Below are 122,518 nucleotides of genomic sequence, written 5' to 3'. Positions count from 1 at the left end.
GAAGAGCCAGATCTGCGAGAACAGAGAAGCATCTCTAATTGTGCCAGTTTGCCAACGGGAGTGAGATGTGGATTAGTGACGGCCAATTCTTCTCTTCTCCAACCTCAAACTGAACCACCAAGACAGCCCAGAAGAAGAATTGAAGGTCCCCCTCCACCATTCTTCCCAATCCCCGCAAGGGTGGCGGGATTGAAAATCTTTACAAGGGATAAACACTGATGCAGCACTGTCCACGCTGGCCCCTCTCCGGATGGGCGGGTAATTAGTACCGGCTTCCCCTCCTTGTTTGCCTATATAGAGCCAATAACTCCCATCTAGTTTTCCTCCCATGCTCGGAGCCTCTGGGAAAATCCTGTCTGCCTGGGTTCAAATCCTGGCAGGGCTACTTCCTAGCTGTGTGATCTTGAGCAGGTCACTTAAGATCTCTGAGGCTCAGTTTTCCCATTAGTAAGTTGGGGAATAATGATCGCACCGCCTCATTCCCAGGGTCGTGGGAATGAATCAATGCACATGTAGAGCTTAGAACAGTGCCTGGCATATAATAGAACCTCAATGAATGTCAGCTATTATAATAATAATTATTGGGAGTAAATGATTGGCCCACAACTGCTGGTGGTTGGGCTCATAGTTTTCTTCATTAATTCATTGAACATATATTTATGGCAACGTAATATGTGCTGAGGATACAACAGTGAGCAAAGCAAACCAACCCCTGCCCTCAGTTAACCAGTTGGTTAATGCCTCCGGCGAGAGCAGCTCTGAGCAGACCTCACAACCTCCCTGGACCTTGGTTTCTCCATCTCTGTCATGAGCAGCTCTCCTTGGTCCCCTATGTACTGACAGGCATGGAGATCTGGGACAGAGGACTTCCTAAGACTCAGCTGTCCCATTGTGGCACAAGCCTTCTCCTCTAGGGAGGGAGCACCCTGTGGCTAGAAGTAATAAAACACTGAGCATCCTTGAAGGTCCCTCTCTACCCTGAAATGTTAAGGACATTCAAGACTGTATTATTCCATGACTGAAATGACAAATTCAGGTGCGTACGCAGAACTTCTGAAGTTCTTAAATTCAAGATAATAACTGTGGCCACAAGGTGGCACCACCACCCAGGCCCAGTCTTGAAAAGTTATTTTTTTGAATTTTATTTTATTATTTTATACAGCAGGTTCTTATTAGTTATCCATTTTATACATGTTAGTGTATACATGTCAATCCCAATCCCCCACTTCATCACACCACCTCCCCCCCACGCACCCCCGCCACTTTCCCCTCCTTGGTGTCCATACGTTTGTTCTCTACATCTGTGTCTCTATTTCTGCCCTGCAAACCAGTTCATCTGTACCATTTTTCTAGGTTCCACATATATGCGTTAACATACGGTATTTGTTTTTCTCTTTCTGACTTAACTTCACTCTGTATGACAGTCTCTACATCCATCCACGCCTCTACAAATGACCCAATTTCATTCATTTTTATGGTTGAGTAATATTCCATTGTATATATATACCACATCTTCTTTATCCATTCATCTGTCGATGGGCATTTAGGTTGCTTCCATGTCCTGGCTATTGTAAATAGTGCTGCAATGAACATTGGGGTGCATGTGTCTTTTTGAATTATGGTTTTTTCTGGGTATATGCCCAGGAGTGGGATTGCTGGGTCATATGGTAATTCTATTTTTAGTTTTTTAAGGAACCTCCATACTGTTCCCCATAGTGGCTGTATTAATTTACATTCCCACCAACAGTGTAAGAGGGTTCCCTCTTCTCCAACACCCTCTCCAGCATTTGTTGTTTGTAGATTTTCTGTTGATGCCCATTCTAACCGGTGTACCTCATTGTAGTTTTGATTTGCATTTCTCTAATAATTAGTGATGTTGAACAGCCTTTCATGTGCTTCTTGGCCATCTGTATGTCTTCTTTGGAGAAGTGTCTATTTAGGTGTTCTGCCCAATTTTGGATTGGGTTGTTTGTTTTTTTAATATTGAGCTGCATGAGCTGTTTATATATTTTGGAGCTTAATCCTTTGTCCGTTGATTCGTTTGCAAACATTTTCTCCCAGTCTGAGGGTTGTCTTTTCGTCTTGTTTATGGTTTCCTTTGCTGTGCAAAAGCTTTTAAGTTTCATTAGGTCCCATTTGTTTATGTTTGTTTTTATTTCCATTACTCTAGGAGGTGGATCAAAAAAGATCTTGCTGTGATTTATGTCAAAGAGTGTTCTGCCTATGTTTTCCTCTAAGAGTTTTATAGTGTCTGGTCTTACATTTAGGTCTCTAATCCATTTTGAGTTTATTTTTGTGTATGGTGTTAGGGAGTGTTCTAATTTCATTCTTTTACATGTAGCTGTCCAGTTCTCCCAGCACCACTTATTGAAGAGACTGTCTTTTCTCCATTGGATATCCTTGCCTCCTTTGTCATAGGTTAGGTGACCATAGGTGTGTGGGTTTATCTCTGGGCTTTCTATCCTCTACCATTGGTCTATATTTCTGTTTTTGTGCCAATACCATATTGTCTTGATTACTGTAGCTTTGTAGTATAGTCTTAAGTCTGGGAGCCTGATTCCTCCAGCTCTGTTTTTTTTCCCTCAAGAATGCTTTGGCTATTTGGGGTCTTTTGTGTCTCCATACAAATTTTAAGATTTTTTGTTCTAGTTCTGTAAAAAATGCCATTGGTAATTTGATAGGGATTGCACTGAATCTGTAGATTGCTTTGGGTAGAATAGTCATTTTCACAATATTGATTCTTCCAATCCAAGAACATGGTATATCTCTCCACCTGTTTGTATCATCTTTAATTTCTTTCATCAGTGTCTTATAGTTTTCTGTGTACAGGTCTTTTGTCTCCCTAGGTAGGTTTATTCCTAGGTATTTTATTCTTTTAGTTGCAATGGTAAATGGGAGTGTTTGGTGTTGATTATAGCAAAGTACAGCTCATAATATAACAAGCATTTGTTAATCTATCAAAAAGAATGAACTATTGCTAACTTTTTTGGTCATGTTTTCTTTAGTTTTTTTTTTGGCCACAACGTGAGGCTTGCTGGGATCTTGGATCCCCGACCAGGGATCGAACCCAGCCCCAAAAGTGAAAGTGCTGAGTCCTAACCACTGGACTGCCAGGGAATTCCCTAGATTTAAAAAAATTATTCTATTCTATTCTATTTAATTTTATTATTGAAGTGTAGTTGATTTACAATGCTGTGCCAATCTCTGCTGTACAGCAAAGTGATTCAGTTATACACATATAGACATTCTTTTTTATATTCTTTTCCATCATGGTTTATCACAGGATATTGAGTATAGTTCCCTGTGCTATACATTAGGGCCTTGTTGTTTATCCATTCTAAATGTAATAGTTTGCATCTACCAACCCCAAACTCCCAGTCCATCCCTCTCCCTCCCCCTAGTTTTTTGTGTTTTAAATAAAGGAATCAAACTGAAAGAGCTAAAGCAGAGGGACTAATATTCTATTTCACTATATACTTTTAATTTTCACAAAGCTAAAATTTATCGGCCACCTCCTCTGTGCAAAATGGTTTAAATACTCACCCCATGTATATCTCCACTACCCCAGTTTCATAGCAGCAGAGAAATGAAGAGGCTTTGCCAAGGTCACAGAGCAAGTAGCAGAATCAGGATTATAAACCCAGGTCACTGGGCTCCAAAGTGTGTTCCACACAGCACTTCTCAGTTTGCTGTTGCTCACATCAAAAATCCCTGGGCTGAAGGAGTTACTGAAGAGCTGAATGCATTCCCGTTGTACAGATGGGAACATTGAGGCCAATAGCCAGCATTGACACAGCACTGTAAAATTTACAGGTGACACCAACAACCCTGTAAGTGGGTGCTGCATTGTTCTGCTAGTTATTGCAGAGGAGAAAACAGTGGCCCAAGGAGATGGAGTCGCCAACCCTAAGTCCACAGAGCTGGTTAGCGGTGGAGCTGGGATCCCAAGTCTGGTCTTTCTGGTTCTCTGCCCAGTGGTTGGTATCCTGATCCTTGAGGCACGACAGAAATTGTCACAGTGGTGCAGGTGGCATTGGGAGGGAGAACAGTCCTCCTCCTGCTGCATAGACCCATCTGCAGGCAGGGCTGGGATTCTGGGTGCCAAATAGTGGTTTGGGGGGAGCATGGGGGTGTGCAGGGTCTTGAAGATTCTCTGCCTTGGACATCATTGGGCAGACCCGAGTTTCAGTTCCACTTGATCACTAGCTGCTGGTGACCTTGAGTGAGGCCCTTGGCCTCTCTGAGCCCCAGTTTAACACCTACCTCTTAGCGTTATTGTATTGGTAGGAATAGTATAATAAAGTTCCTGGAATACTGCAGGAACCTTAAACATGGGAGGTAATATTTTCCTGCTCCTGTGGAGGGGAAAAGACCCCGTTCTACCCTAGATTCGCTTTACATTCCTCTCCATTTCCTTTTTTTCTATAGCAATTATCACTCTATGACTACTTTAAACGTTTATTATGCTTATTATTGTATGTCTCCTTCCGATAGACTGTAAGTTCAATGAAGTTGCATCTTTGTTTTGGTTACTGTAGTGTCCAGATTGGGCAAAACAGTGCCTGACACCTCGTAGGTGCTCAGTATAAATGTTTGTTGAATCCACGATATCAAACTGTGACATGTCAGGTAGAGACCCTTCTTAGTTCTGGTTGGGGGTGGGTGGAATACACAGCAGCGTTGCACAGGGTGTGCCCCGCCCCACCCCTCTACCTGCAGTGACTCCATCCCACCTGGCCAGGGGATTCCCCAATCTGTTCCCACTCTTGGGTAGACTGGGAGTGCCAACACCTCAGGGTCTTCATCCTTAGCGCCTGGAGCTGTCAGGGGGCAGGATGGTTTCTGCTCGGAAGGATTGTGAGGGGGAGGTAGCCATCTGTTTAAAGGTTTGAAGGAAGTATTATATAGGCTATGGCATATTACATACAATAGATATATGTACGTGTGTGTAGTATTATATATGTGTACATAGATGTCAAGCGATCTGCCCAATACCTCCCAGCGGGCTCCCCCTGGTAGTGGGTAGGCAGCCCCACAATGGGGAGCAGCCCTGGGTGAAGGCGGGCCACAGCCTCCTCCTCCGAGATCCTCCTGTGCCCCGTGTGGGTGGGGAGGGGCATGCGGGGGGTGGAGGCTGCTAGAGCTGGGAGGCGACCTGGCGCAGCCGGAGTGCTCGGGTCATCCCTCTGCAGAACTGGGGGTACCAGGAACCCCGCCCGCCTGCGAGTCCTGGGCTCAGCTCTCCCCGCCCACCGCGGGGCTGGGCGCAGGCTCCGCGGCGCGGGGACCGCGCGCTCCTGGAAGCAGCCACCGCTCTTCCGTGTGCGCCGGCCCCTCGCGGAGTCTCCCAGTCCCTGGGCGCCTGCCCGGCCCGCGGCCGCTTTTTCCTCTCCTGGCCCCGCGGCTCCTGCCGCAGTCGCCGGCGGCGGAGCAGCGCTCAGCGCCCCAGGTACCGAGCGCGGGAGGGAGCGGGGCCGGCGACCCGCGGCCGGGCGGAGAAGGGGCGGAGGCGCGTCCGCGGCTCCTTCTCTCTCCCTGCGGGCCGACCCGGCATCCTCCCTCTCGCCGCGGGGACCGTGTCCGCCCGAGCCCGGGGTGCCTCTGCGCTGGCTCTGAGACCTGCCTTCCCCGCCGGGGGCTTTGCTCTGGCCCGTGGACCCCCCCACCCTGCGACCCCCAGCACCACGGCTCCCCACCTGGCGCACCCCCACTACGCCCACCTGCCGCGGGGCGGCCTGGATAGCGCCCACTCGCCCTGGGTTCCCACCTCCCTGGGTCCCTGCCCTCGACTCATCTTACCGCCCGTCCCCTCTAGGGGCTCTGCTCCCACCCGGCCAAACGCTCCCAGAGTCAGCGTCCCGGTCCTCCTGACTTTCGGCCCGCTCCTTCTGGAGAGCTCAGCTCATCAGGTGCCTCCTCCCAGACTTCTTACCGCTTTGCTCCAGGTGTCCCTACATCACACCCGAGGGAGCCCAAAGGCCTCCTCTCCATCCTCCTCGGGTTGCTGCCCCTTGACCCAGAGCCCCATTCATACCTTCCCATCTGCGGCCCCGGGGGGTGGTCTGTTCTCACTGACTACGCCCATCCAGCCTCTGCACCTGCGGGTCCCTCTCTCCGTCTTCCCGCCCACCTTACCTCGTCCTCCGGACCCCTTTCGGGCCTCACGTCCTCGCCCTCCGCCCTCATGGTCCCAGAGCAGGGCCCCGCCAACAACACCCTGGACTGGGAGTCGGGGCCGCCATCGGAGCCGGGGGGCAGCGGCTGGGTGGCGGCCGCGCTGTGTGTGGTCATCACGCTGACGGCGGCGGCTAACTCGCTGCTCATCGCGCTTATCTGCACGCAGCCCACGCTGCGCAACACGTCCAACTTCTTCCTGGTGTCGCTCTTCACGTCGGACCTGATGGTGGGGCTGGTGGTGATGCCGCCGGCCATGCTGAATGCGTTGTACGGGCGCTGGGTGCTGGCGCGGGGCCTCTGCCTGCTCTGGGCCGCCTTCGACGTGATGTGCTGCAGCGCCTCCATCCTCAACCTCTGCCTGATCAGCCTGGACCGCTACCTGCTCATCCTCTCGCCGCTGCGCTACAAGCTGCGCATGACGCCCCCGCGCGCTCTGGCGCTGGTCCTGAGCGCCTGGGGCCTGGCCGCGCTCGCCTCCTTCCTGCCCCTGCTGCTGGGATGGCACGAGTTGGGCCGCGCGCGGGCGCCCGCCCCGGGCCAGTGCCGCCTGCTGGCCAGCCTGCCCTTCGTCCTGGTGGCGTCGGGCCTCACCTTCTTCCTGCCCTCGGGCGCCATCTGCTTCACCTACTGCAGGATCCTGCTGGCCGCCCGCAAGCAGGCCGTGCAGGTGGCCTCCCTCACCACCGGCATGGCCGTCCAGGCCTTGGAGACGCTGCAGGTACCCGGGGCGCGCAGGGAGACCCGGGCTTGTGGGATGGAGAAGAATGAGCAGCCATTGGGTGCCCACTAGGCATCCGCCATGTAATATACAATTGCTGACGACCTCCGATTGGTCATTCCCAGTTCCCACCTTTCTTCTGAACTCCAGACTCAATGTCCAGCTGTCCACAGGACGCTCCAGGATGTGGGGCAGTCTTCTCGAAGGTAACATGTGCAACAGGGAATTCAGGGGGTCCCACCTCTCCCCACCTGCTCGTCCCCCCGTCGTCCCCATCGTGGCAAATGGCACCATCATGGCATCGCACGCCAGAAACTTAGGAACAATTTCTCTCCCTCATGCTCATGGGATTCATCTGCAAGGCCTGTTGGTGCTGCCTCTAAACATGTGTCACCTCCAATGCCACCTTCCTGATCCAAGCCACCATTGCTTCTTACCTGGGAGCCTTTGATAGTCTCCTGCTCGCTCCTCCTGCCTCCACGCCAGACCCCCTCCTATCCATTTTCTGCACAAACAAAAGCAGAAGCGTGATCACCTCACTCCCTTGCTACAAACCCTTCAGTGGCTCCCCATTGCTCTCAAGATAAAAGGGGAGACCTGTGTCAGGATCCAGCCTTGGGATCCAGTCCTGACCACCTCTCCAGCTGCACCTCTTCCCCTCCCCGCCCCTTTCTCTGCAGCAGTCCTGTGGCCCTTCTGACACTCCTAGTAGGCACCAGACTGACCCTGTGCCCAGGTCTTTGCACTGGCTGTGCCCTCTGCCTGGAATGTTCTTCCCCTGGAGCCGCCCTTGCCTGACTGAGACTCTTCTTCAGCTCACACGTCACCCCTTCCCAGAGGCCCTCCCTGACCACACTGTCTGCAGACCTCCCTGCCCTCCCCCACCCTTTTATTCTTGATCCCGATACCCAGTTTATTTGTTGATCTGTTCATTGTCTGTCTCCCCCACTGGAGTGTAAGCTCCTACGAGGGCTGGGTGTATCTGAGTGAGTTTTGATCTCCACTGTGCATAGTAGGTGTTCACTGGTTACCTGTGAACGGGGTCGGCGCTCTTTGCTCAAGGTCTGCAGTGCCTAGAGTGGAGTGGGTCACACGGTGCCCGAGTCCTATTGTTCACGCCAAGGGATGGGACTTTAGACTGACCAGGCCTGAGCCCTAGAGAATTAGGTCACAGGCCCCCAAGAAGATCCCAGATGGACTCTCCAGTGTCATCTTGGTGTAGCCTCAGGTGGAGGAGGTGCCTGCAGGATGGGAGGTACCTTGGGTGGGGGGGTCACTGGATAGATGGGGGCTGAGAGGCTATCACCCTGGTCGGCAGCCCCCCCAGAGCGGCTTACCCGTGTCATCCCAGCAGTGACGCCCATCAAGTAGGAGGACAGGGTCTTGGGTGGACAGGAGGTCCTGGCTGCGGCCCTGCTCTCTCCCCCATCTGTACTCACTGGAGAACGTTCTTGAGTCTCAGCAGGTGGCTGTGACCCTGACTCGGTTCTGCAGCTGTAGGGCAGCTGCCCTGGGCCATCCGTCCTCTCTCCTTGGGTTCTTGTAAAGGAGCGTTTCCCAGACATCAGGCGTTTGAGAACTGCCTTGTGGTATCTGCCTTGCTACCCCTCCACCCACCCTCGCACAAGCCTCAAGCCTCTTCATCCGTATGTCCTTAGCATTTCCTTGGAGACGTCTCATTTATCTTTTTACTTCCATGAACTTATTTAGAAAGAAAACTCCTTTTCTCTTCCGGAAATGGACAGTCAGTATCCTGGCCATAAATAGAAGGTGATCACGAACACAACCTCACCGAGGCTGCAGGAGCACCAGCAGTGTTACTAAAGCCCAGCTTGGATGTGGCTGGAGATGCTGAGCCTGAGGCCGGCTTTCTCTCTGTTAGACGTTGGAGGGATGTTAAAGACACAGTACCATTCACACGAGACTTTCTCTTGACGTAACCGGAAGAGCTGGGAGGGAAATGTAAAGGCCTATGTTATAAAATAACTCAGTTATTTTATAGGGTGTCCATTTACCACCCAAGGGTATCTCCAATTCTCACACTCTGGGGAGCTCTGCCCCAGTGACTAAGGAGGTGAGAAGTTGGCTGGCCTCGGTCTGGATTCTCGGTTCCAGCAGTGTCTGTGATGCATAGATTTTCTTTCCATGAAGCTAACTGGCCAGGATTGTACCTGAGACTGTGGCCTCAGCACCTGGGCAGGTGTCCCCCGAATGCTAACAGCTGCAGCTCCACAGCGTTTGAGCGTTCTCTAACTGCTGGGCACTGAGCTGAGTGAATCCCCCGAACACCCAACGGGACAAGTAATCATCATCCCTGTTTGACATCTGGGGAAACCGAGGGCAGGTGACGCCCAGGGTTGCACAGCTGGTTAGTGAGGTTCCAGCTCAGGTCTGGCTGATGCCAATGCCTGGATCTGAGCGTCGTGCTGCCTGTGGACAGTGACACGCTCTTAAAACATTGACCTCAGGGGCGCCACCCGGTGTGAGACCCTCCACGCCACCGGCTGTGCCTTTTCAGTCTCCTCTACTGGGTCCTCCTGCTCCTCCACCATCCGAGGCATCCCCCGGCCTCAGTCCTCTGACCTCCTTACTCTTTTCCCACATTCACTCAGTGAGCTGGTCTCGTGCCATGACCAGAAGTACCACCTACACACTGATGACTTCCAGCCTGGGCCACTTACTTACCACCGCCCGCAACAGAACTCCGGATTTTCCAGGCTCCAGACATCGTTCCTCCCTTGTCTTCCTCATGTCGACTAACTGATATGAGTTGCTCAGGCCAGGAACCTTGGAGGCAACCTGGATGCCTCTCTTTTTCTCACACTGCACACCCAGCGTGCTTTCTGCTTTCAAGACACTTCTCACGTCTCTGTTGCCTCCCTTGGTCCCCTGGGCTTCTGATGCCTGGGTTATTGCAGTGATCACCCACTGGCTTCCTAAGCCCATCCTTGCTCCCTTCTGATCTTACACAGCAGCTGCAGCGATCCCTTTAAAATGCAGGTCCTGGGAATTCCCTGGTGGTCCAGTGGTTAGGACTTGTCACGTTCACTGCAAGCTGTGAGGTATGGCCAAAAAAAAAAAAAAAAAAAAAAAAATGCAGGCCCTGTTATGTCATTCCTCTGCTCCTTCTCTGGCCTCCTTTCCTTCCACCACCCTCCACACTCCTTCTATTTCAGTTCCCCTGGCCCCCTTGTTATTCCTTGAGCATACCAAGCACACTTCTGCCTCAGGACATTTGCACTTGCTGCTCCCCCTGCCTGAAGTGCCGTTTCCTCACATCTCCGCAGGGTTCTCCCCCTAACTTCCATCACTTTCTTCTGGCCTCTGCTTGGCTGTCTTCCCTAATCCCTTCGTCAAGAGTAGTAACGGCCATACTTGTCCAGATCCCATCCAGTCCTAATTTCCTAAGTTATTCTCAGCAACAAATACCACCGCCTGACATATTATGTACTTTCCCATTTACTGTTTGACTGTTTATTTCCTCCTACTAGAATGTAAGTTCTATGAGGGTGAGGACTTGTCTCGGTTGCTATATTCCCAGAACTTAGAACAGTGCCTGGCGTGTCGTGAGTGGTCAGTGTACGGTGATGAGAGAAATGAAATGAACAACAGTGCTTCACAGAGCCAGGGATTCAATCCCAACTCACATCTCTTCCTTTTCTCCCACTTTTAGAAGCAGTTCTTGTAGCTGATGAATCCTGCACTTTTTAGTACATTGATTCACTTCCTTGGTACCGTGTTGAGTACCTCCCTTGTGCTGTGGTTGCAGGGATGAGTGGGTCTGAGAAGATCCTGCCCTGTTGGAATCTACTTTCTAGCTGGAGAGCGAGACACTGATCATGAAACCCTATCATGATGAGGGCTCTGGAGCTTAGAAGAAGGGTGCCTCCGCCAGTAAACATTCAGGGTCTGTTACTCCCTGTGCATACGTTTGCAAACTAAAGCAAGGAAGTCACGAAACCAAAGGCTGGGAGGAGTCTTCACGGGTCATTTAGCTGTGGCAGAATGACCCGCAGTATCTCAAGCCAGAAATGTGTTTGTGCAAATTCTTCCTACTTTCTGGAAAGCCTTTTCTCTTTATTTGAATGAGACAGTGTCAGACTCTCCCATTGCCCTTGCTTCCAAACCCACTCAGATCCTAAGCGAGCCTCCTGCAGGGCAAGTTTCCTCATTGCCTGGAGAATTGCCTGCGTTTGGGGAATTTGCTTCTGGGATGCTGCCTCTGCTCTGGCCTCCTGGATTGTGACCCACTTACCCCACCCAAGCTGGCCTGCCCCAGAGTCCAGCAGCATCCAGCCTGGGGACGGAGGCGTTCTCAGTGCCTGGACCTAAAGGAACTGATGAGAATGAACAAAACTTGGGGGTGTGTTAGGCCCCTTTCCTCCTCTTTCCAGCCCCACTGAACCCTTAGCTCCTTCTCCGATCCAGCCTCTAGCTTCCCCACAGAGGGGAGGGGGCTGGGCACCCGTCCCTGGAGTCCTGGCTCTTCAGGGGTTTCGGACAAGGGAGCTGAGCTGGCTGGAGCATCTTTCTATGCCTCTGTCCACCACATCTGCCTATTGATGTGAATGGCCTTTTAAAAAGCCACTGGTTGGCTCAGCGGTTTCAGTCAGGTCTTCCCAGCCCCAGGGGCTGCAAGAAAGAGCTCTGCTTAGAGGCCAGGCAGGGCATATGGGCTGGGGTTGGAGAGAAGGGTGTGAGAGGTGGTGGTGGTGCCAGAGTGAGATGCCGCCAGGACAGGAGTGTGTGTGTGTGTGTGTGTGTGTGTGTGTGTGTGTGTGAAAGGTGGGTGCCCATGTGGGGATGGGACGCATCCTTGGGGGATTCCAGAGGGACCAGTGTGGGCGCTCAGCCTGCTGGGAAGCAGCAGTGGGAGGCTCAGCTGGGAGTTCCTGCGTTCTTAGTCTCTTTCTCTCTCTGCCAGAATTCCTGTGTCTCTGTGGTCAAACCCCTTTCCCTATCCTCTTCCTCTGCACCGCATCTTTTCCCCTTCTCTATCCCCCCTCCCTCCGTTCTAGCTCACCCCTCTCTTCCTTCTGCACCCCATATCTTCCTCTCTCCCTCAATTTCTCCTCCTTTTTCTCCTCCCCCAGCTTTTTCATGCTCCATCCCCCAGCTGTGCATCATTCTGTCCTAGTGATCCATCTTCCCTCCCATCTCTGCTTCCTCCTCAGAGGAGGCTGTGATCACAGAAATATCTTGGAGGGGGAGGAGGGGGCTGAGTGGGAGGCAGAGGAGCAGAGGAGCAGAGCCGAGCATGACAGCCTTTGCTGCTGCTCAGAACGAGGTTGCCTGGTGCAGCTGGGGCAGGGCACAGGAGCTTGTGTGTCTGGCTGAGCACGGGTTCAAATCCTGCCTCTTTCCCGTCGCAGCTGGATGACTTTGGATGAGTCACTCACCTCCGTCTATCTCAGGGGTAATGCTATTTATCATGTGAGGCTGTTTGAAGAATCAATGAGATGATATATATAAACCTGGCGCACAGTAGGTGCTTGACAAATGTTAATTCCTATCCTTTCCTCTTGATGGTAAAAATGCATGGTTCTGGGGAGCTCACCCCTTTGAGATTTTCTAGGGGGAAAAATCACCCTCGCTGCCGTCAGCAGCCTCATCACCATTATGAAGGAGCCGAGGTGAACACAAATAATGATAAACAACAAGGTAACAATCACACGGTACTTACTGTGTGCCAGGCACTGTTCAAGTAACTTTCTATTATCTTATTTAACCCTTACTACAACCCTACGAGGTAGATGCCATTGTAATTGCCATTTTACAGATGAGAAAGCTGAGGCATAGAGAGGTAAAGTACCTTGCTTAGTTCACTCAGCTAGTGAGTAACAGAGCCATGGTTTAAACCAGGCAGTCTGGCTCCAGGGCCTATCCTATTACCCTCACACTATGATTAGTTGATCGTACAAATTTGAAATTACACGAGGGAATGCATAAGTACACTTTAAAATGAAAATTCATCCATAACGATAAAATAAAAGACCTCTCTGACCTCATCCAATCACCTCCCACTCCTATGTCTCTCAATGTCTTTCCGGTTCTTTTTCTGTGTGTTTCCATATTTGTTTATGTACCTAAAGAAACTTAGTGCTTTGCTTTGTGTATTTTTTTGAACAGAGGGAATCATGCTGTATCTCTTGTTTGTACAACTTGCCGTTATCACTTGATAATGCGTCGTGGAGATCCTTCCATTCGATCAATTCATTCTTTTAAACATCTGTGTTGCATTCTATAGTGGTAATGTACCGGGGTTTATTTAACCACTCTCCTTTTGATGGACTTTTGGGCTGTTTCCAATTTTTTTCCTATCACGAAGGGTGCTGTGGTACACACTCTTGTCCAAGCCAAGTGTAGAGACACAGGTACGGGTTTTTATGGACATAAGGATCTGTAAGCGGACTTGCCTCCTGGAAGGGCACTGCCAAATTGTCCTCCAGTAGCTGCCCTCTGACAGTGACAGATGCCACAGACATGTATAAGGGACATGCAAACAACAGAACGTGCCACGGGGCCATGAGGTGGCTACGGGGCAGAGAGAAGTGGGAAGGATGAGGCTGGCATCAGCCAGAACCCAGGGTGTGGCCTGGCGGTTGCCACTGGCTTCTGCTCCATGAGGGACTCTCAGTGACAGTGGTGGGGTTTTACTTGGGGATGCCATCCTCCAAAACGGAAACGGCCTGGTGAAGTGCAGTTTCTGGAGCCAGAGATGACTTTGATTCCTAACTCAGCACTTGTCTGCTGTGTGGCTCCTGGGAAGTTATTTTGCCTCTCTGAACCTCATCTGCAAGATGGAGATTATAATACCTTCCTCCCATAAAGACTCAGTGGCAGAATGAACATCGGCTGCTGGTGCGTAGTAAGTGCTCAGTAAGTGGAGATGATCATTTGGGGTCACTGGTACTTTTATTTGAGGCTTTGTACTGGCGTGATGTGACCTTGGGAAGGTTCCCCCACCATCTCTGAGCCTCAATTCCTTCTCTCTTCCCTCTTGCTTGTGTTCTTGGGTCAACTTTTTGGGGAGAAGAGGAGAAAGAGAAGTACGGGTTTGTTCCTAGGAAGACTAGAGAAGGACTCTCAGATCATGGTTAGTCCTTCTGGATCATCCTCCCCTGATGGCTGCCCCCCAAATGTCTCCCTGAGTACCTTGCTACCCTAGTGCCCTAGAGCTCTAGCAAGATCACAGCTGTCTTTTGCCCCCTCCCCAGGTCTCCAGGGGCCAGGGGCTACCCGTGTAGCTAGGGCTTTCTGGAGACGGCGTCTCCCTCTTCCCCATATGTCTGTCCCCACTGGTGGCAGCAATTCAAAGTCATTGCAGATCCTAGGAGATTCTTTTGGGGAAGCAGGAGCCTCTCCCTCCAGGTTGAACAGGTTGGCCCACGGGAGCCATATAGAGTTCACTCTGGAGAAGAGAAAATGAGAAGGAGAGAGAAAAGCAGATCCTCTTTTTCTTCCTTGCTGTAGCATAGTGGCTCAGAGCATTTGTCCTGACATCTGTGCTGCTTTGGAAAGCTCAAGCTGCGGGCAGAAAAACAGGGCTCCCGAAGGTGCTAAAAACTCCCCCAGCCTCATGCTCATACTGCTGACTCGACCTCAGGGCTGCTGTGTATCTACACTCACTCTGTGCCAGGCACTGTGCATGCACGTATATCCACAGGTTCAAAGCAACTCCGTAAGGTGAGTATTTTCTCCCATTTTACACATGTGGAAACAGAGACTGTCAAGATCACAGGGCGAGTAAGTAGTAGAGGCACGATTTGAAGCCAGATCACTTGTCTTAAAACAAGCTCTTGCCTCTGCATAATGTTGCCCCACCAAGACAGAGGGGAGAAGTCAAGGGCCTCTTTTAGGCTGCTCTGGGTGTCTTTGATATTTGTCTAACCAGATTTCACTTGGAGAAACACATCGAAGGGTGGGAGTTGCAGTGTGCCTGTCTCCCCTCTCCTGCCACTGCCATTCCAGACCCTATAGAAAGATATTGTAGGGACGCAGCTGGGGTTTCAGCACCATGGACAGTAACCAAGCCTGGCTACCCTGAGGAGGCGGGGAGAGAAAAAGGGCTGGGAGGGGGATGGGGTAGGGGGTTCAGCTTTGGTGCTCGAAGGGCTGACACAACTTGCCTTTGCCTCCTCCACCCCATTTTCATCTGTGAAGGTTACCTGGGAATCTGGTTCCCTTCCTGCCTCCTTCTCTTTCATCTTCCCATACCCAAACTATCTTTGGTTGCCTCAAGAGCTAAGCTGGGCTCTCATGCAGTTTAGGAAATGTTGGGGGTAAACCCCTGGCTTTCAAAGCCCAGGTATATTCCCAGGCAGCCCACATGCCCCTTCATAATTCAATAAATTGTGCGCACCTCTGCATACCAGTATTTACTTAAAAATTGTCAATATAGGTGGCTCTTGCCTTGTGGAAAGCTGATATATGAAAATCCAAATTGATTACAATACATGGTTCAGAGGAGGGCTTCACGTTCCAGCTTTCATGGACCCCTAGGGGTTTCATGGATGGACTTCACAGTGGTCTCTGAACCCTCTGGACATGAGGGAACTTTTTTCTCTGTGTGTGTGTGTATTTATAAAATTTTATAAGCCTTTTGTTTTCTGAGGAGTGGTTTTGTAGATTTCATTAGAGTCTCAATGGACTCACAAAGTTGAAAAAATTAAGAGAACCTCTGGGCTAATGGGTCATCTGGGATCAGAGAGCCTTTTGAACGTTTTGGGACGCCTGCGCTCCCATTTGTAAAGTCACATTCTAACCCCTCGTGCCATGTTCCCCGTGGAGCAGCTCCTAGCTTTTTCCTCCTCCTCTCCCCTGGTTCCCGCTCACGGAGTCCACGTGTGCGAATGGAGATGTCTGTCACTCCACAGTGAAATCTGGGTGTAAAATGCCAAGATTGCTTGCATCCCTAGTAATTTATACAGATTTAATTGTACACGTTTGTTTTGGGCACATATTTTCTTTCTTTCTTTTTTTTTTTTTTCAAACCATAAATTTTGTCTTTTATTTAGAAAATATAATCACTTATCTATAATGTTATCTATTTTTGTCCCAAACATAACATTATAAAGACTGGCAAATATACTTAGACAGTTTTGAATATTCAAGGTAACACAAAATTACTTCAAGGTTATTTCATTAAACAGTTTTGGGATCCTTCACTATCTTCATTGTTTCTTACTGGCATGTTATAATTTTACCTTATAAGCCACTGTCTCCATCAATATGGAACATGTATTTTCCTTTTTCTAAAAGGAAAAAAAAGTAATGGATGATATACACTTAAATATAAAATAATAAATTTTATATTATTTATATTTTTCCACAATAAAAAATTGCAACCCCTCCAACTTGTAATACAGTTATACATGTGCTCCTTTATTAACTGCATTAAAGAACAACAACAAGCATAATGGATGAGATCACCTTAAAAAAATTTTTTTTTGGTAAATACCTAGGAGTGGGACGGCTGGTTTTCTTGCTTATAAAATTCCTATCTAGCTATCCTTCATTCTGGGAATTTTTCTCCAGGCATACATAGCACTGATCAAAAATAACACTACTTTTGTTTAGCAATGGCCAGAAGTCTGGTCTGGAAGCTTTTTTGAGTGATAAAACTTGAAAAGAATATTCTTTCCAACCAAAATCCATCTTTAATCACAACTACTACAAAACTGTTACTCACTCATTGACCTTAACAGTGAAGAGTGAGTGAAATCAGCTATTCTTTAGGGTAATCCAAGAGATCAGTCTGAAAGTGTGTGGCTAAGGAGCCTTACGAAAACCCAAATCTAATCAAGGTTCCTTGGGGCATTGCGAAATTATTCCCTGAAACTGAAGGGTCATTGTCATCTGCTGCCTCTGGCTTCTTTCACAAACGATAAAAAAACTAATGCCACTTAAGTCACATAAACTCAGGTGCTTATTGCTGAGAGGGCTGTTAGGAGGTCAGAAGGGCAGCCCTGTGCTGAGGTAAGTGCCAGCTTTGCTTTTCTCCTTCCTGCTGAGGCCCAGGCAGTTTTGAACCAGGTAGGGGCAGCGGAGTGCAGCTGGTTGCTAGGGGAATAACCGCAAGGCATCTATCTACTAGCAAGAATTAGGAGAGGGAAACCATACTATGACTTAAACTTTTTTACTGGTCAGAATTCCAAAGATGTCAACATTTCCAGCTGCTAAGAATGTATTAGACAAAAGCAAGAATAATTTTGATATCTATGAAAAAGTAGTTTGCAATGAGCTGTTTAGAAAATGTAGAAATTTCATTGTCGAAACCCTTTGAAGCCTTTCCATTTTCTTCTTCTTCCTGTGGCACACTCACTAATATCCGAAGAGGAAGAGAATGCCGAGTTGTGGAAGGAATTTCTATTCACACAGGCATCATATAACCTTAAGTCCTTTGGGGAAAGTAATTCTTGGCAGACATTCCAGGACCATGTATAAGTAGAAAAGGTGTCATAAAAGGACTCATTTTTACTGTCTATCCCAATCAAATCCCCTCGGATCTTCCGCCAGAGGTTTAGCATTTGTTCCCGGTGCTCAAGGGCAATTCCCAAGTTATAGGTATCTGTAGCTCTCTTTACATGCTGTTTAATAGCAGCTGCATCAGCCACTGTCCAATTCTGCTTTTTCTTGAGTATTTGGTCGATGGCGAGGATGTCAGTTGGGTAGCCTGAGGCTCGGTCGATAGACTTTGTATTTGCTGCTTTCAGTCTGTATGTGTCTCTAGGTCTGAATTGGGTCTCTTGTAGACAGCAAATATATGGGTCTTGTTTTTGTATCCATTCAGCCAATCTGTGTCTTTTGGTGGGAGCATTTAGTCCATTTACATTTAAGGTAATTATCGATATGTGTGTTCCCATTCCCATTTTCTTAATTGTTTTGGGTTTGTTATTGTAGGTCTTTTCCTTCTTTTGTGTTTCTTGCCTAGAGAAGTTCCTTTAGCAGTTGTTGTAGAGCTGGTTTGGTGGTGCTGAACTCTCTCAGCTTTTGCTTGTCTCTAAAGGTTTTAATTTCTCCATCAAATCTGAATGAGATCCTTGCTGGGTAGAGTAATCTTGGTTGCAGGTTTTTCTCCTTCAACACTTTCAATATGTCCTGCCACTCCCTTCTGGCTTGCAGAGTTTCTGCTGAAAGATCAGCTGTTAACCTTATGGGGATTCCCTTGTGTGTTATTTGTTGTTTTTCCCTTGCTGCTTTTAATATGTTTTCTTTGTATTTAATTTTTGACAGTTTGATTAATATGTGTCTTGGCGTATTTCTCCTTGGATTTATCCTGTATGGGACTCTCTGTGCTTCCTGGACTTGATTAACTATTTCCTTTCCCATATTAGGGAAGTTTTCAACTATAATCTCTTCAAATATTTTCTCAGTCCCTTTCTTTTTCTCTTCTTCTTCTGGAACCCCTATAATTCGAATGTTGGTACGTTTAATGTTGTCCCAGAGGTCTCTGAGACTGTCCTCAGTTCTTTTCATTCTTTTTTCTTTATTCTGCTCTGCAGTAGTTATTTCCACTATTTTATCTTCCAGGTCACTTATCCGTTCTTCTGCCTCAGTTATTCTGCTATTGATCCCATCTAGAGTACTTTTAATTTCATTTATTGTGTTGTTCATCGTTGCTTGTTTCATCTTTAGTTCTTCTAGGTCCTTGTTAACTGATTCTTGCATGTTGTCCATTCTATTGTCCATTCTATCTCCAAGATTTCGGATCAACCTTACTATCATTATTCTGAATTCTTTTTCAGGTAGACTGCCTATTTCCTCTTCATTTGTTAGGTCTGATGGGTTTTTATCTTGCTCCTTCATCTGCGGTGTGTTTTTCTGTCTTTTCATTTTGCTTATCTTACTGTGTTTGGGGTCTCCTTTTTTGCAGGCTGAAGGTTCGTAGTTCCTGTTGTTTTTTGTGTCTGTCCCCAGTGGCTAAGGTTGGTTCAGTGGGTTGTGTAGGCTTCCTGGTGGAGGGTACTAGTGCCTGTGTTCTGGTGGATGAGGCTAGATCTTGTCTTTCTGGTGTGCAGGTCCACGTCTGGTGGTGTGTTTTGGGGTGTCTGTAGACTTATTATGATTTTGGGCCGCCTCTCTGCTAATGGGTGGGGTTGTGTTCCTGTCTTGCTAGTTGTTTGGTATAGGATGTCCAGCACTGTAGCTTGCTGGTCGTTGAGTGAAGCTGGGTGCTGGCGTTGAGATGGAGATCTCTCGGAAATTTTTGCTGTTTGATATTATGTGCAGCTGGGAGGTCTCTTGTAGACCAGTGTCCTGAAGTTGGCTCTCCCACCTCAGAGGCACAGCACTGACTCCTGGCTCCAGCACCAAGAGCCTTTCATCCACAGGGCTCCTTAATTTGGGATGATTGGTTGTCTATTCAGGTATTCCACAGATGCAGGGTACATCAAGTTGATTGTGGAGCTTTAATCCGCTGCTTCTGATGCTGCTGGGAGAGATTTCCCTTTCTCTTCTTTGTTCTCACAGCTCCCAGGGGCTCAGCTTTGGATTTAGCCCCGCCTGTGCGTGTAGGTCGCCGGAGGGCGTCTGTTCTTTGCTCAGACAGGACGGGGTTAAAGGAGCCGCTGATTCGGAGGCTCTGGCTCACTCAGGCCCGGGGGTAGGGAGGGGCACGGAGTGTGGGGCGGGCCTGCGGCGGCAGAGGCCGGCGAGACGTTGCAGCCTGAGGCGCGCCTGTGCGTTCTCCCGGGGGAGTTGTCCCTGGATCCCGGGACCCCGGCAGTGGCGGGCTGCACAGGCTCCCCGGAAGGGCGCGTGGCCAGTGACCTGTGTTCGCACACAGGCCTCCCGGTGGCGGCAGCAGCGGCCCCAGCCGCTCTGGGCGGCCCTAGCCACGTCCGTCTCTGGGCTCCGCACCCCTAGCCGCGGCTCGCGCCCGTCCCTGGAGCTCTCTCAAGCAGCGTTCTTAATCCCCTCTCCTCGTGCACCAGGAAACAAAGAGGGACGTAAAAGTCTCTTGCCTCTTCGGCAGTTCCAGACTTCTCCCCGGACTCTCTCCCGGCCAGCCGCGGCGCACCAACGCCCCACAGGCTGTGTTTACGCCGCCAACCTCAGTCCTCTCCCGGCGCTCCGACATAAAGCCGGAGCCTCAGCTCCCAGTCCCGCCCGCCCCGGCGGGCGAGCAGACAAGCCTCTCGGCTGGCAAGTTCCGGTCGGCCCGATCCTCTGCGCTGGAATCTGTCCGCTTTGCCCTCCGCACCCCTGTTGCTGTGCTCTCCTCCGCGGCTCCCAAGCTCCCCCACTCCGCCTCCCGAAGTCTCCACCCGCGAAGGGGCTTCCTAGTGTGTGGACACTTTTCCTCCTTCACAGCTCTCTCCCGCTGGTGCAGGACCCGTCCCTATCCTTTTGTCTCTGTTTAGTTTTTTCTTTTGCCCTACCCAGGTACGTGGGGGGTTTCTTGCCTTTTGGGAGGTCTGAGGTCTTCTGCCAGCGTTCAGTAGATGCTCTGTAGGAGTTGTTCCACGCGTAGATGTATTTCTGGTGTATCTGTGGGGAGGAACGTGATCTCCGCGTCTTACTCTTCCGCCATCTTCCTGGGCACATATTTTCAAAAATGCACTTTATTTTGTGGAGTCTGAGAGTAGTGGTGCAGACAAAACCATCACTCCAAAATATGAAGAGAATCCGTAGGCAAAGAGATTGCCAAGCCCTGGACAGCAACGGTCCTCTTCTGTCAAGTACTGTTCAATTGCAGCTGATTCGTGTAGTGCCAAAGTGCAGTACAGGACAACACTGCCCCAAACGCAAATCCAACAGTTCGGAAGACCCACACGCCTTGCAAAGGACAACATTTGACCCTGGCCAACACACATGACCATGAGCCCCAGCACCTAGGAAATCTCACTGTACTCTCTAGAGCTCCTCGTGAAGCGCTGGGTCAGGGTCATAGCTCGGTGCAGGACCAGGACCAAGGCTCCGTCTGTTTCTGGAATCAGGGCTCAGTCTGGTGCTAAAATTGGGCTCAGTCTGGTCCGGGGTTGAGGCTCAGTTTGAGATCTTGTTTATGTAGGGCTCCACCTACGGTGGGCGTCAGGGGTTCAGGGCTGTGAGTAGGGCTTAGCTTATTGCTGATGTCAGGGCTTGGTCTGAAGCCAAGATCAAGGTTCAGTCGGGAGTCAGGGTCAGGCCTCAGTCTAGAACTGCAATTGGAGCTCATTCAAGGGTCAGGGCTCAGTTTAATACTGGTACTAGGGCTCAGTCTAGAATTAGGAGGAAGGCTCAGTCTGTGGCTGGGAATAGGGTCAGACTGGGGCGCATTCTTCACTAAATCACGTGGCTTTCCTTTCCTCAGGTGCCCAGGACCCCGTGCCCCGGGGTGGAGTCGGCTGACAGCGGGCGTCTAGCCACCAAGCACAGCAGGAAGGCCTTGAAGGCCAGCCTGACACTGGGCATCCTGCTGGGCATGTTCTTTGTGACCTGGCTGCCCTTCTTTGTGGTCAACATAGCCCAGGTAATGCTACCACAAGGGGCAGGTGAGTCCACGCCCAGTTGGGGAGGCCCTGAGCCCCACCCCTGCCCAGACCCGGGGAGGGAGGAGGGCGGGCTGCCCTTCCATGTGTTTATGTGTCTGTCCCATCCGTGCTGGGTGGGGTGGCCTGCGTCCCTCCTCCAGGACCAGGCATGACGTGCCCCATCCCTCCAGGCCGTGTGCGACTGCATCTCCCCGGGGCTCTTTGATGTCCTCACATGGCTGGGTTACTGCAACAGCACCATGAACCCCATCATCTACCCGCTCTTCATGCGGGACTTCAAGCGGGCCCTGGGCAGGTTCCTGCCGTGTCCCCACTGCCCCCGGGAGCGCCAGCCCAGTCTTGCCTCGCCCTCCGTGCGTACCTCTCACAGCGGCCCACGGCCGGGCCTGAGCCTGCAGCACGTGCTGCCGCTGCCCCTGCTGCCGGACTCGGACTCGGACTCGGACCCGGGCTCGGGGGGCTCCTCAGGCCTGCAACTCACGGCCCAGCTGCTGCTGCCTGGAGAGGCCACCCGGGACCCCCCGCCACCTGCCAGGACCACTACCGCAGTCAGCTTCTTCAACGGTGATCCTGTGGAGCCTGAGCTGCAGCTGCCTCCGCTTGGTACCCCGAGGAACTGACACAGGCTTGGAGAGCTGGACTGGATGGGACCAAGTCCCTGAGGCCCTGGACCAGCTCTTGGCTAAAACCAGGATGCTACAGGTCTCCCGGGAGCCCGCTGAGCTCCAGGGGGCTGCACGGAGCCAGCTCCCCGTGCCCACTCCAGGCCTCCCACCTGGAGGGCTAGTTGCTGGCTCGGTACAGTTTTCTCCAGGATGCCCCACTATTGAGTGTAACTTGTGGCTGTGTGTAGAGCAAGGCTGGGGGACTCCAGGGAGTGGGGTAAGGACCTCTTGGCCCAGATTAGGATGAAGACAACCGTCTCCTTTGCACATTTCTGTCAGACTGCGTGGGAGGGACACCTCTGTCTGCAGAGGCAGCTTGGCGCTGGGCCAAATTCCTCGGTCCTCCAAGTGTGGTCCGTGGGCCGCCGCATCAGCTCCCAGGAGCCTGTTAGAAATGCACACCCCTGCCCCACCCCGACCTGGCGTTCAGCGGGTGGATCCTGCGCACGTTATGGTTTGAGACGTGCTGGTTCAGGTGATCTTTAACCCCGAGGATGGTTTGCTAGACCGTTTTTGGACCAGTCAGGTTCTCAGGATACACCTGCCCACACACAAAGCATCTGAGCCTGGGAGTCAGGCAGGCCTACATGTGAACCTCTGCTTCACCACCTACCAGTCCTCGTACAAGTTACTTAACCCCTCTGAGCCTATTACTCCACGTGCAAAATGGGAGTAACGATGCCTGCTTCATAGGGTGTCTTGAGCGTTAGGATACTGAACACAGAATGCCCGGCACTCGGCAGGTGGGCGGCTGGTGGTCCCTGCTGTTACAGCTCCTGGCCATCCAGCCCCCTGGCCTCTGGCTGAGGGCCAGGAAGGGCTCTTTGTTCCCACTGTTCTTCCACCTTCCTCCTCGTCTTCAGCCCCGGCCCGGGTCCCACAGCCTGGCTCGCTCTGGAAGCTGGGTAGGGCCCCCACCCCAGCTCCCAGGCGGCTGCACTGCGTCTCCTGGAGCCGAAGGGAGAGCTGGTGGCTTCTGCTCAGCACCAGGAATGGTGTTCCTCTAGCCTGGACTTCCTTGGGCCTAGAAGGGAACCAGCTGGTGGGGACAGAACCAGCCCTTGCCCACCTCCTTCTGGCCTTCCCAGGGCTCAGTGAGAGTGTTGGCCATCGGGTCAGCAGAGTTGTAGAGCTGCCCCTGGCGTGGGCTGGTGCCCTCGGCAGGCAGGTGGACCCTGGCACAGGGGCCTGCTTTGTTCTGACGGGGTAACTCTTGGTTCCCAAAGCTTACCTACTTTAGGTTTCTTTTTAGTCAGAGGTTTTTCTTACTCTGCTTCCCACCTCCAAGTTCCATCCACCCAAACTCCCAGGGGCCTCCACCGGCGGCCTGGAGCTCTCCTTGGTGCTGAGTAGACTCAATTCTGGCCATGCCGCTGGCTGTAGAGGGGCCCTGGTGCTACTGGGGCTCCCCCTCTACCCCCAGGCCTGCCCCAGTGGACTCCCAATAAACACTAGCTGAGGCGGTGACCGTGGTGTGAACTGAATTCAGGCTGTAGAAGCAGCTGGTGACGTGGGAAGAGACTCTGGGTGCAGGTGTCCTGGGTTCTGGTCCAGACTCTGCCCTGAATTTGCTTTGGGACCTCAGCAACGTCATTTCCTCTCTCGGGGCCTCAGTTTTCCGTGGGTGACATGAGCTGTTTGGATTAACAGCAGTAGGAGTTCTGTAAATAGTTTTTGAAACAAATACGCGTACCCCTGAGGACCAGTTTGGCTCCAACACTCTAATTCCCCTGCCTCTCCCCACTCCTCGCTGCCTCCCCTGAGCTTGTCAATATTTTCTCTGCCGGGGCCTTGGTTTCCCCATCTGCACGATGTGGGGGGGGGATTATCTCTGGCCCGCTCATTCAGAGACAGTGGGAGGACCAAAGGGGATGGTTCCAGGGATGCAGATCCAGTGGCTAAGAGCTTGGGCTCTAGAGGCCGACTGACTGGAGCTTGAGACTGACCAGCTGTGTGATCTTGGGTAGCTTACCTAACCTCTCTGGGTCTGCAAGTGAAAATGAAGATAATAATAGAACCTACCTCATAGGGTTGTTGTGAGGGTCAACTGAGACAATGCAGGTAAGCACCCTGTACACAGTAAATACCTAATAAATGGTAGCTGTTGTTATTATTTATTGTTAGAATCATCACACCTCTGTTTCTGCTACAGGAAATCCTTTCCCCATCTAATTCATTCTCGTCACAGGCCCTGTCCACACTGCCTGCTGATCCAGCATTTTTCACCACGTTCTGTAACAGTTATATCCAGGGCCACTACGTGGCATAACTTTGGGGGGCGCCCTTCACATCACGTCTTTATGATGCTGCCCCTGTAGTTGTGCGGTGCACAGCCTGTACGGCTGCATGTGGCAGACCTCATCAGATCTCCCAAAAGCAGAGAGAATAAGCTGCCTGTCCCACTTGTCCCTGCTCTGTAGGTGTGGCAGTGGTGCCTGTGGGCGAATGGGTCGGCAGACACCAGGCTTGTGAGGCTGGGGAGCGTGGCTGGGTGGGAGCCTCAGGCTCCACAGAGCTCCTGAGCCACCTGATGGGCAACCAGACCCTAAGCTCTGACCCGCAGCACAGGAGGCCCACGGCTGGTCTAGTCCTGGGGCTCTACACTGTGCTTGGTTGACTCTGCAGAGCTCTAGCCTTGCTTCCTTGGGGAGGGGACGGTGTCTTCTTACAATGCCCCTCCTTCCAGTACCAATGTCTTCAATTTAAGAAAGACGGTGGTGGAAATTCTGCATCTCCAGAGCTCATGTGAGGGACCCGGTGGAGTGGGGTAAGAGAGCACTGCATATAGAGATCTGGGAGAATGACTCTTCCGGGGTCAGTCCAGCCCTGGGCAGGACCCCTGTGTCTCGCTGGTACAGTCGGGGCAGCCCAGTGGGTTGGGGCCCACGCCATGGCTGCAGACAGGGGGGCTCTCAGCAGGGCTGGCAGCAGCAGGAAGAGAGGCCCCTTCAGACTGGTCCAGTCTCACTGGCACTTGGGCTTGGCTGGGGTCAAGAGATGCGGCTGCGCTGGGGGTGTCTCCCAAGGGCGATGTGGGACCTTGGGTTTGCCCATCCTGGTTGGTGGTCTTATCCGATGAGGAGGGCGCTGCTGCCTGGCGAGGCTCCTCTTGGGGCAGGCTGCCTGGGGCCAGCAAGAGCCCCTTCTCGTCCCAGCCTGGCTTGGTGTGGATGCCCACGGCCTTCAGGATGACGTCCATCTGCTTGGCGTAGTCCAAGTGGCCACTGACCTGCAGGAGGACAGTGAGTGAGGACCACGGGTGGTGGGCAGACCCCAGTCCTCCCCAGGGCTCCTGGGCCTCTCCCTCCGCATCTTCACCAACCAGTCACCAATGCCATGACTCCAACCCTCAATGATTCTCAAGTCCAGAGTGGGTGGGAAGCCTCTGGGTTCAAAGCTGCTCTAAAATTTCTTAAATAAAGATGAAGGAAGCTTCTCTACAGAATCTGGGTCCTCTGGGGGCAGGAAAGACCCTCCTGTTATAGTTGGAGTGGAAGTTCCTGTTCTCTGCCTGCAGCTTTAGGCTACAGTGGAAGGGCTCTGTGGATCACCAGCTGTGGGACCTTGGACAAGCCCCTGTATGCCTCTGACCTCCATGTGCCTCAGCTGTAAAATGGGGACAGTAAGAGTAGTTACATCAGAGTGTTGCTGTGAGGGTTCCTCCAGGAAAAAGCCCCCAAATCTAAAACAGAACTATGGCTAGAAAGATTGCCAGGTACTTTCTACGATTCACTCTCCCCCTTTCCCTTAGTCATAAGAACTCCAGTTTATAGCTGGGTACGTTCTCCAGCCTCCCTTGTTGCTAAGTGTACTACGGTGATGAGTTCTGGCCAATGAGATGAAGCAGCAGTGTTATGCGGCGCTCCTTGGAATTCTCTTTAAAAGGGGGAGTGCTTCGCTTTTCCCCCTATTTCCTCTTTCTTGCTGGCTGGAATTCAGACAGGATGGCCAGAGCTGTGGCAGCCACCATGAGCCATGAGTTGGCTCACTAAGGATGGCAGAATAGCAAGACAGGGAATTCCGGTGCCTGAAAGCTATGGAGCCACCAGCCCTGAACTGCCTCTTCTAGCCTTTGCCTGTGGGACAGCATCACCTCTTGTGTGTTTAAGCCACTTCATCTGGGCCTTTATTATGGATGGAACCTTCACTAAGACAAGGGTCAAGAGAGAAGAGAGACTCCCCTATTTTTGTGTTGGCATATATCAGCGACTGAAAAATAGGGGTGTGATTGGAGTGCCCGATGTCTAACTGTGAAAATGGACAATGGTCGACACACAGTAGGTCCTTAATACCTTGTAGGAAATGAGTTTATTGAATATACTCCTTTGACAGGTACTGGCTGCTAATTGGAGGTGAAGAAATTGAGGCAGAGAGGTAAAGTGACCTTCCCAAGGTCACCCAGGTGTCAGAGCTGGGGTCTGAATCCAGGCCTGTTCACTTCATAGAAAATCAGGTGTGTGGTGGGGAAGACTTTAAAAATCATTTTCACTTTACAGATGAGAAAAGAGAAACCCAGAGAGGGGTGGTGGTTTAGCTTAACGACACACAGCACTTGAGACACTGAGAGCAGAGGCTGCTCCGCTCAAATCTCCTCCCTGAGATGGAGCCTTGCACTCTCCCCAGCCAGCCTAGGGTGCCTGCTTTAGTGCCAAAGGCAAGCACAAGACAGAACAGTCCTTCAAGGCTGAAGAGGAAGGTTTTTGTCTAAAAAGGAGACAGGAAAGCACTGGGGAGGCTTGTGCTGGGGCGCTTAGGAAGCAACACAAAGGCTCGGCTGGTAACACCTGCATTTCCATTCGAATCACAAATCACACCGGGTTATTCCAATGACTTTGCAAGAACACAAAAGACAATTCCCTGTACAGTTTTGTTATCTTCTCATAACCTACTTACTTCTTGTTCTTTTCTTTACAACCACTTTTAAAGAGTGTTCAGTGAAAACACACACATGTATACACACAGAAGAGGCTTTTCAGATCCCTGGGTTCAGGGTGGAGGTCAAGGTAGGGCAGCATCTTTCCATAGCGGGTGGACATTAGTGGCTGCATGGCGCTAGAAAGAACCTAAGTTTGGAATCAGAGACACGCGGGCTCCAGACTTGGCTCTGTCTCTTTCTAGTAACTGGGTGAGTCTATACAACGTCCTGAGACCCAGCTTCCCTGTCTGTAAAATGAGGATCATGACACCTCATACCTTGAATGTCTGCTATGAGAGCTCCAAGGGCCTGGGACTTTGTGGGAACTATTCTGTTCCATATATGACCCCAAACACTTTTATAGGGACATTACACAATTAGGGTTAGTGATACCCATCGCATGGGGTTGGTGGGAAGAAATAATACAAACCACAAGGCACAGCACCTGGTACACAGTAAGTGCTCCATAAATATGAGTTCCTTTTAATTTAATTTTCTTGGAAGGAGGGATAGAAGGTAGGGAGTGAGCTAGGCAGATCCATTCAGGAACCCAAAACGGCTGCTGAAGCTCCAGCCATCACATCTGAATTCGGGCCAGCAGTAACCTAGACCCACAGGGACAAACAAGGATGACCTCCCTATACCTTTTTGATGTTGGTGAAGGGCTGGTACTCGGGCTGGGTGGAGGCAGGCAGGACAGGAAGGGAGGGAGGTGTTTACGGCTACTGGCTACAGCTGATTCCAGATGGAAATTCCACTGTGCAGCTGCCCTAGAATGCAGAGCTCTGGACCTTCTTGGCTACAGGTTGGTCCAGGTCTCAGCTAAGCCTAGTCCCTGATCTGCCATTCTGCAAAGACCCAGAGGCAGAACTGGCTGGCAGAGTTCCAATTGCACAGGTAGCCAGAGGGGTGGGAGAGCAGGAGTGAAGTGGATGGGAAAAGCATCCCTTCTGAGCAGTGGAACATTCTGGCGCGGCTGATGTTGGATAAAGATTTCAGCCCAAGACCATCTCCCTGGCTGTCTAGACTGAAATCTGCCACCTGTCCGGATATGCTGGATGTCCCTGGTGCTGAGAAGCCTCCCTGACCTTCCCACGCTGGTTACGGGCCCTTCCTGGGGCTCCCCTGCAACAGCACTCACTACACACCATCGTCTCCATCTGCTTGCCTCTGTCTGTGTTCTGATAGACTGTGTGAGCTGAGGAAGTGCACACCTCTAACTCACCTCTACTCCCCACATACAGCCCTGTACGCTGTGGGTGCTCAGGGTAACCAGAGCCACACAGGATGAATGGGCCTCAGCGCTTCTGGTTTCCTGCCTTGCAAGACACCTTGACTTACCCAAACCAAAGCTGCTGCCACCTGTCTCTGCCTGGTCAACAATTCCCAAGCCTATCAGGCCCCCTGGGGTTCCTTTACCTCTTGGGCCTCAGTTTCCTCCTCTGTAAAATGGGGCTAATAAAGATACGTACACCATATACCATGTGGGCTGGTTGTGAGGATTCAAGGAGATAATACACGTCACAGGCTTATTGGCCTAGAGTTGGAGGTCACTGACTGGAAGTCACAGAGATGCGTGAATGCAGACAGTGTGAACGTACTGGTTAAGAGCCCAGGCTCTGAGGTAGGTTCCCTAGTTCATCTGGCTCTGCCACTCACATGCAGTGTCCCTTCCTGCGGCCTCAGTTTCTATACCTGTACAATGGGGTTATTATCCCTACTTCATGGGACAGCTATGGGGATCAAGTGATATAAGGTCTGGAAACCATGCAGACACTGACTATTGTTGTTATTATTGTTATTATTCCTGAATGTCTATTGTGTGCCAAGCCCTGTGCTAAGCTCGAGAAGCCAGCTGGCGTTCTTTTGGGACACCAAGACTCCAGAGACCCTGGGCTCTGGAGAAACCTCGTGACGTGGCCCCCGGGGTGGCAGAAACCCCCACCCGCTGCAACCCAGTCCCCACACAGGAGAGCCTGAAAGGTGGGCAGGCAGCCTGGCCTTTGTCTGCTCCGTTCACCAGAGATGCCCTCTGCCTGCGACAGGGCCTGGCCCTGGCTCACTCCTGCTCAGGCTTGTCCTGAGATCAGGAGCCGCCGCAGACCACGTTTGTGTCCCGTGGCTGACGCTGGGATGAGGCTCAGAGGGCCCTGCCCACGTCAGCCCGGCAGGGAGAAGGAAATTCTCCTGTAGAAGGTCCTGTAGGTTTCTGCTCTGAGCACAGGGCAGCCAGTGCTTCGCAACAGCAGTCACGAGGACTCTTTTGCCAGCAACCTCTCTTCCAGCAAGAATTTTCAAGGAAAAGAGGAGGGCAGCACAAAGGCAATGCTAATTACCTCTAATTACCCAGAAGAGGAAAGCACTGCTTTTTGTGACGTGCTCCTAATGCGATAAAGAGCTATTGTTAGGCAGGAGCTGGGAAGCTGCCGTGAAGGCAGTCTGAGTGGGGAGAGGAGTCTCTGAAGCTGTGGTCCCAGAGGCAGAACTGAAGGTGGACACAGGGGCAGGAGACGCGGGAACCAGCATTAAACGAGGGCCTACTGTGCACCAGCCATCTCGCATGTGCCCTGGAAGACAGGTGATATCTCTTGTTTCTAGGATGAGGAAACCGAGGCACAGAGAGGTTCAGTCACTGGCCTAAGGTCACACAGCCTATACCAGTGGCAGAGCCTGGATTCTAAGCCAGGCCTCTCCAGCACCAAAGGCTGTGCTCTTCCCACTGTATCCCATTCAGGGGCTTCCCAGGGCAGAAACTATCTTTCAGGGGCTTTGTAGCATTTAAAGGAAATTTTCATTTGAAAGGAACGTTCAGCCATTCCTTTTCACATTTGATTCGTGTGGCAGAGGAAGACCCCTGGAGTGGTGAGGCATCAGGTCACTTCTCCCCTTCACCCCATCAGGGTACAGGGACCCTCAAACAGGACAGAGACCCCTGGACATGGGCCAGGAGGCATCACTGAGTCCTGCTGTTTCCTGGTCTTGTTACCCAGCTTTCCTCACTCCCACAGGGAGGTGTACAGCACAGGCTCTGGACCTGGTTTCAGAGACCAGATCTATGACTCTCTGGCTACACTGAATCTATTCTCTCAAGCCTCAGTTTTCCAGTCTGTGACTTGGGGATGCCCAATACCCACTGTACGGGATTGCTGTGAGATTGACATCACGTGAAGCAAGTCTATCAGGGATAAAGATGATCTAAGGAGATGGCTCTAGGGCTTGAAGTTCACGTCTGTCCTGGGAAGACTGCCTCTTGAATTAGGAGTGATAAGTTTCATGGGTGGATGAGTCTAGAAACTCTTCTTATTCTTGGACCAATACCAGCCCCCAAAGCTGCCGGTCAGGAAGGCCAGGACTGCTTCACTCGTGTTGTCTGGTGGGTCAGGACTTGTGAGCTAGGGCCCTGGGAGTCTGGAGGAGTGAAGATATAAGCCAGGACAAATTGGCCCCAGTGACATGGTGGCAGGCTGGGTGGGAGGCCCAGGGGACCTCGGGGCAAGGTCACGGCCCACGAGCTTCAGTGGCAGCAGTGCCTGATAAGGTTCTGGTTTTAAGTTTTTGCGCTAGAATCCCCCTGTGCTCTCTTCAACCCTCAGTCAAGTTTCAATAAGCGTGCAACCCAGCATTAGCTGTGCTGGTGGGGGTGGGTCAGGGTGCCCGGCTTCCCCTACGACGAGGTGCAGTGTGTGTGCGTGCGTGCGTGCATGCGTGTGTGTGCGTGCATGTGCGTGTGCGTGTGTGCGTGTCGCTGGGCCAGGCTGCTGTTGAAGCTGAAGGGAGAAGCCAGGGTCCTCCGGGGTGCCCCTCCCCAGGGGAGTTTTCAGATGCCCAGGGAGGGGCCTGGACTGTCTGCTCTCAGGTAGGGTGGTGCGGCTGGCTCAAATCACTGATGTGGTGCCTGGGGAATTGGGTTACGCTCAGGAAATGCTTGGCACCTGATAAACGGCAGCCGGCAATGTAATAGTTGGAAAACAAAGTTCCTGTTCTCGTGAACCCTGCAACCCGGGCATCTTCACTGGCTGAGTTTGCCTGGGGACATACCTGCAGCTCAGTATATCCTCATCCTCCTGGAAGCTGGCACCTCTGCCACTGGTTCTCACATCTACCCAACGGGGGCGATGCCCACTGGCTTCAGTCCTGCTCAGCCCTGTCCCTGCTCTGTGACCCTGGGCAAGTCCCTCAGCCTCTCAAAGCCTCAGGGTCCTCATCTGTACAGTGGGGATACAGATACTGCAAAAGGTTTAGGGCAGAGCTGGGCATCAAGTGAGTGTCCACACATGAAGCTATTATTAACTCCCTATGACAGACATGTGGTGGGTGGACGAGGTTCCTTCAAGCCCAGAAGATGGCTCTAGAAACTCAAATTAGGTTTGTGTAGCTGCTGGGGTGGGCTCCCTCGCATTGCATTCCATTCCCAGCAAGAATTCTTTTCATTGTCTGCCCTGCCTAGTCTGAGATGTGTAAGAATCTTTGGGGAGTGTGTTTAAAATGCAGACTTTCAGGCTCCACCTCCTAGAGACTGATTTAGGAGGTCTGGGAAGTGGGGCTCTGGGATCTGCATTTGAAATAAACTCTCCGGATGATTCCAAGGTGGGGGACCTGGGAACACACTTTCCCTGCTCTGTATTCCACGGTTTCACACCCTGGAAACTGGGCGCTTCTGCTCTGGTCCAGCCTGAATGCCTCCACTTGTGTCCTCTGGTTGTTTTGGTTACTTCCAGGAGAAATAGACTGTCCTGACCAGTAATGTCGGCTGGGGGAGTGAGTGGGGGCGGTGGGAGGAGGAGTGGGGAGGCGTAGTGGGAGGGCAGTAATATAGGGGCAAGAGCATGGGCTCTGGAGGTCCAAATCCAGGCTATTAGTTGCTAGTTGTGTGATGGGAACTTTTCTAAGTCTCAGTTTCCTAATCTGTGAAATGGGGATAATAGTGCCCGCCCCAGAGGCCTGGGGACAATGCCCCAGCACAAGGATGGTGCCCGTGAACAGGAGTTACCTCTTCCCAAGTGAATTCTCATGACCTCCCTCCTCTGGGGTGGACTGAGCCTGGGCCAGTGTCCCTGGGACCTGGGTAGCTGGGCTGGAGTAACGAAGTGCCCAGCCCTCCAGCCCCAGGAGGGACAGGTGATACTCACCATGGAGGACAGGTCCACGTTCTCCACCCTCTTGTCCTGCAGCAGCACGGGCTGTAGGCCAGCCACTCGGAGCTTCACGGAGGACGTGCGGTAGACAAAGCTCAAGAGCCAGTCCCCACTGTGGGCAGAGAGGACGGAGTGAGAAGGGGCGGACGTCAGCCTCGGAGGGCCCTGCCTCGCCCCGGGGGAGCCTGGTGGGACGGGAGCTTCTGTGGGAGACCAGGGCCCCGCTGCACCCGTGTATGATGGTGGGAGCTGCAGCCACTAGCATTTCGGGAGCATTGCCCAGGGCGTGGCAGCTCCAGGGAGGCTGCTTTGCTTCCTGCTGGGCCCCCAGAGCAGAGAACAGCGCTGGCCTGGTGGGCAGTAGACGAGTGTCTGTTGAGTGAGTGACTGAGGAAGCTGGGTGAAGTTCTCCACAGTCTGCATGTGGCTGGGTGAGCTGCTCTCAGCTGGGGAGGGTTTCCAGTTCCCAGGGTGGGGGGTGGAGGCTGGTCCAGGGCTCCCTGGGAGACGAAAGAAAGGCAGCAGGGCGTCTGCCTGGGGGGAGAGGATCACGGGGAGCTGGGGCCACCATGCTCCGTGGCTTGGAACTCTGGGTCTGGGCCCCCATCTCTCTTTGAGCTGGAGGGACCAGCTGTGCTTTCTGAGACAGGCCTGGCCCAGCCTGCAGCTCTCCCTGCCCTCAGCCACCTAGGAGGTGAGCGCGGCCCCCCGAGGCAGGTCACAGCCCTGGAACACTCCTCCACTCTCATGGCTGCTGTGAACACCACGCCCTGCCCCCTATCCAGACATAAACCCTGCACTCTGGCAAGGAGATAACCCCGGACACTCTGTGGCCCGATTCTTCAGGTACACCGAGCACTGTCCACGGGAGGCGTGGTCTGTGGGGCCCATGGGACAGCCTTGCCCCTCGAACCCCTGTGCCCTGTCCGGGGTGAAGCTGGGCCCCTCCCTCAGCAAGTCCATGCACGTGGACGCCTCTGTTCCCCCTCTGCCTCCAGGGCTGAGACCCCACTTAGCACACTGGGCGTCTTTTGTTTAGACCGAGTCCAACTCCGGTTGCAGGGCCATTTGAGCCCATCGTTTTCGTGCGCTTGTGTGAAAGAAGGGCCCTCCCTCCCCGCGTGTGCGGGGGAATGTGCTCAGGGTCAGGAGTCCCCAGCCTGCCCGCGTGACCCTCTGTGCCCACAGGCGAGGGCCCAAAGCTGTCTGGGACCCAGGGTGCTGTGGGCTCTCCAGGCCTGACCCTCTGGGATCTCTGGCCACATGGGTGCCTGTGTGGTTACCACCCTGGAAGCCTCTAGAAGGCTGGGGTCCAGAGTTGAGGGGCTCTCAACAGACCTTCCTGCTGTGCCCCACCCTGAGCTCATCAGCCTGTGACTCCTTCCCTGAATCGTCTACCAGGTCCCTTGAGCAGAAGCCAGCAAAGCCATGTCCTAGGCCTCCCTTCCCGCCATGGCCAACTTATCACGGAATCCTGCAGCTTTGTACTACCTGCCCCTACTCCCCACTCCCCCAAAACCCATCCCTTCTGCTCCAGCCCTGAGATCAGGCAACTCCCCGCCCAGCCCCCCACGGACAAAAGGAACGGCCTCCTCCTCGCTCCTGGCCTCACCTCTCTCCAGCCACTGGGGTCTTCAACTCTCATCCGACCATGGCCCTCTCCTCTCAGAAGCCAACCTTGACTCTCCACTACCCACAGGCCTTCTCTTCTAGAAAATTCCCTAACTGCCAGAGAGCAATGTTTGCACGTCGCAATGGTTACCCTAATATTGAAGGCCCAAGAAACACTGTCCCTCAGAATGATGGCTAAGGGGAGAAGAAAGGAGACTGACTCAAGTTGTTTTATTAACTAATCGTGAGGCTTACATGCATCCAATACGGGGTGTGAGGGAGGCCCCTATGCGGTTCTGACATAGAAAGCAAAGGAGCAAAGTCAGGATTGTTCCTTCCCAATGATCCGTCTTAAACATGACAACACTCTACTTACAATGTTAAATGTACTTATTCATACACATGTAGGGGCAGGACAGGAACGTGTTAGAAGGTTCCACGTCCTCAAAACTGTGCTAAGCAAACCACAGGGCCTTTGCTGGCATTCCAGACCCTCTGTGCCCAGCATCTGTCTCTTTTGCCTGGGGTGGGCCACGAGCCCACCCTCGGGACCACCCAGAGCCAGTCCCACCCTGTCAGTTACCAGCTGTGTGACCTTGGGCAAGTTGCTTGACCCCTCTGAGCCTCAGTCTCCTCGCTGTAACCTACCTTCCGGGGCGGGCAGGAGCGTGCAGAGAGATGGCACGTCGTGTACCCAGTGCTCACACACGTGAGCGCTCAGGAGGTACCGGGTACGATGATACCTCCCGCTCTGGGCCTTCGTGGGCAGTGTGGCCTCTCTCCTGCTCCGCCTACTCTTCCAGGCTCTGATGGGCTCCTATCCATCTTTTCAAAATTCAGCTTGCATGCCACCTCTCCAGGGAGTGCCCCTGAGCCCTTCCACTTGATAGTATTAATCCTTTATCCCTCACGTGACTGGTGTATGCTCCTCTTGTGACCTTTGTTACATGTCCTCCGTGTGTCCGTTCCTGGGTCTTTTCTTTTTCCGGGCAGAGAGCTTGTTGAGGGCAGGACTGCGCCTTAGTGCTGCATCCTGTATCCTGAGCAGAATCGGGAACTCCCTTGCGGGTGGGAGGTGGGTGCAGTGCCCAGCAAGCCAGGCGTCGATGGCCCTCCAGGCCAGGCGGATGCATACAACTGAACCTTGATTCACACCGCATGACCTGTTGAAGGGTGTGCCATGGCTGCTGACAGGCCTGGAACCACTTGTGGGCAGGGGGTCCTCCCCGCTCCTTCTACCATTATCCCCACACGGTACTGGAGCAGAGACCACACAGGGAGTCCTCCGGGGGCTCAGAACAAAACCCTCTCATTGCAGATATCCCAACTATCAGGGAGACAGTCTCACCTGAGTTCACATCCTGGCTCTGCTGTGTGACCTTGGTGAGGCACTTGACCCTCTCTGAGCTTCAGTTTCCTCACAGTATAATAGGGAACAGAATCACTTGGCCGGTTGGCTTCCAGGGGGTTCGTGAAAGCCAAAGCAAATTAACAAACTTGCAAAGAGCTTTATTAATGTACATGATAAATTTATAAACGTATATAGTTTGGGAGTGTTGGCCTGAAGCTCCCCCCAGCCCCTCATTCCACTCCCAGTCTTTAAGTAGGTTTACGGCAACTAAAACACTTTTGGGGGCCAAGAATATGAATTCCTGGTCAGTGCTTAATTTAATCAAAAAATACAGTTATTGTTTCGGTCTGTGCATTCCTTCCCTCTTCTCTCCTTCTTCCTCCTCTCCCCCTCCTCCTTTTTCTCTCCAGAGAGATGGCTCAGGATCTCACAAAATAATGGAAAACCAAACTTATTAGCCTCAGGTTCTCAACGGAACAGATGGGTTTAATAAGATTCTGCTTTCATATTGCACACATGCAATTTTAATTCTTTCCCTTTGCTGTTTATGAAAGCATCAAAAAAATCGTGTGCTGCGAATACGCCCAGTAATAATAACCGCTATCGCTTACTGGGCGCGTATAAAGCGCCAGCCTTCATCTTCCATAATCTCATTTAATCTCCCCAGAAGCCCTGTGCAGGAGGGACTGTTATTCCCATCTTACAGGCAGGAATACTGAGCTTCAGACTGGTTTGTCCAAAGCCACCTGAGTGGTAAATGGTGGAGCCAGGATTTTATCTGAGGGCTATCTGCCATCAATGTGGTGGCCATTCCTTCTCTTTTCTTGTTTTTAATTAATTATTTTTTAAAGATTTTTATTGGAGCAGAGTTGATTTACAAGTTGTGTCAGTTTCTGCTGTACGGCAAAGTGAATCAGTTACACATATACGTGTATCCACTCTTTCTTAGGTTCTTCTCCCATACAGGCCATTACAGGGTATTGAGTAGAGTTCCCTGTGCTGTACAGCAGGTCCTTATTAGTTACCTATTTTATCTACAGTAGTGTGTATACGTCAATCCCAATCTCCCAATTTATCCCTCCCCCCCACCCCTTACCCGCTGGTAACCGTAAGTTTATTTTCTACATCTGTAACTCTATTTCTGTGTTGTAGATAAATTCATTTGTACCCCTTTTTTAGATTCCACATATAAGCCATATCTTCATTCAGTATGACAATCTCTAGCTCCATCTATGTTGCTGCAAATGGCATTACTTCATTCCTTTTTATGGCTGAGTAATACTCCATTGTATACATGTACCACATCTTCTTTATCCATTCTTCTGTTGATGGACATTTAGGTTGCTTCCATGTCCTGGCTACTGTAAATAGTGCTGCTATGGACATTAGGATGCTCTTTTCTTATTTTTTAAACTGTCCTTACTTAAAAAATTAAAGTCTCTTTTATTAATAAATATATATATACACACACACATATATAACTGAATCACTTTGCTGTATACCTGAAACTAACGCAATGTTGTAAATCAACTACATACCAATTAAAAAAAAGTCTCTTTTAAGCCCTACCTCCAATCCCTGTCCACTCTTCAGGGGTGACCACTGTTATTAGTTTCTCATGGTCCCTCTGGACCTGCCTGTCCATTTTCAGACATACAGATACATATATGCACACGCAGAAACGTTTTCCTTCGTAAATGGGATCACAGTACGTATTGTCGCACTTGCTTTTTCCCCCTTAACTGTTCCCCTCTTTGCGGTCATTCAGGTTGTTTTAAATTTTTAATTATAAATGAAGCTGCAAGGATCCCCTTTGTGCATCCATCTCTGTGCATGTATCTAGTACAGCAGGATCCCAGAAGTCAGAATCTGCGGGATCAGAAGATTGGCACATTAACAATTTGGATAGATTTTGCCAACTATCCTCCACTGAATTCAGCTGCCACCGACAGGGTATGACAGCGCCCATCTCTCCACATCTTCACCAACACTGAATGTTATTCATGTGTCAGATGTTCGATAATCCAACAGATGATAAATAGTATTTTACTGATTTTAGTTTGCATTTATTTCACTAATAATGAGGTTGAGTAAATTTTCAAAAGTTTATTGACTATTCCATGTTTATGTGTAGATATCCTTTGGCCATTTTTTTTCTTTTTATTTTTTAGGCTGCACCATGAAGCACGTGGGATCTTAGTTCCCTGACCAGGGTTCGAACCGGTGCTCCCTGCACTGGGAACATGGAATCTTAACCACTGGACTGCCAGGGAAGTCCCTGGCCATTTTCTAATTTTTGTTTATTTATTTATTTTTGGCTGTGCCAGGTCTTCGTTGCAGCATGTGGAATCTTGAGTTGTGGCATGCAGACTTCTTAGTTGCAGCATGCATGTGGGATCTAGCTCCCCGACCAGGGATTGAACCTGGGCCCCCTGCATTGGGAGCTCGGGAGTCCTAACCGCTTGACCCCCAGGGAAGTCCCTCTGGCCATTTTTCTTATTAGATTTTTTTTTTCTTATTGATTTGCATGAGCTCTTTGTCTTTGTTTCTTTGTTCTTTCTACCATATCCTGATTCTAAGAACTCAGCTTAGAATATGAGTGATAAAGCCATACTGATTGGCTGAACTCCCGTGTCCCGGTTAACGCCCTCTATCCAAGGCTAAAGACGATCTTTATCTTTAGCTCTGAACAAGACATGGGCTAAATTATCAAAATGATAAAGACTTTCCAAATCTCTTCAATTCACTTGCAGGTTCTACTTGGGATGGCTGGGCTTAGATCAAAATTAAAGTTAACTGGCCTTGTGACTTAACTTCTCTGGGCCTCAGTTTCCTCACTTGTAAGATGGGCTTAATAATACAAACCCCTTAGGGTTTAGGGCACGATTAACGGAGCAAATGACAACAGAGACAGGATGTGGCAGGTGGTAAGAGTCTAATACTTGTCATATCCACTCCCCCATCACTGCATTATTGCATTTTTCATGGTTTTTTTGGAATAACTGTCTGTTTCCATATGTGTCTTTTCTGCTAGACGTGAACTCCTCTTGTTCATCTTTGTAGCCCCACGTCCAGCAGGACGTCTTGGGCATGTATGTGGGATGATTCTGAGTTGCCCTTAACCTCAGGCTGGAGCCTCTCCCTCCTTCCACCCTGACCTATATATTCCTTAGAATCAGGAACCCAGCACTCTCCTCTTTCTCTAGGCTTTGCCTTTCAAATGATCTCACCTGTCCTTCTGGCTTCAGCCGAAGCTGACCTCCCACTGGCCCTCGCTCCAGTTTGCATCTCTCTCAGTTCCAGCGCTGCATCTCCAGATGCCCTGCTGGACACTTCATGTTCATAGCCCCGTGAGTCAGCCATTTCCCCAAGTCTCACCTCCTGTCACTAAATGAGTGTGCACCACACTTGGGGAAAAGCCTTTGGTTTCAGAGCTTCTGGATTTGGGTGTCGCAGACAAGCCCAGAGCTGCCTGTTTCCTGCCTATTTGCGCTGCTGCGTGCGAGGTTGCACAGGGCCAGGTGGGGGCTTGTCCCTGTCGAGGTTCCAGCTAGTGCCTGGTGCGAGGTTGGCGCTTCGATGCTGCTGCTGATGAACGGTAACACCATCTGTCACTCACGGAGCAGGCACCCACCATGGGCAACTCTGTAAATCGCTGGACTATCATCGTAACCCTGGGGGGAGTCACTACTATTATCCCCCCTTCACTGATGGAGAAACTGAGGCCGATGTTAAGACCCAGGTCTGTGCGATTCCAAATCCCTGTTCTCGTGTTTATGCTGTCACCTCCCTCCTTTGCCTCATCTGGAGGCTGAAGGGCCCGGGCATCCTCTCAGGCCAATCTCCTGAGGTCTCAGCGGGGGCCTTCATCTTCTCTTCTTCCCCAGAGTCCAGGGCACGGCTTTGGCTGAAACCTCTCAAGTCCTCCTCACAGCCAAGCCCAGGGATGCCTCCTTTCCAGCCCCACAGCTGTCAGTCTTCACAGCCCCCCTCTCTTGCAGGAGGGTCTGTCGTGTGGTGTGGGTGCTGGCTCCCCCATGGCTGTCAGCCCTGCCCCAAGACACTGCTCTGAAAGCTCAGCCTGGACGTTCCCCACTCCCTTCCTGCGCTGCCGGATAACCCACACGCGAGCTCCCCAGTCGGCGTTCAGAGACCCCCCATTTACGGCCCAATCTTTGTTTTTCAGTCTCATCCCACTCACCCTCTTCCCCCAGATCACGGTGACCAGCCTGGCCTCTCGTGTCATCCTGTAAACTGGGCTCAGGCCCGACACAGGGAAACCTTTCTTAGGATCTGTCCCTGCTGCCCATCATCCTATGGGGATAGATGCTGCCCAGGTCAGAACACCTGGCCCGGGCCTTGCTTCTAGTAGGGCTGGTGTCCTACCGGTCCCTGGGATCCTCCAGGACAAGGGCCTGGCCTCCAACATCTGTGTCCTGGGCACAGGGCCTGGACACACTAGGTGCTCAGTAAGCACTGTCACCTCCTCACAGGCACAGGGTTTGGACAGACCTGCAGTAGCCGTTGACGATCCTTCCAGATACCACCTTCCGGAAAGGCTCCCAGTGCTTGGCTTCTCCCTCCACGGGCGCGCCCAGCAGGACAACGTCCTCGATGATCCCTTGGCAATCTGGAGAGAGACCCCGGAAATGACTGTCAGCACCCCTGGCCACAGCGGGTCCTGAGAGCGACTCTCCAATGGTGGTGGAGGAAATGGATGTCACGTACACACGTGCATATGCACACCCACACTCACGCAGACATGCACACACATGCTCAGGCACCTGCGCAAACACAGTCGTGCACACAGACACACACACGCCCACACAGTACGGTGGCTTCCATTTACTGAGTTCCAGGCCCTCCAGCGCCCGATCTATTCCTGCAATGCATCATCATCCCCATTTCACAGTTAAGGAAAACCAAAGACATTTTCAAGATCACATGGCCAGTAAGTGGCACGGCCCAAATCGGGACCCAGGTCTATTTCCCCCTCCATGAAGCTCGCAACTGGCCGTGGACTCAGATGGGGTGTCTCCCTTTAGAAGGGACTGATGGCCCCTAGCGCATTGCACTTGCCGGGCAGGAGACACCACAGCCTTCCTCTGGGGTCAGTACAGCCTGGCGGGAAGGTGGGAGTGGAGAGGAGAGGGGGACTCAGGATCCTGGGACACGAAGTACACGCAGCAGCTGCACTGACCTAGTGGTTCAGAGTATTTTAGGCCAGGGCTCCTCTGAGCGCAGCTCGTGGATGAGGGCTGGCCCGTGGGCTGTCTGTCTTGTAAGTAGAGATCAGCAAAGCAGCGTTTCTTTGATCATCTTGCAGACTGGAAACCAACAGCTCACACATGGGAGTGCAGAGCGCACTTTGAGAAGCACTGCTCTAGACCCCTGGGGGTGCACGTGCACCTCCACCCCCAGTCACCCCTTGACCCGGCTCTATTTTTCTTCTTGTCACACCTCACTTGTTTACGTCTGTCTCCTCCTCTAATATCTGGGTTCAGGGAGGGCGGGGCTCCGGCTGCCTTGGTCACAGCTGTATAGGACAGTGCCTAGTCTATAATTGGAGCTCAGTAAAGGTGTGAATGAATGAATGAGTAAATGTATTGCCATCCCCTGGGACAGCCAGGATATGTGCTTTGCACTTGCAAAGCCCTGGGTTCAAATCCCGGCTCAGTAACTTCTGAGACAAGTCACTTAACTTCTCTGAGCCTACAGATGGCTATGGTACTGCCTTGGTGGTCTTTATGGGGATGAAATCATGGTGGGGAAAACCCCAGCATAGTGAACACACAGTGGAAGTCAGTGTCTCCCCGCCCCATCCCCTGTCCTGTGCCCCTGCCTCTCCGCAGGTTCTGAGCCCCCCCAAGTTTGGGGAGTAGCATAATCTGTGTCATTCCTGGGGAGTGGGCCCCGGAGGGACAGCTCAGCCAGTCCCACCACTCTCTCTTGCTGAGGGACACAGGACAGGTGGCTTCCTCTCTCTGGGCTCCGGTTTCTAACCAGAGTGCGTCTGTTTTTCACTTGGGCTGTTGTGTCAGAGTTTGTCTGAGTAAACGGTTCCAGGCTAACAGGAGTTTGAGAACCCCTGTGCTCCTCTCTGGCCCTGAGTTATAAGATTCCAGGGCACAGAATTCTGATTTCACTCCTCTGTTTCCAGGGATAGGATAATCTGGCAGAAGGATGGAAAACTTCAGGAAGCTGGTAGTTCGTGTTGAATTGCAAGGATGACTCAGATACTGTTTGATGTAAGGCTAGTTCAGGTGCTTATGCTGTTGGCAAGGCTGTAGCTCTGATTCTGACCCCTTCTCTCGGCAGATGAGGAAACACGGAGTCTCAGAGGTGGTGGGGCATGCCCACGGTCACACAGGTAGTGAGAATACAGCCGGGCCCAGAACCCGGCACGGGGAGCTGTCGAGGCCTGGGGCCATTCTCTCTGCTGTTTACGGGTAACAACTCAAAGCACAGCGATCGCAGGTGGGCTATCATTGCTCCCACGGTGCCAAACGGCTGTGGGTCCAGGGTCAACGACTGAGCTTAGCAGCTCTCTCTCGACGCCAGCCACTCAGGGCACCTGCCCTGTCCCCCAGAATCTCTCCATCTGAGGAGCTGGGACAGCTTCGCAGCCCTGGGTGCCGACGCCTGGAGGGCTGGGACCTCCTTGTGGCCGGCAGGGGAACTGCAGCATTCCCTATCAGGTTACCCTGAGCAACTGTCAGGATCCTGTGACTAGCCATCCGACAGGTGTTATGAAAAGCAAACAAAGGTAGGTGTCTTTTGCTGAGCTGAGACTAGTAGCTGAATCTCACAAAACAGTCCAGAACACAGTCAGACCAAGTCAGGGTAGGTGGCGAGCTGGAAACACATTTACCTATCTCTGAAGCCTGGCTTCAAACTGCCTTTCTAGACCTCTTCTCCTTTATCCTCAGACTGCTGCCACGGTCAGATGTGCCTGTCTTATGTTTTAAAAGATGATTTGCTCTCTAGGAAGTTGCATACCTAGAGAGAAGCCACGTGGCAGGCTCTTGGTAATGCACAGGTGTTAGCTTAGAGAAAGTTGGTGAGAATCATTTTAGACCCACCCAAGGGAGAATCCTGTACTGTTCCCGGAATGAGACGGTCCAGAAGGGGAAACCTGAGTTAGGAAAACTGGCTGCTGAAGTAGATGCTGGAGAAAAAAATGTCAAAATTCACTGTTTGGTCCAAAACCTTATAATACCAGAAGATTTCAGCCTTCCAGGTAAAATACAGAGAATCCTCACTCAGGTACCACTTTTAGTGTCAAGCAGTCCCCTTGCATGGGCACAGATGATCCGTCACATCATGACATGAGTTCAGCGCAGAATACCCCCGCTTTTCAAGACCAACGCAAGAAACTGGCATTTAACATTTTAATAATAATGAACATAAGATGACCTCACTGTCTTTTTCCTGCAGGGACCACGAATGTTTGCTGAAACATGTTGGGATGTATTCCTATATTGCTACCACCAACTTTTCTTCTTGTGAATTTTTAAGGTGTTAAGATATAGTTCCATAGTTTTATAAATAGTCAGGGATCCAAGGTGTATCAGTCACCTTCAAGTTCAGGACTCAAGTTCAGGTTCAGCTTTTGGGCTTGGATTGCTCATGTTTTAAACAGTCTTGTGTATGTTATTAATATAGTACTTTTACTGTTGAAGTTGGAGGCCTTTCATTCTTATGCCTTTGGCATTAACGAGGCTCCATCCCTGGGGCAATTCAGAAGAAAAGCTTTATTAGTCCTGTCTTTATCCCTCCACTTTCAGTCCTTTTTTTCACTCACGTATGGTGAGAAACATTACCTTCCCACACTGTCTTTGCTCTTACCTCTTAGTTTCATTCCTTTTTTTTTTTTTTTGGCCACACCCCGTGGCTTGTGGGATCTTAGTTCCTGACCAGGGATTGAACCTGGGACCACGGCAGTGAAAGCACTGAGTCCTAACCACTGGACTGCCAGGGAAGTCCCTCTTTTTTTTATTCTTAACACAGGACCCAAAGAGATCCCTTTAAAATTTGAGTCATAGGCATGAGGTACCTTTTGGGGGTGCTGGAGATGTTCTACAGCTGGGTCGTGGTGACGGTTTGTACAACTCTGCACATTCGCTAATAATCACTGAATTGCACACTTCAAATGGGGGGATTGTGTCATATGTAAATGACACTGCAGGAAAGTCAGATCATTTCACTCCTGTGCTCAAAACTCTCCTGTGGGATCCATCTCTTGTGGAGTCAGAGTTAAAGTCATTTCAACAGCCCTCGAAGCCCTGCGTGACCTTCCCCACACTTTCCCCTTGCTCACTCTCTTCCAGCCACACCGGCCTTGCTGTTCCAGAACATGCCAGGCCTTTCCCTTGCTGATCTCTCCTCCTGATACGCTTCCTTCCAACATCCACAAGCCTCACCCCCCAACCTGATCCTTCACCTCTTTGTTGAACTGCCACCCTCCAAAGGGAGGAAGATGCAACCTCCCACCCCTACCAGGTGCCCCATCTCCCTTCTCTGATGTATTTTTCTCCACAGCACTTGAGACCATCTGACTTACTGCCTATTTTACTTTCACAGTCTCTCCTATGATCTGTCTCCTACTACACGTGAGCTCCTCAAGGGTTGAGCCAGGGAATCCCCAGTGCCTAGAACAGCAACTGGCACAGATGCTCTGCTCAGTAAGTATTTGTGGGATGAATGAAAGCAAGCTGTGGGACTCAGCAACCCTTCATGTTGAGAATACATGCAAAAAGTTTATTTTTTTAATTTTAAAAATTTTCCTCCCGGTATAACTTCTTCCGAGAGGCTCTAGTTGAGGATCTCTGTAGACTGGATAAAAGCAAACGAAGAGAGCTGACTTGGCTGAAAGTAAATGGAAGAGTATTTAACCAGGGTTCTCAGCTCTTCAATTGCTGGTTTCCAGAGCTCTGCTCCAGGGGAACAGAGGCTACTGTGACTGACTGCAGTCTGCAGTGGGCAAGAATAATGACCGGTCCTTCCAAAGCTGACTCTGCCTCAGTCTCCTCTGCTGGCTTCCGACAATGTGACCCAGAGGCTCGTGGTGACCCTCCCAAGAAGCACCGACATCACCTGTATTAACAAAAGTCCCTTAGGCTTGGCCTACATAATAAGAAGGCTCAGGGTCTCCAGACTCTTCAGATGATTCATGGTACAGCTCAGGGTGCCCCATCTTTGGGGACAAAGACCCAGCAACTTCGAGGGCCTAAGAAACTACACAATTGTGAACTGCTGTCGTCCAATTAAATGTCTCCCGTCTCACACAGCAGGTGTCATGATTCTAAGACTGTATCAGATGCTGTTGCAACTCACAGAATTCCTGGATTCCGGTAGTTTGTGGTCATTACATACTTTTTCCACCAGGAGATGCTGAAAGTGGGATGACTGCCATAGGCAGGGCTGTGAAGTGTTTGCCTTTAGAAAGGGCTTAGGTTCAAAAAGGCTGGGAATCACCAGTCCAGGGGAAGCGGCTTGACCTTTGGCACAAGAGAAATCTGTGTTCAAATCTCGGTTGTACGTGAACTGAAGTCAGTTATTTAATAACTTGGAGCCTCAGCTTCCTCATCTTTAAAATGGAGAGAATATAATAATACTGATTTCCCAGGGCTGGCGTGAGGTTGTACGTTCAGGGCGGTGTCTGGCACACGGCTTGGTCCGTGGTGTCCACTGTTATTCCCGTGCAGATGATCAATTTGGCAACTAGGTAGAAATGCTGGGCATGAGGCACTGTCTTTGGAGATGGCTCAGCCGTTATAGTCACCGTGCCTGTTTCTAGCCAGCTGCTAACTGCAGGCACTATTTTAGGAGTTTGTTGTGGGGAGTGGTGATGCCAGGCATCTGGTAGCAGTGGACAGTAGCATCGGTCTCCTTCAGAGCACAGCCTCTAGAGAGAAGCAGCTGAAGAGCTGTAAACAATGGTTAAACACGTCCTCATTTACTTTAATTTTTTTTTTTTTGGGCCGAGCCACACGGCTTGAGGGATCTTAGTTCCTTGACCAGGGATTGAACCCACACCCTCGGCAGTGAAAGCTGGGAGTCCTAACCACTGGACCGCCAGGGAATTCCCAAAATTTAAAAAAAAAAAAAACTCTGGTGAAATACACCTAACATAAGATTTTCCATCTGAACCATTTTTCAGTGTACGGTTCAGTAGCATTAAGTATAGTCACATGGTTGTGCAACCATCCTCACTTGCTTTTATCACTCAGAATTTAGATAAATCAGTTTCTATCTTGTCAGCTGCTCTTATCACTCCTTCAGCAGTTCACGCCAATTCCTGATATGACACTTTTACCACCTGGCGCTCCTGGCGGTCTGGAGATTGTCTTAGCTTTTCAAAAGAAAACCCAAGAGTTGAGAATAGGCTGTTCTTCACAACGGCAAGAGTCCCTTTACACTAGAGCCTTGGCCTTGAAAATCATATATAAACTGAACTTTTGTTAAACTAAACATTCTTAAAATGTACCAAGTAGGGCCAGCTCTTTCAAAGCGTCCCACAGAGAATCCTTTTGTACAATGAGGGAGGACCAACTGTCACTGGGAACAACCAGTCCCAGCTTCCCCTCTGTCATTCTGTCCTCTCCATACAGTGGGCTTTCTGAAAGTGAGGCAGGCCCAGGCGGCGCTTTCCAGGTCTTTCCAAACACCCTCCTCTAGGAGTTACACAGAAATCTCATCAAACGGCCAGAAAAGCAACATCACAAACTCCCACAGGCCTATCACACTGTCAATAATGAGATTCTCCTGGGCTGCAAAGACCAAAGTTTGAGAAGCAAAAAGGAAGGATTTTCTCCCTCCTGGCGGGGGGTCATGTGTGCAGTGAGTGATGAGGTGGGAAACGAGGGAGGAAATGATCTCCCAACTGCGAGTCCAGAAAACAGACCTTGAAGTAAATGATATGAACTGCATCTAACACAAAACGAAATCCATTCCAAAGATACACATACGCCCGCATGATAAACACACAGACGTGGCCAAAGGGAGAGGGAGAGGGCAGGAGCCAGGCATAAAGGGAGATGAAGGGAGGCTTTGACTGTCCCCCACCCCTCGACGCCCCCAGTGGAATGAGGTTCACACTGGAAAGAATCGTTTAAGGGAGCCCGTTTGGATATATTATAAGGATTTGGGATGAATTCTTTATGGAAGGAGTAAGCCTTCATCTCTCCCTTTTGATTTCCATCCCTTTCATCTGGCAAAGTGGTAAGGCTGTTACTAGCATCCCGGGACCCACAAAATTAATCTGCATATGCCTGACCTCTCCTGGAGGTGTGTGGGGAGCGGTGGGCTAAAGCCGGGTCTGCCTGAGGACAAAGCAACTGATAGATGCAATTCCATGGAAGGGAAAGAAATACCATCAAATGCGATGTCTGCTATCATGGAGATGAAAAGAGCCAGTTGACTGAATGACAGTCTGTTCTGCATTTCAGCTGGTATCTAAGTGACAGCCCAGAAATAGTTTTCAGCTAAGTGGGAGTTTAGGAATTCAAGGGTCAGGATGTTGAAATGTATCTGAGCTTAGTGACAAACTCTTTTGCCTTGGCTTTGTCCTTCAAACATCACGGACAGTAATGTTGGTCAACTTCTTAGGGGCTGGGAATGAAATTGGAGAGAGAGATCTTGCTGCAAAGTTGTTTTTTTTTAAAAACAAAGTTCTGGTATTCTATTTCTTAACCCCCCCTCCTTCTTTTCTTTATCTTCATCATCACCATCATCACTGCTTACCTGGGGATAGGCTAAGTGCTTTATACATATATTATTTCATCTACTTCGCATAATGATCCTAAGAGTTAAGCAGTACTATTCCCATTTTATGATGGGAAAAGCTTGCCTCAGAGACACTAAGTAACTTGCCCAAGGTCACAGAGTAAGTGGCAGAGTGGAATTCAGTTATTCCTACATTTTCTCTCCTACTCTCCTGTCCTACTTCCCTTTCCTATGAAACATAATCTTGACTTAAAACATATGTCTTTTGATAACTGTGACATCTTCTAAAATTGTATATTAAAAACAGAACAACACACCCTGCCAAGATGAACAGTTCCAATTTGGCTGAGCCAAGAGATGCACTAGCAGGCTAGACTTTGCTAGAAGATTCATATCCTGATGTGGACACCACACCAAAGGCACACGACCTTCTGCTTTGGTAATCTCAGGAACATCTGCCAAACCAAGTGGGCGAAAAGATAACGCAAAGAAAAAGGAAAAGGGGGTCCACATGAAAGATGACACACTTTCTGTTTTCTGATGGAGAGTTATGGCAATCCACCTACACCCTAACACCCAAACTCAATTCCCCATCAGAAAGGTCAAACTGACTAAGACGACATAACTTGGAAGTACAGCTGCTGGTAAACTGTAGGCTGTGAGCCAGTATAAAACAAGCAATTTCATTATATATACGCATATACATAAATAAAACGTCATATGTGTTCTATCAGCTAGCTATTGTTGTGTAACAAGTCATCCCCAAACTCAGTGGCTTAAAGTAACCATTTGTTATTTCTCATGATCCTACCAGTGGGCTAGGCAGTTCTGCTAAGATTATCCAGGCATGCTTGATCCCACTGGGCTCACTCATGTGTCTACAACCAGCTGGTAGGTAGGCTGGGGGCTGGCTAAGATAACTTGGCTTTACCCCATGTAATCTCCATCCTCCAGTGGGCTAGTCTTGACTCGTTCTTAAGACAATGGCAAGGTTCTAGGAGGGTGGAATCCATGTGCAAGGCCTTCTGAGGCCTAGGCTTGAAACTGACATGATGTCATTTCCTCTACCTTTTTTAGTGAATGCAAGTCACAAGGCCAGCCCAGATTCAAGGGGTGAAGAAACTGACTCCACTTCTTGATGGGAAGAGCTTCAGGGTCATAGTGAAAAGGATGTGGGTACAGGGAGGGGTGGAGAAGTAGGGCCAGTTTTTGCAATCAGTCTACCACAGATAATACACAATATATCTAAAACACTGCAAAGTACTGATAGGTCACGTGCAATAAGCAAAGGGTTAAAAATCCCCGATGATACCAGTACTAGATGAATGTTTCTTTGAATTCTCACTTAGTGAGAAGGGGAAGGAGTGGGAAGAACACTGGGTGGGAATGATGCCAGGGTGCTGGGGTGGCCCAGCCGGGCTGTTTCCAAGTGGCTGTTTTCAGGGATGTGGTTTGGGGACCCTGAGTGAAGGCAGGATCCACCTAGAGAACTGGAAAAGTAGGCCAAAGAATCCTTTAGGCAAGATCAAGGTGGGGTGTTCAAGTACTGATCTCGATCAAGTTCAAGATCAAGCACAGACACCAGATTCAGAGGGCCAGAGGTCACAGCTGCAGAACAGGGTCTGGAGGCTCTTAGTCAATTATGATAAAGGCAGCTAGTGTTTACCAGCATGGCCCTGGATTCTGGGAACAGGGCTATTCTCTCTGTGTTATCACAGTAATATTCATTGTTTTTTGAAGTAGATCTTTGAGTAGGTATTGCAGCAAGGGTCTCTTAAAGGTAAACTTGCTCAGTCTTTGAAAATACCTTTTGGCTTCCATTTTGAATGATAGTTTAGCTGGATATAGAATTTTAGATGGGCAGTTCTTTTTCTTTCTTTTCTGGCTTCTATTGTTTTCAGAAGTCTCATCAGTCTAGTTGAACTTTCTTTGTAAGAATCATTTTAACAAAATCATTTTTAAAGTAATCATTTAAATAATTTATCTTTGGAGTTCTGCAACTTCACTATGATGTGCATAGGTGTAAAATATTTATCCTTCTCAAGACTCATGTTCCTTGAACCTCAGGAATCAAGTCTGGAAAACTCTCAGCCAATAAACGGTATCTCTCTCCTACTCTCTTGTTTTTGGAGTTGGTATTAGGCAAATGTTGAACTTAACTTCCCTTTCCTATCTTCTCTTTATCTCTCTGGGATGCATTGTAATTTCTTCAAATCAATCTTCCAGTTCATTATTTCTCTCTTTAGATTTGTCTAATCTGTTGTTTAATTCATCCACGAAGGTTTTTTTTTCTTTTTTTTTTTTTTCTTGCGGTACACGGGCCTCTCACTGTTGTGGCCTCTCCCGTTGTGGAGCACAGGCTCCGGACGCGCAGGCTCAGCGGCCATGGCTCACGGGTCTAGTCGCTCCGCGGCATGTGGGATCTTCCCGGACCGGGGCTCGAACCCGTGTTCCCTGCATTGGCAGGCGGATTCTTACCCTCTGAGCCACCAGGGAAGTCCCCATCCACCAAGGTTTTAATTTCAATGACTGTATTTTCATTTCTAAAAGTTCCATTTGATTTATTTTAAAATCTCCCTGTTCTTTTTTCAATGCCTTACTCTTTCCACTTATTTTTCAATGTTTTAATTTATATCTTTAATAATTGTAAACCTGCTTATTTTTTGAGGGGGAGCTCTTTCAAGCTGTTCTATTAGACTGAGCATCTAATCCTGATGTTTGTTTGTGACTTTCCCACATGGGTTCTTTTTCCCCCCCATGTGTTTTTTAAGTCTGGAATACGAGCTCATCTTTAAAGCTGCTCTTACATGGGAATCTGTGTAGTTTGGATTGAGGACCTAGTTTTCCCCAGACTAGTCTGGTGTCAATTTTTTGACTTGGGGAACTCCTGGATCACGCAGGTGGTATAAATGTGAACCCTAAACCCGAGTGAGGCATGGCCCTGTGTCTCTGAATTCCCCAAGAAGACATATTTTTTCCCCCTAGTCAGGGCAACATGCTTATTAATCTGGTTTTCTGCTCCCTCCTTGTTCCTCACCTCTGGTGATTTCCTTTACTTTTTGGGAGCCCAGCTAAGCATTTAAAGAGGTATTTGCTATAGTTCATCTAGCATTTCTGGAGTATTTGTAGTGAGAGAATTTTCAGGCTGATTAGTTCAAACTATTGCCACTCCAGAAATTGCTAATATAGCTATAATATTTCTCCACTGTATGTTAACCATCTCCTCTTTAAAAGAAAAAGGATAGGTCTCAGGCTCAGGGTCTTTGGCAGGTGACAACATCATGCTAGATCTTAATATGATTGTTTTATTTTTAATGTTTTAATTTTTTAATGATTCTTTTCATGTATGATAATACTCGGTTTCCAGCTGAGGTAATGATTCCTTACAAAATAAATACATTTAGGTAAAGATTATGAATTGATATAAAAATATTAAATTGGAACACCCATGCTAAATAGAAACAACACAAATCATGATCCTGTATGATAATGCCTGTGGTTGGGAACCTGGTTGTGAACCCACAGTGGTTATTATCATTCTGCTAGCGGTTACAACCTGGTGTCCACAGCATTGGCTATAGTTTAGCAAGTCTGAGTCCACTTAACTTTCGATGTTCTCTGGGCTACAGTGTCAGGTTTGCTTTCTGACAGCAGTTATTTTAAAAGGTGGTCATGTTTCAACTGGGTCATTTACTTAATGTGACTGGATCCAGGTACAAAATAAGATTTCCCCATGGTTGCTTCCTCTTACCCCCTCCCAAGCTTTACAACCCTTTATTCCGTTCCTGAAACAGATGGCACAGTGACTGCTGGTAAGGAACAGTCAGGGCAGAGATCACTGATAAGGTCGCTGGTAGTAATGTCTTTCTCATGAACTCCGCCATCTCCTTGCATGAATAGCTCTGCCAACCCGTGGAGCCCCGGATCGCTAAGCGGCTCAGACCTGGCAGCAGCCTGCATCTCTGAATGTCCCCGTGAGCATGAGTGTGTGTCCACGGACCTCCTTAGCCTGAGCCCAGGTCCCCGGACGGGTAATGGGAGATACCCATTGCTCTTCCTCTTCTCTGCCAATGACTTTCTCCACATAGGTCTGCCACATGGCAGGGGCCCCCCCCGTGATGTCTGGGATGCTGTGGAATTCTCAAAAACAAACCCATCTGAGTTCCCTTCCATCTTAAAAAAAAAAAAAAAGTGCCACAGGACCGTGAACTTGTATACTTTTGGTCATTTAAAAAAAAGATGACATCACTAATGGGATCTGATTTTTCTTTCTTTTCTTATAAGAAATTCTTTTTCAGATCATTTCCTCCTGACTTTCATCTGGGGATAAAAAAGTTCATTGAAATAACAGCACACTTTGGGCAGCGGCTGCCAGGAAGGTCCAGCCATACTTAGGCGGGCAGAACTTCTGCTCTGATAACGTGTGAGCAGGGGTGTGATGGGCCCTGCACTGCCTGGGCTGGGCCAGACCACGCCTCTCCATTTCCTCATCTGGAAACTGGCCCAAGAATTGCTAACTTGCAGGGCTGTTGGGAAGGGGCCATGGGATGATGTCTGGAACCACCTGTGACAGCAGGTACTTGGTAAATATTAGTTCCTCCTCCTTTTTGTATCTGGTTTTTCTTTTTTTTGGCCATGACATGCAGCGTGTGGGATCTTAGTTCCCGTACCAGGGATCGTACCCAGGTCCCTGGCAGTGAAATTGCCGAATCCTAACCACTGGACCGCCAGGGAGCTCCCCTACCCACCACTTTGTATCTTTGATGCCTAATAAATGCAAACAAGGAGAATGTGGCTGGGTGACATGGAAATTCTCAGAAAGCAGGAGCAGCTGCTCAGTTCTTCACAAGCCCTCAGTGGAAGGCAGCCGGTGGACACTCCCCAGCGAGCTCTTGCTGGAAACCCACTCCATGCCGGGCTTGTGAAGTGCACGCCCCAAGAGTGACCACAAGGTGGTGCTGTGGCCACCGCAAATGCTCCAGGCGCCTCCTGGGCCTGGCATTCCTCCAGGACCTTTCTGGAAGGCCACCTGCCAAGGGGTGGGCTGACCACAGCCTAGAGCGCCCGCTGCTCCCCGGGGTCCCTGAGAGAAGCCCGCTCTAGATCTGATTCTGCCTTTTTTTTTTTTCCCTGGCCCTGCCTTTTACTAGCTGTGCAGCATGGACAAGCTGGGTAAACACTCAGCTGTACAATGAAAGGGACAAGTCCACGGTCCCCACGGGGCAGTGGAGAGAGCCCTGCTGGGGGAGTCAGGCAGGCCTAGGGCCTACCCAGGTTGGCTGTGACCATCAAAGAGACACTTCATGGGAAGGGCCTGGCAGGAAGGGCACTCAATCAACTGGCTTCATTTGCTGCAGTTCAACAAATCCTCTTAAGGGGCATCTAAGGCTGGGCCGAACCGGGGGCTGGAGATCCTGGCCTCAGGAAGCAGAATGAGAGAGAAGAGTGGCCTCCGGGACCAGCAGATGGGCGGATCTACGCAGCTGCAGGCAGGATGGCTGGGGATGGAGTGGGGAGCACGCTCTGAAGGGAGTCCCTCCCCACCCGAATTCTCCGCAGGCGGGGATGGGGTCTGGCTGATCTCTGACCCCTCTGTGCCCTGCACAAGTCCTGGCACTTGGCAGGCCCTCAGAAGATGTCTGCTGATTGATAGATAAATACATTAAGAGAAAGTGCTGACATGAAAGACTCAAGTCAGAGCCTGCGTCCGCTCAACAGTCGAGCCCTGGAATCCTGGACCCTGTTCATCTCTCCCAGCTTACTTCTCCCAACTTCCCAGCAGCCATCTTGGCTCAGGTCACCTGCCCTCCCCATATCGTTCACTTCCTCTCTCTGGATCTTTGCTGTTGCCAGTCTCTGGATCTTTGCTGTTGCCAGTCTCTGGCTCTAAGGCCTCCTGTCTCCCTCACAGCTTCTCAAGGCTTACCTGTTCCTCAAGGCCTGCCACCTCCTCCTTGAAGCCTTCCCTGCCACCTGGAAGGAGAAGGCTCCCTCTTCTGAACTGCTCAATGTCTAGGCCCTTGCAGTGAAGCATGTGGTACTGTTAATCTACCTTTTTTTAAGGCTGGATTGCATTCTCTTACCTAGATTACAGGCAATTTGAGGGTAGCAAGCTTATCATAAGAGGCAGCAGAAAAGAAGGGTCAATAGGAAGCGGTTTAGAGTCAGACGCATCTGGGTTAGAATCCCAGATTTGCTCACTACTGGCTGTGTGCCTTTGGACAAGTCACAAAACCTCCCTGGGCATCTGATTCCTCATTCGTAAAAATGGAAAATGTAACACCTGCATCCAGGTGTAGTAATGCTCACACCTCTCAAGGTGACTGGAAAGATCAAGGTGGATTCTGTTCCTACCTGGCACACAGTAGGTGCTCAATAAACATCCGCTCCCTTCCCCCCTCCCCATCTTGGAACGATGGCTTCTCATTTTGAAGATGAGCAGCTGTTCTCCATCAAACTTCTGCAGAGAAATGTGGCAGGAAGAATAAAAACCTTGCGCTCTAAGCTGTGAGCCAGGTTCGGCAACAGTTCCCGGAAGCCTCAATCTCCAGCAACTGCTAAATTACAGAATGTAAACTCCCCCAAATAAGACTCCAACTTGGGGGACCTGTTGCCTATTTACATTCTTCCAAGTACCCAGGTGCTCAAAGCTGAAGACATCGTTATCTCCTGTCTGAGTGTCTGCAGACGCCCCTGCTACCACCCTCCTGACAATTAGGCAGCACCTCGGAAAGGTCATTCCCAGCCATGGCGTCATCCTCATGGTTCCGGGTTTGTAACCTTTCTAGCTAGCCAAAGGCAGAGCTGTTTGAAGTCTAACGGCTAATGAAGTCTGAACCTGGGCACTTAGCTCCTGAAAGGAGAGGGTGCAACACTCAGACAGAGTGAGTCAGGTTGAAATGGAAGGTCTTGTTACCCCTGGAGCTCGCATCTCCATGTCCCCTCACAGAAGTGAGAAACAGGCAGTCAGTGCTTTCTGCTTTTGCTTTGATTGCTAGGAAATGAGTAGCTGAAGGCACAGCTCAGTAATAGCAACTGGGTACTAACAAGAGGATATGTAGTGACAGTAACAGGGACAAAGATAGTGGCTACTGAATGCCTACTACTTGCCAGCATTCTGCTAAGTGCATTACATATATTATCCCACTTAATCTTTTCAATCAAGCTCTGAAGAAGCTATTACTAGACCCATTTCACAGGCAAGGAGACTGAGGCACAGTGACTGGGTACATGTGCTCAGCTAGTAAGTGGCGGAGCTGGGATTCAAGGCCAGGCCTGGCTGCAGGGTCCACTCTGCTGTATTTGGGCTTCCCAACTGGCTCATGTCTCCTGTTCACATCTGTGTTTTTTTGGTCCTGATGTTTTATATTTATCTGTATTTCCTGAGAAGTTCTGCAAATCCAGGAGATGGGCTTTGCATAAATAAATAAATGGATGTCTGAGTAAATGAGTGAACCAAAGATGGAAGACGCAAAGAATAAAGAGGAACATAATAGAGACCTGAAAGGTCAGATTTCACACAGGGACATCTGTGCTGGGGTGGCAGGGATGGAGGCCCCCAAACTCAGACCCTGTCATTAAAACACAAAGTATAGGGAACACACCACCCACAGGCAGGAATGTTCTAATCTTCTGTCCTGCAAAACAGGCCTGGCAATTTTCTAAAAGACAACCGTTTTGGTGATATTGGCTAAGCAGGCTCGATGGTCACGGATATCTTAGATACAAGGAAACAAACCCCAACAGTTTCCATTACAGAATGCTGTGAACTGAGATGCTTCAGTAATATGTAAATTAAGGAGACTTATGATTTCTTCCCCTCCTGGAATCCTCCAAGCCCCAGAGGGATGCTCCTTCACTGCAGAGGGTCTGGATTCTTCAGTTACTATCAATTGGGACTCACGCAAGGGACATGTTTATGGGTCATCAGGGCTCACCATGGCCAGGAAAAAGAATTCCCTTCCTCTCCCTGTGGAGAGAAGCTTTGGCAGATAATCTGTTTCCCCAGGAGCTCGGACAGTGAACACAGACATCTGCTCCATCTGCTTGAAAGTGACAATTATGGTGGACTGAAATGAATCAGCATTCAGTTCTCAACACTGTCTTTGTGAACTTAATGGGACTCTGATCAGCTCTGAGTTCAAAATGGATAAAAACATGTTTCTGAAAAGCCAACAGCAGATCTGAGGACATGCTGGCCACGCAGGCACTGAAGAACTCGGGGCCCTGTTGCGGTGCCAGAGGCCTCCCTGGAAATAGATGAACATGAGCCACCTTAACAGACTCTCTGAGCAGGGCCTGATGGTGCACGGCCCACAAGCCACTGACTCTCAGGTTAAATCGATCTGTTCTTAAGGTCCTAACTACCCTGGGCAGAGTCTAAGCTTCCCGTCCCTGGAAGCAAGTAAGCAGACACTAGTAGAGACCTCTGATGGATGATGTTAAGGGGGTCCTGTACGTGTAGGGGTCTGAATCAGATGATTCCAAATGTCCGTTGGAACCCTGAGTCTAAGACTCCATAATTTCTGATGTCCATGGGATAAAAGAATGAACCAAGGCCCATCATACTGACTGACCCCAAGGTGATGTTCTTGAAGTGTCTCTGGATCATCAAACTGTGATTACACTGAGTGCTAAGTGCCCTTTACAGTGTTCTAATGCTTTCAAGACTGCAAACCACCTGCTGTGCAACGACCTTAGCCAATTACCAAGCATTTACTGTGAGCCAGGCCCTGTGTTAGGTGCCTTACACGTGCTATTTTGTCTGTCCTCACAGTACCACTCTTCATCGCGGTGCGCGGGCCTCTCACTATCGCGGCCTCTCTTATTGCGGAGCATAGGCTCCAGACGCGCAGGCTCAGAAGTTGTGGCTTATGGGCCTAGTTGCTCCGCGGCATGTGGGATCCTCCCAGCCCAGGGCTCGAACCCGTGTCCCCTGCATTAGCAGGCAGATTCTCAACCACTGCGCCACCAGGGAAGCCCCTAAGTATCTTGATGGGTGGGTGTCATTAGATCTATTTTTACTATGAGGGAGGCTTGACGAACTTATATAATTTGCACAGGGTCATACAGCTCATAAATGGTGGAACTGAGATTTGAACCAGGCCTTTTTGACCCCCGTGGCGTGGGGAATTGTGGCTTTCTGGGTAATTATTAGCAGACTTTTCTATGACTTTCCTAATGAGGGGTTAACCCACTCCTCACGCCCCGTATACATTTGAGTTAGGAGTAAGAAGTGTGTCTATAGATGGCTAGACAGGTGGTAGGAAAGGCAGGCTAGGGAGACAGGTCTTGGAATAAAGCAGCCCAGGGGAGCTTCTGCACAACAGGTCCAGAGCGTGCTGATGGTCCTGAGATGGCTGGACGGAGGGCACAGGCTCTGGCCTTGGAGTGAAGGACCTGGGCTCTGTCTGGTCTCAGCTGCAGGAGCAGTGAAATTCACAGCCTCTCCTCCTTTTATACCAGCACATTTTTGCCCACCTTCTTCCCACTACTGCCCCCAAGGGAAGAGGGGGTGCTGGTCTGACTGGTCAAGTGCAAGGACACTGATATACTTGTGGGCAGGTCACTGTACATCGGGAAGTCAGACTACAGCTCTGCTGCCTCTCCAAGCTGAGTCCCTCGAGGAGGACCAGGCCCACATATTCTCTCTGTGGCCCCGTCTCCATCCCGTTTGGTGGGGATGGTGCCCACTTTGTCCCCTTCTCTCCTTTGACTCCCTTCCTCCATGCTGCCGCCGGTCAGGATGAGGTAGGTCCCTGGATCAGGTGTGGAGCTTTTGGGGGCTGAGCCTGCGGTGTGACCCAGCACAGCTTCAGCCAAGCTCTTCCCCAGGGGTTTCTGGTGCCAGCCTAGGTGGTGGTCAGTGGTAGGTACCCTGGCCACATTTAGCTAGAGTCTACGTGCTCATCACTCTTGGGAATCCTGTGGGGAGACAGGATCTTTTCCAGGGCTAGGATCTGGGCATTTCTGGGTTCCTCTATCATAACAACATCAAACTCCCAACACAAACACCGGTCATCACTGCCTTTAGACCACGTGTTTTCCCGGTCTCCTTCTCCTTGCCTGTAAGATGAAGATGTTAAACAAAGCCATTTCTGGAGGCTCTTCCAGCTCAGACCTGGGGCCCCTGGAAGCTGAGTGGATTTATCTAGTAGGCACGAGGGTCGACGGCCAACCTGCCGTCTGGAGGAGCGTGACGTGGGTCAACCGGTGGCTGAGCCCTGAGGGTTTATGGTGGAGCAGCGAGGCCGGGCCCCCGAGAGGCCGGAGCAAGCTCCTGAATCCTTGCCTTTACACAGCTGAGACGACCCAGGTTCCATGTGCGAGCAAATGCATTTCAGCAGGTGTGACGGCTAAGGTCAAGGATATCTGCATCACCAAGAAGATGCAGATGCCTTTCAAAGGGGGTTGGCATGGTCTGCAGCTACAGGCCTGTCAGAAAGACCCCGTTAGTTTAGATTAAAGCAGCAAATGAGGGAGTTCCCTGGCAGTCCAGCGGTTAGAACTTGGCACTCTCACTGCCAGGGGCCCGGGTTTGATCCCTGGTCGGGGACCTAGTATCCCGCAAACCCCTCGGAGCAGCCAAAAAAAAAAAAGCAGCAAATGAATCCCACATTTTGCTCCATTCCCTCCCAGGAGCTGCCAGGCTGAAGATGTTACTGTCTTTTACTGAGCTCAGAGGCAGTGAGAGCCACAGCCTTGGAAAATCCATCTGGATAGACTGATGGAGAGCGGGAGAGAGGGACTCTAATTTACTGGGGGTTGACCACACGCCAAGCACTGTGTGGTCACATCTACCATACCGCAAGGCCAGCTGTGCCATCAGACTGGCTCAAGCTGAGTCCCAGGCCCTCCATACGTACATTATTATACCTCTTCTCTGTGCCAGACCCACACCAGGTGCTGGGGACGCAGGGGAGAAGGAAACGGACACAGTCCCTGCACTCAACCTCTTCATTAGCAAAAGGAATACCCATACCTGCATCTTAGGGTTGTCTGTACATTAAAGGAGGGAAAATACGCAAAGCACTTAGCAGAGTGCCTGGTACGTAGTATGTTCAATAAACAGTAGTTATTAAGTGCAGAGCAAGCCCCAAAGGCCTCAGGGGGTCCCACGTGACGCATCAACCTGCAGCTCAGAGGTGAAGCGATTTGCCTAAGGGCACCTAGACAGCAGCTGGCAGGGGCTGGATCTGGACTCAGGTCACAGTCCCTTGCATCCTGAAGACACAAGGAGAAGCAATCGAATGGAGCCAGCTTACAGATGGAGCAGGGACAGGGGAACCAGGACCGATGTCATGAATGAGCTCCGGTGCCCAGAGTGCAGCGGGCCCCGCAAGCTTTCACTGGATGAGTGAGAACACGCACAGGCGAGCTGGCTTGTCTCGTGATGTCTTGCCAACTGCATGGACAGGGCCACCAGCTAGAGACAACATGCAATGTCACCTATTAATTCCCTTCACATCTTTTGGGGATGAGGGGGAGAATCGATGCCTAAATAGCTGAAGCAGAACTGACTTCTAGGTTCATGTGGTCATTTCCTGGCTCAGCTACCACGAGTCAGTCTGAATGGAGCTCTCTTTCCAACTACTCAATTTCTGAGAACTTTGAAAGTAAATACCTAGAAAGATGAACAATCCACTGATCTGGGGCCCAGAGTCTCTTGGTGAGCACTTGGATTGTGGCTGTTCTTGGCATCAGGCACTGCCCACCACTCTTGCCACCTGCTGGGTCCAAAAATACTCTTGGTCAGAGGATCAGTCGCTCCCAAAGCAAATGCATCCTGTCGGCTGGCAGATGGACCATTGTCGGAAGCGGACTGTTCATCTCTGGGAATTCTGGCGATGTTCATTTCTTGCCCAAAAGTATCACGTTTGGCAGGCGCACGTTTTGTCTTGGTTCTGGGTGGGCAGGAGTCCTACACGGGCCGTGAACATGCTGGCTGATTATGCCTGCCGGGAAGTTGGAGAGTGGAGTGGCCCTGGGTCACCAGGAGGCTTGGGCGACACGCCGATCAGCTGGCCGGGGTCTCGGAGTTGGTGGGGTCCACTGTGATGAGGCAGCTTGAGCCCTTCATCACCCAAAGGCCTCAGCACCCTTCTCTGCAGGCAGCGCTCACGGCAAACTTCATGGGTTTCACATCCCTCATTAATGCATCAACTACTGACATGTACTGGGTTCCTTGTATGTGTCAAGCCTAGGCCAGGAGCTGGTGATACAGAGGTGAGTACGACAGACAATGCCTGACCCAGAGCTGTGAGTGGGTGTGGAGACAGACAGCTGAGTAAGGGTGAGGGAGGGTGCAGGGACGTGGCTGCACGAAGAAGAATGACCCAGATTTAGGGGCCGGGCGCTCGGCGCAGATCCCAGCTCTGCCACCTCCCAGCTCTGCCACCTCCCAGCTCTGCCACCTCCCAGCTCTGCCACCTCCCAGCTCTGCCACCTCCCTGCTCTGACTTTGGGCAAATTCCTTAGACTCTCCGAGTCTCAGTGTCCTTGTCTGAGACTCTCTGTAAAATGTGCTGAATCAAATGCCTGCCCCATGAGGATGTTGTGAGGATCAGCGTTAATAAAACCATCACCGTCAGGCATCAGCACAGGCATCCCATCTGTGGCGACCGACACCAAAACCAAACCCACACTTGACCCTCTGAGATAAAGCAAGAATAACAGGGGCACCTCGTCCGGTGCGAGTTCCCAAATGAAGGAGCATTTCGCATAAGTTGCTGACTCCCTAATGAGAATCCTGTCCCCAGTGTTTGGAACGCTGATGTCTGAAGATTCTGGGTGTCCCTGTGGCTTCATGAGAAAGAATAACATTAGGAGAAATGCCTGCTTTTCCATCAAGAACAAACTGATGAAAACTTGGCAACCCTGGTGATTGTGAGGTGTGTGTTTTCCTTTAAGAACCTGCTGTGTGCGTGTGTGCGTGCGTGTGTGTAATTTGGCAAACCAGACCTTCCAAAGTCTAATTAGTTTACACCTTTTTGCAAAAACTACTTTCCTTTCCTAAATGCTCCCGAGTCTGAGTCTTCCTTCCACATGGAGTATGGAGGAGGGAACTTGCGAGCCACATTTTGAAGGATGCGTCTGAACTGGCTCCATGCCTGGGGTCAGGGGAGGGGAGAGCATTCTGGATAGCGAGAACAAGTGTAAAGGCACGAGAACATGTGTAAAGGCAAGGGATGCCTGGACCTTAGCAGACAGGAGTCACCCTGAACCCCCTTTTTTCATTCTTGGGGAGAGAAGAGCTCTGGGTGTGGCTGAAGGAAGGGCAGTTGATGGAACTCTCAGGACCTGCAACCAAAAAATCCAAATGGACCCACTTGGGCACTTTGCTTTGCTTCACACTGAGCCTTAGCTGTAAAATGGTGATAATTATCCTGACCTCGGGTTACTGTAAGAATTAGAGAACATGTCACGAAAGAGGCATGGCTCAGCCATTGTGGACTCAAATTCCAGTTTCATCATTATTAATCCTGTAAGCATGAGCTAATTACTTCCCCTCTGTAAGCAAGCCTCAGTTTCCTCATCTGTGAAATGGGGCTAATTAAAACCTCATAGGATTATTGGGAGGATTAAATAAAATAAGGCATGCAAAGTGTTTAGCTGTGCCTGGTACATAGTAAGTGCCCCAAAATCGTTAGCTGTTGAGATGATGATGATGATGATTAGAATGAATCAATCATGGAAGCAGGTAGGCGGGGACTCAGTAAACTCCCGTTGAACCTGGGTCTGTCTATTTCTGCACGGAGAAGATTCCTCAGCCACACGAAGCATTCAAATACTCATCCAGAAGGCGAGGGATTCCCACTGGGAGTCAGTCCTTCCCACCACCCACATCTGAGTATGTGGCAAGACTGCTCTGAGAATCCGATTAACTGATGGAGGAAGCTTGGCAGGTGCGTCCAGCCCCCGAGGTACCCCTGCAAACCCAAACCACCTACCTGGGCTGTGGGAGGAGCACAGCAGGCCTGGAAGCCTTGCTGAGCATCTGACTGTGTCCTGGGGGGCTGGCTTCTTGTGACTCTATTTCGTAAGCCAAGTACTGACGGGCTTTAAGTGGTAGAGACAGATGTCTCCACCTAAGGGCAGGAGGTTCACATTAAGGGTGTCAGCCCCAACCAGGAGGCTACCCTAGAACTTGGTATGCAAGTACAGTAAGGCTCCCTTTACTGAGCACCTACTACATGCCAAGTGCTTTTCAGATGACTGACGTCCATCACTGCCCACCCCCACAGCCATTCTGCAAGACCCCAACTCATGTCTCAGGGAGGGCAGATTATTTAACAGACTGGACTGTCAGCTCCATGAGGACAGGGGCTGCACTGGCTAGTTTGTTGTCATCTCCCCAAAGCGCAGCATGTTGCCTGGCACACAGTAGGTGCTTCATGAATATGAGTTAATGGGGTGAATTTGATTGTGACTAGTTCTCCGTTGGGAAGGTCTGATCTGAGATACTGCTTTGAGTGAAAACATCCAGCCAGAAGGGCTCAAAACAACAATATGAATAGGAGCTCTGGAGTCAGAGAAAGGTATCAAAATCTTAGTTCTAGGGCAAGCTACTCCACCTTTCTCTAAATCTCACTGTTCTCATCTGAAAAACGGGGCAGGATTACTTATCTTATGGGGTTGTTGTGAGGGTTGACAAGAATGTACATAAATCCGTGAGCAAGAACCAGCCAGAGAGCTGGGCCTTCGTAAGTGGCAGCCGTTGCTACACTATCGCTATGACAGTCATTCCCATTTGTGGGCAGCTCTACCTTTTCAAGGCATTTTCACCAGGTCATCTCCCTTGATTCTCTGGGCCCTGGGCACGGTCTGGAGCCAATCACCATCAACACAGCTCAGAGCTTTGTCTGCCTGGAGCCTGCTCCCAGCCAGACTGGAACCAGCTCTGGTCCTCCGGTGGGTAACGTGCTGGGGAATCTTTGCTGCTTCTGTCTGTGTGTGGGCCCCTTGGCCGAGCTCCTGGGCTCCTGGGTACCATCGATCGCTGGGGTTCTCACCCAAGGAACCTCTGCCACACTCTGGCTTTCCATCAAGGTGTACGTCTATCCTGCAAGCTGTGAGGCAGGGTGGAGGAAGAGAGAAAACTCCCTATTTTGTAGATAAAGAAACTGAGGCTTCAGCTGAGAAATAATTACAGAGGCCAGAATCCAAGTAAGGTGTTCTGGCTGGAGCACATGGTGGGAATACATTCACTGGCCCTTCATGGATGTTAGAAATGTCCACGTGCCTTGCTCTGGCCAATGAAACATGAGTGAAAGTGACGTTTACTTCCAGGTGAAAGTGTTTTAAGAGCCAGTGTGTAACTCACCACAATCTCTGTCTCCTACTGAAGGAGGCTCCATTGGCCTGGATCTCTGAGTGACTATAAAGATCAGAACCCCCTGCCCACCCACAGTGGACAGATAGCACAAGTGAGAAATGAACCTTTGCTGTGTTACACTGCTAAGATTTGGGGGATGCTTGTTACTGCAGCATAACCTCACCTATCCTGACTGATACAATGTGAATGTTTATAACGTTAGACAATTCACTTATAGAGCACTCTCTGTTGGCTTTATCCCAGGTACAGGAGGCACAGAGGTTGGTCAGACACAATCTCTGCCCTCAAGGGCCTTGTAGTCTAGACACCCATTTGTAAGGAAGCTGCCCACACTGAACTTGAGGGAGGGGCAGGCCCGGGTGAGGGACACCTTGTGAATGGTTGCATATCCCCTAAGCAGTAACCCCCTGCTGTTTGCAACATGGCCCCAAAAGGAAATGAAGCTGTGAGATAGTTAATGCTACAGGCAGCTTTTCTTGGGGGAGGGGAAAAAAGGATGGGGTGCAGCTAGGAGGGGGCAGGGGGTGGGGGTAGGCTAGCTGAAGGATTCTGTACTCTGTGTGACTCTAGGATTTATTGCTACATTTCATTACTTGGTCTCAAGGGAACCCAGAAAACAATTAGTGGATTCAACTGCATTAGAGTAATTCCTCTTTTACATTCCCCTAACTCAGATAATGACAGCTTTCCTGCAATTAGGAGAGGGTCTCCTTGGTGTGCAGATTAATTGGGTGTTAAACAAGCAGGGCTGCCTGAAACCAGACAGCTGAGCTGGAATGAATTAGATGTGAAACAGCAGCTCCGGGCAAAGGGTGAATAATTCATTCACAACCACAGACAGCCAGCTGGAGACTTGAAGGTGCGCCATCAGTAACACAAGGCCAGGACTTGGGAGGGGGTTGTCTAGGAAGAGGGGGCAAGGCGGGTGTAGGAACAGAAAGGAATCGAAACTGTGGGCCCCCACTCTGGTGGGAGGCTGATTTTCCCTCAACAAGGTCCAGGGTCAAGGTCACCTATGTGTGTGTGGTGCTCCAATCCTAGGTGCCAGCTCCCCGCCCTTTTTTTTTCTGGCCGTGCCGTGCGTGGCTTGTGGGATCTTAGTTCTCAACCAGGGATCAAACCCAGGTGCTCGGCAGTGAAAGCGTGGAGTCCTAACCACTGGACCACCAGGAAATTCCAAGCCAGCTCCCTTTTATAAAGCTTAAGACAGATTTTAGCATAATATAAATGCTCAGTAAGAATTACCAGGCTCTTATATGCCAGCATTTATATGCACTATTGCATTTAATCCTTACAACCTTGATGGCAATACTATTATCATTCCCTGTGTTTCACACGAGTCACCTGGAGTTCAGAGCGGGTAGGTGAACCTAGCAGTGCGTGTGGGATTCAAACCAGATGCCCTGGCTCCACAGCCCACATATTTGCAGCACCTGAGCTGGTATCTTCTCGGTGGGGAAGAGCTGTGTGGCCCCATCACCTAATGACGCAAAGGCCTGCATCTGTGCCATCCTTCCAGCTGTGTCTGGTCGCCCGTCTGTTGATGGGTGGGGACCGGGTGGTAAGTGGTAAAGCCCTGAAGGCCAGAGGCTCCCTGGATGGCTGGCAAGGGGACACGGGGGATGACAGAGAAAGAGAACACAGGAAGATGAGGGCCACACTCAACACGCAGGAATGTGAGCCTCTTTTTATGAGTGTGTGTACGTCCATGTTTTTATTCATTTTACTTCGTGGTCTGGGTGGCCTTGGGCCCAGGCCCCCCAGGGGGCCGTCAGGGAGGCCACGCACAAGCGCCCAGCTCTCCGGGTTCAGGACCCCTCAGTTCCCCTCTGCACGTGGGTGTGTTTTGTTTCCAACTTCCCATTTCTATAAGCCACCAGGAGTTACCTTACATAATCTCCGGAAAGGAAGAGGGAAACTGGGGAAATAAACGGCTCTGAGGCCTGGCATCAGGGGCTTGCCGTCCACCTGGAGGAGCTGAGAAGGCCGGCAGGGTTAGACAGTGTGCCTGTGCCCCATGGCACGGGGAGCCTTCTTCTGCCCCAGAGAGAAAGCGGGCCCCAGCTCCCCCCCCGTGAGAGCAGCTGCTGTTTACATCTGGAATAAGCCTCAACCAGCTGAGGGGCAGACCCCTTCTTGGAGGGTTCTTGACCAAGGTCAAGGCAAAGGTTACCAGGGTCCTTTATTACCTCCCGTCCAGACACAGGGTGGGATAGGATGTTATTAAGTAGGGGAAACTATCAGGCTGATCAAGAATAAACACTCTTGGTCAGAGTCTTCTGGCCGTGAGTTCCTCCTTCGGAAGGTGACCGGATGGGGAGAAAACCAGCTGCACTTTTGGCCGCTGGGCTTCTATTCAGATTCCTACCCAATTCTTGTTATTTGGGAAGCTTCCCATCCATTCAGGAGAGGCCCTGGGGTCGGCTGAGTTGCTGCCGTGTGTGTGTATGTGTGCGTGTGTGTGTGTGTGTGCGCGCGCGCGCGCGCGCACACATGCGCGAAAGAGAATGTGTGCACGGGGGGAGGGGGGTCAACCACAAGCTGCCCAGCACTGACCACCCCCTGCCCCCAGCGCCTCCCTCTGCAGTACTATGCTCAGCTGTTCATTCGTCGCACAATTCAGAGGCCGAGCGTCTAACCAGTCGGTTCCAGCACTTTAACCTGGCATTCGAGACCTGTGCCAGGCTCCTGTCCTAACCATTTCCCACATTCCACCTTGGTCCCCTCTCACAGGCTGCAGAAAAACTAGACTCAACGTTTTCAGACACTCTGAGAGCCCTTCCTCTTCCCTGCGGGCCGGACTCTCTGGAATTCCCCTCCCTCTAGATCCTCTGGAGGAGCCCCACCCACGTTCAAGGTCTGGGTCCTCTGCAAAGTATAGCACAGTTGTTACCAGCGAGGGCCCTGGAGCCAGACACCCTGGCGTCGAATCCCGGCTCTGGCTCTTAGGATCCGCCTGGCTTTCCCTCGCAGCCTCATTCAGTTTCTCATCCCGGAAGCAGGAAGAATAACAACCTCCCAGGGGGTTGCCGGGAGACCGAGATCCTGCACAGTGCACGGCCCGGCACACGGGGAGTCGGCACCAGGCTCTTGAGCCTGTCAGCCTGAAATCAAGTCCACCCACCTTCCCGAGCTCTCAGAACGTGCCATGTGCCGGAGAGGTGGTGGGGCACAGGCAGATCCCGCCTGCCTGGAATTCACCATCTAACGTGTGCGCCAGAAAGTAGACACAAAATGACAAGCGCCTCCGTCTACACAACACTCACCACAGTTCCCTGTGCACAGTAGGTCCTCAGATTAGAGGAAGAAGCGTTTACCGAGTGAACCCAAATTGCAGCAGGTACTTTCACATTCATCGTCTCGTTTTAATCTCTTGAAGAGCCTTCGAGGTAAGTGTACTAAGTCCCACGTTCAGATAAGGAAGCTGAGGCTCAGAGAGGTTAAGTGACTTGCCCAAGGTGCCACAGCTCGTCAGTGATGAAGCTGGGACCCAGATCCAGGTCTGCCTGATACCAAAGCCCCAGTTCTCAGTGGTGGGCTATGAAGAGCCAGGGGAGGGAGCAGTGGCCAGGAAAGAGGCGGGAAGGAAGCTGCTTTGAGAACCACCCACCAAAGGCTGAGGGCGGGAACATCTCCCTCCCATCCGTTTCCGGCCTCACTTGCCGGAGGCAGCTGACGGCGACCTCAGTTCCAATGGCCGTGTCCAGATGGTCAATGGTAATTAATTCATTCAGGAGGGGAACTGGAGACTTGGCTTGTATTAATGATCTGAAGTTAACATGTAATTTATGCTAACTGGAGCCAAAGACACGCCTTTGTCCCCCAGACCACGTCATCCAGGTGATAAGGAGCCTGGCAGATGGGTCTGCTGCATGGACTGGGGGAGGGATGACCAGGAAAGGAGCAAAACGATGACAGCGCAGAGCGCGACAACTTGCCAGGGGCCTCCCTGGCGGCAACAGCTCTAGAGCGCAGGGGGCGAGCGCAGCTACCCCCAATACCGGCAGAGATACTTCAGCCTAAAAGCCGCTACAGGATGTGCTGACCAGGACCCAGCACTGGGCCGGCTGCCTGACCTCCATGCTCTCCGGCCTTTGACACTGCCCAGAGGTGACAAGAACCTCCTGTTGCAAAGGGAGAGACCGACGTCCAGGGAGGCTGAGTCCTTACCCAACCCAGGCTCCCCAGGTGAGCAGAGGTAGGACTCAGACCCAGGTCTCGGCTGCCTGCAAAGCCCATGCCCTCCTTCATCCCCGAGTCAGAGTCTGGATCACCGTTTGGCAAACAATTGCTCCCCTCGTCCTCTGCTGTGGACAGAAGGAGCTAAGGGGCAGCGGGGACTGCCCACCCCACTGACCTAGGGCTAGGCTGTCACTTGCTTTGACCAGCAAAATGTGCGTTAAAGACTGCTGAAAATTCTTTGCTACTTCCCCCCATCCAGAGAAGGAATTCTCTCTGCTGCTGCTGTGCTACACCAGGAGAGAGGTTAGCCCGGGTCCCACGCACGGTGGACCACCCCAAGTGCCCTGAGCTCTGCACCTCACCCCCCTAACCCCTTGCTATGGCAGCCCCTGGTGACAGATCTGCCCCAAACCGGCATTCAGTCCTGGAGGCCTCACCGGCCCGAGACCAGGGCAGGGGCCCTCGAGCTTTCCACTGCATCAACACTGAAAGTATGTGTTCGGATGGCATGACACACTCCCAAAGGTGTCTGTAGTGGGTTGAATGGTGGCCCCCTCAAAAGATGTGTCCATTCAGAACCTGTGAGTGAGACCTTACTTGGAAAAGACCCTCCATTAAACAGTATTCCACCTCTGCAGGAACTCCGTGGCAAAGGCTACCAGTCATCACCCTACACCCATTCTCCCTCTGTCCTTGGTAACAGGTGTTGGAAAAGGTGTCTTTGCAGATGTAATTAAATCACACAAATGTAATTAGTGAGGGATCCTGAGAGGAGGTCATCCTGGATTTGAGTGGGCCCTAAAGCCACTGACACTGTCCTTAGGCGAGAAGAGATGACACAAAGGAGAAGGTGATGTGAAGACGAGGCAGGATGGAACGTGGCGTCTGCAAGCCTAGGACTGCCGGCCACGACCAGAAGCTGGAAGAGGCGTGGCTCTCCGCTAGAGCCTTCAGAGGGAGCGCGGCCCTGCCAACACCCCGATTTCGGACTCTTCCACTCCCCTCCCACTCAAGAACCCGCATCAGAACGCAAAGGCCATTTTTATAAAACTGTCTCACACCCACTCTAATTTACGTACGGAAGAAATAAACCATTTTCCAAATGACTGTTTTTTCTTTTTCAAGCTGTTTTAAACTCTAAGATCTGGGAACACAGTCACAAGACTCGCGACCTCTAGTGCAGAACCTCTGGCCTGGGGGATGGACTCCGCAAGTGTTTTCACCTGTGACAATGGGCCAGCCTTACCTTTCTCCTGAGCCATCTCTTGCAGACAGAAGTAGATGACTCTGGCTCCCAGGCTGAAGCCAATCAAGGTGACAGGCCGCTGGCCCTGGGGGAGAAAGGACACAGGTGTTGGGGGCATGGTGCACAGCCAGTTCTAGAAAAACATCAGCCCTGATGACAGTGGCCCTTGCACACTTCTCAGCACCCGCCTCCCGCTTAATGAATCACGCCCGTGCTATTCCCGGCCCCAGGCTCTGATGTCTCCATCAGGAGAGTCTGGGGCTTCGTTTATGCAGGAGGGCACCTGCTCAGGAACCGGCTTCTTCCCAGGTTGACAGGCAGCATCTGGCTGGGTTAATTCCCTGGTTTTATCTCAAACCATTACCCAGTGGCCGTCGCTCCTTCCCCATCTACCTGTGGCAAATGACTGCAGTGAAGTGGGGCCCTTCTGGAGCCGAGAGAGGAGGCGGGAGGTACCCCGGGCGTGATGGGAGAAAAAGGCAAAGAGTCACATGGGGTGGGGGGACACAACTGTTCTGTTCCTAGGTAGGAAGTGGGGACATGAAATGTTGGCCTTATGCTATAAGAGGAGGTTGTAAGTTAGAGCGAAGAGGAATTTTCTGACTCAAGAACTTGTAGGAAAGGCAACTTGAAAAAGAAAGTCATGAGAGGTATTTGGGTACAACTTCTACATGGAGGGAGAGCGCAGATGAGTTCCAAAGGTCCAGCTGGTCTCAGTACTCCATTCCTTTCCCTTGCTTTTGGGCCGGTATATGTACCCACCCTCCCCCACCCTCCCCCCTACCTCCATCTACTGCCATGGAAGGCCCTCCATTAAACAATATTCCAATTCTGCAGGAACTCTGTGGCAAAGGCTACCAGTCATCACCCTACACCCATTCTCCCTCTGTCCTTGGTAACAGAACTCCTGAGTTTTTCTGGGCCCACAGCTACCCAGCCAAAAATGAAGTTTCTCCAACTGCCCTGCAGCCAGGGATAGCCGCAGGGCTGAGTCCTGGCCAAGGGATGTGAAAGGCCCTTCCCTTCTACTTTCCTGCCTCCGACTGTCTGGAATGTGGATGGAACCCTAACTGTTTTACGTGGTATTTGGGCCACTGGAGATCTGCTCAGAGGGTAGCTCTATACTTCTGGAAAGGAAGAGCTGGCCTTGTCCACACCTGCAGAGGCCTGTTAGTTTTCACCTGATTGCTTGCTAGAGATGCACAGCCTGTAATTCTTACTGGTCCATCCTAGGACACTTTTTATCTTTTTGGCCACGCTGTGCTGCTTGTGGGACCTTAGTTCCCCGACCAGGGATCGAACCCGTGGCCCCTGCAGTGGAAGCATGGAGTCTTAACCACTGGACCGCCAGGGAAGTCCCCCTAGGGTGCTTTTATGACTTGAACTGGAGGAGCAATGACGACCACCCCCCACCCCCCCAAAGCCACTGGGCTACCCCCACGTGGGCTTGTCTCAGGTATGACGTCTGTGCACAAGTCAGCCCCCATGCTTCCCTGCTTCCTCGCCCCCTGCCCGCTCCCCCCACTCCTCGCCCCAGCTCTTCCCAGGTACCTGCTGCCGGGAGAGTAGAATGTGGGCCAGGTGCTTGCCAACCTCTGCCGATCGATGGAGACACACACCCCAGGGGTTGTCGATGACACTGGCAACACTGAGGAGTGAGGCTGGCCAGGTCAGGGCAGCCACAAGGCCTGGGGAGGAGGGATATCGGTGATGAAGGCCGTGGTGGCGGGGGGGGGGGTCCTTCTAGGGAAGTGATCGGCTGGCTAATGGATGCCTGAGTGAACGCATCCAGAGTCTCTAACTTGGAATCTGTAGGTTTTCCACGTGTGGCCCAACTGCTAAGTAGTACAGAAGAAAACTGAAGCTTGCGCAGTGCTGATACACGGCCCAGAGCCTGTGTTTAAGCATCTGCCATGTGTGGGCTCCCAGGGATGGCCCCAATTTGTCACTCCACCCTGTATCCTCCCACTTGGCCTCATAACTCTGCAATGCCCCCTGCTCCTGCCCTGCCCACCCACTCTAGGCTCAATCATGTGACTTGCTTTGGCCAATGAGATGTTACTGGACGCGAGGCTTGAAATGGACTCGTGCCTCTAGTGCACTTCTGTTGCGGGTGTGGGACAGCCTGCGGTCCCAGGACGGGGAGGAGAGACCAATGGAGCAGAGCCGAGTTGCGCTGGTTGCCCCAGGCAAGGCTGGCCTAGGTCAGTGGACAGTCAGCTGACCCACAGATGCATAAGCAGGCCCAGCAAAGGTCAGCCAAATGAAGCCTCAACACTTCTGAGCTACTGTGATAAATGGTTGTTATTTTAAGTCACTGGGTTATGGGGTTGTTTGTTATGCAGCAGTTGCTAACTGACATACTATGTGATAATGTGATGGGCTGTTTATCTGTCTCCTCCCTATGAAGACCATAGACTTTGCCTCTCTGTGTTCTTGGAGACCAGCACTGTGCCTGGCTCACTGGGGGCCTCAGGCATGCAAAGGTACAGAACCAGTGTGGCTTGGGAGTGGTGGGAATGCTGCTGGTGGGGGTGAGGGGAGGCTTACCAGACAACACTGTGTATTTTAGGGCCTCCTGGGCCACCATGTTGGCAAGACCACTGAGGATGGTCTCCAGGGCGTTGCCAAGCTCCATCAGGTACGTGGCCTCCCAAGCCAGACAGTACTGCTCACGGCTGTGGGCCAGGGCAGCCCATGGGGCGCTGAAGGTGCCTGGGGAGAGCACAGGTAGGTGGGTCTCTCCTGTGACAGAGGAGGCCTCTCACCCTTTCCCAGACAGTCGGCGACAGGGGCCCACTCACCCTTGCGGGGAGACAAGAGGCCCACCCCCGCCACTGAATGGCAGCTGACAGCAGAGCAGACGCGCTCCCAGACAGCACAGGGCTGCGCTGTGAGACAGCAGGCTGGGGTTCGAGACCCAGCTCCTGCATTCATTAGCAGTTGGGCGACCCCGGGCACCCTGGGTCACTATCCCACACTAAGCCTCACTTTGCTTAGCTGTCAAGTCGGGAGACTAGTATTTATCTCTTTTCATAGAGTAGTTGTAAGAACCAAGTATTCCAACTACCGTGTGTGTCAAGTGTTATTTTCTCTCACTCTGCAGTAATTCTGGCATCGAGGATACTAAGAGCACACAGGAGGAACACACGGGGCCACGAGCAGCTGGCTCCCTGAACCGGCTGCATCTCAGTCAACAGACACTGCCTGGGAAATAGTCTGCAAATCTGGAGCAGAGGTGTTTGAGCCCAGCTCTGCCATGAGCTTGCTGGCTCACCCGATTTTTCTGAGCCTCAATTTTCTCACTTAGGGACTAGAAATGGGAGGATGATGACAGTACCAACCACGTGACCAACGTCAAGCAGGAAAATAAAAACCATGACAGTCTGCCTCCCTCTCTCCCTCCCTCCTAGTCCTTCCTCTGCCTTGAGGATGTTGTCACCTCTCCAGCAGGACTCTCAGGCCCCCTGTGACCTGGCCCCTGCCTCCTTCACAGCCTCATCATCCATCAGGTTACCCTCCAGAAACACATGCTTTTGATTTTGTTCGTTCACTCGTTCATTCATTCATTCATACCACAAACCTTAACTGAGTACCTAGACTATGCCAGGCTAGGCGCTTGACCCTGAGGATACAGACACCCATCATCGTAGGAAACATTTAGTGAGCAAGTACTAAGTGCTGGGCAGCTCTGTGCTGAGGGATTTCCCATGCACTCTCTGATTTACCTCAACACAGCCTCTGAAATGGGGCTCCACAATTAGCCCCATTTCATAGCTGAGGAGGCTGAGCCATCCAGATAAAGTGCTCTCAGCCTGGGGAGGGAGAGGGCCATGCAAACATCATGTAGTCACTCATTTCTGGGCCGTGGGAGCATCGAGGGGCCCCGTGCATTTCTGCCCATGGCCCAAGTGACCTTCCACCCTTACTTGTCTCTGAGCTTCCAGCTCACTCGCCTTATCCCCGGGGAAGCTTCCCGGCCCCTTTGACAAGGGGGATCTAATGCACCTTGCACTTTTGCGTCCTGAGTTCTCGTCACAGTCTGCAATTTTCCATTTATTTTTGTGTCATCTGTTTAGTGCACGTCTGTCCTGCAGTCTGTCTGCCAAGCACTCGATTCCCAAAGCCTCATGAACACAGGATGAATGAATGAACAGTGGGGCCAGCTTCCCAGAGGCTTCGGGTTCTGGCTCAGCCACATGCCTCGACCTGCCCGACCCGAAGGCCTCGTCCCTACCCGAGGGTGCTCTGCTGACATGCAGACCACTGAGGGGCTGCTCCCCGCTCTGCAGAGAGTCTGTCACAGGTCTGCAGCAGCTCAGGGATTAACTGTCTCTAGTTATGGAGGAGGAGACGGCCAGCCTGAGACAGGATGTGGGCACAGATTTTGTGTGTGTGTGTGTGTGTGTGTGTGTGTGTGTGTGTGGTGGGCTCTCGGTTGCAAGACTCACAAGCAAGGCACGCTGCCCTTCTGAGCCTCAGTTTCTACACCTGTTAAAATGGAATGATGGCATCTGACTCACAGGTGTTGTGGCGATCATGTGAGAAGCTGCACGAAAAGCATTATGTAAACTGTAAAGTGCAGTACTGCATTCTATCCCCCTGTGGCCAAGAACATGGGCTATGGAGCCAGACAGAATGGGGGTGAGTCGTGCCCCAGTTCCTGACTAGCGAGGCGACCCTGGGCAGCCCTTATCAGCCTCGGTTTCCTCATCTGTAAAATGGGGGTGATAATGATGCCCACATCCGTGGCTTGAAGTGGGGGACTAAGTGAGCGAGTGCATGCAAAAATGCCTGGCTTAGTGGGGAGCTACAGAGCCATAAGCATGAGTACAAACAATCCTAGTTAATAAAGGGGCGGGCCCAAGAAAGCCCGTATATTCCCATCACACACGGAAGCCAGCCTGTGAGGACACGAGACTTCTTTCCTGGCCATCAAGGAGGCAGGACAAGGTGACTCATTTCCCTCCTGAACTTCATTCACCTACCTTGGTTACATTTCTTGTAGCCACCGCCTCTGCCTAGGGAGCATATTGCACGATAATGGCCCCACCCCCAGCCCCCGCCGCAAATGAACTTGATTTTGCCCTGGGGCCAGCCCAGCAAGGGGGTGGGTAAAACAACCATAAGGGCTTTGCTTTCCACACTGGTCAGAACTGCAAATTCCTTCACTTAGACTCTTGCTCCTTCCTTCCTGTCTCAGTCTTTCTGTAGCATGGATGGTATCATGAAACAAATGAAGAGAAACCCGTGAACTCTGGGTCAGGAGACCTGGGTTCGAATCCTGCATGTGCCACCTGTCTGCCATGTGATCCCTCTAGGTTTCCTCTTCGTCCAGATCAGGGTAAGAACGGCCCTCACCTCAGAGCATGGATGTGAGGGTCACTCGAGGTAACGTACGTCAAGCTCCTAGTGTGTGGGTGAAATGCTTGACTCATGGCGCTAGGTGCTCAGTCACTGTTCAGGTCCCCTGTCTGGGGACTGGCCCTGGTGCGCACATACCAATAAGACTCTGGCGCCCAGTAGTGCCTCTCAGCAGAGCCTGGGCATTTCCTCACCTGCCTCCTCCTGTGCTGTTTAGAACAGCTGTGGCTTCTGCCCTCGGATCCCAGCAGTTTGGGAACCCAGGAGGCTCTGAGCTTGTGTATTTGGTCAGGACGCTCCAGACTCCCCGGCCCACCCTGTTCTCTCCCTGATTGACGACCTGCTTGCTGAGCCTCACACTGGGCACTTGCGAAAGTGAGCCAACAGTAAGCGGACCATGACCTTACTCCTCAGTGCCACCCTGGTTAGAATCCCCCCAAAACACACACGTTCAAATTAGAGCAGCAAAGGGAAATAACCTTTGTGGAATGTCACTAGAAACCAGGTGCTTTCCGCAGTTACCTCGTTTAATTTAAGCTTCGTCAGTGCCCTGGAAGGCAAGGGTAATCTGCTACTTTACAAACGAAGCAGCCAAGGCACAGAGAGGTGAAGTAAGTTGCTTGAGGTCACACAGCCAAGATGTACTGATTTCTCACCTACGTGCTGAAACTCCTTTGCTATCTTCCACTTGCTCTGAGGATAAACTCAAACCCCTCGCCACAGCTCACATGCTCCTGTGTGATCCGGCGTCACCCACACTCCTGTCTTCTAGCTCCCTGCTCAAGCCATCCTGTGCTTCTCTTGCACCACTAGGCCTTTCTACATGCTGCCCTTTTGCTTGGTATTCACTTCTTTCTCCTTCCTTCTCTGGCTACTTCCCAGCCAGTCCTTAGCCTAAATGCCACTTCCTCCAATAACTTTTCCCTCACTCCCCAGAAGCACTCTGTGCTTCCCCTATCGTGCCTTCCATAAAGCTTCCCTGTAATTACTTGCTCAGTGATCTGTCTTCTGCCTTGGACCACATGTTCCATGGGAGCAGAGGCCCTGACTGTGCTGCTCACCGCTGAATTCCTAGGATCTGGCTCAGTGTCTGGCACATGCTCTATAAACTCTGTGGAAAGGATGGGTTGATGGGTGGGTGGGTGGGTGGGTGGTTAAATGGGTGAATGGATGGATGGATGGATGGATAGATAGGTGGACGCGTGGGTGAATGGATGGATGGATGGATGGATAGGTGGATGCATGGGTGAATGGATGGATGGATGGATGGATGGATGAACAGATGATGGATGGGAGGATGGGAAGACAGATGTGGGATAAAGTCATCTCACCTCTCCGAGTCTCAGTTTCCTCCTCTGAAAAATAGGTCCCCCCTACCCACCCCCTAAAGACATACACAGGCAAGAGCCTAGGCCAGGGTCTGGCCCACAGCAACAGACCCAGCTCAGCCAACATCCACCCGCTTCTGCATCCTTTTCTGCCCCTGGTCCTCACGGTATTTGCCAGATGCCAGCCATCCCGTGATGGCGATGGTGATGTGTAGCTGCCTGCCTTCTGTGAGAGGCAGAAACGTGAACTCTTCAATGGCCCCAACACGCTTCTTCATCTTGTATCCTAAAGAACCAGATACAAAAGTGAGAATGGGGGGTCACTGGGGACCCTGGGGAACGTTAGAGTGGCTCTGTGTACTCACACACTCACAGTGACTGCCGACCGTGTGCCCTGTCCCTTGACAAACGTCTCGTTTTTGAACTCATTAAGGTCGGTGCCGTTATCGTCCTGACTACAGATGAAGGTAACAGGTTTCCAAAGGCTGGCTAGCCCCCAACTGGCAGAGCTGAAACTCAGAGCCCAAGCTCATAACCACCGCTGTGGCCTGATTCCGTGGGTACTACATTTTTTTCCCGCCCACGAACTTCAGGAGTGTAACACACTCCTCTCAGTGAAAGTGGTTTGAGCTGACCAAGATTCTCAATGTGGGAAGCAACATGCCACTTAACAGGAAACTCTGTGTGACTGGGGAGCTACTGACACATATGATTTGGAAACACTCCCCCACGGGATGCTGGTAAATGAGGGGTAGCCATGTGTCCTCTTACAAGAAGAAGCTCAACCGTCTCTGAGGCAGCCTGCCTGGAAACTTCTTAGATGGTGACAAGCAGGTCCAATCAGACCCTTTCTAAGAAGTCTACACCAGGTGCGGTTTCTCAAACTCAGCCTTGTCCCGAGCCAGGCCAAGCCATCCACCCAGTTCTCTGTGAAGCTCGCTATACGTTCTGGCAGTGCCAGGACTCAGAGTGAGAAAAGCCATGTCCTCTTCCTCCGTCTCCCAGGGAGCCCTCACTGGTGAGAATCTGGGCCACCACTCCTTTGGAACCTTACCTGTCAGGCCAGCTCCAGCTGCACCGAACAGCGAGGTCATGACAGCTATGCCGGCCGCTGAGCCCAGAGCCGCTGCCCCGGCACTGCCAATGATTGTCGCGGCTCCGGCAGCAACAAGAGGGGCAGCCAGACCCCCGGTCACGCCTGCGAGGAAAGCGGCCCGTGGTGGGTAGAGGTGGGAGTGCGGACGGGGCCTGCTGCGCTCTTCCTCCACCGGCCTCCCTCCCACTGCCTCTCACGGACAATACTAGTGAGCACACCTACTACGCGCATGCGAGGAGGGGTGGGCTCCCAGCTGATCCCCCTGCACTCCCCACTCTTGCTCCCAGCCTGGCATCATCCCTCACTCCGTGCTGCCCTGGCCAGGGCCACCATCTCATCTTACCGATCACTGTCCCGCCTCCCAGCGTCGCCAGGCCTATCAGGAGATAGCGCTTCCACTTCCTCCGGTTTTCTTTCTTCTTCCGGGATGCCTCAGCCGTTCTGGGGGTGGGTGGGGGGAGAGATTGCTCTCTAGGACTGGCTGTGTCTGGGATCCCCTGACACCTCCCCGCCTCACCAAGCCCCAAACTGGGATCAGTGCTGGGTGCTCTGTCATGCAGAGCGAGGTACCAAGGTTACCTTGGACCCATCTATGGTTTTAAAAAGCTGAAAACATTCTAAAACCCAGCTGGGGAATCCCAGTACGTGGGAGGTGCTACTTACCCAACGGATCCATCCTAACAGGGTTGCAATTTGAATAATGAAAAGACAAAAAAAAAAAAACAATAATAGTGGCAAAAGAAGCACAAAACTCTCTTTATACAGATGGACCCAGAATGAGTACCAGATAGAGTCACAGACATCATCACCTCACTCCTTCCTTCCCCTCCCCCCACTCCGCCATCTGAGCCCACCTCCCTCTGGAAGGAATTTGGGAACCAATTTCCTTCAGATTTATCTTTTCAAAGAGGGGTTAGAGAAATGTCTGTACTGGACACCTTGGCCTTGGGGCAATAGCTAGAACCCTTCAGACTTGAAATTTGAAAGTGACAAAATGTAGCAAAAGGGAAGCATATGGAGTAAGCTGGGGTCAGGTGAATCCTGAGAATGGCCCAGGAGAGTCACTAAACCCAACTTTCCTGTCCAACATCGGTGCTTTGGGGCAATAAGGAGAAGGATGGGAGACAAGGGTGGGGCAGTGCGGTCACTACCAGTGGGAACTCTGAACTGAACTTGGAGTTTGGACAACAACTCAACGTACAGAGCGATGGCCAATGATGATGATGATAAAAGAAGGGTTAATGTTTATTGAGGACTTCCAACATGCCTGCCACTGTGCTTTGCACTTCGAATGGTTTATCTTATCCTAGAAGCAGTTTTATTATTGTCTGCGTATCACAGACGAGGACACGGATAAGAGTGCCCTCCTCCTGCGTGGCAGTGGGGATCAGCAAAAACAATGTCTGTCAAGCGCAGAGCTTGACAGTTGGCCCTGCGAGCAGGGACCGAGACAGTGGCTGTCGCCATGAAACTCCATCTCCCTGAAACTCAGTTCCCCCTTTTGTAAAAATGGGGATGATAACATCTCCCTCATAAGGCTGTTGGTTTGTAAAGCTTAAATTAATTCCTTCTTCATCCCTCTGATCAACAAACTTTTATGGAGAATGGACAGCAGGCTGGAACGTCTGTGTGTCGGCGAGCAGAACAACGCAGTACTCAGCCGGAGCCGTTTCCTTCCCATCTCTTGCCTCCTGAACCATACATGATAGCAAGAAACAGTTCATCCTCCGGTCAGTGAAAAGAAGTCGGATTTGAGATGGGCTTTGGGAGACCCACTATGCTTTTTGGTTGTCTGCCCGCTCACCTCAACCAGCTTTCCCCTAAGCACCTCCTGGGGGTACAGCACAGCACTTCTCGGTTGCTTCACTACTGAGCGGAAACCAATCCTCCATGATCACAGGTGCTGGTTTTTCATGACTGAAATTCACGCCCTCAGATGTGCGGGAAGAGGCCGAACCACAGGCGTTTAGCAAAGCGGAAGGCAGGACGGCGACGAAGGGCGTGGGTTCTGGTGTGAGGTTTCAGATCCTGTAAACTAGGCTTGAATCCTCCCTCTGCTGTGGTGGTGCATGACAGTCCTCCAGGTGTTCAGTTATCCCTCCTGCACTGGTCCCCGCTATGGAACAATTACACATCCCTGCCCCGATGAGCTGAGTGGTTCCATGACCCGCTTTAGCCAGTAGCTGGAAAGGATATGAGTCACTTCTGGCAAAATCTTTATGAGTCAGTGCAGCACCTGGTAAGTCTCCTTTTGCTCTGCCCCGAGACCAGCAACACTCCCAATAGAGGTCACCCTGTCAACTGGGACCCAGAACCAAGAAAGTGTGGACTAAAGCCACAGCCAACTTGCAAGAAATGCACTTTTGTGCATCGAGACGTGGAGGTCATTTGTTACCGCAGCAAAACCTAGGCTATCCTGCTGGACAGGGCCACTTACTAGCCTTGGGACTATGTACAAATGACTTGTCCTGAGTTTCCTCGTCCATGAAGTGGGAATGATAATAGCGCTGAATTTCCAGGGGTACTAGGAGGGCTAAACCTATGGTGACTGGCATACTGTCATCGTTCAGTATGTTTACTGCTATCATCATTCCTTCCATGGTTATGACAATTTCCTCCACAGGCTGGAGATATACTTTGGCCCTTAATTGCTAGTACCAATGGGGCAAACAGGAAGGCTGGAAATTAGTTGCTTTCGGCAGAGTTCAAAGCCTGAGGAGAAATTCCAGCTGCTGAGGGCGTACAAGAGGAACACACAGGGGCTACGAGCAGCTGGCTCCGTGAACCAGCAGCAAATTGTTCGACAAACACTGCCTGGGAAATAGTCTGCAAATTCGGGGTGAGGTCTTTGAGCCCAGCTCCGCCATGATCTCGCTGGCTCCCCTGATTTTTCTGAGCCTCAATTTTCTCACTTAGGGACTGGAAATGGGAGGATGATGCGAGCACTACCACGTGATCAGTGTCAAGCAGGAAAGTACAATCACAACTGTCTGCCCCCCTCTCTCCCTCCATCCTGGTCCTCCCTCTGCCTTGAGGACAGGGTCACCTCTCCAGCAGGACACTCAGGCCCTCCCGTGACCTGGTCCCTGCCTTATTCACAGCCTCATCGTTCATCAATTCCTAACTTACACTCTACCCTCCAGAAACACTGAACTGCCTGCAGGCACACTGCCCACGCCTCAGTCCTGTGTTCCTGCTGGCCCTCGGCTGCCAAGGACCTCCTCACCTTCCTTTGCCTGGCTAAACATTACTCATCGTTCCAGAGTCACCTCCTCGCCTGCCTGAACCTCATGGTTGCCTACATGCTCCGACTCCAGGCCTCCCTAACCCTCTGTACGGTATTAGCCTGGAATTCTAGACCATTGATTTTCAAAGGGTGGGCTTTGGATCAACTGCATCAGAATCCCCAGGGGGTAGCTGTTAAAAGCACTACTTCCTGGGTGAGGAAACCACCTGTAACAAGCTCTCCAATTATCTCAAGTTTGAGAATCACAGGGCTGAACCTTTGGGACACAGATAAAGCCTTTCCTGTGTTCCACCCTCAGCCGCTGGCCCTGGGATTGGCACCTGGATGGGGCTCAGAAGACGTTTTTTGAAAAGAACCTACTCATTCCACAGCAAGAATTGGACATGACCATCTTGCTGCAGTGATCTTTTCTCCCACTCACTGTCCATTTCTATGAAAACCAGGGGGTACGTACATTTTGGCTAAATAAAATATTTAGCCAGGGTGTAGGCCAATCACCATCAAGAATGAAATTTCTGGGACAGCGGAACAAATCCAGGATGTTACAACATTTTCATGATTAGTACAGACTTGTTATTAAGAACATAGTCAAATTCTTGAGTGGGTGCCCTTGACATTTCTTAGCACAGTCTGCTTCTAGATTGTTCCTGCAGTGACACCTGCACATCTGGGATACTAGACAGTCATCACTTTTAGCTGAGTTTATGGAGGGGGAAACTCATAGCCTAAAGGGAAAAAAATAACTCAAGAGTAAATATTGTTCTTGAAGCTGTTTTATTTAAATGTATAAATGCTAGTATATCAGATCAATTTTATGAAGATTGGATTGATGATATACTCTAATCTCTAGTGTTCTGCTTTGTATTATTATTAAAACAATTTTTTTCGGGGCTGTGTTGGGTCTTTGTTGCTGCACGCGGGCTTTCTCTAGTTGTGGTGAGCGGGGGCTACTCTTTGTTGCGGTGCACGGGCTTCTCATTGCGGTGGCTTCTCTTGTTGTGGAACACGGGCTCTAGGCACGCGGGCTTCAGTAGCTGTGGCACATGGGCTCAGTAGTTGTGGCTCGCGGGCTCTAGAGCACAGGCTCAGTAGTTGTGGCGCACGGGCTTAGTTGATCTGCAGCATGTGGGATCTTCCTGGACCAGGGCTGCAAACCCGTGTCCCCTGCATTGGCAGGTGGATTCTTAACCACTGCACCACCAGGAAGTCCCTGCTTTGTATTATTATTTGAATGTTTACCAAAAAAAGAATATAGTATTTTCCCTAAAAGTTATTTAGCTAAGGCACTCTCTCTTAATGTACACTTGAACTGCCAATCAATTTCCTTATTTAAGTACTTGAACGCTCTTAGTAACTGTTTTGTACACAAAACGAACAGCTTTCCCGTTAATCATTAATTATCACAGCACTTCACTCCTGCAATAACTTCAGTTGTCTGATTGAATTTCAACCTCTAAAGCACAAGAGGAGAAGCTGGCTCTGAGTTATATCTATGACGCTTCCTATATTGGGAAGTGAGAATTCAGAGCACGACACTGAATCCAAATGAAGCCCTGTTCCTATTACTGACTTTGCTTGCTGACTAGGCACCATGGCAATCTCTGTCATCACATAGCCTCTGGCCACACTCATGACCTGGGATGTCAGAAGTGACCCTGGGCTGACATTCCATGTCAGCTTCCCAAAGACAGAGGCTGAAGCCAAGATGCAGATTTGGGCCAAATCCCAGGCAGAGGTCACAGATACCTTGAGAAGAGCAGAGACACCCGCACTGCTTATCTCATGGGTCCACAAAGAAATTTCCCTCACTGCCACCTTATCTCCCATGAGAGGGTGTTCCTTACCTTTACTGCCCTCACCACCACCCTTTTCTTTTTTTTACATCACCTTCTCCAGTAGATAGAGAGGGAGTGCTTATCTCTGGGGAGTCTAGAGACACATTCCTAGTAAAAGCTTAGAAAGCCCCATAAAAGAATTATCTTCACCGCCTTCCTCAGAATTAAGAATGAAACCTCGGATTCTCAACCATGCCTTGAGGGATGCAGTAAGCACTGTTCAGACTGGATAAGGAGGTTGAATCAGATGGTGCCACTGGCCAGCTGGGTGGCCTTGGGTGAATTACGTCACCCTTCTGAAATTCTGTTTCTTCCTCTGCAAAAGCCTCAGGGGATTGTAATGAGAACCCAGTGAAATGGTATCTTGTACCTGCATCTAGAGAGCGCTCAATAAAGGTTAGATGTTGACCATGTTATTATGATGGGATCAGTATCAACGTCCAGCACCGCACTTGCTAACATTTACTATGTGTCAGGTGCTCTTCCAAGCCTTTGATATGTATTAATTAATTTAACCCTCTTGACAGCCCTATGAGGGAGATCCTACCACTGTCCCTGTGCTACAGATGAAGAAACTGAGGCACAGAGAAGTGAAGTCACCAAACAAGTAGGGGAAGCTTGGATGGCCTCAGGGCTCAGATGGGGACCCAAGAACAGAAAGGTGGTACATCACACCCTGAACTCCAGTTGCAAAGGATCGCCTTGGGGTGCTGAGTGAGAAGCTCACCTTGCAGAAACACAAAACCTTAGAGTTAAAAGAAACCTACATACAACTCGATACTCTACTTGTACAGGTGAAAAAACTGGTGCTGGTGTCTGGACAGGGAAAGCAACGTGCCCAGGGCCACACAGGGACTTAGCAGCAGAATCAAACAGAGAACCAGGTCCCTTGGCTGACCAGTCCCTATGCTTTCCCTGCGTCTCAGACCCCTCCAGAGACCATAGATAGAATCTGAGAGGTTGCCAAAGTCCCTAAAATTGAGTTAAAAAATGACACCTGTGGAGTATTATTCTGAGGAAATGGCCCACGCAGTAATAACAGCAATGATAACAGTACTATAGCCAATGTTGATATTTAACAACTAGTAACTCTGTGCAAGTCCTGCTCGAAGCGCTTTATGTGTACAAACTCATTTGAGCCCCACAAGAACCCTATGAAGAGGGTGCTATTATTATCCCCATTTGTAGCTGGGGAAACTGAGGCCCAGAGAAGTTAACTTGCCCAGGATCACACGGCTGGTAAGTGGCAGAGCTGGGCTCTGCTTTACACATTCCCTCGTCTGGCATTACTGGTATTATCAGAACAGACCCTCTGGGTAATGTGTTTCTTTCTGACAATAGATTTCCAGACAATACTTAAGAGTGTCCTTCATTTCAAGACATACTTGAGGGATCCAGGTGTTGGCCTGGATCCAGCTGTTTCTTTATTGACACAGCTCTGGGAGTCAAAACAAGTCTATTTTCAGGTTATTTCAACAGACCAAGTTTCCTCCTTTCTCAAGGAATCAACCCCCTCCCTTTGCCCTACAAACCCTGGCGGGAGGGCGGCTCCAGTTCTGAATTTGGCTTCAAAGCTAAATTCCCAGCTGGGCTGAACTGGGCACAGCCTGGTTGCTCAAAGAAAGCCTTCATGGCCGAACAAAACCCAAGGCTGGGAAATGTGCCTGGTGCAAGGAGCCCGCAATTAGGCTGTGACTGGGATCGATTTATTACCCTGGGATTAGATCCTGTGTAAGGTGTTCTGCAAAGAGCTGAGCTCTGGCCAAGTTACCAGGAAAATTTCCCTCAACACACACCTGACCATACACAGATAGCAAAGCCTCTTGACAGCTGGCAGGTATGGGGGAATGTGGGGGAAGGGAAGGACTCATACTTACTGAGCCCTTGCTACATGCCAGCCCTGGGCCAAGCACTTGATAATACAATTGCATTTGTTTTCCACAATGACCCTAGGAGGGTGCTATTCTTATTCCTGTTTTACAGATAAGAATATTATGGCTTAGAGAATGGGGGTGGGGGGTGGGGGGGCACCCACCCAAGGTCAAAAAGCAAACAGGTGTCAGAGGTGGGATTTGAACCCAGGCCACTTTGGCCCACAGATAAGGTGTCACAAGAACTGAGGGGGAGTGGGGTGTTGGGGCCACAGAACGTTAAAGTCACAAACTCATGGCCCTTAGCATTCATCCATTCAATCCCCCTTTCCTACAAATGAGAATGGAGGCCCAGAGACGGGAAGTGACTTGATAAGGCCACACAGCGAGTCAGGGCTGCACTGGGACTCTCTGTCCAGTGCTCTTCCCACCTCAGTGCACCATCTCTTAATGGGGGGAGGGGACACAAAGGATGCTGTTATCTGAAGAGTGGAAGTCCTTGATTCCTGGCAGGGTGGCCAGGGTCGCAGGGCACACTTACTCAGATTCCTCCTCTTTGGTTTCCTTCAGGCTCTCGAGGAACGTCTCTTCGAGGAGGTCCAGCTCCTCCAAGGGCACTTGGAGGAGGGAGGTCATGTGGCAAATGAGGACTCGGGCCCGAGCATCGTAGCGCCCTGGAAAGAGAGAAAGAGCACGGGGTCAGTTCAGCTTCCAAGCACAGAGATGTTAACAGCAGCGCAACGGATGAAACCCAAACCCCAGATACATCCGAAGTGCACAGCCCCGAGAACCAGTCAGCTGAACAAGAAAACAGCTTCTGGGGCGGAACAGTGTGCAACTGTTACCCATATGGATCAGAAGAAAGGCGGCGTGTTCCACCAAATCAGCAAAGATCGAATTTTCACATCCCAAAGCTGTTAAGGACGTGATATCACGATCAGAAGCAAATCCAACTCCATCATGACATACAAGGCCCCTGGCCAACTCCACGACCTCACCTTCTAGAATGTTCCTGCTGCGGAGCCTTTGCACTTGTTTTGTTTCCACCACCGGGAAGGCTCATTCCCCAGATCTTCTGGGGAGGCTCCTCCCCCTCATTCAAGTCTCTGTTCAGACGCCTCCCGCTCACAGAGGCCTTCCCGACCCCCGGCCCCCATTACTCTACCCCTTCACCCTGCATTTTGTTCCACACAGAGCTTGCCCTGCTCTGACATCATATCCATTTACTCTCGTTTGTCTCTCCCCGTGAAGTATAAACTTGATAAGTATAAACTCTACACTGCTTTATCTCCAGTCCTTAGGAGAGTGCTCAGCACAAAGAATAAATGTTCAATTAATGACCTGACAGACCTGGGTACGGATACTATTTGTGTCTAACCTTGGGCAAAGCTCATCCTCGCTCAGGTGGAAGTGGAAATAGTAACAGTCATCTCACAAAGTTTTTTTTTTTTTTTTTTTGCGGTACGCGGGCCTCTCACTGCTGTGGCCTCTCCCGTTGCGGAGCACAGGCTCCGGACGCGCAGGCTCAGCGGCCATGGCTCACGGGCCCAGCCGCTCCGCGACATGTGGGATCTTCCCGGACCGGGGCACGAACCCGCGTCCCCTGCATCGGCAGGTGGACTCTCAACCACTGCGCCACCAGGGAAGCCCTCACAAAGTTTTGAGGAGAGGACTCTGGGTCCATGACGGGTCCTTAATGAATGATGCAGAACTGGCCTCCTCTGCTGGGTGTCTGCAATGCTGCATGGTAATTTTATACTAAGGTCGTAGTAGCTACGATAACCTCAGCTTCTGCAAAATAAACCAGTTCCTTCCTCTAACTAGGGTCTTTAGAGCGAGCCGTGGTCCGGAAGCACTTGCCCAGCTGCCCTCGGCCGCCAGGATGAGGACCTGTGTGTCGGGAAACAGACACCACAGGCCACGTCTTGGGGTTATTGATCAGCTAATGTCCCACAAATAAAGGAGCTCCCTCCTAGGCTCACAGACTATTGCGCGTAGGCCGTAATCGACCTGTGGCAATTGACAAGCCTTGGCCGTGGTGATTAACTGATGGCAGCTATCATCAGCCACTAATTCACACTCCATTGGTCAAGGCTGCCGTGATTCAGTTTCTGGAATACAGACTGCCAGGTGCACAGGTGATTAAAACCTCCCAAGGTATTCTCGGGCACGGGACTCTGGAATGTCAGCCTCGTGTAAGGGTCATTTCAAGGACCTTGACAGCCAGGCTGCTGGACTTGGAGCTGAGGTTCTATTTAAGGCAGGTGGTGAGTGGTAGAGGAGGGGCAGGAGTCCTGGGCTACCCAGGACAACTTGCCAGGTAGCCAACTCACTCCTCAAGGGCCAATCCATCCTGTCTCAATAAAAAGCCCAACTTGGGGTTCAGGCCAAAAGCCTGGGCATCGTTCTTGATTTATCTCGTTGCCCCTCCTCAGACATCCAATCTACCAGCTGATGGTGACAGCTGCACCTCCAAAATGTATCCTGAGTCTGACCACGGCTCCCCATCTCTGCTGCACGGCCACTGTGACTGCCATCGCTCTTCAAGGACCAGCCATTGCCCTGGTTCCTCCTGCCCCACACTCTATTTGCCACACAGCAGCTTGAAGGGTGAAGTCATAAATCTAATTGGGGTTCTCTTCCCCAACTTAAAACTCCCTAATGCACTTAGAATAAAATCCACATTTCTTCCCATGGTCTGCAAGACTGTACATTTTCCTGCCACTCTCTACCACCTCACTTTCTACTGGTCCCTGTTTTCACCAGTATTTGTCCCACCAAGAAGCCAAGCTCATTCCTGCCCCAGGGCCTTTGCACTTGTTCTAACTAGCAAGCTCCTGATCTGAGAAGGTCTGGGTGCATTCATGCCTGGAGGAAGTGGTGTAATCAAGATGACTCCTCCTCCTGCTACCTCTGCAGGAAAGGAAACCAGCATCCACGGTGCTCCTAACAAATGCTGGGCACCACTCAGGAAGCTTGCATTCCTGATTGCTAATCTTCCCAGTGGTCCTGGGAAGCTGGTATTATGATGCCTCATTTTGCACAAGAGGGAAGAACGGGTGCAGAAAGGCTAAGAAACTTCCTAAATCAGGGGTCCCCAGCCCCCAGTCCACAGACCGGTACCGGTCCGTGGCCTGTTAGGAACTGGGCCGCACAGCAGGAGGTGAGCTGTGGGCGAGGAGTGAAGCTTCATTGGCCGCTCCCATCGCTCCCTGTCGTTAGCATCACCGCCTGAACCATCTCCCCCACCCGAGTCTGCGGAAAAACTGTCTTCCACGAAACCGGTCCCTGGGGCCAAAAAGGTTGGGAACCGCTGTTCTAAAACACACAGCTGAGAGAGCCGTGGAATTTGGCTTAAAACCCAGGATGCCAAAGTTTCTGTTCATTTCACTGTGGCCGCCTTTTAAAGGCAAATCTACTTGAGGGAATTCCCTGGAGGTCCAGTGGTTAGGACTCCGAGCTCTCATTGTGGAGGGCCCAGGTTCGATCACTGGTCGGGGAACTAAAATCCCACAAGCTGAGCGGTACAGCCAAAAAAAAAAAAAAAAAAAAAAGAATAGAATAAGGCAAATCTACTCGAGTGAAGTTTTGGGATTCCAGGTCAATCCCATGTGGTCAGCTGTGAGTCCTACCTTCTGGGTGCATGGGATATGGGGGGTGCACCCACAATCCCAGGCATAGCCCTAGGCCATGGGCCAAAGGTGCACACACAGGACCCATCACCCGGCAGCCTGTTCTTTGGAAAATCTTGGTGGGGGGCGGGCTCAGGGATCTTGGCTCTGCCCCCAGGGGGCAGGAGTATGCCAGCCTCCAACTGCTGGGCAGCCCCAGCACCCACCCAGACTCCACCCTTGGAGCCCAACTGGTCCTTCTGGCCTAGGAAGAGCAAGGGACATGTCCAAAGTCACCCAGTGTGTTTGGACAGACCCGGGGTAGAACAAACACTTCTGGGCTCCTTTTCTCACCAGCATCTCAATAGAGAAGCTGATGCCCTTTGCACTTCACCATCCAACACTGTGCTGTGCATTAAAGGATGAACAGCGCCCTTGGAGCTAAACGCCAGGTGCACCCCAGGCGCTGTGACAACCACCACCACCTGCCCTGCATTCCCAAATGCACCTCCTCAGGGAGCAGTACAACCTCCATTGCCAGGCACTGAACCAGCCTCTGTTCTCACTATGGATCTGAGTTCGGGAGCCAGAATGACCTGCCTGGGGTTGAGCTTGCCTCTCCTCGGAGAGCAGCAGAATCCCAGACCTTTGGGAAGAGATCACGGCCAATCCCTTCCCTTTGGGGACTGCCCTCCAGACCAAAGGAAAAAGGAATTCAGGGGCAGAAACTTCAGCCTTTGTTGGGACACAGACTGGGGTTTGAATTTTCATCTGACTACCTACTAGCTGAATGGCTTCTGGCAAGTTTCTTGACCTCTCTGAGCCTCAGTTTCCTCATCTGTACAATGGGGGCAAGAATACCCTTTTAATCTGGCGTTTGTTGAGATACAGTGAGAAGATGCATGTGATGAGACTGGCCAGCACCTGGGATGCAGTAAGTGATCAAGAAAAGGTGGCTAATAGTACTCTTTTTATGGTAAATTGTCAAATTTGCTCTATCCTTAGATGCTAAGAAGCCAGGGCTGCTGGGGTGAGGCTGTGAGCTGCTGCTGCTGTGTCAGCACGGGGAAACTTCGTCTCGCCTTTCCCTGCGGTCCGAGGACACTCTCAGGCCATATTCATTCAACTGATTACCCAGCCTACTGCACTGCCATCCCTCGATGGACGACTTTCTTTTTTTGGCCGTGCTGCGTGCCTTGTGGGATCTTAGTTTCCCGACCAGGGACTGAACCCAGGACCTGGCACTGAAAGCACCGAGTCCTAACCACTGAACAACAAGGGAATTCCCCCAACTTTTCTAATTGTACATTTTATGTAACATTTAGAATATTTATACCCAATTTCACCCTCAATGAATTTTTTTTTCATATAAAGGAAACCACACCTTACTCTAGTCCCACGGTCCTCCCCCCATCTCCCCCATGGGCACTGGGCTGACTTACAAGTCTTCCCAGGGTCTTCACTTTGGTGGGCAGAGTGTGGCTGGAGGCACGGGACTTTTTTTTTTTTCTTTTTAAATTTAATTAATTAATTTTTGGCTGCATTGGGTCTTTGTTGCTGCGCGTGGGCTTTCTCTAGTTGTGGTGAGCGGGGGCTACTCTTTGTCACAATGTGCATACTTCTCATTGTGGTGGCTTCTCTTGTTTCGGAGCACGGGCTCTAGGCGTGCGGGCTTCAGTAGTTGTGGCACGCGGGCTCAGTAGTTGTGGCTCGCGGGCTCTAGAGCACAGGCTCAGTAGTTGTAGTGCACGGGCTTAGTCACTCTGCGGCCTGTGGGATCTTCTTGGACCAGGGATCAAACCCGTGTCCCCTGCAATGGCAGTTGGATTCTTAACCACTGCTCCACCAGGGAAGTCCCAAGGGACAGGACTTCTAAGATGCACCCTGTCTCAGGGCAGGACGTGAACTCAGATGGTTTCAGGTGTGACCCCTGCCTTTTCTCTTCACGGCTCATTTTGGGGGGACAGTTAAGGGTGTTCAACGTGGCAACGAGCTTACTTCAAGGCCGGTGGTCACGGGAGCAAAGGGGGCCCATCTGAGGCCCTCCTCCAGCTCCACCCTCTCAGCTGCTGGCAAGATTGGCCTCCTCCGGCCTCTACCACATGGGGTGCCCACGCTTCATTCTGGCCTCATCAAATCCCCTAAAGTCAGCTGTAAGGATGAGGACTTTATCATTTTATCTCCATGTAGGAAGCAGAACAGCAGTTAAGCATGGACTCTGGAACCACACTGCCTGGGTCTGAATCCTTGCTGCGTGACCTCGGGCAGGTGATTTCACTTTCTGGGCCGCAGCTGCCTCTTTTGTAAAATGAGGGACAGGAATAGCATCTACCTCCCAGGGCTGTTGAGGGGTTTAAACAAATTGTAAAGCATTTTTCTCAGGGCCTGCACACAGTAGGCACTCCATGAGCATCGGCCCTGGTTAGAACTACTCCCAGCACCTAGCAGACGGCCTGGCACACACAGTGCGGGCTCCGTTCTCATTTGCTGAATGGATGAACAGCCAGCTTCAATACTGACAGCAAGCTTTACGAACCTTGAGGATCCTGATGAAGAACCTAGCCACCAGCTGACAACGCGTTCCACCACGACCAACGACCAACCTCTCAAACCTTTCTGGGGAGGTAGGGTTTGCAACTCAGTAATAAAGACCAGGTCAGAAAGTAGAAACAAGTTTGCGGTGAAGCTTGTTATATCTCATGTGGCTGCATGTCGTCGGGTTCCATGGCCTGGAGTCAATGTTATCTTTGGATTCAGGGTACAGAGGGCAAGAACCATGCTTCAGCTTAAGTGTCCTGCGCACGTTCACCATGAGACTCACTGCCTTAAACGGAATTTGAAACTTACTTGGAAATGCCACCTCGGGTTACTTAACCTCCTGAGCCTAATTTCTTACCAGTGGGGATGACAGTATCTACTCTAGCAGTTGATTTGAGGATTATATATGATGCAATAATTCACCATCTGTGTACAGGACCTAGGAGAGCAACTAGGTAACTTATAAAGATTACCAACTACAAATAAACCAGCCCCACCTGAGACGGCCGAATTTGGGGTCCTGAACCCACGGTTCTCAACCAGGGATGTTTTTGCCCCCCGAGGATATCTGGCAAAGCATGGAGACATTTCTGGTTATCACAACTCAGGAAGTGCTACTGGCATCTAGTGAGTAGAGGCCAGGGATTCAGCTAAATCTCCTACATGGCACGGGGTGGTCCCACAACAAAGAATTATCCAGTCCCAAATGTCAATAGTACCACAGTTGTGAAACCCAGTCTCGAGTTGGCTCAGATGTAGTTTAACCTTCAACATATAAAAGGCTTATTTTTTCCAGTTGTGTGGGCAAGAAGCTTCATGGGTTGTTACTGGATGAGAAGGAAATGATTAGCACGCATAAAAAATTCCACCCAGCTGCCAAGATGGCATTGTTTTGTGACTAAGATCCCAATATTGTCAGTATGGGTCAACCTTCCAGGAAGTTCAGAGACGTGCGGCTTTTTGTGTTGATGTCTTGGGCTGATTCCATGATTAATCACCCTGTGTCACACCCAGAGAGAAATGCAGTAGCACAGAGAGCCTTCTGTGCTGTGTGTCCTACCCCATCAGTCTCTGTAGAAAAAAGATGTTTTAACCCTCAAGTTCAGACGAACCACCTTGCTAGTATCTGAGCTTGTGCTCTAAGGAAAGGACATCCATCCTTCTTTCTATCCATCCAACCTTCTATCCATTTATCCATCCGTCCCTCCATCCCTTCATCCATTCCTCCATCCCTTCATCCATCCACCCATTCACCCAACAAGTACTAAATGTCCGCCACGTGTCCATCAGTGTTGCAGACACTGGGATATGATGGTGAACAAGCCAGACAAGGGCCCTACTCTCATGGAGCTTATGGGAAAGGCCTTGAACAACCGGCCCAACTATGACACTGACCTTCTCCTTACAAGATCCTTGACTGTGTTCTTAAGACCAAAGACAGTTTTGTTTTGCTCTGAAGTAGCATCTGGCTCTTGCCTCTCATTTGTATTTGAAATTGAAGTTCAGAGAAGTTAAGTGACTTGATCAAGGTCACACAATGAGAGTCTGAGAGACAGGATGACAGTCCAGGTTTTCTGGTTCCCAGGGATTTCCCGTTTCACCACCCCCACCACCATGCCCCAGTGGCACTCATGGCCTGCTTCCCGCATGCCAGCTCTGTTCTGAGCGCTTTACCTGGGTTATTTCATTTAATCCTCACCGCTGCCCTATAAGGTAAAAAGTACTGTTTGTTCCCATTTAACACCTGAGAAAACCGAGACACAGAGACATTCAGGACCTCGCCAAAGTAGAGCTTGCATCTTAACACCAGGCAGCCTGATCCCCAGATGCACCCAGTTCTTGGTCCCTGGTTCTTCATTAATACGGACAGAGTTGGACATGACAACTGTAGCCACTCCCACTCGGGGCCTCCTTTTCTCATCTACAGGCGGACCTCGTTTTACTGCTCTTTGCCTTGTCTGTGGCAACCCTGCATTCAGCAGGTCCATCAGTGCCATTTTTCCAACAGCATTTTTAAATTAATGTATGTCCATTGTTTTTTTAGACACAGCGTTACTGCACACTTAACAGACTACAGTATAGTGTAAATATAACTTTTATATGCCCTGAGAAACCAAAAATATTCACGTGACTGGCTTTACTGCGGTGGTCTGGAACGGAACCCGCAATATCTCCGAGGTCTGCGTCTGATGAGAGGGTCGTCTAGATGGTTTGAGGGGCCACCTACCTCTGACCTCTGGGGAACTTTTGAGCCCTAGCACCCACTCCCACTGGGGTCCCGGCGTGCCAGTGAAGCTCCTCCTGTTCGTAGATGCCGGCATCTGGTGGGGCTTTGAGATAAACCAAAGGCACCCCCCAGATGTTGTCAGAGACTGGTATTCTTTAGCTACGAGGTACTACTATATTCCCGTGGGGATGCTGCCACAGTCCTCAACCCCTGTGGGTAAAATCTGCTAAGGTTTTTGTTGATAGCACTTGTTTTAGAATGTCCAGCTCTGCCACTTACCAGCTTAGGCCAGTTACTTCACCTCTCTGGGCCTCAGTTTGCTCGTCTGGAAAGTGGGAGTGTCTACATGAAAGGATGGCTATGAGGATGATGTGAAACAATGCCTGACAAGGGTCAGGTACCATGACCAGCGTTAACAGGTGCTTCATAAGTGGTGGTTATTCTCAAGAGACATTTCAAAGGCAATGCCGGTTTAGAGGCTGCCTATGAGAACACCCCTGGGAGGGAATGAAGTACCAGGTGATGACATTAGACAGGCTGTTTCAAACCCGCTCCAATTATTCTGTGAGAGCCAGGCCAAGGTCACCCACAGCAAAGGGGGTAAGTTAAAGTGTCCTGGGTGCTCCTGGGAGCTCAGGAGGGCTTGTGATTGGCAGGCGGGGGCAGGAAGCAGGCTAGGATGAACGTGGCTCGCTGGGCTTGTGGCCCAGCTCTATTGGCTTCCCTTTCCTTTCTTTTTTTTTTTTTTTTTTTTGAGGCCGACACAGGAGTGCTGGGGCAGCTTCTTCTCCCCCGTGACAAAGCCGTGGGGCAGAGCGCTGGCCTGGAGGCCGGAGACCTGGTTCTGACCACCAGGCCACCTCTGCCACTGTGTGCTTCCGGGAAAGCCCCTTCCCCTCTCTGGCCTCAACCTCTCCACCTGGAAATATGGGTGTCCCATCCAAGATGACCTTGACCTGCAAAATGGGAACAACGACCTCCAACACCCCTCAGGGGGCTGAGAGGGCTCCGTGCCTGTAGAGCCCTTGGCGGCACGCTGGGCACCCAGCAAGCGCTCAAGAACTGGTGCTTTGCTGTTCCCGTGATTATCACGTGAGGGTGTGTGTGCTGATGGGCTGCCTTCCTTTCCTGAGCCTCAGACCTCCGCACAAACCTACCCCTCACTCCAACAGCGTCCAGGACGATCAGATATTGTTATTCTTCCCTTACTTCCGTTTGGAAAAAACACAAGTGATACAGCTGAGGATTTTCAGACCAACTGCACCACATCCTCAGACCACAACTCAGCCACGTGGCCTCACCGGCCAAAGAGAAGTGTTACTTCAGGTCGTGCCCGCCTGAAAGCAGGGACTGGGCCAGATCACCCTTGGGCTCTCCTCTGGCTCTGAGATATGGAGTGAAAGCGTTCTGTGCGGCTAGACTAGGGCCAAAAATATATAGTGGGGTTTGAGCCTTAGAGCTGCACTTCTCAGACTATAAACTCCATGGGAACAGCCTGGGATCTCGTGTAGGTGGAGAACCCGCTCAGCTCCGGCCCCCGTGACCCTCCTCCGAGCATTCTTTCCAGCCAGGCCTCCTGCACACGCTGTTTCTGCTCCTGACATTCTGTTCTTCCTCCTCTTCTTACCCCTCCAGTCCCGCACGAGCCCGGGTTCCGGTGGGGAGTGGGTGGGACTTCCTTCCTACACAGTGTAGACGTGGTTGGGATTTCATTTTCAATTCTGTGCTCCTTCTGTTTGCCAGCAGAACAGACCTCAGAGGGCAGGACCCAGACTCCAGAGCCACTCAGAAGGTGGAACCACAGGGCACTGTGCGGAATCAATAGAACCGCTAAGAAGCACCACCCGGCGCTTGGCATGAATGGAGAGCTTCCGGCTCCCCAGCTCTACTGGCTTCCCTTTCCTTTCTTTTTATTTATTTATTTATTTATTTTTGCGGTACGCGGGCCTCTCACTGCTGTGGCCTCTCCCGTTGCGGAGCAGAGGCTCCGGACGCGCAGGCTCAGCGGCCATGGCTCATGGGCCCAGCCGCTCCGCGGCATGTGGGATCTTCCCGGACCGGGGCACGAACCCGTGTCCCCTGCATCGGCAGGCGGACTCTCAACCACTGCGCCACCAGGGAAGCCCCCTTTCCTTTCTTGCACCAAAAAGGCCACTGGGGACGGGACCGCAGGGGCAACACCTACCACTGGCTTCACTGGCTGAGGTGCAGATACGTGCCCCACAACTTATGAAATCAACTCACCATCCTTGAGTGAGAAGCTCAGAAGGTCCTGAGGGAAGAGTAACAGGAATTAGCAATAGGTTGATTTGTAACCAGCCTGCTCACTTGACAAATGTTTATTGACCCTTAAAAAGTGGGAGAACAAGGCAGACAAAATACCTCCGCCGTACATTCGAGGGGCGAGCCAGACAAACAAGTAAGCAGATAACTGAATAAATGCGTGAGAATTTCAGGGAGTCAGATGAAGGAGGGGAAGGGCTGTTTTAAATCTGCTCTCTTGACCCACCGATAGCCTGTGTCAAGCTTCTGCCTGCTTCAAATGCATACAGAGCAGGTAAGTGACATGCCCAAGGGCACACAGCAAAGCTGCTACTTCCAAAAGGAGGCACCACAGCTTAGCAGTCAGGAGCACGGGCTCTGGAGTAAGACTGCCAAGGTTCAAATCAGCTGTGTGACCTTGAGCAAGTTACCTAACGGCTCTGTGCCTCCATTTATCATCCTACCTAATAAAATTGCTTTGAGAATTAAATGAGTTCATATTAGTAAGGTATTAGCATATAATAAGTACTGTTTAAGTAATAAATCGATAGTAAATATTCAATAATGATAATTCAACATTAGCTATGATCATCATCATCATATGAAATTATGATGCAATATTTAATCTTTCAATTCCCCCCATGCCACTAGAAGCGATATTCAGGCTGACTTTGAGAGGAAATTATCTGTTCTACTTTCCCTGGCAGCCACCACCTGGGCGGTGGGTGTACCTGAGTGATCACCAGTGGGTCGTCCTTCAAGATGGGGTCCTTCAATAAAATCTGAGCAAACGTGTCTGCTCCTTCGCCTCCCAGGCCGCTGGCAAAAGCAGTCATGGTTGGCAAGACAGCTTCGGACAAGTCCAGCCACTTCACCAGGCCAGCCACAAAGTCCGTGCAGAAGGATCTGAAAGACAGACGCAGCTGAGATCCTGGACCGTGCATCTCACGATATGAGCTGTGTGCAGGGATGTGAAGACCTGGCACTTAAAAAAACCACGGCGACTGTGGCCCAGGGAATACAGAAGAGCCAAAACCTGATTTCAGGTGTGTGGACTTGGGCTTCTTCCTCCACCAAAACTTTGACCACAGGGCTGGTAAACCACACGAACGGGGCTAACGAGCAGTTACTGACCATACGCCCTGAGGCCGGCCTGCCCTGGGGCTGTGGAATCAAAAATGAGCAAGATGGGCCTTGGATGAGAAGCTCGCAGCGGGGTGGAGACTTGGACGGAACTAACTGATCCAGGGCCATGGGATATGCTAGGACAGAGGCAGGAATCAAGCCCCGATGAGTCGAGACGGAGCCCCAAATCCACCTGTGAGGTGAGAGGCAGTGACCAGAAAAGGTTCCCACACATGGAGATTGGCTGCTGTTGGGAACGGCCACGGACATGCTTTCTGGAGACATGCTGGCTGCTGTAGAAGTGGGTAAAGTGCAGAGAAGTCTGTCCTCCAGCCGCGCCCACCGCCGCCATGGGGGCTCTGTCCACAGCAGTCATTTGAGGGGGTCCCTGGGTGGGGGATGGATGGGGTGCTCCAGGAGAGAAGGGACCCCAGGAGCTACAGGAAACACATGGCATCTTGGGGACCCCAGAAGAGTCCACACAAGGCTTTGATTCCAAGCCACCACTGGGATGCGGGAAAGGGAATTAGATCAGAGGGGATTAGACCAGTGCAGAGAAGAGGCTTCCCAGAGACAAGCAGAGCTCCCTGGTAGAGAGGGTGACCTCAGGAAGCTCCCCGCTTGCACCGCCCGGCTCCGGTTCCCGTGGATCCCAGGCAGCCCACCCAACCCACTCTTTAGAGCTGCTGCTGCCAAAGCCCAAGTAGAGAGATCTCTGCAGGCCGGGCCTGTGACAGGAGCAGTGCAGGACTCGGGTTCAAATGCTGGCCCTACCACTGTTTTGGTCCAGGTCCCCGGGAAGCAGCTCTGAAATGATTACTGGGGATTCTGTTGGGGTCAACGTCTGTGAATGGGCAGGGAGGATGGAGGACTGGGCAGGGAGATCCAGTCGCAACGGAAGCCTCAGCTGACCCTGTGGGGAGATCTGAAGATGGGGTGACGCTTGAGAACTGCCCCCAGTGGGGCAACAGGGCTGGGCCTTTATACCCTTATTTCAGACAGTCATCAGACAAAGGCTGCCCCAGGAAGGCGGCAGAACCTTGGGTGAAGTGGCTCTCTTCAGCTGAGGCAGACCCAGGCTGTGCCGGAAAGCCCTCTCAGTAGCTGGGGGAACGTCCTTCACTCCTTTTTTTTTTTTTTTGGCCATGCCACGGGGCATGAGGGATCTTAGTTCCCTGACCAGGGATCAAACCTGCACCCCCTGCCATAGAAGCGTGGAGTCTTAAACACTGGAGCGCCAGGGAAGTCCCAGGAAAGTCCTTCACTCCTGAAGGACATCTGAGCGAGTAACTCGACCTCTCTGTGCCTCAGTTTCCTTATCTGCAAATGGGTCTAAGAAACCAACTTCATAAAATTGTTTGAGGATTAAATGAGATGATACATGTAAAGCAGCCCGAGCAGGGCTTGGCATGCAGTAGATACTCAACTAATGTTAGTTAGCATCACTATTTTATTTACAAGGTGACCAAGAGAGGCAGTGGAGAAGAGGGTTGAGCCGGGCTCTAATGTCTGACCCCTCGGGGGAGTCCTGGCTCCCTCGGTGACTGGCTTCATGCCCTACTTCACCTCTCTTAGTTTTACTCTCCTCTGCTGTAAAATGAGGATGATAATAGGGCCTGTCTCATAGATTGGCTGGAAAGATTAACTGACATGATAATAGTGCCTGATAACCCTCAATAAATGTTAGCTACTGCTGTAACAATTACTGTAACTTACCCCGCTACAATTACTGGGATTACCCTGGGATGATGTGTGAGTGTATATGCAGGGAGGGATGACTAAGTGAATTGAGCATTACTTCGGGGTAAACATATACGTAGTGTCGAGGGCAGCGGCACGGCCTGGCCCCGTGTCCATGAAGGAAGTCCTGGATGTAGAGAAGCATCTCATAACAAGAGTGGAGGGGTGAAGAGCACGAACTCCAGCTCAAATCCCAGCTGTGCCACAAGCTGTGTGATCTTGGACAAGTTACTTAGCCTCTCTGTGCCTCTGTTTCTTTACCTGTAAAACGGTGGCGATAACGATGAAACCTATTGCATAGGGTTGTTGAAAGCTAAGTTAACATTTGTCATGTGCTTAGAGCAAAACCTGGCACATATAAAGCCCTATATAGGTGTTTCTTTAAATGAACAAATGAATTAATAAACATATATGTAAAGTGCCAGGACAGCAATCTATGAAATAAGAAATAGCACTGTAGAACGGCAGGGCCTTGGTAAATGCTTCTAACGTGACTGGTGATCTAGCTGAACCACATAAAAATCAGTAGCAATGATGATAATAAATGGTGATCACAGAGCAACTATCTGTCAGTCCCTGTACTCAGTGCTTCATACATACGGACTCATTTACTTCTCATTACAGCCCCATGAGGGAGGGAGGTACTATTTTTACCCCCATTCTAGAGATAAAGACACCCGGAACCAGAAAGGTGTTTTTTTGTTAGTTTACTTTGTTTTTTGGCCATGCCACATGGCTTGTGGGATCTTAGGTCACTCAGCAGTGAAATCGCGGAGTCCTAACCACTGGACTGCCAGGGTATTCCCCAGAGAGGTTAAGTGACAGCTCCAGGGTCCAGGGTTCTCTCTGACTCCAGAGGCCATGCTTCACCACTGCAGAGATTGTCCCTCTCCAGCAATCACATTCCTTGGCACCCACCGAGTGCTGGGCACCGGCTAGGCTGGTGCATCCCTCCCCTCTCATCCTTGCCATGTCTTGAGACGGAGCCCCTGGGCTATGGAGGTTAAACACCATATCAAGGGTCTCCTGGCTGGGAAAGGGCAAAGCCTCATCTGGAATCCAGGTTCCCGACTCCTAGTCCAAAGCTCCTCCTATTCACTAGGGGCTGGAAAACTACACCAGGGGGCTGCAGCCCCTTTTTTTTTTTTGAAACTAAGTTTTATTGGAACACAGCACGCCCATTCCTTTACATGCTGTCTCCCGGCTGCTTTTAGCCTACATGCAACAGCAAAGCTGGGTGACTGCAACAGAGACCACAGGGTTTGCAAGCCTGAAATATCTAGACCTTCACGGACAAAGCTTACTGACCCCTGCTCTACACCATTAATATCTCCATGTTTAATAAACAGAGTTCATTGTAAGGAACAGCGTCTGTGACGCTTACAGCATGGAAGAGAGATAAATATTTTAAAGGCTTGCTTTTATGCCCCATGTGGACATAAACACAGAATGTTTTCTAAAGATTACTGAAACCAACAGCATATCTGGGATTTACAACCCAGATTGAGGTTGGTTTTAAAATGTGTTTTGGGCCTTAAGAAGACTGAGATCAACCAAGCGGAAAGAGGTGGCATAGAGCATTGTAACTTTCAGGAAGGAAATTGCCCCCAAGGCAGATGCTTCCCGCTCAGCCACATGTGCTTAAGACCATACTTGGATTTTGTGGGGGACACAGAACAACTTCTCCACGTGCCCTCCCAGGGGGTGCCCAGCACAGGCCTGGCACACAGTTCAGGTTCATAAATATTTGTTTATGTGAACAAAGTATGCAGAACTCTTCCCCCACCTATCTACCAGCTTATCAGGTAGGGATTTATCAGATCTGAGAAGCTTCTGGAAAGACAGAGCTTCCCATGCATGGCACAGGTATGGGCTAGAGCAGGGAGAGAGTTGGACCCTTGCAGGAGATGGGACCCTGGCTTGCTTGGGAACAGAACATCCAACGAGATATATTCTAACCTCTAGATAGAGAACGTGGTTTCATTATTAATAATGAGAACATCCAACGTTTGTTTGGCAGTAGCTCTGTGCCGGGCTCTGCAGGGGCCATCAACACATTCCTTCCTCAGGATCACCCTCTCTGATGGATGGCCATTTCTCAGCAGCAGTGATTCCCCAGCCCCTTCTTCCTGACCAGTAGAAGCCCCCTCCCATGACGGAGACAGAGTATGTCAAGTGTCTTTATTTTTTTCCCTGCCTCCCTTGCAGGTGAGGCGAGAGCATTTGACTAGACCTAGCCAATGACACAAAAGGGGAAGCCTTCTCAGGGTATCCCGGGAAAGAGTTCCTCCCTGATGAGAGACTTGAAGAGAATCCCTGTCCTCCTCTTCCCTGGGCCTTCCTTCCTCGGCCTTGGGTCTTGTTCTGTGATGTATGGCACTACAGCAGCCATTTTATGATCAGGAGGGGGAGGCTAAGAGAACTGCACAAAAGCCAACCCAAAGGCTTTTCGAGGTGCTGTATCAATGCTGGAACTCTCTTCCTTTTGATTTCTTGTTAAGTGAAAAAAACAAATCTCTTATTGTTTATTTATTTTTAGATTTTAAAATTTGTTTCACATCTTTATTGGAATATAAATGCTTTACAATGTTGTGTTAATTTCTACTGTACAACAAAGTGAATCAGTTATATGTATACATATATCCCCATATCCCTTCCCTCTTGAACCTCCTTCCCACCCTCCCTATCCCATCCCTCTAGGTCATCACAAAGCTTTGTGTTGATCTCCCTGTGCTATGCAGCAGCTTCCCACTAGCCATCCATTATACATTTGGTAGTATATATATGTCAATGCTACTCTCTCACTTCATCCCAGCTCCTCCTTCCCACCCTGTGCCCTCTAGTCTGTTCTCTATGTCTGCCTCTTTATTCCTGCCCTGCCACTAGGTTCATCAGTACCACTTTTTAAAATTCCATATATATGCATCAGCATACGGTATTTGTTTTTCTCTTTCTGACTTACTTTACTCTGTGTGACAGATTCTAGGTCCCTCCACCTCACTACAAATAATTCAATTTCATTCCTTTTTATGGCTGAGTAATATTCCATTGTATATATGTGCCACATCTTCTTTATCCATTCATCTGTTGATGGACATTTAGGTTGCTTCCATGTCCTGGGTATTGTAAATAGTGCTGCAGTGAATACTGTGGTACATTATCTTTTTTAAAAAATAAATTTATTTATTTATTTATTTTTGGCTGTGTTGGGTCTGCATTGCTGCGCACACGCTTTCTCTAGCTGCGGTGAGCGGGGTCTACTCTTCGTTGTGGTGCGCGGGCTTCTCATCGCGGTGGCTTGTCTTTGTTGTGGAGCACAGGCCCTAGGCGCGCTGGTTTCAGTAGTTGTGGCTTGCAGGCTCTAGAGCGCAGGCTCAGTAGTTGTGGCGCACGGCCTTAGTTGCTCCGCGGCATGTGGGATCTTCCTGGACCAGGGCTCGAACCCGTTGTGCCCTGCATTGGCAGGCGGATTCTTAACCACTGCACCACCAGGGAAGTCCCTACATGTATCTTTTTGAGTTATGGTTTCCTCAGGGTATATGCCCAGTAGTGGGATTGCTGGGTCATATGGTAGTTCTATTTTTAGTTTTTTAAGGTTCTCCATAGTGGCTGTTCTCCATAGTGGCTGTATCAATTTACATGCTGTTCTCCATAGTGGCTGTATCTCCATGCTGTTCTCCATAGTGGCTGTTGTTCTCCATGCTGTTCTCCATAGTGGCTGTATCATGCTGTTCTCCATAGTGGCTGTATCAATTTACATTCCCACCAACAGTGCAGGAGGGTTCCTTTTTCTCCACACCCTCTCCAGCATTTATTGTTTCTAGATTTTTTGATGATGTTCATTGTAATTTTTATTATTTAAATCTCTTTTAGTACAGTGTACTGTGACTTGCAGCCCAAAGTACCTTGAATGGTAGGGGTAAGTTCCAGGATTGTCTTCATTTTACAGATGAGGAAATTGAACAAATAAATTAAGTCACAGACTCAGCAAGCACCGCCATTTATTGAGCACCTACTGTGGGCCAAACACGATGCCGTGTGCTTTAACTATATCATCTCATTTGCTTCTTGTAATCACTCAGCAGGTGGGTATCACTAGCCCCATTCTACAGATGAAGACACTGATGCATAGGGAAGTTAAATAAACTGCCTAAGGCCACATGTACCTGGAAAGTGGCAGGGGTAGGACTTGAACCCAGCTATAAGTCCAAATCCCGTGGAATGTCTCCTGTGCCAAGAAAGTCAGTATTTATCCATCCCTTCTTTTCACAGACCTTTACCGAGGGCGTGTGTTACACCAAGCTGTGTGCCAGGCACTGGGAACTCAGAGATGAACAAGGCAGCTCCTGCCCTTCAGGGAAGAGTTACAGTGCAGCATGGTGGCTGTGGTGACAGGTCACTGGACAGACAGGTGGAGAAGCTTCCTGTCTGGGGGGCTGAGGAGGGTCTGGGAAGGCTTCCTGGAAGTGACCCCCAAGGAGATGAAAACGCTCAAGGTTCGGGCCAGTGGGAGGGACAAAGGAAAAAAGCAAAACAAACAAAAACCCAGGTAAGACCCAAGGCACGGGGAAATTTACTCATGGGGACCATGGCTGGGGTTGAGGGCTGCGGTTCTTGAAAACACTGCAGATGCCATCTCCTGCCCCCAACCCATCACTCCCTGTCTCAGGAATGATATCTCTGTCCTCCCAGGACCCCTCCCCATCTGGACCTTTGGGGCCAAAGTTAGCTCCTCCCTCTGCCCCATCCACAGCACCCAAGCTATCTCCAAGTCAACTGCATTCTCCCTGAGAAAAACTGCTGTGTCCCTCCATCTCACCTGTGTCCCTCCATCTCTGGGTCACTGTCCTGGTTTCTCCAAACAACTCCCTCCTCTGGTCTCCAAACTCTCTCCCCGCAAAATCCTTGGAGGGCTTGAAGGCCAAGCCCAAGCTCTTAGCCACTCTACTATTCCGACTCCATATCCTGAGTGTCACTGACCCTGAGATGCATCGTGGCACTTAGCCCACTTGTCCACTGTTAAAATCACTCATTTGGGTGCCCGCCCCCCACAGATTGTAAGCACCAGGAGGGTAGAAGCCAGGCCTTGCTTTTCCTTGTTTTCTCCACGGGGCCTTGTACTACACTCAGCACATAGTAAGTGCTCACTGAATGTAGATATCTTACCCCCTATTAGGGTGTGTCCTACTTGAGGGCAGGGATAGTGTCGGCCTTGTTTGTCTTTTTTTTTTTTTATGTTGGGGGTAGGAGTTTATTAATTAATTTATTTATCTTTGCTGTGTTGGGTCTTCGTTTCTGTGCGAGGGCTTTCTCTAATTGTGGCCAGCGGGGGCCACTCTTCATCGCAGTGCGCAGGCCTCTCACTATCGCAGCCTCTCTTGTTGCGGAGCACAAGCTCCAGACGCGCAGGCTCAGTAGTTGTGGCTCACGGGCCTAGTTGCTCCGTGGCATGTGGGATCCTCCCAGACCAGGGCTCGAACCCGTGTCCCTTACATTAGCAGGCAGATTCTCAACCACTGCGCCACCAGGGAAGCCCCGGCCTTGTCTGTCTTACTCATGTCCACTTTCCATGTACTTCAAACGGTGCCTGGTGAAATGCTTGTAGGTGCTCCTTAAATGCTTGGTGAAGGTATAAATGAGTGGGTACTGAATGAGGGATGCCCTAGCCCCCTACCACACTGTGAGCTCCTTGAAGGCAAGGACAATGGCTTTCTCCTCTTTGTAGTGTCCAGTAACACCTGGCAGGCTGCTTGGCTGCCAAGAATCACCTCCCTGAAGAAGCATGACCATCCCTCTGTGAGAGAAAAGCACTCACCTTTGCTCAGGTTCTGGAAAGAGCTGGGACAGGGAGATGCCACAGAGGGCGGCATAAGCAAAACGGTTGGTCTCGGTCAGCTTCCGGCCTGTGGGCAGATGTGGCTCCCCTTCCACACCTGGCTCGGCCACCTGGGGCAGCCTCTGGCTCAACCCGTCCCCTGTGGCCATTTCCAGCCCTGCAGGGAGAAATCCCAGTGAAAAATGCTTTCAGCAGGTAGGCAAAGCTTCCTTAAATGGGACACAAAAACTACCTCATCATAAAAGAAAAGGTAGATAAATTAGCCCTCATTCAAATTAAAAACTTCTATTCATCATCTTTAAGAGACTGGGGCTGGGGGAGATATTTTCAATGTGTGTATCACAAAGGATTTGTATCCATAGTGTAAAAACAACTCCTACAAGTCTCTAAGAAAAAGAAACAAGGCAAATTTAAGATGGGCAAAAGACTTGAATAGGTACTTCACAAAAGATATCCAATGGCCAATAAGCACACGCAGAGGTGTTCAACATCACTGGGCATCAGAGAAACAGAAATTAAAACCCCAATGAGACACGGCTACTCACCCATCAGAATGGCTAAAATTAAAAGACTGACAATACCAAGTGCTGACGAAGATAAGGGACAAATAGAACTTCCATACACTGCTGGTGGGAGTGTAAATTAGCCATCTGAGACATGGAAATTAAAACTCCAATGAGATACTACCATTCACCTATCAGAAAGGTTAAAATTAAAAAGACCTACAATCCTAAGAGAATAAGGAGCAAATAGAACTTTCATACACTGCTGGTGGGAGTGTAAATTGGTACAACCCTGTGAAAAATGGTTTGACTTTATCCACTAAATTTAAACATGTGTCTTCCCTACACCCCAGCAACTCCACTCCTGAGAAATGAAGGTTTATGTCTCCCAAAAAACACGAATGCTCATAGGACCTTCACTCATAATAGTCCCAAAAGAAACAACCCACACATTCACCCACAGCAGAATGGACAACCTATGCAGATTTATACCATGGAATATTACACAGCAATGAAAAGAATGAAGTTTGGCTCACCACAACATGAGTGAATCTCAATGGTAAGCAGATGGTCATTCACCAGAGAATATATACTGTAGGATCACGTTTATATGGACTTGAAGAATAGGTCAAACCAATCTATAGTGAGAAGAGTCAGAAGAGAGGTTGCCAGTGGGAGGGAATATTGGCTTAGAAGGGGGACAGCAAGGCTTCTGGGTGATGGAAATGTTCTATATCTTGACCCAGGTGGTGATTACATGGGCATAAATGTATTTTAAAACTTCACTGAGCTGTACACTTACGATCTGTGTCCTCTATGTATGTTATACTTCAGTGAAAGGAAGGAAGAGAGGGAGCAAGGTCTCCTTCCCCTTCCTCTGTCCCTCCCTTTATTCTCTTTCCTTCCCAGGGGCAGAAGGGGAAGAAGGGAAGGTATGGGTGGGGAGGACTGGGGAAGGGACAAACCAAGCCAAGTCAGGCATCCAAGGGCCCTGGGAGCGGGTACTGGGAAGGGTACCAGCCGTGACCATAGGGCACTGTGGATACGAATGCAGGCTCAGGACCAGACAGACAGGGTGTGAATCTAAGTGCCTCCAACTCATAGATGTGGGACCTTGGGCAACTCAAACTCTCTGCACTGAGATTCCTTTGCCTAAAAATGGACTATAACAGTACGTGTCTGGAAGAGCTGTGTAAGTAATAAATGACATGGCCGTGAAGAAATAAATGCGTAAAAAGAATCAACAGACAAGTAAATAAGATGCTCAGCACAGTGCCTGGCACACAGCAAAGGTGTATAAATAATAGTAAGAGGCAACGTTATTGAGCCATTGCTGGATGCCAGGCCCTGGGGCTACAGTTTTTAACATGCGTGGTCCCAGCCAACTCTACGAGCCAGGTACTACTGATACCATAGCATCCAGTTTTCAAACCGGAGGGGAACAGGCTCAGAGAAGAACTGGGCCCGGGTCACATGCCAGTAAATGGCAGACCAGAGCCCAAAGCCAGAGCTCTTGGCCACCATCTCTGTTTCGAACACTCGTCTTATCGCCAGGAGATTTCTAGTCTAATACCCATACTCCACACTGACTTTGGTCCACAAATTTGTTCTCATCCAGCTGAGCAATAAAATCTTTTGTTCTCAAAGTATCACCTCCATGGAGGGATTATTTAAAAATCTGTCCACAACTAATATTGCATCAGTTTTTCAAAATAACTCTGAGGTAGTTAAAAGCCACAAACCAACATCTGGACAGCACATAACAGTTTACAGAGCACTTTAAATCCATTTAATTCTTACAACTACCATGTAAGGTTAAGTAGGACGTGAGGCGTTATGATTCTCTCCTTTAACTATAAGCTTCAGAGAGGCCAAGCGATTTCCCCACAGTTACACAGTAAGTATGTGATGAAAGTCAAACCAGACTTTGGTTCTAAACCCCGTGTTCTCTCCTGTACACCCGCACAGGGATTCTCCTTCCCTTGTTTCAGATGGAGAAATTGAGGCCCAGAGAGGTTAAGACCATGCCCAATGTCACCCAGCAAGACTGGCCTCCAATGGTTGCTCCAGGAACCCAAGTTGGAGATCTGTTTGTAGCAGACTTCCCTGGCTCAGGTAATCAGCGCAGACCATGACAGTGGGCAAAGAGGACGGCAACAAGCCAAGAACTGAGGACATCGCTGGGGGCAGCGCCTGGCCTTGATGGTCGCAGGCTTAGCAATTTCTACTACCTTTAAACAACTCCATGTGCCACTTGGCAGCTGGGGTAATTGTCCCTATTACCCAGAAGAACCCAAGATGGTATTTTATTGGGCTGGTATTTGGGGAGCCCCATGTTAGTTCTCAGCTCAAGAAGAAACGGCCTTCTAATCAGAGAAGCATGATCTGGCCTGTCTCTAACCACAGGGGACAGGGGGTTGCGCTGAGTGCACGAAGAGCTCAGCTCAGGCCAAATTCATTCATTCATTCATTCAACAAAATACTCTCCTGATGCCCTATAATCCATTCTCTACACAGTAGCCTGAGTGGCCTTGCTGTCCTATATACCAATCATGTCACTCACCTGCTTAAAGGCCTCCGAAGGCCTCCCATCACCCCAGGATGAACACCAATCTTTTCATGATAGTCTACAGAGTCCTGATCTGGCCCCTGCCCGCCTCTCAACTCCAGCTCATGCCCCCACACCCGCCTTGTTCACTACACTGTAGCCATGCTGGCTGTCTTTCTGCTCCTCAAATATGCAAGCTGGTCCTCCCTCTGGGCCTATGCACCTGCCATTCCCCCCAGTCTGGGACACTTTACATTTGACCTTCACATCATTCTGGCCTTAGCCTGAATGTCACCTCCTCTGAGAGGTCTTCCCTGATTCCCCAGGCCATGCTACTCTGCCTCTCTATCCTAGCACCCTGCTCTATTTCTATAAGACTTACTCCTGTCTTAAATAATATATTTTTAAATTATATTGTTTACTTGTGTAAACAAGTAGAATATAAACTTCTCGAGGTGGCCCCTGGTTGTTTTTTCACTGCTGTAACCCTAGCTTTCTGAACAGGCCCTGGAGTATTGCAGGCATTCAATAACTACTTGCTGGATGAATGAAGAGGGCCTTGAGGCAATCAGGGGACAAAACTGACAAATTCCCTGCTCTCAAGGGGCTTACATTCTGGTGGGAGACAGGCGATAATACACCAATACATCATGATCATAATCATTTAAGTACTTGCCACAATCACATAGCTATTAAGTGGTGGAACTGAGATTCGCACTCAGAGGATCTGGATGTAACAGTCCACTAAATAAGTAAGTAAGTAAATAAATAAATATATAAACATTCAGTTGGGCAGTGAACAGTTAGGGAGCGGGGGATATGCAGTGATCAGGACGGCGGGGGGTGACAACAGTATCGGATGAAAGGTGCCACTCCAGCAGAGGCCTGCAGGAAGTAAGGGGGACAGCCCTGCAGATGGATGGGACAGGGTATTCCAGTAGAAGAAACAGGACAGTGGTAGAGCTAGATGGACAAGTAAACAGACGATGATAACCCAGTGGGATAAATGCTGTGATGGAGAAAACACAGATAGAGGGATACAAAGAGAGGAACCCAGAATTGGCTTCCCAGAGAAGGTGACATCAGACAGGGGTGGGGTCAGTGGGGAGAGAATGTTCTCGGCAGAGGGGATAGCATCTGTCAAGTCCCAGAGGGAGAAGAGAGAGGATGCTTTTGAAGAACCAAAAGGATGCTCAGTGTAGCCAGGCCTTGGCCAATGGGTCGGTGTAGAGGTTGGGAGGGAAGAAATGAGGTTGGAGGGGAAGCTGCCAGAGGCCACACCCTGCAGGACCAAGTCCTCCCAGTTAAGGAGTCCGACTTAACCTCAAAGGCCATGGCCACGTGGGGAGCTGAGTGGGGGTACACGGGAGCCCTTGGTATGACTTCTGCAACTGCCTGTGAATCTATAATTATTTAAAAAGGAAAGGTGGGATGTCACTAGAGAATATGAAAACCTTAAGTTCTAAGTAAATCCAAAATAGATATTCCCCTCCACTCCAAACCAATCAGTTAGTTAATTTAATAAACATCTACCGGGGAATTCCCTGGCGTTCCAGTGGTTAGGACTCCACGCTTCCACTGCTTCCAGGGCACAGGTTCGATCCCTGGTCGGGGAACTAAGATCCCACATGTCACACAGCACAGCTAAAAACCCCCACAAAAACCAATAAATAAATAAAGAAACAAATATGTACCAGATACGTACAATAAATATGTACCAGGTGCTGTCTTACATGCTGGGGACACAGCGGTGACTAAGACAAACAGACAACCACCTTCCACCATAGAGATACATTCTAGTTGGGGAGACAGACAACATGTAAACTCACGACATTTAAATTAAGATCATTTTAAGTAATGACAAGGGTTCTGAAGAGAAAGAAACCTTAAATAATACTTACCCAGATTTCAAGAAACAACCGTGGGCTTCCCCTCTAAGTCTGAAAACAGGCCGTCCAGCTTCTTGAAGGTTCTTTGGAGAAATATGCAAATTTCCCTGGAGGAGCAAATGAGAAAAACAAGCCCATGGGTCCATAGGGTGTGGGATCTGGAGGAGGCCTGTGGGAAAGAGGGATCGGTTAGCCCGGGGCTCAGGGCTAACCCTACTACCACCACTACCACTCTTCTGGGCCTCTGCCCCCGCAGGTTTGCAGTCAGCTATCATTCACTGGGCACAGCCCTGGCGCTGTGCGTGGACTGTCGGTTCTAAGTCCTTTTACCCTGAGCCGTGGGTGCTGCAGTGGCTCCTTGGTTAGCCTGGCAGTAGAGGGCAGGCACCGGATCTACTCCATATCAGTATTCTGGTGCCCAACCTCTTACCTGCCACAGGGTGAGTGCTCAGAAATTGCCCGTGACACGATGAATGAACTAGTGTTCAGGCTTAAGCAAGAGCTAGGTTATTCCCTCCAGAAAGGCACTCCTATTCTTACCCTCCCATCAAGCATCAGTTGAGAAAGGGAGAATGGAACAAGGGCCAAGCATCTGGAATTACTCAGGGATGTCCCAGAGCCCAGCAGGAGAAGAGAGAAGATGCTTCTGAAGAGCCAGAAAGATGCTCAGGGACCACCTCAAACTTCAAATCACCTGAGCTTCATCCTAATGGGCCATTTGCCATGTTCAAGGAACCAGAATATTTTCTGCCTCTCAAGCTTCCATAGGGTGTTTAATCAACTAGTAGTGATAACACCCTTCCCCTGGAGGTTACCTTCTTATGAGGCATGAGAATGTATATACTATGCCTGCAAACCAGGAGATTCAAGCCACAAGTCCACCCATATTAAAAAGACACAGAGAAGAAAAATGTCGAGATGAATAGCCCCTATAGTGATCTCTGAAAGGTGAGATACCAGAGACTTTTCTGGATTTCCCCAATATTCTGTCACAGATACGTATTGCTTTTCAACTCTGAAGACAGTTATTTTGTTTATGTCTCCATCTGTACAGAGGGGACTGCTGGACTTACATTGGGATGGTGACAGTGACTGTCTCTAAGCCGGGGGGGTGGGGCGGTGGTTATCCAATTCTGGATGACTTTAATTTTTTCTTTATATGTTCAAGTTTTATGAATTTTCAATAATGACTGTGTATTGTTTACAAGATCAGAACAAATAGATACGATTTTAAATTATAATATGGTGTACTGATGCCGGTTCATACTGGCATCTCTTCCCAGCTCTGTGTTCAGTGATGCTGGGAGCCTGAAATGGGCCACAGAGGGAGTATTTCCATCACAGAAATGGAAAGTGCTACAAACAAAGGGATTCTATTTTCCAGGGAGGTGGTTAACAGTACATCACTGGATATACAGTACGATTCCAGTTATGTTTTATTTTATTTTTTATTTTTATTTTTGGCTGTGTTGGGTCTTCACTGCTGCGCGCGGGCTTTCTCTAGTTGCGGCGAGCGGGGGCTATTCTTTGTTGCGGTGCGCGGGCTTCTCATTGCGGTGGCTTCTCTTGTTGCGGAGCGCGGGCTCTAGGCCCACGGGCTTCAGTATTGTGGCGTGCGGGCTCAGTAGTCGTGGCTCGCGGGCTCTAGGGTGCAGGCTCAGTAGTTGTGGCACATGGGCCTAGTTGCTCTGCGGCATGTGGGATCTTCCCGGACCAGGGCTCCAACCCGTGTCCCCTGCACTGGCAGGCGGATTCTTAACCACTGTGCCACCAGGGAAGCCCTCCAGTTATGTTTTTAAAAAATGTTTCACAGAGCAAAAAGATCACAAGGCAGTACATCAAAATGCTAATGATCCTTGTCTCTTGGTGGTGGGGCTGTGGGCCTAGAAGTAATCGATTTTTATTCTTTCTATTTTTCTGAATTTTTGACATTTTCTGTCATGAGCTTATTAGAGCCTTTATAATAAAAACATTTTTTTTAAAGAATTAAAAACAGTTGTGTTTTTTTTTTTTTTTTTTTGCGGTATGCGGGCCTCTCACTATTGTGGCCTCTCCTGTTGCGGAGCACAGGCTCCAGACACGCAGGCTCAGTGGCCATGGCTCACGGGCCCAGCTGCTCCGTGGCATGTGGGATCTTCCCGGACTGGGGCACGAACCCGTGTCCCCTGCATCGGCAGGCGGACTCTCAACCACTGCGCCACCAGGGAAGCCCAACAGCTGTGTTCTTGACCCCTAGAAGGGGAATGCTTAGTCTCAGAAAGCCCTGGCCCCATGTGGCCCAGCCAAGCCAGTGGGGCTCAGGTCACAGTGAAGTCCCATTCCTCTGACCAACAGGTCTTGTCATCAACAAGATGGACAAGGGCAATTCTCAGCCATCCATGCCGGTGGGATGGAGGAGTCCAGGGTTCCAACGCCATGGACTGTCCAGGCGGAAGGGATGGGCCCCAGACTCTTCCAGCTGAGGGAGTGTGGTGGCAGCCGTGGGTGGTGTGACACCTAAACTGTGTATGCTGGTCCTCGGGGGCCTCCACCCCTTGTTCTGATTAGGGACCAGGATCCAGTTTGATATTCTCAAATACGTCTGAGAAGCTGGACTGATTCTGAGACAGCGAGCTGGGTTCCTGTGGTGAGAAAAAGACCCCGCTGATCAGGGCTAGCAGTGTCTGTGTGCCTGGGGCCACCTCGTGTGCACAGGGCCAGTCCAGCAGCACCCTGGGCTCAGGACATCCCTAATGGATGGAGTAAGTCCCAACTCCCTGGGGGTCTTGTCTCTGCCCAAGTGCCGTGAAGACACCAAGGAACCCTGAGAAAGATCCACACCTGACCCAGGAGGGCCCCAACTCTCAGGGAAACAACATGTACATGGTGAGGACACCAGTCAACGGCTAGGCTGCAAGGCCCAGAAGTGGGACGGAAGTGGTTCGTCTGGAGCGGGACCACGTTTTGATGCACCACAATCATGATTTTTCTCTCACCAGTCACGTTATCTGTCACCAAAGAAAACACGGACTGGGTTATTTCTGTCAGTAGTGGAGGTAGACGGTCATTCCCAAACATCTGACCTGGGTTCTGCAGGCACCCACAGGAGGTGCTCAACCCACATTTGTTGACGGACACCATAAACGATGCAGTGGGATTTCTTCTTGGAACAAGAAAAAATTCCAAAGTCAGCACCAAGGAGAAAATCAAATGTGGTCAGTATCACCCTTGAAAATCCTTTAAATCATCCTTAAAACTCCGGGACCTGGGTCTTTAGAAGATCTCATGCAAGAATGAACTTCTTTTGTTTTTCTTACACGTGAGTCAGCTGTGGCTTTTTTTTTTTTTTTTTTTTTAACTTGGAGCAGTCAGTAAAGGCCAAGGTCAAATTTGATATATATGTGTGTGTGTGTGTGTGTGTGTGTGTTGCAGGGGCGGGGAGCCCAGTGGGCGTCGGGGGTGACGTTCTTTTTCTCTCTCTCTTCCTCTTTTTCTGAGTTAACTGGCCACAGCTGCATTTTTTAATGAGTCTGCAGTACAGTGAGATAATCATTACCAGAGAGATAGCTACCGTGTCACAGGAAGGCTGAGGACTAATTATTCTGGAGCCAAGGAGAAGGAAGAACATCTGGCTGAAGAAATCCTTTATAACAAATACAGCTACAGCACTGTTCTTAAGCCAGAAACTCTGAAGATTGTAGTCCAAAGTTAAAACACACACACACACACACACACACACACACACACACACACACACAGAGTAAGACAATCTTGACATGGTCCTAGAAGTGGAGATTCTGCGCAGGCCCAATTTACTCCCCACTCTCAGCATTTTAGGAGACAAACCCATTCGTTCTATACCTCTATCTGGAAGTTAAACCGGAGGTCAGTGGTAACTGCAGCAACTCAGGAGGTTTCCATGGCAACAGTTCCAACATAGAAGAACCCAGAGGGTTTTGGACAATCCCACTACAGACCAAAAGAAAAAACAGGGATGTTGGCATGGAGGGCAAGTTCCCATCCCAACCTCACTTCAGCGGCCTGGAGGAAGGGCGGGGTGCTGGCGCAGGGAGGGTAACAGTGTGCTATCAGGGTGGATGCCCAGGCTGCAGGACGTTTTGTCCACATTTATCATTGCGCCCTTCCTCCCTGACTCCCATCCTCGTACAAGCTGCCATCATCTCTCTGGCAGGAGCCTCCTCACCAGTCTCCCGCCTCTTTCTGCCCTCACCCCTAGCTATCCACCCCACAGCATCCAGAAAGTTCCACCTCAAACTAGAATCAGATCATGTGCCTTCCCTGCTCCAAACCTTCAGTGACTCCCTTCTCACCCACAGTCACCATCAAGGCACCCGGGCCATATGTAGCACACCCTTCTCCTCCCCTCCCCTCCCCTCCACTCATTCTGCTCCAGACACACCATCCTCCTTGCTGCTCCTGGATCCCACCATGCATGCTCCCACCTCAAGGCCTTTGCACTGGCTGTTCCCTCTGCCAGAAGCGCTCTTCCCCCGATAACCACATGACCAACTCCCTTATCTCCTTCCAGTCTTTGCTCAAATCTCACAGCTCAGGGAAGCCATGCTGCCCCCAGCCTCTCATCCCAATCGCTTTTAACTGGCTCCTCTGCTTGGTCCAGAGCACGCATCGCTGTCTGACACACTATATCCTTTCCTTGTTTATGTTTATTGCTTATTGTTTATCTCTCCCTCTGCCCACGTGGAAGCACAGCAGGCACTCATAAACATTTGCTGAATGAAGGGTGGTTTCCACTAGGGATAATTAAAAAACAATTCAAGAGGGAAGTCTTCCTGGGAAGGAAGGGGGAGAAATGGCAAAATCTCTAATGGTTCATTTGACCTACTGGTTTTCAAACTGCTCCACAAGGTCCCAGGGACCTCTCTTACTCTGATGGGCAAGAGGAGAAACAGTGGGGAGCCATCCATGCCCAACTCCAAATTTCAACAGTGAATGCCCCAGCAATGCCACTTTTGGCTACACACCCAAAAGCACTGAAAGCAGGGTCTCAAAAAGATATCTGTATACCCATATTCATAGCGGCATTATTCATAATAGCTAAAAGGTGGAGGCAACCCAAGTGTCCATCCATGGATGACTGGATAAACAAAATGTTATATACACACAATGGAACATTATTCAGCCTTAAAAAAGGAAGGAAATTCTAACACACTGCAACATGGCTGAACCTTGAGGACATTATGCTAAGTGAAATCAACCAGTCCCAGAAAGACAAGTACGGTATGACTCCACTTATATGAGGTACTCAGAGTAAGCAACATCATAGAGACAGAAAGTAAAGGGGGGCTGCCAGGGGCTGGGGGAGGGGGAATGGGAAGTTGTTGTTTAGTGGGTACAGAGTTTCAGATTTGCAAGTTGAAATGGTCTGGAGATCGACTGCAAAACAATGTGATTATACCTAACACTTCTGAATTGCACACTTCAAAATGGTTAAGATGGCAACTTTTATGTTGTGTCTACTTCATCACCATTAAAAATGTTTTTAATTAAAAAAATCGTACCAGTCAATACTTGGTCAATGTTAGTAAATGCCACCCCTTTCCATGCATCATCTCATTTCCTCCCAATAATCCTACCAGGTAGGTGCTATTATCTCTGTCTTACAGATGGAGAAAGAGGCCCTGAGAAATGAATGTCAAGGTCACTGGATAAGTGATGTGGGATTTAAACTTGTACCTGGGTCTTAGCCCAAGGGCAGCCATCTTAACTACGAGGTTACACTGCTCCTCTTTGGTCTAGTTTATACACTGAGGTGGCCCCAAAGATTTCAAACACAATTTGAGAACGTCCGAATTAGAATCTCACTAGCTCCATCTGTCCACAGGTTAACACCCTGAACCGAGCAGGACCCCGTGGGGCTTTCCTGCGACAGACGCCTTCCCCCATGTCCTCTGCCTGCCTCTTGTTTATGGAAAAGCGGTAGTCTCCCAGGCCTCCCCTGAGCCACAAAAGCCTGGCTCAAGAATTAATGATCGAAAGGATTGTGTAGTGACAAGTGGAGTAGTTGTGCCAGGAGAACTGGTAATAATTTAAACAGTAAATCAGCCATACGGCAGTCATAGAATCTTTAGCTCCTCTCTGAGGTACCTAGATAACAGTATCTGACGCACATTTCCTGAGTTGTTTTACAGATGCTAAAACCCCCACCAAATGGAAGAAGTTAACTACTTGATGACCATGAGCATGTAGCCCCCCAGACCCACTGGAGCCTGAGGATTGATAACGTTAACACCTGTGACACCCTGTTACCTCACCACCAACCAATCAGAGAACCGTGCACGAGCTGGTCACACACCCTGTGACTCCCCTTCCTCATCTTGCCTTCAAAAATCCTTCTCCGTAAATTGATGCAGCCACTACGGAAAACAGTATGGAGGTTCCTTAAAAAATAGGACTCTCCGGTGGTCCAGTGGTTAAGACGACACGCTCCCACTGTAGGGGGTGTGGGTTTGATCCCTGGTCAGGGAACTAAGATCCCACATGCTGCATGGTGTGGCCACAAAAAAACCCACAAAACACCTAAAAACAGAGTAGCCATATGCTCCAGCAAACTCACTCATGGGCATATATCTGGAGAAAACTATAATTAAAAAAGACACATGCACCCCAATGTTCACAGCAGCATTATTTACAATAGCCAAGACATGGAAGCAACCTAAACGTCCATCGACAGATCAAGAAGATGTGATATATCTACACAACGGAATACTACTCAGCCATAAAAAATGAAATAATGCCATTTGCAGCAACATGGATAGCCTAGAGATTATCATACTAAGTGAAGTAAGTCAGACAGAGAAAGTCAAATACCACGTGGTATCACGTATACATGGAATCTAAAATATAATCAAAATGAACTTATTTACGACACAGAAACAGACTCACAGACATAGAAAGCAAACTTATGGTTACCAAAGGGGAATGGGCATGGGAGAGGGATAAATTAGGTGTTTGGGATTAGCAGATACAAACTACTATATATAAAATAGATAAACAACAAGGTACTACTATAACAGGGAACTATATTCAATATCCTGTAATAAACCATAATGGAAAAGAATATGAAAAAGAATATGTGTGTATATATATATGCACATGTATAACTGAATCACTTTGCTATACACCAGAAACTAACAACATTGTAAATCAACTATATATCAAAAAAAAAAAAAAAAAGTTTCCCTGAAACCCAACAGGGAGTTTGGCTTTTTCTGAGCATTGACTTCCCCAGACTCCTTGTCTGGAGCCTTACAATAAACGCTGAGCTTTCCTTCACCACAACCCAGTGTCAGTAGATTGGCTTTACTACATGTGGGTGAGCGGAGCTGAGCTTGGTTCAGTAACAACCCTACTTTTCAACTTTGTTTTCTTCCACTTCCCTTCTTCCAGCCAGCCTTGCCCCAAACTGAACCATCTGCTGCTTCCAGCCCATGCTGGGTTTCTCATCTAGGGCCTCATCTCATGCTGTTTTTTTCTTGATGTGGGTCCTCATGTCCAAATGGTGCCCTTCTTCAAAAGCATCCTGATCCCATTTCAGCCTCACAACAACCTTACAAGGAAGAGATTAACACTGTCCCCATCTTACAGACGAGAAAACTGAGGCTCACAGAGGTGAGGGCCACATAGCTGGCAAAAGGCAGGACCAGGCAGGACATACCCTCCACAGGCATGTGTGACTTCAAACCCAAGCTCTTCTCCACTTTACTAAAGGGTCTCAGGAGCTGCCATGAGGCTTCCTGGATTTGTCCAGCCTGCTACCTCTGAAGCCACCCCCAACCTCCCACCAGGCTTTCTCTGGGCTGCCTCACCTCCTCTCAGGTATAAAGGCTGGTTGCCCCTGTGCCTGTTTCCCCGACAAGGAGGCTCAGGGTGGGAGTGGATGCCACTCAGAACATCTGTGCTTCCCCACCTCCCCAGCAGAGTTCCCTCCTTATTCATCCAGGTCTAAGACAGCAGGTGCCACCACTGCCTGCTCCCATCAGACCCTGCGTGACTTTTATCAAATTTGCTACCACCTGACAATGGGTTACAGGTTTATTTGTTTGTGGCCCCACTACAGAAAGCTCCTTGAGGGCAGTGGCTTTTGTGGCACATTCCCTGATGGCTCCTAGAACAGTGCCTGGCAGAGTAAGTGAAAGGATGAATGAATGAACACCTACCCCCAAAACTAAGAAGTGACTTCAGTGTTCTTTTTTTTTTTTTTTTTTTTTTGGATGAAGGACAATACGGTTTTATACAAAGAGCAAGGTCCCAATATTTGCTCAAGAGCTACTCCCAAAGGTAGACTTCATTACTGAGCACCTATGAGCAAACTGAGACCAGTCCCGGAAGTCATGAGGGTTACAGTTGCAAGGTGTGTGTGTGGGGGGGGGGGGGGTTGGGTGGGTGACAGGGTACAGGCTGAAATTAATCCCAGCAATATACAGTGTATAATTCCACCTTGAGCTAAACCTCCCACACACCTGGGGATGTCCTGTGGCCTGAGGAACTTGGAATGCAAGTCTAGGTTGGGCTCAGATCTGATGGATGAGCAGGTGTTAACCTGGGAATAGGGAGATGAGGGAGGAGGAACGGTCTAGAAGAGCACATGCAAAGGTCCTGAGGCTGGAGGGAGCAGCATGCCTGAGCACAGAGGACTGCTGATAAAGTGATCAGAGATGCAGCTGGAGGAGGAGGCCAGGTGTAGGTGGGGCCCAGACTGCAGGGCCTTATGGGCCGTGCTAAGGGTTTTGTTCTTTATGCTAAGAAAGTGGGAAGCCACAGAAGGATTTTGAGCGGATGTTGGTACCAAAGATGGGTCTGGCTGCCAAGTGGAGGGCGGCTGAGTGGCAAGTGGATAATATCCTCTCCCCAGTCCCCTTCTGCCCGTTGTAACACATGGCATCAAGGCCCCTGTTTCATCTGTAGCCCCAGTTTAAAACGTATGGCAACATTTACAAAACCTTCAGGTCATAAAGGACAGAGTGATGATAAACCATCTAATGACATTTTTCAGGTCCCACATGTGTGGGCCCAGGAGCCTGATCCAGCCACTTGTAGCCTGGTGGTACCAGTGCAGGGAGAGATGGTTTCAGGCTCGTGAGAAATTCTCCAGGCTCTGACCCTGATGCACCTCCCCGTCACCCCAACCAGGCCAACACTTGTCTTGTTGACTGCTTGTACCTCCAGTGTCTAAACAGTGCTCATGCTGGTACATGCTGAGCTATGGCAACCTATGCAGTCAACTGTGCCCATCCAACCACTCCCAGGTCTTGGGCTTAAAAACTGAAAAGGCTCCCAGAGTGGCAGCTCTACACAGGGCTGTTTGTGGCTTTGGCCGCTTTCACCCCCATGACAACCTTGGGGACAGGTATTTTACAGATGAGGCACAGGTCACTTAGCTTGTTCAAGATGACTCAGGAAGCTGCAAAGTTAGCCACATCTGTCTGATGTAGTACATGTGATGGCAAGGGTTCTAAAAGTTGAAATGTTCTAGTTCCGTGAAAAATGCCAGTGGCAGTTTGATAGGGATTGCATTGAAGCTGTAGATTGCTTTGGGTAGTAGAGTCATTTTCACAGTGTTGATTCTTCCAATCCAAGAACACGGTATATTTCTCCATCTATTTGTATCATCTTTAATTTCTTTCATCAGTGTCTTTTATTTTTTTTTCGGTACACAGGCCTCTCACCGCTGTGGCCTCTCCCGTTGCGGAGCACAGGCTCTGGATGCGCAGGCTCAGCGGCCATGGCTCACGGGCCCAGCCGCTCCGCGGCATGTGGGATCCTCCCGGACCAGGGCACGAACCCGCATCCCCTGCATCGGCAGGCGGACTCCCAATCTCTGCGCCACCAGGGAAACCCTCATCAGTGTCTTATAATTTTCTGCATACGGGTCTTTTGTCTCCTTAGGTAGGTTTATTCCTAGATATTTTATTCTTTTTGTTGCAATGGTAAATGGGAGTGTTTTCTTAATTTCACTTTCAGATTTTTCATCATTAGTGTATAGGAATGCAAGAGATTTCTGTGCATTAATTTTGTATCCCGCTACTCTACCAAATTCATTGATTAGCTCTAGTAGTTTTCTGGTAGCATCTTTAGGATTCCCTATGTATAGTATCATGTCATCTGCAAACAGTGACAGCTTTACTTCTTCTTTTCCAATTTGGATTCCTTTTATTTCTTTTTCTTCTCTGATTGCTGTGGCTAAAACTTCCAAAACTATGTTGAATAATACTGGTGAGAGTGGACAACCTTGTCTTCTTCCTGATCTTAGTGGAAATGGTTTCAGTTTTTCACCATTGAGGACGATGTTGGCTGTGGGTTTGTCATATATGGCCTTTATTATGTTGAGGAAAGTTCCCTCTATGCCTACTTTCTGCAGGGTTTTTATCATAAATGGGTGTTGAATTTTGTTGAAAGCTTTCTCTGCATCTATTGAGATGATCATATGGTTTTTCTCCTTCAATTCGTTATGTATCACGTTGACTGATTTGCGTATATTGAAGAATCCTTGCATTCCTGGAATAAACCCCACTTGATCATGGTGTATGATCCTTTTCATGTGCTGTTGGATTCTGTTTGCTAGTATTTTGTTGAGGATTTTTGCATCTATGTTCATCAGTGATATTGGCCTGTAGTTTTCTTTCTTTGTGACATCTTTGTCTGGTTCTGGTATCAGGGTGATGGTGGCCTTGTAGAATGAGTTTGGGAGTGTTCCTCCCTCTGCTATATTTTGGAAGAGTTTGAGAAGGATAGGTGTTAGCTCTTCTCGAACAAAAAATTTCACAATTTGTATGGAAACACAAAAGACCCCAAATAGCCAAAGCAATCTTGAGAACAAAAAATGTAGCTGGAGGAATCAGGCTCCCTGACTTCAGACTATACTACAAAGCTACAGTAATCAAGACAGTATGGTACTGGCACAAAAACAGAAATATAGATCAATGGAACAGGATAGAAAGCCCAGAGATAAACCCAAGCACATATGGTCACCTTATCTTTGATAAAGGAGGCAAGAATATACAGTGGAGAAAAGACAGCCTCTTCAATAAGTGGTGCTGGGAAAACTGGACAGGTACATGTAAAAGTATGAGATTAGAACACTCCCTAACACCATACACAAAACAAAGCTCAAAATGGATTAAAGACCTAAATGTAAGCCAGAAACTATCAAACTCTTAGAGGAAAACATAGGCAGAACACTCTATGACATAAATCACAGCAAGATCCTTTTTGACCCACCTCCTAGAGAAATGGAAATAAAAACAAAAATAAACAAATGGGACCTAATGAAACTTAAAAGCTTTTGCACAGCAAAGGAAACCATAAACAAGACCAAAAGACAACCCTCAGAATGGGAGAAAATATTTGCAAATGAAGCAACTGACAAAGGATTAATCTCCAAAATTTACAAGCAGCTCATGCAGCTCAATAACAAAAAAACAAACAACCCAATCCAAAAATGGGCAGAAGACCTAAATAGACATTTCTCCAAAGAAGATATACAGATTGCCAACAAACACATGAAAGAATGCTCAACATCATTAATCATTAGAGAAATGCAAATCAGAACTACAATGAGGTTTCATCTCACACCCGTCAGAATGGCCATCATCAAAAAATCTAGAAACAATAAATGCTGGAGAGGGTGTGGAGAAAAGGGAACACTCTTGCACTGCTGGTGGGAATGTAAATTGATACAGCCACTATGGAGAACAGTATGGAGGTTCCTTAAAAAACTACAAATAGAACTACCATACGACCCAGCAATCCCACTACTGGGCATATACCCTGAGAAAACCATAATTCAAAAAAAGTCATGTACCAAAATGTTCACTGCACCTCTATTTACAATAGCCAGGAGATGGAAGCAGCCTAAGTGTCCATCATCGGATGAATGGATAAAGAAGATGTGGCACATATATACAATGCACTATTACTCGGCCATAAAAAGAAACAAAACTGAGTTATTTGTAGTGAGGTGGATGGACCTAGAGTCTGTCATACAGAGTGAAGTAAGTCAGAAAGAGAAAAACAAATACCGTATGCTAACACATATATATGGAATCTAAGAAAAAAAAAAAAGGTCATGAACCTAGGGGTAAGATGGGAATGGAGACACAGACCTACTACAGAATGGACTTGAGGATGTGGGGAGGGGGAAGGGTAAGCTGTGACAAAGCGAGAGAGTGGCATGGACATATATACACTACCAAACATAAAATAGCTAGCTAGTGGGAAGCAGCCGTAAAGCACAGGGAGATCAGTTCGGTGCTCTGTGACCACCTAGAGGGGTGGGATAGGGAGGGTGGGAGGGAGGGAGACGCAAGAGGGAAGAGATATGGGAACATATGTATATGTATAACTGATTCACTTTGTTATAAAGCAGAAACTAACATACCATTGTAAAGCAATTATACTCCAATAAAGATGTTAAAAATATAAAAAAATGAGAAGTTGAAATGCTGACAGTGACATAAGCATTCTATTTCCGGAGAGAGCGGAGCAGGGAGCCTCAAACTCCTCGCCTTGAGCTCAGCCACCCTCCCTCTGCCTCATGTATTTCTTTACTGAGAGCACTCACAGGTTATCAACAGGGTCACTAGGGTCTCTAAATAAATATACTCTAAATAAACACTACCCCCTTGCTTACGCCTGATTTGGCAAAAGGTCTCTGATAGGGGCCACACTCTGGACCCTGCTTTCCCATTTCTGAAGCATTCTGGCATACCATCATCAATGCTATGAAGTATTATGACCCCCATTCTATGATAAGAAAACAGGCCCACAGAGGTAGAATGACATATCCAAGATCACACAGCTAGGTTTCCAGGCTCTGAGGTCAGTTTAGGGCTCCCTTTGGCCCACTCTCTACCCACCTAGGCCCTCTCCCCCAAATCCCTGGGCGGTGGGTCGGGGGAGCTCAGGCTGACAGAGTATCTCAAACCAGGCCCAGGGGGGCTGGAGGCTCAGAGGGCTTGAGGCTGTGAGGTTTGATCTCTCTCCGCCCTCTTCTCAGACTTCATGGTAGAGAAGATTCCAAAGGTCCCTCCTCTAGGCTCAGCCTTTCCCCGCCTGCCCCTCAGGCTGAAGGGCCCTGTTTTACTCCACCCTCTGGAATGTACCCCCCCTCCACCCCCACACCCCAGGGCACCACTTGTCTTGTTGACTGCTGTTTCCTCAGTGCATGACCACCTAGCGGGGTGGGACAGGGAGCGTGGGAGGGAGGAAGACGCAAGAGGGAAGAGATATGGGAACATATGTATATGTATAACTGATTCACTTTGTTATAAAGCAGAAACTAACACACCATTGTAAAGCAATTATACTCCAATAAAGATGTTAAAAACAAACAAACAACAGTGCACACACTGGCACACAGCAGGTGTTCAATAAATATTTGCTGGATGCCCCCAAAGCTTAGAAGGCTTCATGTTTCTGCCCTGAAATGAACACCGAGTTAGGAGAAAAGAGAACTAACTGCTGACTCCTACTCCATGTTAGGCAGTAGTGTCTAGACCAAGGCCCCCAGTCTAGCCCAGCTGTGGTCCCGACTCCCTGTGCCGGGCCGAGCAGGGCAGAGAGCGGGCACTGTGCTGGCCTCCTCTGTGCCAGGCACTGGGCCAGGCTGTGGAGTCGGGGAACCCAGGTTCGTATCGTGACCTCCTTCCCAGCGGTGTGGTCTTGGGGAAATTCCCTCATCTCTCTGAGCCTCAGCTTACCCAGGTGTAAAATCCACTCCAAAGTTAGTATCAGTAATTCATCCTCCTCTAACAGCAGGGGTCAGGATGAGGCGACCTGGGCTCCCTGTGACACTGGGGCCGGGGCTTTTCTGCAGAGGTTATTCCCAACCTCCCTCCCCGCTCCCCGGGGAATTCTCAGTTTAGGTGTGTCCTGTGAGCTCAGAGGTCTGGAGGGGCAAGGAGAGGGGGTGAGGGGCGCTAGAGGGGCCGCGTGAGCCAAGTGGAAGCCCACTGACCCCGGGTGACCTTGGGCAAGTCCCTTCCCCTCCCTGGCCCGGACCAGCGTCCTCATTTATCAAGGGAGGCTGGGGACGCCTGAGTGCTGCGCCCGGCCTCAGTTTCCCCATCTGCTGCCCGGGCGTGTGGTTCCTACGTGCACTTCCGGCTCGGAAGGAAAACAAGCAACCACACGGAGGCCTTGACTCCGGGGAGGTCGGCGCGGAGGGCGGGGCGGGGGCAAAGAGTCCGCGGGCCGAGCCAGCCGGGACTGGGGCTCCCCGCGCGCAGCCGGCGCGGTGGCGCGGGGAGCGGGCCTCTTACCTGAAGGTGGCGGCGAAGGCGACGGCGAAGGCGGCCCGGCTGCCCCGGCCCCGCCCCTCCTTCCCTTCCTCCCTCCCTCCCCCCGCGCGGGGCCCGACTGGTCCTGACGCCGCGCCGCCCGCCCCGTGCGCGCCTGGTCCTTCCGGGCTCCGGGCTCCGAAATGCGTGTCCCGAGCTGCTCGCCCCGCCGCCAGCCCGCCAGAGAGTGCCGGCTTCAGGAAGTGACGGGCCAGCCCGGCGCGAGACTCGGTTTGTGGGTCTCTTCGCTTTCGGGGAAGCCACAGGGCTTCGGCTCTGCGGAAACTGCTTGCCAGGGGCTCGGTCGTCAAAAGTAAATCAGTTGCAATCAAAGAACCAGGCACAGAAACAGCCTTCCCGCTTGTGTATACAGTGCTTGGAAGTTTACTGCGTGATGAGATAGCCATGCGCTCCCTGAGTTTTTCAGTTTCTTTAACGCCAAGTTTGGTCTGGTCTCAGGGCCTTTGCGTCTGAGGTTCCCGTGCCTGGCCCTGTGGCCCCAGCTCTCCACTCCGGTGTCCACGCAGGGTGGCATCTGTGAGGCTTCCCTGACCACCCAGCACGTTCAGCCAGAGAACAAATACTTCCTGAGCACCTACTATGTGCCAGGTACTGTTCTAAGTTCTGGGGAATCCCACGCCAGGCGCGCAGTCCTGTTCTGTGTCAATCGCAGTACTTCTCACTCTGTGGAATTGTTTGGTTTATCTTCCTGTTGGCAGTGGATTGCCTGCCATCCCCACTAGAATTTAAAAGCCTGGAGAGTCCTCTGCTGTGTGCCCAGCCCCAGGGACCATGCCTGACACTTGATAGGTGCTCAGAATCGTATAATGAATGCATGAATGCATCTCATTCCTCTAGCAATCCTGTGAATCTCATCACACCTGTGCTACACGAAAGGAAACCGAGGCTCAGGTCGAGGCTGTGCAGAAGCCACAGAACTAATGATGAGTGCCAGAGCTGGAGTGTGAATCATTGTGGCCACAAGGTTTTTACTGTTTCTCCAGGTAAAGATAGCCCAGTACCGTAAACAGAAAAGGCACTGGCCAGGGTCAGAGACCAGCTTCCAATACAAAGTCTGTGACTCATGCTTCTTGTGGAATGCTCTAGGCCTGTCTCCTCGTCTCTCCACTGGCCACTCAGGACCAAGAACAGCAGCTCTACCTACCTACAAGGCCATTGTGAGGGTCAAATGGGTTAGTAGCGTGCACCCTTCAGGGGCATAGGGGCTATATCTCAGCACGTGGGTCTTGTCAGTTGCAGTATTAATAACCACATGGAAGTGGACGCCAGCAGAAAACTTCCAGCCATCCCTCCTTCGTTCAGTGTCCGCTGGCCCCTTCTAGCCGGATTGGCTTTGTGGGACCAGGCACCATTTTGCACAACAGCCTTGCCCCGTCTCTAGTTCGAGAGAGGTTCTGTGTTAAACACTGTTGACTCCAGACTTTGGATCTGTTACAGCCCTGCCCAGTGCCCATCCCTCACCTCAGTCCCCGCCACTGAACAGCACACGGGAGCTAATCCGGAATGAAGGCTACAGGAAGGAAAGGTGGAGAAAGTATATTTACCCCTCTGGTGTATGCCTTTGAGATTTTTGAGGTTTGGTGTTGGACACTGAAGAATTTACTCTCCTCCTCTGTAAAATGAGGATAATTATGACCCCATC

General features: G+C 50.3%; 2 protein-coding genes across 5 annotated transcripts; one reads left to right on the top strand and one right to left on the bottom strand.

Annotated features, from left to right (window-relative positions):
• Positions 1 to 6,184: 6,184 nt before the first annotated feature.
• Positions 6,185 to 21,992, top strand: HTR6 (5-hydroxytryptamine receptor 6; the record flags this gene model as incomplete). The annotated part of the gene is made up of 3 exons (XM_082677975.1): positions 6,185 to 6,895; positions 21,192 to 21,350; positions 21,543 to 21,992. 3 exons carry the CDS (start codon positions 6,185 to 6,187, stop codon positions 21,990 to 21,992), a joined length of 1,320 nt encoding a protein of 439 aa, XP_082534101.1.
• Positions 21,993 to 24,148: 2,156 nt separating this feature from the next.
• Positions 24,149 to 120,920, bottom strand: TMCO4 (transmembrane and coiled-coil domains 4). Of its 4 annotated transcripts, none has more exons than XM_082678788.1 (16): positions 120,838 to 120,920; positions 110,399 to 110,506; positions 106,571 to 106,727; positions 101,598 to 101,775; positions 93,649 to 93,823; positions 92,900 to 92,927; positions 82,821 to 82,953; positions 75,670 to 75,767; positions 75,285 to 75,428; positions 74,397 to 74,516; positions 70,089 to 70,253; positions 69,090 to 69,226; positions 67,539 to 67,623; positions 39,562 to 39,679; positions 32,082 to 32,199; positions 24,149 to 25,266 (listed from the first exon to the last, which is right to left on the bottom strand). In XM_082678788.1, the coding sequence occupies exons 4-16, from the start codon at positions 101,765 to 101,767 to the stop codon at positions 24,853 to 24,855; spliced, it is 1,905 nt and encodes a 634-aa protein (XP_082534914.1). In that variant the 5' UTR covers positions 101,768 to 101,775; positions 106,571 to 106,727; positions 110,399 to 110,506; positions 120,838 to 120,920; the 3' UTR covers positions 24,149 to 24,852. The 4 variants fall into 4 exon arrangements, with proteins under 4 accessions (XP_082534914.1, XP_082534912.1, XP_082534913.1 ...); XM_082678786.1 differs by having other exon boundaries at positions 106,571 to 106,665; XM_082678787.1 differs by lacking the exon at positions 110,399 to 110,506 and having other exon boundaries at positions 106,571 to 106,665; positions 120,838 to 120,902.
• Between the last annotated feature and the right edge of the window lie 1,598 nt (positions 120,921 to 122,518).

The sequence above is a fragment of the Grampus griseus genome (assembly GCF_964374135.1).
Source record: "Grampus griseus genome assembly, chromosome: 1".
In the NCBI taxonomy this organism is placed as follows: Eukaryota; Metazoa; Chordata; class Mammalia; order Artiodactyla; family Delphinidae; genus Grampus; species Grampus griseus.
The sequence above is the reverse complement of the archived record's forward strand: the minus strand, read 5'-3'. Positions and strand labels throughout refer to the sequence as shown.

What these genes read in the sequence shown, in the direction of transcription:
- TMCO4 (XM_082678788.1), bottom strand. Translation starts at nt 101,767, where the DNA reads ATGGCCACAGGGGACGGGTTGAGCCAGAGGCTGCCCCAGGTGGCCGAG. An exon ending in GCTGGCATCTGGCAAATACC is followed by an intron (nt 70,254 to 74,396) that starts GTGAGGACCAGG and finishes TGCTCTCCCCAG; the next exon opens with GCACCTTCAGCGCCCCATGG. An exon ending in ATCGTCAACGGCTACTGCAG is followed by an intron (nt 32,200 to 39,561) that starts GTCTGTCCAAAC and finishes CTCTGCCCACAG; the next exon opens with TGGGGACTGGCTCTTGAGCT.